Here is a 144,179-nt window from a genome sequence, read left to right as displayed (position 1 = left end):
AAATTATTAACAGTTTAGAATCAGTAATTTTATTTATACATAATCTAAAACTTACTTTTGTTTGATACTTTACCCTGTTCCTAGGCGCAGGTTTCCTAAAAACAAACAAATTTAAGGCTTCACACCGACCAGTATCAACATAAAACTGAAATGTCTAACATGAGTTCTTGATCCCTTCATTATGCACTAATTCAGCTATACAGTGTTCGTTTTTAAAACTGGTTACAACTGGATGTAACTCGTAAATATTTTCTTCATTTAAACACTTTTTGTTCTTCGTAGCTTGATGCTAAAAGTAATTTTTAACATGTTTTGAGCATGGTTTCATAAAAATACAAAATATTTTATTTTTATCTTTAGTGCTTAACGGGGATAACTTAAAAACATATTTAACTCAAAAGAACACTACTATTAAAGCTATCTTGCAGTTGCTTGGCAGTATTATCATTTAGTAAAATCTTTGAGTCGTCCAACTCATTACCTTGTACTTTTCAACCGTTCCCGTGTCATATCACCAGCTCCGTCACAGACTGAAAAACCGCCGATGCCTTTGTCCTTGAAATTCGGACCCAGATACAAATTGGGATCCATCCAGGAACTCTAGAAAAGTCTGAGTTAGACATTGTATGGGAACTAGAAAATAACCCTGTTTGTCAAAGAAAATAACTAGGTACAGAATAATACGTGAAAGTAGACGTTGAAGTATCGTTATGTAAATAAGTATATGTAAAAATAAAATTTGTATGTCTAGAACATGAAGTGTTTTTTCCTTAATCAAATTAATTGGATGTCTGCTGTTTTATAATCTAGAAATCGGATATACCAGCTATCTGTAAAATTACTGAATTGTATTTAACAGATTAAGAAAGGGATTGATTACTAAAGTATGACAAGCTTTTAAACATTTGATTAGTTTTCTATAAGTTTCATGATAGCACCTTTGCCACTATGTCAGAAATTGCTAGTTTTAGACAGCTTGCCTCCATTATATCAACATTGCTGTCACGCTGCCTTGTCTATGAAGGAAAGATGATACAACAATTGCAAACTCTTCTTATAAATTCACGGACCCGAAGGTTTTGGAGCAGATAAGGTTAACAATATTTCAGCTGCATGTAATTTTCGGGAAACTCATTACTCATTCTAAAACAACTAACACTGTCTGGCTTATGCCAGAATGTAAAATCAGTTGTGTCATCTGGCCATGTAAATATTCCGCAACATTTCCTGGAGGCTTTATGAATGGAAATGAACTTTCTACACAGATGAATGGAAACGCACCCAGCTGTCCGAGATCGCCGCTCTTTCATTGACGATTCTATGAAATATCTTTAAATATCTCTACCAAGAAATAACAATGCTATACAAGGTATCAAAGCATCCCACAATCTATGATTCGTCTTGTCATTCATTAAATTTAAATCCGTCATTAATTAATCTAAAATTTTAGAATAAGATTAGAAGTAAAATTGAATTGTAAAATATCTTGTCCATAACGGTATGCCCGATCATGCCTAATTTGCCTCAAGATTTCATGAATAGTAAGTTAACTGTAAACTATCATTAACAGTGTATCAAGCAACTCAAGAGAAGTTCACCTCGTCTTTTCTTCTTCTTCTGCATATAACATACCCTTCCCTTCTTCATTTCTTTTACCTATTCCCCATCCAAATCCTTCACGACCTCCACTTATTAATCTACTCATCCACTACTTGTAATAAGTCACCCCACCGTAGTATTCATCTTTACTTTCCCTCTACCTCATAATCCATTTCCTCCTCCAACCCACAATTCTGTACTTCTGTACTTCTTCTGTACCTTTTCTTCCACTTCATCCAATTACTCTACTTCATATCTACCAGGGATTCCAATGATTCACCTCGTCACCCACCCTAACAACTTCTAATTACCTCTCCACAGGCGTAATGATTCCACAGGGTCGGAGTCCCGGTCTTGTTGACCGAGAGGGAGCTCCTGGCGATATACAGGGAGGGACTACTGCTGGTGCTGCTCCCTATGGAAGTCTCGGAGACGGAGTTTCCACTCTCGTAGGGGGAGAGGAACGTGACCCTCTCACACCACAGAGACCACAGCATCTGAAGGAGAATTGTTGGATGAGATTAAAACGTCTCTTGGGATTATAGGTAATTCACGTGAGTAATTATAGCAGTGAAATGCCTTTTTGGACACATTCCAGTGTAAGGCTTTTACAACAGAAATATGTTTACTGAAATTTAAAACTAAAGTTGCTCATTATAAATTTACTCCACATATGGTATACGTACATGCTACGAAACATTATTTCTCTTATTTAAAATTGGTTAGTTAGGCCCCAAACTTTTGAATGATAATTTTTTAGTAAATGTAGTAGCTTATTTTACCACCACCTTCGGTCCAATTCTGTATTTTTTATACTAATTTTTAAAACAGTTATACCTTTGTAACCTTTGTACCTTTGAAACCTTTGTAAATGGTTAAAGATAAAATTGGTCCATAAAGTTTGAGCTACTTTCTGAAGAAATAACGAGAACCTTTTAATAATAGTAAACAATAGTTAAATTGAAAGTTAAACCTAATTTATTAGCAAGGGATTTGCCCATCTTCTTCCGCTCCTTCCCATCCCATCCTTCTCATCTCATTCCAAATCTTCTTCCATTCACACATCGCACCCTTCCCTCAAAACCCCCTCCTCCTCTCCTCTTCATCTCTACCCATTCATCCCAAAATCATCCCCTCTTTTTGCTTCCCTTCATCTTACCTGACCTTCACAAATTTAAAGTACCTTCTCAAATTAAAACTCTCCATACATACCTTACGCTCCTGCCATCCACCTATCTCGAAGAAGACCACCTTCCCGTTGCAGAAGCGGGCCTTCAACGTTTGTCTGCGCCGTCGTCTATAGACAGATAGGTTGACGCTCTCCACCGGGTAAGCTGACACCAGCTCGAAACTCTCGATGTCCAAATCCTGACCTCTTGGAGACCTCCAGTCTTGATCTATCTCTGCCACAGGCTCCACGTGGTAGGACGCAACAATGAGCTTGGTGGGAGTCAGTCCTTTAAAAAGTAAGAACAGTTCTCAACCGGTCCACTGGGATTGCGCCACTAGGGCCAGATAGCCACCGGCAAAGTGCCAGTGCCAAATCTATCCCCAAAACGCACCGTCATAGCGCCAATGCGGCATTTCTTTTGTCAGAGGTTTTTCTGAGAAACTACCCCAGCAGTGTGCAAACAGTGGTGTCCACTTCTCATTCATCGTTCAAACCACAGTTCAACTTTAGTTTCTCCCTTCATTATCTGGTTAGGTTAGGATAGGTTAGGTTAGATAAGTTAGGTTAGGTTAGGCTAGATTCCATCTTCCACCCGATTACCTGGCTACCTGGCTACCTGGAGTAGCGTTGGCGCAATCCCGGTGCGTGCCAGGCTGACCCTTTAAACCCTCACATAACTGGCGCAATTCCGGTCTATCCTTCTCAACTCCGCAAAACCAACCCTACTTCCTTTTTCTATGAAATATGATCTTTGGAAATGTTTTATTTGTGCCATGCTCAGTTTTTATTCGTACACTATTTGAAAATGTTTATTGTTTAAGATGAGCTTATTTTTTGAAAATTTAAAGTTTACAAAGAATGTGCTCACCCTTGTCCAATTGAAAAAACGACGGAACCCTGTCCTATCACTTCTTTGCCCATAGTTGAGACATCAAAGATCAAAGAGAAGGGAATACCTCCAATAAACTTATGTCATAGTACATTTGAGTGTGCTGATGGGATTGTGGTGCATTCTGTGTGGTTATAGGCCTAGTCTGTATGATGGCGACTGTCTCTTGACCCGCAGACGAGTTCAGGGAACTGGTTTCACCATGCAGACTATATTATTGTTTATGTCTGAAGTGCATCGGTTCGTCATTAAAACGCTACTTTTCAAAGACGCGTCTGAGAACAATGTGTACGGGAAAATAAAAATGTTAAAGAGTATTCGTCTCCTCAAGAGCAAGACCAATATTGTTTCTTATAATATAAATTGCAGAGATAAATAGCACAATTGAGTTGTGTTTCTAGCCTAGTGGTTAGCATCTCGGACTTCGGTACGGGAGGGACGGGTTCAATTCCCGGCACATCCACAAAAATTTAATATGGTTTGGACCACTTTCCCTTAAAAGCGTTTGACCTCACGTTAACGTCTAGTAAAAAATGGGTAGAAAAACATTTGCCTCAATTATAGCCCTTATGGTGTTTGTTGGTTTATTGGAGGACCTTATAGAACGAAGATATAGATTTATAATGATAGAAACACTATTGAACGGGAGTTCCTTTTCTACCCAGAAAACCTTTCCTCCATAGGTTTATCAACCTGTCCAGGCTGCACTTTACTTTAGGTCCTACACTCATTCGAATGAAAGTATCGATCGATATTGTTTGTATATTACTTACTTAAAAGTCTTTGTTTAAAATAATTTGTTTTACATATGTTGTCAATAATAATTAAGCAATGATATTGATTGTAAACAGTTATAGAATAAAGAGAAACAACTTGAATGTTAAAAAATACTTTTTACTTTTTATCAAATTAAACATGGCGCAGTCGGTAAAGATTTGATTAAAAATAATATCAGAAGAATATACACAGAAATGGAATTTAACAAACCGGATATCCTAAGCCTTGAAGGCAACTTGGAGGAAAATTTTAGGACATTTAAAGAAGAAGTGGAGATATATTTTATAGCCACTGAAACCGAAAAGAAACCTAACTCTATACAAGCAGCAAGGCTTAAAAACCTACTAGGAAAAGAAGCATTGAAAATTTATAAAGATTTCAAACAAGATGAACCAGAAACAGTAAAAACGATATTAGAGACACTAGAGAAGTATTGCACGCCAAGAAGGAATGAAATCATGGATATTTATAAGTTTTTCAAAAGAAAGCAGCAACAAGATGAACCATTTAATAAATTCTATTCGGACCTAAAAAATTTAGTCAAACCATGTAAATTTGAAGAACAAGAGGAAAAACTGTTGAGAGCTCAGATAATACTGGGATTAAGTTCAAAAAATGTCCAAGAAAAACTTTTGAGAGAAGATCTAAAATTGGAAAAGGTAATAGAAACCTGCAAAACGATGGAGTTAACTGAACAAAATATGAATGAAATCAATGAGAAGAAAGAAGTACTTCAAATTACAAATATTCATGATGAGAAGAAAGAAGTTCATCAAGTAACTAAAACCTTTGCTGGGACACGTAAGTTGGAGGACCAAACAGGTAAAAGATGTTTTAAATGTTACAGATGTGGTGGTAGTCATGGAAAACAACAATGTCCAGCTTGGGGTAAAATCTGTAGTAAATGCAAAAAGTCAAATCATTTTGGAAGTATGTGTAGGACAAACTTAAATATTCTTTCTAATGAGAAATGTAACGAAGTAACTGATCAAAGTAGTAGCTCTTTTGTGCATAATTGCCAAGGCTATGAGATTAACACAGTTTGTGTAGTTGATTCCATTGGTAATCAAGAAAAAGCTTGGTATAAAAGTGTTAAAGTTGAAGGGTTCAATGTAAGAATGAAACTTGATACTGGGTCTGAAGTAGACATTGTCCCATATTCCTTTGTAAAACTAAATAAACTACAAAATAGGATGAAGAAAAACCTAAACAAACTAATTTCATTCGGGGGGTTTCAAATAAATCCAGTAGGATACATAGATGCACAGATTGAGACAGAAAATAAAATGGATGTTGTAAAGTTAGTAGTGGTCAGTGGAGAATGTACTCCAATCCTAGGGCTGAAATCTTGTCTAAGTTTAAATTTAATAAAGAAGGTAGATACTGTTGCTAATGGTTTATCAGTAAAAGAAGATGAAGAAAAATTAAAAATTTATAACAATTATAAAGATGTTTTTGATGGTGTGGGTTGTTTCCCTGACATTTGTAAGATAAAATTAAAGGAAGATGCAGTACCACAAGTAAGTTCTGCTAGAAGAATACCATACAAAATTAAAGATAAATTTGAAAAGGCATTAAATTCGCTGGTTGACAATGAAATTATTAAGCAAGTTGAAGAGCCGGTTGAATGGGTCAATAATATTGTAGTACTAGAAAAGCCAAATGGATCTTTAAGAATCTGTATTGATCCTACACAACTTAATAAATATATCATAAGAGAGAGGTATGCAATTCCTTTGCTAGAGGACTTGGCTCCAAACTTAAGTAATAAGAAATACTTTACAATTTTAGATTTGAAAGACGGGTTTTATCATATAAAACTAGATGAAGAATCCAGTAAAATGTGTTCATTCAGCACAATCTTTGGAACTTACAGATTTTTGAGGGCACCTTTTGGCCTCTCTTGTGTACCTGAAATATTTCAAAGATTGGTACACAAATATTTCAAAGATATTAAAGGTCTTTCAATCTATTTCGATGATTTGTGCATTGCTACTGATACTAAAGAGGAAAATGATAAAATTATAAAGCAGGTAATGGAAAGAGCAAAACAGTATAATATTAGATTTAACTATAGTAAAATGCAATACTGTGTTAATAAGGTAAAGTATATTGGTGCTATATTCAGTGAACAAGGGATGCAACCGGATCCTTCAAAAATAGAAGCAATAAAGAATTTTAAAACTCCTACATCTAAGGTAGAATTACAAAGATTTTTAGGTATGGTAAATTACATCAGAAATTTCGCCCCTAATTTGGCTTCAATAGCATCACCTCTTAGAGATTTACTAAAAAAGAATGTTCCCTGGCAATGGTATGAACATCATTCTAATGCTCTTGAAAAAATCAAACAATCACTCTGTAGTAATCAGGTCTTAGGGAATTTTGATCCATCTCTTCCTATTGAAATACAATGTGAAGCTTCACAGGATTCTGTAGGGTGTTGTTGCATGCAAAATGGCAGGCCTGTTAGTTACTTTTCTAGAAGTCTGACCACAGCAGAAGTTAATTATGCTCAAATTGAAAATGAATTATTAGCTATTTGTTTTTCGTGCAAGAAATACCACAACTATATATATGGAAATGAAAATGTAACAATTTTTACTGACCATTTACCTCTGTTGTCAATTTTTAATAAGCCATTGTTTAAAATTGTCAATAACAGAATAAGAAGACTCAGACTTAAATTGATGATATACAGTTTTAAACTAAAATATTTGCCAGGAAAAAACATGCATATTGCAGATTTTTTATCTCGGAATGGTATTAAAGATGAGGTTGAATGGCATGAACCCTTAGATGGTATTGTGCATTGTATTGAATCTTCTGAAGTAAAGTTTAGTGATAGAAGACTTGAGGAATTTAAAGAGGAAACAAGAAATGATGATGTTTTAAACAAAGTTGTACAATTTTGTAAAACCCAATGGCCAAAATCTGTTAATGATGGTGATCTAAAGACTTATTTCAATATGAGAAATGATGTAACTCATCAAGATGGATTACTCTATTTGAATGACAAACTTATAATACCAAGTAAACTGAGGAAATTTATGCTATCACACCTGCATGAGACTCATCTGGGAACAACTAAAATATTGAAAACTGCCAATTTATTTTTTTACTGGCCAGGAATGTCATCAGACATAAGAAATACAGTATCTCAATGTTCTATATGTATGAAACACCAACGTTCAAAATTGAATGAACCTTTAAAAGTTCACAGTGTTCCTCAAATACCCTTCATCAAGATTGGAGCTGATATTGCTGAATATGCAGGTAAATACTATCTTGTAACTGTTGACTTTTATTCACGTTGGATTGATGTATTTAAGTTGAACAGTAAAAACAGTAATACAATAATTGGTAAATTCAAAGAGCTATTTAGTCGAAATGGGATCCCTATGTATTTGGTGGCTGATAATCAACCATTTAATAGCTATGAAATGAAACAGTTTTCTATAAATTGGAATTTTACAATAATCACATCAAGTCCTCACTATCCAAAAAAGTAATGGACTAGCAGAAAAGGCTGTAGGAATTGTAAAGAAAATGTTACAGAAGAGTGCTGAAAGTAAACAGGATTTTGAACTCTTCTTATTAAATTATAGAAACTCACCTGTTGCAAACCTGGACTATTCACCTTCTCAGCTTTTAAACAGCAGACACATAAGATCAAAACTACCTATACCAAACAGTTATTTACAGCCTAAAACAGTTTCTTTTGAGGTACATGAAAGCATAAATGAAAGCAAAAGGTATCAAGAACAAATGTATAACAGATCAGCCTTAAAAAAAGAAGATGAATTCCAAGTTGGAGAAGAGGTTTTAGTACAGGATATTAAAACCAAATTTTGGAATCCTGGTGTGATTTTTAAAAAATTACCGGAACCTCGTTCTTATTTGGTAAAATTAGAAAGTAATATTGTTTTAAGAAGAAACACACACCATATAAGAAAAATTAAATCTATGTTAAAAAAGAAGGACAGTCAAGACGGCTAAAAAAGGGAGATGTTTGTATATTACTTACTTAAAAGTCTTTGTTTAAAATAATTTGTTTAACATATGTTGTCAATAATAATTGAGCAATGATATTGATTGTAAACAGTTATAGAATAAAGAGAAACAACTTGAATGTTAAAAAATACTTTTTACTTTTTATCAAATTAAACAGATATATCGATTAATCGATTGTTTCATTCGAATGAGTGTAGGACCTTAAGTAAAGTGCAGCCCACGTTACATAAAGAGGAGTGTGCCGGCTGGGACTGAACCTGAGGTATATACATTTATTATATCTTTGAAGACTTCTAGTCAATGATTATATCTAAATTTTACCATGTTATGTGGTGTTTAGTGGTGATCTATTTATGAGTACTAACCTATCTGCACTTGACGAATGCCTCTACCTTCTCGATCAGTTTCTGCAAAAGGTCCTTCCACTAACACTATGTCCTCTAGGTCACTGTACTCAGAAAATAACAACTTCTGAATTCTATTTGAACCCATGTATAAGGTATTAAATTAATTTTGGTTGTTCTAAGTATATTTGGGATGAACGAATATAATTTTAAGATCGTCTTAGTTGCTAATGTAATTGGAAAACATAACAAAATTTATTTATTTTAGACACTATGAATGTACACAAAACATTGTGCGTTTATGATTATCATATGTTTATACAGAGTAAGAAATCAATCTATCTAACCATATGTTTAATGATAGCTTTGATTATTAATAATATTCATTGACTATCAATACTGTATTTTAATAGATAAAATGTGCTAAAAGGTTTTTCAAGTAATAACTTGCCGAATTGATTTATTTAAATATCCTACAACAACAATTAAGTTAGTTTTCAAAAGAATTGCCGAACGAGAATTTGTATGAAAAGTGATGGACTTCTACAAAATAACCGTTGGAATCTACTTTCCGCAATACAGCCATTTGATATGAAACGATTGCTTGCATTTTCAATGTAAGTAGTTTAGAAGCTAACTATTGGTTGTCCGTAGGGAACAGAAGTCTTCGACAACCTCTTCAACAAATTGAAACAGTCTTATGGAGTTTTGTTGTGGAAGATTTCAATACAGCAATACATGTCGTTCTTGCATGTGTCACATATTTTTGACTTAGACTCCATAAACCCAATCACACTTAATGGCAAAGCACTCCCATACTACGACAATGTCAAGAATCTTGGTATATCTTTCAACTTTTCACTTACTTGGGACATAGCAGTTACGGACACACGAAAAAAGGTTTTTGCCTCCATACATTCATTGAAAAGATTACAGAATTTTTTACCACAACACACTAAACTACATTTGATCAAATCACTTGTACTACCCCACTTCAGTTACTGCAACTCATTGATCAATGACTTGACTGCGACTTAGGCGGGTATGCTCCAGCGGTCACAGAATTATTGTTTGAGATTTGTCTATGGTCTGCGACGTATGGAGCATATCACGCCATACTACCTTGAGGCACACATCCTGAAATTAAATGATCAAAGATTCATTAAAATTTTGTCATTGGTTTTTTCAATTTTGAAAACAGGCTCCCCAAAATATTTCAAATCCGATTTTAAATTTGTGTCTCAGGGTAGTTCACGAATGTCTCGTTATTCTTCGATTACATTGCGTATACCTCATCATGCCACCACAGCTTATGGCAGGGCTTTTGTTGTTACCGCTTGTCGTCTGTGGAACGGCCTACCCCTACACATTAAGACCCTTGAAAAACGTTCCCAGTTTGTGGCGGCACTGAAAAAGCTCTATTTTGAGAAGATGGTCTCGGCTGGCGTGTCCTAGGGCTACTGTTACCTTGCGCGTTTGCTGATGCGTGTATGCGAGAGTGTGTGAATGTGTTTTTCTATTTGTTAAATTTTTATGTTTTTTTTTTTTAGATATGTAGGTACTTGAACTGTTAAATATTTTATGTTTAATTAGATTAAGTTATCCCTATGTCACATTATTTATGTTATATTTTTAATGTCAGGTTAAGTGTAAGAAAGGGCCATGTGGCCCTAACTTTGCCTGAAAAAATAAAGGATTTTTCATTTCATTTCATATTTTTGTATGGATCTTAAACTTAAGGCGGGTTTCCAAAATCTTGTCAACAGACTCACTGACGTTACTCACGGCAAACCTATTCCAGATAACTGTGATTTTCCCGTAATCATTTGATAATCTCTATTACCAGGTCAGGGAGCAAAAATGCACTCTAGCCAGTCTTATGGAGCAACGTCATCTGAACCGTGTCATCTTACCGCATTCTACGCTTCCTTATTACTTTTCCAGACTCGACAGACTTGCAAATGATAAACGCTAAGGTATGTTTCTAAAGGATTACTATGCCAAACGTAAAACAGTCAAAGACTTCGATATGAAAATATAATGTCCAAGGGTTCCATGTTCCTGAGATAAAATCTAAATTGTAAACAACTGAAAATTCGATTCACGAACCACCGAGGTTTTTTTGCTCGTACTTGCCTGTAACCTTCTGTCTCAACACTACAAAACACATATTCCCTTTTAGATTTTTCATTCTTTTGAATGAGAAGAGGAAAACTTTAAGACTCTCTGCCGTAGTGTGTTAAGTCTTATGTTTACCTTTTCGTGTATTTAACCAGGAAGAATGAACCTTAGAAATTCTCAACCTACTGTAAAATCTGAGATATGAATATTTTTTTGATATGTATATCATGTCCAGCAATAATTTGGTGTGTTAATATTTATCTTAAATATAAAAGGAAGTTTTTAGTGTTCCTAGATCTCTTCTGCTACAATACCAAAGGGAATAAATCAGTTTATGAATTTTTGCTCAATATTATCACAATAATTTATCAAGAAATTACTAAATTTATTTTTAATACTAGATAAACGCTATAAAGTGACAAACTTAAACTAACATAATGAAATCTCCAATCAGTTGTCATCAGCTGATCAACAAGGAAGATAAATGATAAATGGTCAAAGACAACTAAATTCAATACCGAACTGTAAGACTAATCTATTCTATCAAAACCCCATCAGCAGGTGTGGTCACTGGTGGGAAACTGTCTCAAATTAGCAAACAATGGCAGTTCTATTGCGGGAGATCAGGAAAAGGAAGCGAAGCAACAATAGCCAGTGTCATCTGACATCTTTCTCTGTGTTTCATATGTCTTTCTCATGTCTCTGTGATGCAACTGTTTTCTTCAATGAGATGGAGACGTGTCAGAGAACATGTATCTTTGTCTGCATCGTTCGCCACTGCTAAGTAAATATTGGCTCTAAAGCATATATAAGTATAACCACTTGAGATATTTGGAAACAATAAGGAGGTTATTTTGTGTCCTTCGATGGCTTGAAACTTGGCCCAGCTGATGATAATTGCGCTTTTAACATATGTTTGTAACTGAAGTTACAGCTGATCTTTGGAAGTGACAAAACGATCATCTCATTGATTCAAAGTTATTTTCAGTCATTCCCTATCTAGAATACGCTCACCAATAGAACAACCAATAACATAGCCTCCTCTAATAGACCAAGGTGTTGGTAACGTCGCACCAGTAAGTTGTCATGGTAATAAAAGTAATACCAAACGCGCAAACAAAAATTGTAGCGAAGCTTTATGAATAAGTGCAACAGCTGTTTCAGTTTGCAGGTACTGTAACGTTTCCACCTGTGTTTTGTCTAGAGGATGCCATGCTAATTACAATCATTACAACCCAATATAATTGCAACACAAAACGGATATAGAAATAAGCTTCATTCTACGAATGAGAAGCCAACTTGCACTAAAGACAGATATTTCACTTTGTTCATTCCACTAAGATCCTTCGACCTTCTCTCGTCTTTCCAATACCATACTCTTGCATGAGGTCATCTTCAGTATGATACATTCTAACAGAAATATTTATAACGTATCAGGTAATGGACTTATTTTAAGGTTATTCAAGTATTGTCGTACAAATCAGCTGATTAGATATTTTTAATCAGCTGATCTGTGTAGATGTAGCATCCTTCATCCTTGGCACCCAGTCAACAACCTCAGCCCATTGTTGTGTTGTTGTGCAACTCTTAGCCTTGTAAGATGCTAACGGCGCTTTTGTACACATATTCTTGGCCTACTCCGTTTCCCCTTTTGTTGCCTATTTCCTCGTGTGGAACCAAAGCCCACGTATCAATTGGGATCCTTAACATCATAATTTTGGATCTTTTAGGTCGGTATGTTTTCGATAAAACCTTGATATATTGTATTACATACCGTACCCAATTATTTAATTGTTTAGTTGCAGGTGGTTTCCCTCAAACGAGCTTTTGTTTGAAAAATATGGTACGGTATTTTATTTTTTTGACACAGTACTATAAATCTACTGAAGTTAATCAATAAATGCATTGATTTCACATAGTTGGAAAAACTGTGTGTATCCATAATTACCACTGATTAATTTAAACTAGCCTCTTTTTCGAAAATATTCTCTTGATTTTATTTGGGTTAAATGAAAACGATTAGATAGTATCATTATAGTATATAGTAACAGCTTTTGTTACATAGGTAATACCATAGATGTAATACGCATTAGCACATTTAACAAAAACACATTTAACATTTTTATCTCTTTAATACAACAAATAAATAAATAAATAATAATAAATAAATAAAAATGTCTTTATTCAGCGTTTCTCTGGTACACCAGCTTTTCAGAACAACTTTCGTCACTATGCTAAACATCTTATTCAACAATCAATTATACATAACAATTTGAATTTTTTTACAAAACAATTCAACATATCAATGTGGTTGTTATACACTTAGACAATAACTACAATTTTTTTAAAAAGATATCTTTAAGTTTTTCTTTAGAACAAAGCTCTTTAGAAGCAAATCCCGAAGACACAACATGAACTTACATATTTTCGTATATTTCCATCTTTATGAAGAATTACATCAAACACTCTTTAGCAGAATTAACAGTATTTGACGGAAGTGTCCAGCTTAACTCTTTTCTGAAATCATCAGATCATATACTGCGAATATCTGTTCGTTCATACTTCATAATGATACAGCCTGGTAATGATCTTATCCTAAACTGTAGGTTCGACTTAGAAGCCACCATATACCTGTAGACGTGCCTCGGTTGAGGGTATTTCCCTATAAAATGGTTTATATAATCTTTCTAACGTTTTCTGTAACTATTGTTAACATTAAATTTAAAAAAAATAGCTTTTAAGATGGTACAAAACTATTCAGGCATATTGCTAAGATTACTCTACCTAATATCGTTAGAAAAAATTATTTTAGTAAAGTTTTGTCGCCACAATTACAGGACTTTAGGTCTTATTATAAAATATGAATTTTACAAGCCTGTTGCTAAGCAATTTCAAACATAAAACCAGATCAGAAGAAAATATTTGTCTAAATGTTAAGCACGTTGTTAAAGAAGAATGGAAAAAAGTAAACGAAAATATACTACGAATGTGTTGGTTCACGGCAGTGGAGAAGGATGCTGCGACGGTGAAGAAGGAGGCTGCGACGGTGAAGAAAGAAGATGCAACGGTGAAGAAGGAGGCTGCGACGGTGAAGAAAGAAGATGCGACGGTGAAGAAGGAGGCTGCGACGGTGAAGAAAGAAGATGTGACGGTGAAGAAGGAGGCTGCGACGGTGAAGAAAGAAGATGCGACGGTGAAGAAGGAGGCTGCGACGGTGAAGAAAGAAGATGCGACGGTGAAGAAGGAGGCTGCGACGGTGAAGTAAGAAGATGCGACGGTGAAGAAGGAGGCTGCGACGGTGAAGTAAGAAGATGCGACGGTGAGAAGGAGGCTGCGACGGTGAAGAAAGAAGATGTGACGGTGAAGAAGTAGGCTGCGACGGGGAAGAAAGAAGATGCGACGGTGAAGAAGGAGGCTGCGACGGGGAAGAAAGAAGATGCGACGGTGAAGAAGTAGGCTGCGACGGGGAAGAAAGAAGATGCGACGGTGAAGAAAGAAGATGCGACGGTGAAGAAAGAAGATGCGACGGTGAAGAAGTAGGCTGCGACGGGGAAGAAAGAAGATGCGACGGTGAAGAAAGAAGATGCGACGGGGAAGAAAGAAGATGTGACGGTGAAGAAAGAAGATGCAACGGTGAAGAAGGAGGCTGCGACGGTAAAGAAAGAAGATGCAACGGTGAAGAAAGAAGATGCAACGGTGAAGAAGGAGGCTGCGGCAACGGTGGAGTAAGATGCTGTGACGGTGAAAGAGGCTACGATGGTGAAGAAGGAGGCTATGGCGGTGAAGAAAGAGGTTGTGACTGTGAAGGAGGCTACGATGGTGAAGTAGGAGGCTATGGCGGTGAAGAAAGAGGTTGTGACTGTAAATGAAGGCTACGATGGTGAAGTAGGAGGAGGCTGTGACTCTGAAGAAGGAGGCTGCGACGATGGTGGACAAGTAAGATTCGACTATGATGTAGAAGGTAGAGGCGACCGTGGTGGAAAAGGAAGATGCGATGAAATAAATATTTTCGAATGTAATTTAGTTTTTTTAGTAAATTTTAGGCGTATGAATAGAAATAGATAAGTAACTGTGTTTGTAATTTTTAGGTGATGAGCATTATTTACAAAAACTACTGTCTAATATATTTTAAGAAACTATCTATACTATTATATTATTCCAAAAAAACACCAAGGTTCTTAGCCTTGTACTCACAGTAATCAACCTGTTTTCAATTAAACCATTACTCAGGCTTAAATGATCCATTATGTCAATTACTCTGGCCTACATCCGAACATTTCCATGTGAGCAAATCTATCAAAAATGAAGAGTGTTTGTTTGGTCTGTTAGGGAAATTGTATTTACTTAACGGAATGACAATGAATAGCTATGGCTATGTTCATGACATGTTTGATATGACCTCAAATTACAACTATATAATAAGCTGATTTATTTAACTAAAAGGTGATATGAAATTCTACACTGGTTAAATTTAATCCAGACATAGTGAACAGGTTAACTTATGTCGGTGTCGCATGAAAGTTTCATCAAAATGGCGTTGTAAAAATTATACACGCAATTAGGTACTCTCCAAGACAACTAGTATATTCAGGTATTTAAGAAATGATGGTTTCAAACCAGTCTTACTCAAATCATCCCTAAATACCAGAAAAAAATAATCACGTGAAAACCCTACCATTTCTAAACAATGCAATCTTTGTGAGAGTTTAAACCTGGTGTAATCCAGATTAGATGGAGAAACTGCAGTATTTGTTGTACATGGGAGAGTGTAGGAGATGAGGCACAATTATGTCCTCAGATCTCACGAGGTGTTGAAAGTACAGAACAACTGGTAGCAAGAGCAACTGTTACACATATTAGTGTTGTCATTGCAGAGTTGACAGTGTGAGAACACTCAGGACGTGACCGATTGTTTTGCCACGCAGGACTTCTTGTGTCGTCCCAGGGTCTCCAGAATCTATGAAAATTGCCAATGTGTCATTTTTGTCCTTGTTGGCTACTAGAAGAATACGTATTGGTATCATACTATAATAATATTATCCCTACTATAAAGAACCTCCAACATGTGACTGCTTGATTTGCCACTCAGGACTTCTTGTGTCGTCTTCAGGGTCTCCAGAATCTGCGAAAATTGCTAATATGTCATTTGTTCTTCTAGGCTACTAGAAGAACATGCCTTGGTTACGTATTTTAAAAGACACCTCTATTATAAAAAAATATCCAGTGTGTGGTTGATTGTTTTGCCACGCAGGTCTTTTTTCGTCTTTAGTATTCCAGGATTGACAGTTTTTTCTGACTTTTTTTTCTTCAGATTCTGAAAAAGTTTCCTACGTGTAAATTGTAAAACGGGTAAAATAATTTTAATGCACTGGTACTGGTAATACTTACCCATGGTCGATTGGGGATGTGGGGTGGTCAGTGTTAGGGCACAGGACTTCTGTGACCAAGGGTCCCGGGTTTAAATCAAGAAAATCACCAACGATTTTAAATAAGTAATATTGCTGAAATCTGTAGGCATATCTTGAATCAAGGTAAGACACATTTCTGGGCTAGGGCCTAGTAGAAAATGTAATAAAATCATACGTTCATTGTTTCGATTTTGAATGCAACAAAGCTAATCTGCGCACCTACTCCAGTTACATCTGAATCATTTTGTATCTCTCTCACTCACCCATCTATTAACTGATGGTGTCATGAGCAGATTATTCAAAGAAGACACTGTAACGATCTTGGTGAAAGTAATCTCTCACTTCATAGCAAAACGACTTTGCACCTTTGCCCTTCAGTCTGTACCACCCACACCTAGACTTGAGACTTGGAAAGTTTATGGTGTGAAAAAAATCAAAAGTCATATTCTGAACTTGCAAAGAGAATGTGTACCCAAGAGAACATTTAAACGTGTACCCAAAATCATAGTGGACCTAGTGGAAGTGAACCAACAACAGATTGTTCTGATGTAAATTACTATTCTTTTTATTTAGTTCACATTGTAAGGACCACTTGTTGTAAGCTATAGCATCTGTTATGAAGCATTGACTATCTCAGTAATCACAAAGAAGACGAAATCGTATTTCGGGTACTAGCACACTCTGTGTCTGTTCTTTCTCTGTGTGTGTGTGTTACCATAGACTAAGCAACACAAGTAAGTATGTTAAGCTAAGCTATGGGAGTATGTTTTATCTATGGTTTTACTAAACTATAATACGTTATAGTTACTGACTTCTTTTTCTTCAGATTCTGAAAAAGTTTCCTACATGTGAATTGTAATAAGTGTAGGTACGCCTCGTCTTGCAGTTCAAATATCGTGTTTGAGGTCCACTACAGTTCAAGTGCTACAAAATAGAATTTAACGTTATTCTTTATTAACAAAGTGGAAAAACCGTTCCATGTAGATGTGATGTCCACTCCACTTTCAAAAGCCAATGATTAAGCACATAATTTATTATAAGCTGTTATGGTTTAACCGTTAAACAGTTTTGGTCATGGTGGAAGGAAAATACATAGGGGTACATAGGGGATGTACATTCCCGTAATTTGCCGACGTCACTCAGATTGCAAACAAAAAAATCAGCTGATTGTATTGCCATATAATATATTTGTTTTGATTTGATTGTTATTGTTTTTACAATTTTTCTAAATGGTTAAATGGTGTTTGCAATCTGAATGACGTCAGCATATGACGGGAATAGCACACCTATGTATTTTCCTTCCCCCATGCTTACTGGTTTTAAATTGCCAGCTGTTATCAAATGTTAATATTTCTAATTAGCATGCTTATTATTTAAACACATGTTTATTAATTCTAATAAGAGAATGTAAACAAAAGTTAGTGAGTTGTGTGTTGTCTTTTGACCAACGAAGATATTAAAATAGTTCAAATAAAATAATGTAAAAGTTTGTTTGAGATTTTGCCGAAACAATCTCGACACCAAAAAGCATCGGTCCACCCATGTAAGTACATACTTTCACTGATTAGGCTACTCATTTTTGCCAGTTTATTCGTAACAGAATTGTTAAACATGACAAACTAAACGACAAATAATCTAAAGCACGTATCTTTATACCCTCACAAACCTTCATTATAGTTAAGACCTTCAGATATAATGGATAGTTGAGAGAATGAGTAATACATATATTTTATAGAATTGTCCCATACCAAACCATTCCTAAAGGATCTTCAAAGGAGTCTTCGGCAATTGGTACGAGGATGAGGTGAGGAAGAGAGAGGTAAATAGAAAGAGAAAGAGGAGAGAGAGAGCCTTGCTCGACGAGAGGTGAGTTAGTCTAAACCATGAAGAGCTGGGCAACGTTACTAACCACTGCCGCGGCTGTGTGCGCAGGTAACTTAGTTAACTAACTACTAGCTCTAACTACTAGCTGTAACTACCTTTAACTAATAGACTAACCTGTTGGGAAGAAACCTTAGAGAGTGTTTGGGTGTTATAGTTATCGGGTGGTAAATGGAGTAGTTTATTTGATGGTGTTCAAAAAGTAATGGTGCTGTTTTTCTGCAGGGAGTTTGGTGGGGAAAACGTGTTGATGTTTCCAAATTTCAAAACGATATAGGTTTTAAAGGTAGCTTAGAAATAGTTGAGACCAATATCTATCTACTTTAGTTGTTTCTGGTGAATTAAACTTTTTACTATGGAGTGACAACATTGAAACGATGATTTTTACTAGCTGACCTGCTATTACTGGGTAGGTTTTGTCATTAATATTTTATACTTAAGTACCGGTAGCCTTTTCTTCTGTTTGGAACTGCTGTCACCAATTTTATATTGAAAAAGTAGGTAGGCCTACTCAATCAAATGAGCTATTTATAGTGTGTGTCAGAGTGCTTTAACTTAAAATTGCATCTGAATTTTTGTAACTGTAATGAGTAGTAATGTGCTCAATGTAACAAATAATGCTATAGGCCTAATCTGCAAGATTTCCTTTCCTTTTCGCTTGATAAACAGTTAGCGTGTTTGATAAAGGCATTTATATTTATTAGCACACTATGTCGGTGGCTCAAATTAGCTATGTTCATTTTCATTTTTAAACTGGCTTAAACTACCATTGACAAGGTTTGTCTATTTTCATCAATATCAACAGTTTAAGTTTGTCAAGAGGAGTATTCTTATTCATTACAATCCAGTAATTTTGTATAATGTTTGTTGTTTTATTTGTGTACTGTTACGTAATTTGAAAATTATATGAGGGGTTGAGAGGCCAAGGGAGATATGTGACTTTTTAAAAAATGTTGTCATGGTAACGGGTTTTGTTAAAAAAGGGTGGAATTTCAACAAATAATTCATTTATATCCCTTGGCCTCCAAACTAAACACCTAAGAGTTGGAAGCCAAGGGGTATAAGTGAATTTATTTTTATTTTTATTTTATTTTTTATGACTCTGAAAAAAATACAATGACATTTTTTAAAAAGTCACTTATCTCCCTTGGCCTCTCAACCCCTCATATGTGGTTAAGAGGCATTTGAGGATAAAATACTTTCAAACATTTCTTAAAAATGACATTTTTATGATGTATAAAATAACAATTTTTAAACCTATTGAACTTTTGAATAATGATAGCTTCTGTTCTACCAATTATTTTTGTCATACTCAGATTGAATGTGTGTATTCATTACTTTAGTGTTCATTCATTTAGTCGACTTTTATCAAATGACAAAATTGTAGGAATATTCATGCAATTTTAATTAATATTATTGTGGTGTTTTATACAATCCAAATATGTGTTTACTCAAGTTGAAAAATCTTCAACAATAGATGAGTCAATTCCATTCAGTCTATCAGGGGGAATACCCTGTCACATGGTAGGTAATTTGGTGTAAATTTAGAAAATGGGAATATCCAGGTCCACCCTCTGGTTCCAGAGAATACAGATTCGATATCCTTGGTATATGTTTTCATGTTATACTACAGTGCTTGCTTAATGCTTGTGGAATATGTATTCATGTTGTAATTTGATTTTTTATGAGAACAAAAAGTAAACAGTTTTCAAGCTGTGAAATTAGCAGTCATACAAAATCTTGTCCACCTACGTTAACTGATGGAAAATTTGTTTACACCACAACTACTACAAAAACAGAAACTTAACAGCGTGTTATCTTATTTATTAATTTAAAACCTAGCATTAGTGAATGGAAACTTGCCAATGAGCAAAGATAATATTGGTTTTACGCATTCAAAAACATATACATTAATAATAACTGACTTGGCGGCCATATTGGCACAATACCGATATCAGTTCAATCTGCATTTGAACAGTTTAAGATTTGTGCAAAGTTATAAACCAGATTACAATTTACAAGAAAAATTCTTTGAAGGTCCCCTGTTTATCTTGATCATGAAAGAAAAATGTTGCCTGTGGTTGAAACTTTGCACTCCACAAGTAATGAATTTATAAAGGTTCACCAACTCAAAAATGTTCCATGGGTTCCCTTATGAATGATTATAACGCTCAATTTGCTGTTAACAGCTGTAAATCGGAAGAAGTCAGTAGTTTCTGCTTAAAAGTTTGAGAAGATAAAGGACTTCCTTAAAACATGCAATTACATATCTTAAAATTAAAATTCACTAAAATTAAAATTAAACTTAATGTTAGTGTATAAACTGATAATCAATCCACCATGTACCTATGTCTATCCGGTGTTAAAATATTTAAATCAGGAATTGTTATCATGTGTCCATATTAATTGATTCAGGATTATGATGCAGAACTATGTTTAGAAATGCTTTATTTCCAGGAATACACAAGTATTTAAACCTGTTCATTTCATGATTGGCGGCAAGACATACTTTGATAATAAATTTACATAATTCTTACAGTTGTCCCCCGCCTTTATCACGGGGTTTTCCCGCCTTATTTACCGGCCGGTGGCGTTTTCCTGGGACCGTAACGTGTTGAAACAACTTTTCCGTATTAGCATAGACCTTGAATTTTAATGGTTGTTGGCTGGATACGATATGTTCGATGTATGATTTTCTCCTTTTTAAGTTAGATTTCATAACTTACTTTGTAATTTATTGTTTTTTCTTAAGAGGGAACTTTGAAGAAAAGAAGTGTGCAGTGATAAATTTTACTTTTTGAATTTAATTTTGAAAAATTTAGAAAAGTACTAAAACAGAAGACCTGCTTAAAAAATTGAAGTTTTATGAGATGATTTGGTGAATTAACTATCACAAATGCAAACCTAGATGAACTTAGCACTTTAAAGTCCTCGTTGAGTGTTTGGTCTTTTATCCTTTGATGGAAACGAAGGACAACATAAGCAGGAAAGATATTAACGTGGGGATAGAGTGGGATTTAGATGTTTCTGATATGGGCCCATGAGAACTTTACAATATAGACCCTAAAAATATTGGTTCAATTCTTGTTCTTTCAGTAATAAAGTAAATACAGGCTTCACTTATATTTTTGATAAAAGGTTAATGCCAGAAATATAAAAACTAGGGACTAAATCTATTCGTATATCTAACATAATTCATCCAAGAACAGGTAGTCTAGTGAATAATTAATTGCACTAGAACTATGGTTTTTGATCTTGAAGTCTCAGATTCAAATTGCAGAAGAATTAATTTTTTGCTATGTAATATTACCTGTTTTTATTGCTATGTAATATTTGCTATGTTAGATTCGTTTTCTTTAATAACAAATTCTTAAGTTCCTCACAAAGAACTATGAACTAGATTCCTAATGAGTAGGTTTTCACCTTGACCAGTTCTCTGACTCATTTGTAGGAGTTACACGTTCATTGAACAACTACCTTCATCAATAACCCTTGTCACAGTTACGCCTTAGCCCTGGAACAGTTTAAAGTATTTTATTATTTACAAATGAAATAAATGAATAGCTTACTCATTTCTTGCGCAATACAAGTATTCAATTAGAAGTGAGTAAAATTATTTCTTGCATCCTTAGTTATTTCTTGGACTTTTGTTTAGCTTTCCCTTATAAGTTTTTATTTCAATAGGAAACTTTTAAGGGAAAGCAAGTTCTGGAGTAATCATGTATGGAAACAAAATATTTCATAAATCCTGCGCCATCATCATCCTCTGAGTTTATTTGTAATCTTTAGTAGGATTTACTTTAAAGGAGGATTAAAGTTTTGAAAACAGAGTAATTTTGTAAGTATTTTGTTTGTTTTAAGTTGTAAGAAAACACACTCCTCAACATCTAAAACAACTCAATTCGGAAGTCTCGTGTAGTTTATAGCTAACTGCTTACTCAAAAGTGTAAAGATAAAGATAAAACTACCTGTTGTTCTGTCAAATGAAATTTTGTTGGTTGGTTTCAATAAGGTCCATTTTTAAATAGGAGCCTGAATTATTGTAATATATCCTAACACGACTCTGTACAACCCTATTGGTGAGGAGAATTCACTTAAAGATGGTGTAAATTAGTGACGTGACCAGAGCATAATCTTAAAAACACTTAACATTTTTTTAGAAAAGTTTAGTTTTAAAATCTTATTTTGTAAAATCTCATCTCATCTTCACTAGTGTTCCATCCTCATTGGCCTATCTTCGTATTGTAACTTCATAGGTATAAATTATATATGCTAAAAATTATCTAAATATAATTCAAATTCAACTTCTATCCGTAACTGTGAAACACAATAATTTTTTTTACTAACTGTACAAAAAGACTTATCTTTATCATTCTTATCTAGGAATAAGCTCGCTGATACTCATGATAAGTCCGAAGATTCTTTGATTAATAAATTAGGTATGCTCTTACATACTATTGATAGCTTTTTGTCATTACTCAAATAAATTCAATACAAAACTAAATGTAATTCTTTAACACCCATAACTTCATAATTTTCCCTTACATTCATCCAAGGTCAAGTCTATTTTTCAAAACAAAGAGGTTCTCGTGCGTTTCCATTCACCTTAGACTTTGTACGTTATGATTAACGTTCCACTTTCTCCATTGCACTCCTTTCTCCTGTCCGTCAAAGACCGTTCTCCACGATCGTAGGATGCAAACAGCTGTTTATGTTTGATGCAAACAGCTGTTATGTGTTGATACGAACAGCTGTTTACTGTGGAATAACCCAGGCCACGCCCAACTTCCCCCTCATTGTTGACCAATTGTTGCGACATGAAACGTGTATGTAAACACTGTTTTGACCTCCGACCTCGGTGTTTCACAAAGTTGGATTGCGTTCCTATGAAGTTAACTGCAAAAAAATCAGGTTATGAATAAAAGCTAAGCCTTTCTATATGGTTTAATTCATTGTTTATGTCTGTAATTATAAATATCATAGATTAAACCTGATTTTGGTAAAATATTTATCAGATGGTGATATGTTAACTACAAAAAGCAATTGTTATGTTTGTTTATTCTTTTTTATTCGATGAATATTTCTTAAAAGGTGATCAATTATAGGTTTCTTGTAACTCTTTTCAAAAAACATATATCACATTAATTTTTTGTTAACTTGAAGCTTGATGTCGTTGAACCTTTATTAAATTATAATAACTTATTTGCCCTCTTGCAAAAAGAATTGTACAACTCAGTCTAAAGTAAAATGCACTTTCTAATCAATCCAAAAAGATAAACGTACGAAAAATATTTCTAAAGCGGTAAAGCAGTATTTAGGAATAGTCTTACAACGTTAGAACTCTTTGCAGAAACAATTTATCCATCCCAATACTTTTCATATTTTCCAATGAAACTTTCGACGAGAAACCAGTCAATTGTAAATTGGATTGAAACTCAAAACATGTAACCCAACACAAGCTTTTGTACCTGACTGAGCTTATCTCTTTTGTACATAGCTGTTTGATTCCCTTCATTATTTTAACCAGAAGATTATGTGGCTGCAAAGTCTTGCAGTTTCAACTGCCAACAATGCAGTTCACTGTGACCTTGATCTTCTGGCTTGCTCTACTGCTTCGTTCCTCTCTAGATGGCATTGGCCAACTCCTCTTCCTTCCTTTCTCTTCTTCTTAGAATCAATCACAGCAAAAGAGCTATTTCTGTGATAAATTACCGTTATCTTCCCATGACAAAAGAATTCTTTGCTATGATTCATAACTGTTGGCGAAATAGTTGTGCTATGAAAAATTACAGTAAGTGTTTGAAACGATGTCAGAACTTTAAAATGTTTGAAATAGTTTTTAAATAACTTTAGGTGTGCGGGTTTTTGAAATGTATTTTGAAAAATGGGTTTCTATGGTTGGAAATAGTATTGAAATTCTTCTTAGAGATACCCTGTCCCCCTCACAACGTACCCCCTTAGAGATGGTGGGTGGGATGTTTCCTCAACATGTTTTGAAGATTGGAGGATTTAATCCTTTTCAATCTTTTAATTTTTTTACATTTTCATTTCCTTTTACCATCACAATGACGTTGCACTTTACCAGATATGGGAAAATATTAAAATGTTGAGAATGTATTTTAATTCTCAGCATTGAATCACTAATTAAAATATCTTGATTATTTGAAATATAATCAAGATTTTAATCGTAACAACCATTGACATAATGAACAAAATCCTAAGAAATTCGTAGAAAAAGTGCTCAGGGTTTGCTTTTCGAGGTTGTATTTTAAATCTAAACTCACACTGGGACAAAACACTGTCACCAGCAAATGAAGCTTAAGTGGTGCACAATTTACCCAATTCCCATCAAAAACATTTTAAATCTACACTGTTAACATCCTGGATACACGAAATTGATACACATCAGAAAACCAATCAAAACAACTCAATATCATAAATCTAACCACCCAAACCCAGAAGTAGAATTTCACAAACTCCACCGTTAAAGTCTCCAGCACTTCATAGGCCGTTTGGATTCCTCATGACCCAGATACATTCGGAATCGAGTTGGAATTAGGAAGCTATCGGTTTGGGCAGCAGTGAGGCAAGACTTATATAAGATAGGCCTTGCTAGTGACCTTTGGCCGGTTATGTCACAGATTCAACTGGCGGCAACACGGATCATCTGCTTTCCCGGTGACCTTGAAGCTCCGTTAGTTTACCTAAGTCATTAGGTTGCATCTGCTAACTGCGACTGATTGTGCGGTGCGTTTGATTGCTTCTGGCTTATTACTGTGTTAGATTTGAATTGTGTGTAAAGGTTGCTTAGGGTTTGGTTCTTCCTAGGAAGTATTCATCGTCATAACAGAGGCTGCCTTATGCAAAAAATACGGAGTCATTATTTGAAGGATTTCAGACTAATCTAATTGCATCTTTTTTGAGATACAAATTCAAAGATCTTACAACGATCGATATGTTTCATTAGCTTATCATTTATAATGTCTTGTATAGTTTACATGACATTGGTGCAACATGGTAAGGTCGCCAAACACTCTAGTTTTGGGATCTTCTTTTGGACAGTGCAAGTACTCTAATAGAGCTCAAAGAAAGGAATTTTAGATTTGGTTAGAAATAATCAAATTTTTTTGTAATATTTGGTGGTTTAAGGGCTCTACTGTAGAATCATACATAAAAATGGATGTCAAACCGAACAATACTTTCTACTAAGAAAAGAGGGCTCTTATGACTTTTTGTTTAATCCTTGGTATTTTTGGGGTGTTCTAGCCAACCTATTCCATGACTTGTGAACGAATAAATGAAAACATTGAGCTGAAATCTATAATCAGTGTTATAATTGTGGATATCAGAAACATTGTCCATCCAACAATAGTTTGATCGAACCAGTTGTATTTAAATGAGATTTGTTGGGATTTTTTATGTTCTTGTGATGCTCCTGTTGAACCAACCCTACTCAACTTGCAAGACAAGTCATAATCATTGAAAGAATCCTGGGATTAAATCTTTATTTTCATGCTAGCTGCCAGTGAGCCCCTGTGCTGACATTGTGTACTAATTTGTTTGTGCAAATAGGATTTTAAAGATAGTTTGGAGATCCTTAATGTTTGTCGGATGGTCCTTTTGGACAAGCCAACCTATCCACTAACCAACTCTAATTTTTGCAGAACTATTACCCGAATTCCACATTACAATTGATGTATTTTACCGTATCATCTAGTGTTAGGTGGTCCATTTTTCAATAGTTTTAACTGCGCAAGGAGAATTTTAAATTTGGTAATTCTTTATATTTTCTGGATGCTTCTGTTGTAACAGCTGACCTACCCAGCAGGCCGATGCTACATCCTGAGAGTCATTTACTAAATCCCAGATTTCAATGTTTATACTGCTGCCAGAGCTACGTGATCCAATCAACAACAGTTTTGACTCAACAATGAGGATTTTGAACAACGTTTCGTAGTTTCCAGTTGTTTGGGATGCTCTTATTGAACCAGTCAATCCATCCATTAGTCACACATAATAAAAAAAACAGATATTACTTAATCAATGTTTATCTACTAGCTACCAGTGGTAGATACTCCCTTCAACAATGGATTTGACTGCTCAAGGAGGATTTTGATGGCAGGATGTGATGATTTGGTATGTTTCTTTTGGGTAAATGTTGACCAGTCAAACGAACCAGGCTGACAAACAATAGCTGAATCACATGATTCAATGTTTACTTTTTCTCTAGCAGTGTTAGATGACCCAGTCAACAATAGCCCCGATTGCGCAAGGAAGATGCTGATGGCCGTTTGGTAATGCAGCAGACACAGGCGGAAGCCGGCTCCATATCCGAGATGTGACATTACATAAAGCCGCTGTAGAGTTGTGTAACACACATGCCTGGCTGGGGAGTGCCACGCGACAGCTCTCTCTTTCTCTAACACTCTGGGTTTGTGGGGATTTTAGGGTTTTGAAACTTCTCGGTGGGTTAGGTTTACAGGTTAGATAGAAAACTTGGCCCAGATCACTTGCTGTCTAATCTCTAAATATCCCCCTGTCTTTAACACTCTCGATTTTAGTGTTTCTTGTGTTCTTGAAACTTCACAGAGGGTTATGCTTATGGGATTGTGGGCATGTTAGGGGTTTGAAACTTACCGGTCGGTCAGGTCTATGGGTTTGCTAGGACATCCTGCAGAAACTTGGCGAAGATCACCTGCTTTAGGATCTCATCTTAATATTTATCCCCCCGTCTTGAACACTCTGTATTTTGGGGTTTAGGGTCTTGAAACTTCCCGGTGGGTTAGGTTTATGGGTTCGATAGAACATCTTGTGAAAACTTAGCGCAGATCACTTGCTGTCTAAACTCTTCGAGATATTTATCTTCTCGTCTCTAACACCTTAGATTTTAAGGTATTGAAAATTCCAGAGGATTATGTTCATGGGTTTGTGGGCCTTTTAGGTGTTTGAAACATACCGGTGAGATATAGGTTTATGTATTTGCTGTAACATTCTGCAGAATTTTGGTTCAGATCACTTGCTGTCTAATCTCTTCCAAATATTTATCTCCTTGTCTAAACTACTCTGGATTTTGGGTTATTGTAGTCTTGAAACTTCCCGGAGGATTATGGGTTTGCTGAAAAATCCTGCGGAAACCTGCCCCTGATCATGGGCTGTACACTCTCATCCAAATATTTCTATAACACTCTAGGTTTGTGGGGATTTTAGGGTTGTAAAACGTCCTAGGGGGTTAGGTTTATGGGTTTCCGGGGACATCCAACATAATCTTGGAACATATCATTTGCTGTATAATCTCACTAATATATTTCTCCATCATTACATTTTTCATCAATTAAAATTATTTCTTCAGTTGGAGTTCATAGTAGGGATTTCATTAAAAAAATGACCATTTACTTGTAAGTTAAATTTTCAGCCCTCTAAAAATATGTTGGAAATTTGTTATAGATGAATTGGGTGGATAGCACGTCGAAAAATAAGTAAAAGAGACAAGATTAATACGAATAAATTATATTCAGCAAACAAAACCATTCTCCATAAAAAAATACAAATCCATTCAAATACATCCAGTGCACCCAGGAAGTTTAGGAAATTCCCAGGAAATTTACTGACCTTTCAGTGACGAAACCTAATGATCCTGGAATGTTACAAAACATGCCCCGTGGTTAGCCTAGCAATCTTAAAAGGGTAATAGGCAATTCACCTGCTTTAGATATTTATTCAATCGAAATTCTTTCACAGTGGATTATTAAAAGCCTGATTTGTTCACGACCCCAAAATCAACCTAGGGCTATTTATGCTGAGAAAATGTCCGGCTTTGGCAGGATCACGCCTTACTACGTAACCAGATCACCTCACTTTCTCTCAGCGAAATGTTCCAGGAGAAAGTAAAATGGTGGACAGTCGGTCACCAGTTGTATACGGAGCTTTGTAATTCACTGACTAGAATGATTGCTGGAGCTTTGATATAAAAGGTTTGGAGACTATGGTTAAATATTAAAACCACTGCCAGGTAACGGTTAGATGTGTAAATTTCTTGGTTCACGTATTTTGTTTATTGTTTCAAAGGTTAAAAATGAGGAAATGTTTATGTTTTGGAGCACAGTCATTGCTATAAGAGGGGGAATTAGTTGAACCAAGTAGAATGAAAAGAAGTCCCTAAATGCATTGAATGGAAGCCCAACCCTTTGCAACATTTCTTTGTCTTAAAAAGATCTTTTGGAACGACGATGTTTATTAACCCAACTAAAACTACCTGACGAAGCTGTTGAGTTTTAACATAGCCGCATTTTTGTATATTCTTAGATTTGGACTTTTTAGCCAATTGAGAAGACCTCACACAGGGTTTATAAGGTCCGCTTTCTTCTATAACTACTTTATTGGTTGAAAACATGTAATTTAGGGAAAGAATCTTTACTAAAACTAGCTCATAAAGTTCATGAAATGTTCGTGTGTTTCCTACTAATTTTAACATTTAGGAAAATCTATTTGACGGCCAATATCCTCCATCTAGTGAGTTAACAAAAATTGCCAGATTGCGTAAACAACAAGGCTCCAATCAATTACAAAATATATTTACAAAACTTTAAACACTAAATGATCATAAAATTGTAAAACACACTTACACCGTATGATGTATACATCATACGTATAATCTTATAAATATAAATTATTGTTTCATTCACCTACATTTTCAAAAGACTCGAAATTTTGAGTTAATCTATGGCTAAAAAAATGGAAGACCTTCTTCACAATGCAATGTTCAATTTTCAGCAAAACCGTCTAGCAACTATTTCTGCATGACTCATTCACAATCTACATTTAGCAATGGAGTGGTTTAGGTTGAAAACGCCGTCTTCCCGGTACGTCAGGTCGGTTACCGGGTCTCTTACAAAACTGACGAATAGAAATTGCAACCGGGAGGTCTGGAGCAAGAACTCATTCAAATCAGCTGTTGGCCAACCGCAGCTTAACAATTAACAAGTGAAAGCAGACTGTGGCTAACCGAGCCATTTCTCGTGTTGTTTCCAAGTAGAGATAACCCAATGACTCAAAAACTAGACGAGTCTGCGGTGGAAGCGAATCTCATCAGGTTAATCTGGTTTTGAAAGATGTTTTCCGTTTAATTTGTCACCGCTGAATTGAAATTTAGAGTTTTTCAAAATTTGTTGTTGTAAGAGATAGATATATAGCCCGTTCAAAAATTTTAAGTGGTTTGAGGGTAAGTATTTCCACTACTTTATTTTGCTATATGTTTCAGCTGTTTGAAGTTTTTTCAAGCATCAGCTGTTGAGCTATTGTTTTAATTATATGATCAAATGTAGAATATTTCTTTCCCAAAACCACCTAAATTTTGTGATCGCTATAGCTTTAATCCATTGCTTTACGTGCAAGGTTATTTGAGAACTAAGTAAATACTAAAGTCTTAACGATATAACAACTAGATCTACTTGTAATTGTCTATATGTTCTGCTCCCTTCAGTCTACATTAATAAATTTTATACAGCTTTGTATTTTATGCTTTCTTTGACGTTATAATGAAGGGTGTGAAAACAGGATATGCTTGCTTTACTAAGGTATTGAATGCTTTATCCCTCTGGTTTTTTTTAAACAATAATAATTACATCTTGATCAGAATCATACGTTTATTTATTTACTCGAAAAAGATGTTTGTGACACTTTATGTAGATTGAGGAAGGTTATGTTTGGTTTTAAAGAAAGGCTGTATACGTTTTGAAAAGTAATGCTCAAAGTTTCATTTTGTAATTTATATAGTAAGCTACATGTAAAGAGGCTTGACTAAAATTGAAGAATTATAATAAAACATGTCATTCATGAAGCATCAATATGAAGCAATTGATGCTATTGCTACACTAAGGTATGTTGTCATTTTATTCTGTTGGATCTATTAACTTTAAAAGTAGGGGTTTGAAAGTAAGTAGGTTTACACTTTTAAATCAGTTTATATTTTCAAACTAAATCATAGAGTTGCTGTATTTTAAAACACACATCAGCACTACTTTAATAGCTCTTTCACATTTTCATCCCGTTGCAAAGCACGGGTATAGCAGCTTGTATCAATAGATATGATTAAAAATCACAAGTAAGGAATATAATTTATAATGCCAGTGAAGGAGGTAAAGTTAGGTGATAAAATGTAAATATTTCTGGTGCTATTCAAGGAGTTTAGTACTTATTGCAAACAACTGTTGGTTTTCATTTCCTATGTTTGTAAAACTTCTGCCTAATAAGCTACGATCTTATGCCATCATCTGTACACATTAGATATTACACATTTCGAAACATCATTGTGTCCCAAAGCAATCGGTTGCACAAGACATGTGGGTGTCTCATTATTCAGGAAGCAGACGATAACTTTCTACTTCGGCCAACGAAAGTGAAACGTTCGACATTGAACTTCTACTTGGAGGCCATCGAACCACTTTCAATCGTCTACAAAGACTTATAGGTTCATGGTAATTATGTAACTTGTAGTTGTATTCGAGGCACAAAGTAATAGGTAACAATGACAAATGTTTAGGATTAGGAAGGAGAATTACAAATCCTTGCCTTTTTTGCTAAAGTAATTGGTTTTGTCAAATTTTGGGATTGAATCTGTGCTATAGTTTAGGTACATTGTATACAGTAGTTGGTTGAAAATCCTAAACATTCCAGGGGTTTTTCCATGTCCTAAATAGCACTGTGGGGTCTTCTTATATAATATTCTCTTTAATTTTCTCTTATCTTATCTTCTCAACTATAGGGGGCACTTTGCGATCATGCTCATAAGATGGAATAGATTACTGCATGAATGTAATAATTTATTGTGCAACGGTTGATATGCAAGACGAAGAGCCAACTTATGAAAGCTTAACCAGAAATGTGTTAGGCCTATAGCCTGGGAGGGGCTAGACAGATTATGCTTTACTATGCTAATTATTTTAGTTTACCAGTGAGTATTCGAATATTTCCTATTGCGTCTTTTTATTCAATTATTAATGAATATGGAAGGTAAAAATAATTATTTAAAAGTATTAAGTATTTATAACAAATTGGCTACATCTTGAACATGGGAATGGTATATACTGTATTTTTTACACTATCAAGTCCAAGCTATTACAAAAATAAAACAAACATGGTTACCGTCCGCCCCAACCGATTGTACCATCAATGTTCTCATTTGAAACCTCATTATGTAACAAGACAATACCGAAGATATTGGTTGGGAACCATAACTACCGTGCCTGAGAGCCCAGCCAACCTTGAGAAAAGACAATGGCCATAAGAGACTATGGAGGCAGAAGTAGCTTCAGGCGAGTGCATTGTGGTCGAAGGCCGGTGAGAACTCATGTGTGATAATGAAGAAGCTATAAAAGACAGGCATGTTCTAAAAAAATGTTTGCAGCCCCCATCTTTTTAAAAGTCTGTTCAAAAAGTAGTTGCAGCTTTTTGTGGATGGAGGTTTCCAATACAAAGTCAGTTGGAATAATAAAAGATCTTCCAGAGAGACCTAATAGTGGATTTCCCAATAGGGATGAAGCTATTACCCGTAGGCACATGGAAAGACTCGGTGTGGTATTCGCTTTTATATTATTTGGGCATAAAAGGTAGTCCTGCGCCAACTGGTCTCCCCGTTATCAAATTGTTATTTGAGATTTGAAAAGATGTCTTCAGGACAGAAGTGTGAAGTTCTTACTATTATTGTATTATTAGATTAACCGCACTCGATCAACCGTACAAACCTTACATGATCGATTGTTCTTGTGGCTGAACAATAATAATTTAATTGGCAAAACATAAGCCTTTTACTCGTGAAAAATTTGCCACCCTTACACAATTTGATATTCATCACAATTAAGACCCAAACAATAGTGAGATCTTTAGAACAGAAATAGAAGAGAACGATCGTTAGGATTTACAAGTTTTTGGACAAAATAGTTATGTGATACATAAAAAAAATTCTTATAATTTCAGGACAGGAGTTGGAGTTGATAAATAAACAACTCTTTGTACTTTGGCACCTCCTGATTCCGTTTTCACTTAACACTAGCAGACACTATGTCTTAAAAGAAAACTGGATACTTTTTACTCAAATATGGGGCAAGGAAAGTAAAAGTAATCAATGAATAAAAGTGACCAAGTGCTAACGTAACAGATTCACTACATGAATACATGAATGCTAGGCGGATATAACATCGTATTTGATGCATACCAATGATGAGTACAGTTAGGCATTCATGTTGAAGGTCAGTCAACTGTCATTCAACTGAAGCAATCAAAATGCAAATACCACACCATGTAACGATGTAAATACCTCACGTGTGGATTTATCATTCTGATTGTCCGTAGGCATAAGTTCTGTCGATCTTTGCAAATGTTTTTACATGTGGATACCTTTACATAGGTATACTCAACATAATACAATGTTTATTGCAAACATGTGGTTGTGTCCAGAAAATTTCAGACTATTACGATATTATGATTTATTTTATGTGAATTCAGGATTGTTTGTTTAGCAGATGCCGATTTATGGTCTACGAAGCTGATTGTTGAGGAGTAATTAATTATCGATCTCTTAGTTTGAGTAACCAGTAGATACCTTTCAATGGTTGGTTGTGTGGTGTGTTTTGGAATTTCAAAAACTAAATAGGTACATCAGGATTGTTTGTGTGAGAGGTATCTATCCATTTTCTTTTTGTGTGAAGATTCAGGATTTTCTTCATCAGATAGCAATTCATGACCCTTTCTGATTGTGCTCTTAGATAATGCATACCGTATCTGGCAAACGTTTTGTCCAGCAGATACCTAGATAGCAGATAGGTTGTGGGTTGCCAGCCTAATAAAGAAATGTTTGATTTGTGATCATTATTGGTCTTAACCAACATAGGTCTTTCAAAAGTGATAAGTTCATCTTTGTACCCCAGCAGTACAGTGCATAGAGTAATCTAGAGTCAGAGTGTAAGTCCAGTAGATATCCACAGAGTATCAAGTATCTCCGTCGTGTCTCTCGGCGAGAGATCTGAGGCGGATCGTGAAATGTTAATGGTCAGTTGCTGAGAAACTGGATGTGGTCGTGAGTCCCTCTCTCTAGCCAAGGATATCCTTCGATTTACCGCGAAATTGAGCCGCAAATAAGACCAATACTTTTCCTTTACCGCTAATTAGAATGAATGGCGTGGGCGTACGTTTGTTAGACTTGCGTTTCTATTCGTTTTAATTGTTTGAAGTTTGGCCAGGGAAGAGACCTCATCGGAATGGGAAAGAGTCCTCTCTTGCTCAAAGAACGTTCATATTCACACTTGAAAAAAATGAACATTTTACTGTTGCTGATAGAATTTTCATTAAGGAATTTTTCAGCTAGGTTCTTGTGAAACATCAAATCTTAGCCATAGTAGATCCGTTTCATTGAAGTACTACTATAACAAAAATATCCACGAAGCGAACCTTTTTCCATATTTTCATTTTCAACCGTCGGTTTTTAATATGTTTGGAATTCTATAGACTAAGTTTGTGTTAGTGTGAAATGCGAATAATATAAAATAATGTCAGGTTTATAATTTACACCCAGTTTTTAATCAACGTTGAAATCTTCTGGTGAATTGTGCAAGTTCCATGCTAGTAAAACTAAGAAGATCTTAGAGTGTGGGATGTCTTTAGTGGAATAATTAGTTGACATTATACAACTAAACATCCAACCAAAAAACGCTGTAGACACATGTCCACTTTTATTCATATATACTTTTCCGAAAACTCTAATTTCAAGATGAATGTCTGACCAACCTAAATGTTATTTACCCTTCTTTGTGTTGATTTGTGAATATAAGCTGTGTCCTATAAATAATGAAACTCGATCATTTTACTGGAAATGGTATGTTACAATTCTTAAATCTGTTAAAATGTTTCTTTGAAATGTTTATTAGTATAATGCATGATATTTTTCACTATGAATTTAGGTGTCATATGTTACATTATATTGCTATCACCCTATCAATGAAATCTTTTTAATTTGGAATATGCCCAAAAATAATAAAATTTTCGTTTTATGTTCCAGTAAGCAGCCAGAAGTCGAACGAGCAGGAGGACCCATGCAAGGTCAAGTTCAGGGTGGTGGCCGACGCGACGTATTGTGACAGGTATTGGGAATGTGTCAATGGTCAGCCAGAGTTGTACGACTGCCCCAACGGCTTGGTGTACGCTGGGAAGAACCGTGGAGTGACTGAGGGCTGCGACTATCCCTGGAGAGCGAACTACTGCGAGGACAAGACGCAAGCAAGTCAGTATATTACTCCAAAACACTTATAGACATATATATATACTTATATATATACCTATACACATATACTTATAGACATACCAGAAACAAAAGAACCCTGGGCCTTTTCGAGCCGCGCAGGTTTGAAGGGTACGTCACACCCACCGGCGCGAACCACGTGATCATTACGTTTCTGCGCAGGTTGTTTTGTTCTTGGAATGTCTATAACCCACAACAGAGAGAGTATAGCTTCCTCTTGAAGTTACTAGATTGATTAACACTAAACGATACTATTGATTGACTGTAGTGTAAAGAGCTTGAAACTAAAGTTACTATCCTCAGTGGACAAATAACTATGGTGAGGGACAAAAAACATCCGAAGGATCAGTAGAACGTTCCCTCACATCACGTTAGTTGAGAAATAATATTGTTGCTTACCCAACCAGTAATTAACCTGAACGAATGTGTTTGGGTAGACTCAAGTCAATGGATAAATCTATTAGATGACGAGATATATCTCAATCTATGAAGTTTATATTATAGTACATTCTATCACTGCGACTTACCTCAGTTTCTCTCCAGGATTAAGTTTGAAGTATTTCTCCAACGTCCTTATACCTCCACTCAATCATGTGAATTAGAATTGAGCTTTGCCCTTAGACCATTACTTAGACCATTAAAACTTAATTCTGCCAACAATAGTTGTGGTGATTTTAATAGACTGTCCTTCATTGTTAGGCTTTTAATAAGTCCTAACTTAGACAAACCTCTACGTTAGTTATACAAACTGATTCTTAATTCGTATTCACCTAAAATTTGCACCATCATAGTTGTCTTGACTCAATAAGGCTATCAAGTTATTTAAAATGTGTGAACAGAAATGTATCCTACGAAGATTTAAAAGTTGCAGTCAACATTTTACCTCTGTGAAGCCTGTCTAATTTGCAGAAAAAAGGTTGCACTACCCTTAAGATTAATCGTTTTAAGATACAATATACCTTACTCCTGATCTATTTGGCAAACTAACATAGTAATCATGCAGCATAAAATTTTAGTAACCTTAATCCTCTAACTCTTCATCAATCTCTTTTCCCTAGACGGACCTATCGGCAGAGAACACTGTGACTGGCTCTACGGCATCTTCGGCCACGAGACCTCCTGCACTCGCTACTGGACCTGCTGGAATGGAACAGCCACCGAACAACTCTGTATTGGAGGACTCCTCTACAACGAGAACACTCACTCCTGCGACTGGCCTGAGAATGTAGACGGCTGCCAGAAACATCGTGAGTAGTTGAACAGCTGATCAACTGATCAGCTGATTTGTAAAGTCGTGGCTAAATGGTCAGTGATTTCGTTGCCCTTGGGTGAATTTTGTGGTTAAAGAGTCATTATGGACATCAAGGTATGCTACCTGTTAAATTTTATGAATGAGGTGGATTTCTACAGAAAAGTCTTTTCATATTCAACCATAATGTGCTTAAAAAAAATTAAAACCACCTAGAAATATTGAAAAAGTATCAACAAGGTAGCTTTTAGACATAACCTAATTCATATGCGTCAGAATAAAGAGAGATCTAAATATATGAGAACACTTAAGACCTTTAAGAAGTAAATATTAAAAATAAAATGAACATTTCTCGTTATTGAGGCAAACCTAGTAAGTCATGTTACTTTCTTTTAGTTTCTTTTAACTTCTAGTGCATTAATATTTACTTTGTTTGGTTTTTATTTTATTTTATCCAATATTTACTTCAATATTTGCCTGATATTATCCTGATTAACATTTGTACAAGCCTCTAATATTCTAATATGCAGATTTTTCTAGGGGTTTTCAGCATTTTACGTGATGAAATGTAATTAATATCGGGGCCACATTTATCAATATTTTGACATTTTTTGCATAACATATCTAATCTAACTTTTGACCCGAACTTACTGCTGATAACTAGTGGTTAACCGGAATAAATCTTTTTGTTGAATAGTAGGAGGAGGATTTTCATTGTTTTGATGAAAGAATAAAACGTTTTACGTTATTGAACTTTAATTACTCTAATGTTAGAGGTTAAATGCTTAGGGAATGCTAGATTATAATCGAAACACAATTAAACGCTTTTAATGTGCGCTTAGACCTGACAAGCTTTTCTCTATGATATTTGATCAAAATAATTGAAATACGCATTCAAAACTGCCTTAATCTTTTACCGGGGGGGGGGGGTGTGTGGATCGAGAGTAATGTCATATTTATAGCCCGGGGCTGATAGCGTCTTTTTATTTGAAGAGTAAGAATATATCTAATTGGTATGATCTCGTATTCTGTATGATGGAGCCTCCTGTTCCTCCGTCCTCCTGGGTTCTGGCCAATAGTTTAAGGCCCTGGCCAGTCCCAGGAAGACGCAGGTTCAGAGGGCAGGTTCCATCATACATACTGTAGCCTTTGTAAATCTGTTTCCCCCTTCATCTGTAAAACCTACATTTTATGGATAGATAAAAGTCTGTCAAAGTCCTTCTTTTCCTTGCACTACTAGTCTATACAATCACTTACAACAGTCATAACTACTGTAGTTACAACTATTATAAATGGATTTTCTTTTACTTAGCTCTCTGCAATGACGACGCCAACGGCAACGTTCCCCTAGGCAAATCCTGCAACCGCTACTGGCAGTGCCAAGGAGGATACCCCAGACTGCAGAGATGTCCTGCCATGTTGGTCTTTGACAGGAGATCTTTGAGATGTGTCGTTCCTCCCACGGAAGACTGCGAGGTATTTATACATCCTTTAGATAGGTTTAGGTTTAAAATAAAATGAGGGAACCTGTGTGAAAGTTGCGCCGTTTTACAGGGTTCAAAATTTGTTTCTGATGCAAAATGAGTCCAGTGCAATGCTTATTTACCTTATCAAGATTACGTTTGTTTAAAACTGTTATTTGGTGCATAAAACAACTAGTTAACAGTGCATTTGTTCATTTTGGATCTACACTATACAGAGTTATTTACCTATCGGAATCAGGTTGCAACAATTAATGAAGGTAGCCTGTTTAAAATTCAGTTTCATAAACGTATCACCTCTTGCTTACAATTTTACTGTAGTTAAACAATTAACCATAGGATCAGCTGTTACATTAAAGTTCACATTAAAAACTGTTATAAAGGAAGCTTTTCAGTATCACTGGATCTTTAAATACGAGAAATAAATCAAACCCGGGGGGGGGGGCAAAGCCTTAAAGGAATTTACCATTTTTAGTTACCGTTCGCCCCTCTAAGAGATCATAAGCTTTACAATAACAATTCTATCGTAAAAGTCAGTTAAGTAGGACAGGTGAAAAAGGGATGTTACTGACAATTGTCTAACAGATTTTTACAGCTGAAAGACTGTCCATAAGGCAAACCCACGATGGTTGATGGTAGTGTCAGTTTCAAATTTCAATGAAAAACTATTACTTTGTATAACAGTTTATTGCATATTATATGTCTCTGTAGACCTAAAATATCATGAAACCAATTTTAATAACTTATTGACTAAACATATGTTTGAAAATGTACAGAGATATAATTGTCAGTAAATATAAGTACGTGAACTTAAGAACAAGAAGGGAATTTGGTAACAGTAACTTGAACAGATCACTAACAATTACTACTAAATACAAAACATAATTTGAAAACTGAAAAGTGCAGCAGATTAGAACACATATTCAATATGTTCAATACTCAGGTTTAACATTAATACTCCCTGTCAGATTTGCAGTTGGTTTAGTAATGAAAGCGATTGATTTCAGTCCCTAGGCCTGGATTCAAATCTCATAAATAAGAAATTGCTTAGCTATGCTGAAATACTACGAACTAGTAGTTTAGTACTCACCTTAAGTTAAGTTTTTACCAAGTCTTTTTGTTTGGGAATTTTGTATGTTTTGGGGAAGCTCCTTAATGAAAATACTCAAACAATAATGGTTATTTTACACTGTGTAGAAACATTACAATAATCATTTTTTTTATTTTTCCAGGTACCAACGACACCACCACCCCAACCAGGCGATCTCGAGGAAGACGGAGAACAAAATATTCCTCAGCAGTTGCAGCAAAGACCTGCTAGAGTTCAGCAACAACAACAGAATCAGCAACAGAACCAACAGAACCAACAACAGCAACAGAATGTTCCATTCAACCTGCCACAAGGGGCGGTCCCCATCCCCGTTAGAAACAATAGGCCTAGAAACTAAGTTTGTTGCTCAGACACTTAAAACACCGGTTGATTAGATAACATCAGTTTTAGACTACAAACCAGCCATTGTAAGACTGTTGTTTCAGACGTTTGCCCTGCCAAACCACCAAATAAGAAAATTTGTCTATTTTTAAGTTAGGATAAGGTTTAATGTAAGTTTATATTAAGGATCAAAATAAAAGTCTTAGTTTATTTAAGGTTGAGTTTTGCTTACCTTTGTCTGGAAATAGGGGTTGGCTTAATACGTTTTGATCGGTCGAAAAAGTACAGACAGGTTAAGTAAAACTTAAATAAGAATTAAGTTAAAATAATTACATTCTCAACCAAAAATGTCTTCACTCTAGGTGTGACAAAATGTACACTTTCCATGTCCGGAAATCAGACTTCGCTTTTCCAAAAATTAGCTACCGATATGGCTTTGTCATTCGCATGTAAAAGATCATCTAATGTGCAAGACTGGTCTAGGCGTGGGCAGATCAGCAGATGGCCAGGATCCTGAACAGCACCACACGCGCACAAGATGTTTTCTTCGTCTGGTAAGAGACCCCATTTCTGCATGTTTGTCTTGCATTTTGGTACCTCGACCTTAATTCGATTTAGGGTCTCCCACAATCAATCGACGTTTTCCGGATGACGTCAAAATGTACACACAATGATTGACATTGTCTTATATTTGATGGATAACTGAAGATTAGGTATGAAGTCTGGTTCTATATAGGTGCCTTGTGAAGAAAATATATTTAGATATTTACTCCACCACTGGTAAGTACATCCAATAATCGATGATCACATGATCACAAATAATATTCGAAATAGTATCCTGATATTTGGATCTTTGGAAAGGGTGACTTATTTTAAACGTAACAAAAATATAGATAACTTTTTAGGGGCAAAATTAGTTTAAAAGCTGCCATTCCTGCTTCCTTAAATCAGTACCGATCAGCTGATTTGCATTGTTGTCTACATGGTTAAGTATTGTGGGAAACTTATTCGGGAAATGATTTAACATTAGGTTTTATGTTTGTATAAAACTGTTTTGATCTGTTTTCAGGGCTGTATTGTTGTCAAATGAATAAGAATCGGCAAAGAAAGGACTCAGTGGAGATAGAACTATTCAGAAAAAATCTAGGTTCCTTTTTAGTTTTTAGTCATAGAAAAATGTTGCAAATGTCCTACCACCCATTAGAATCACTACTTTAAAATGCGGAAAATTACTGTGTAAAATCATTCTTTAAAATATTTTATACATAATTTGCCTCCAGGATTGATTTATTGACATTATATGAGATTACTAACCTGTCGTCAATCAGTCCTCTATTGTCGTGGAAGACTATATTTTCGGGGTTAAAACCCCGTTTTCAAATCTTCTCTTCAGTCGTCATATGTCAAACATATCTTCTTGCACTAGCCGTGTAATTTGACGACCTAATTTAGTCAAGATTTCACACCTTCTTTGTTTAATATAATTTCAATAAATATGCAAAGAAATATATTTAAAAAAAACATACATAGCCCTGATTTAAGTATTATAAAACTCGACAATTAATGCTTTAACAGCTAGCAGTTTGGGTCTGTGAGAAATATTATTAACAATGTTCTGAATATACAATGAGTTTCAACAGTTACGAAATCAAGAATTCGTGCAAAACTAGGAGAGATATGAGTTCTAAAGCTATTAGACGTTTCTATATATCGTGTTCTATCATACATCGTCTAATATAACGACATACATATCTATATATAGTTTTTGTAGCTATATTTTGCGAGCTAGGAGCATTTCTACCAAATCCACTTTCAATGTAGTTAAAATACATAGGCTACGAATAAGAACATGTAAATACAGATTCAAAAATATGACGATTTAGCTGTAACTCAGAGTAGTATTTTAATACAAATTAACAAGTCAAATCTCAACCTGTTCTTACCTGTTCTTCCTTAAACTTTTTGTTTTCTTTGTCTGTTACGAGAATTTTTTTTCTTTCTCTTATCTTGAAACAGTAAAGGAGTAAATCTGTTGTGTATAATTCCATGATTTCGTTGTTGAAACTTACAATGATTGCTGTTCAATGGTGGTATATCAAATAGCTTTCTTATGTTTGGGATTAAAGTTATCTATGTCGAGTTGTTGATCTTTGAAGATAAGGTAAAATAGATCAATTTTAAAAATTAACACTAAGCCTTAGGTGGATTGTATGTGTACTGGTTTTTAGTGCACTGAACCCCAATGTGAAATACAAAATGAAACAATATTAAAGATATAGAATTGGATGAGTATTAAATTATCCAAAATCAATGGGAAATATCTGACATAAAATAATATTTGAGTATTTTCATACATTCGGGTTGGTAAGATCATTGTGGATTGATTTTAAAATTATCTCAACTCTTACTATTAGATGTGTAAAGGTTGGGTTCAGCTTATATATTATCATAGATTACTCATTCGATTATATTATTTTAGTCAACTCAGTGAAATAATCTGTTTTAGGCTTGTTTATCAAATTTGATTTCCAACTTTAAAATGAACACCTTTTTATGGTAACTTTTAAAGACCGTTATGGAATAATAGTATAGCAATGTCTGGCTATATTATTTAGATCATCATTTTAATATGTTAATGTTCTTTTAGTCATGTGAATTTTAGTGAAATATGTATAAATAATACAAATAAATAAACAATTGCATGGTTATCGTTATAACCATGAAGGGTAGGTTAATTGTTCCAAGAAACATCTGATCATGATTGAATTAACTAAATATAATATACGTTTTACATTAAAAGGGGTTTCAAAAGCTAATAAACTATTCACATCAACTATTTATAGTACAATTTACAGTGATAAACAATTTACATGGTAGTTTTTATATTATTTGATATGTTGATGTATATCATGACTTGTTTGGAGGTATTAGATCTTCTGATGTAGTTTTCTCCAATTCCAGGCTATTTCCTATTCTGCGTTGATTTACTTCTTGCCGAAACCACTGGAACAGAGAAGAAAAATCATAGTCCATTTAAACTGGTTGGGTAAAAGGTATTTTGACAATCACTAAGATAATTAATTCTTCTTCTTAAAAAACATAATTGGGATATATAGTTTTGTTAAGCGTGACATAAACTCTTCATTAGTTCCAAGATATAATTTAAAAGTCCATCTTGCCTCATATTTTTAATGTGGACTTTACCAACGATTATATACTTATAAACTTCATAAATTCAAGACCCTCCCTTCCCTTTTAGTCATAACTAGCTGTGTACCCGTTCTACGCACGGGGATCTTATAATATTCAGTTGAAACCTTCTTATATAAAGAACAGCAGTTGGTTTGCATATTTTAAGATATGCTGGCCAAACTATTATACATAGCTTCATTTTATGTTGTTTTTTGTTGTTCCGGATCGGTATGACAATCAATAAAAGGTTAAATTACCTCTGTGTCTGCCGGTCGATCCTATAACGGTAGGCTTACTTTTATTTTTACTATCTGATCTCGTTTGCATGGCTCAATCACGTCCTGGTTGAAGTTCGTTCGCTACGCTCACTCACCTGTATGTTGGAGCTCGTTCGCTGCGCTCACTTTCCTTCAGGTTAGCTCGTTCGCTACGCTCACTTGCCTTCAGGTTAGCTCGTTCGCTACGCTCACTCGCCTCCAGGTTGCAAATTAGCTGTTGTCATAAATGTAAAAGAAATAATAGTGCTAGTGCTGCACCCTGTTGGTAATCCTTGTAACTTTAATGCTATTGAACATCACAGAACAGAACCAACTTGTTTAATTGAAACAGCTGTTAAGATTCAATAATTTCATTTCTCATAAGGTTAACATGGGCTTCCAGAAATTCCACGTCAAAAATCGACAAAAACTTGATTTTCAAGGGTTTACTGTTAAATATCTAACTGTCTCATATTCGATGAAATACGTCTAAAACCATCTCATATATGTATAGTATTTGGAAAATAAGTTTCAGGCGGGACAGTGCTATAGTTATTGAGGAGTAGTTGTAATAAAGTGCGTATTTTAGCGTTACCAAGAGAATGACAGATAGACAGACAGACAGACAGACAGACAGACAGACAGACAGAAATTGAGATAAGGTTTGATTCGGTTTCTCTGACCTATGAAATGTAAAAATAACCAAAAAGTTCATTATTCTAAGCAATGTACAGACAAAACTCTAATTTTATTTATATAGACTAGCTGTGTACCCGTTCTACGCACGGGGATCTTATAATATTCAGTTGAAACCTTCTTATATAAAGAACAGCAGTTGGTTTGCATATTTTAAGATATGCTGGCCAAACTATTATACATAGCTTCATTTTATGTTGTTTTTTGTTGTTCCGGATCGGTATGACAATCAATAAAAGGTTAAATTACCTCTGTGTCTGCCGGTCGATCCTATAACGGTAGGCTTACTTTTATTTTTACTATCTGATCTCGTTTGCATGGCTCAATCACGTCCTGGTTGAAGTTCGTTCGCTACGCTCACTCACCTGTATGTTGGAGCTCGTTCGCTGCGCTCACTTTCCTTCAGGTTAGCTCGTTCGCTACGCTCACTTGCCTTCAGGTTAGCTCGTTCGCTACGCTCACTCGCCTCCAGGTTGCAAATTAGCTGTTGTCTTAAATGTAAAAGAAATAATAGTGCTAGTGCTGCACCCTGTTGGTAATCCTTGTAACTTTAATGCTATTGAACATCACAGAACAGAACCAACTTGTTTAATTGAAACAGCTGTTAAGATTCAATAATTTCATTTCTCATAAGGTTAACATGGGCTTCCAGAAATTCCACGTCAAAAATCGACAAAAACTTGATTTTCAAGGGTTTACTGTTAAATATCTAACTGTCTCATATTCGATGAAATACGTCTAAAACCATCTCATATATGTATAGTATTTGGAAAATAAGTTTCAGGCGGGACAGTGCTATAGTTATTGAGGAGTAGTTGTAATAAAGTGCGTATTTTAGCGTTACCAAGAGAATGACAGATAGACAGACAGACAGACAGACAGACAGACAGACAGACAGAAATTGAGATAAGGTTTGATTCGGTTTCTCTGACCTATGAAATGTAAAAATAACCAAAAAGTTCATTATTCTAAGCAATGTACAGACAAAACTCTAATTTTATTTATATAGACTAGCTGTGTACCCGTTCTACGCACGGGGATCTTATAATATTCAGTTGAAACCTTCTTATATAAAGAACAGCAGTTGGTTTGCATATTTTAAGATATGCTGGCCAAACTATTATACATAGCTTCATTTTATGTTGTTTTTTGTTGTTCCGGATCGGTATGACAATCAATAAAAGGTTAAATTACCTCTGTGTCTGCCGGTCGATCCTATAACGGTAGGCTTACTTTTATTTTTACTATCTGATCTCGTTTGCATGGCTCAATCACGTCCTGGTTGAAGTTCGTTCGCTACGCTCACTCACCTGTATGTTGGAGCTCGTTCGCTGCGCTCACTTTCCTTCAGGTTAGCTCGTTCGCTACGCTCACTTGCCTTCAGGTTAGCTCGTTCGCTACGCTCACTCGCCTCCAGGTTGCAAATTAGCTGTTGTCTTAAATGTAAAAGAAATAATAGTGCTAGTGCTGCACCCTGTTGGTAATCCTTGTAACTTTAATGCTATTGAACATCACAGAACAGAACCAACTTGTTTAATTGAAACAGCTGTTAAGATTCAATAATTTCATTTCTCATAAGGTTAACATGGGCTTCCAGAAATTCCACGTCAAAAATCGACAAAAACTTGATTTTCAAGGGTTTACTGTTAAATATCTAACTGTCTCATATTCGATGAAATACGTCTAAAACCATCTCATATATGTATAGTATTTGGAAAATAAGTTTCAGGCGGGACAGTGCTATAGTTATTGAGGAGTAGTTGTAATAAAGTGCGTATTTTAGCGTTACCAAGAGAATGACAGATAGACAGACAGACAGACAGACAGACAGACAGACAGACAGAAATTGAGATAAGGTTTGATTCGGTTTCTCTGACCTATGAAATGTAAAAATAACCAAAAAGTTCATTATTCTAAGCAATGTACAGACAAAACTCTAATTTTATTTATATAGATATCTCAATTCCAATGTAAAAACTTAAAACAGTTATCATTCTACTTCTCTTACCTAAATCAAGGTCTTTCTAGGTTACTTGTATACCTAACTTTTTTCTTGTCTAGACAATGTTTAATAACAATTTCAAAACGTTAACCTGGCCTACTAGGAACGCACACAGCTACATTCCAAATGTATCCTAATAAAATTCAAATATCACTCACTGACTAACTGATCACTATATCTCAAAACTTACAAGCCATAAAACTCCGAAATTGGCATAGAGGTTCCAACCAATCTCTTGGTGAATAAGAAAGGTTTTCAAGAAATTCCATCAGAGCTCTGCCCCAATGGCTTTTAGTTTGAGCTCCATATCTCATAAACCGGACTAAAGACTTTACCCAGTTACTTAGCAATTCCTTCATCTTTATGATCCACAGTTACTCACTTTCAGCCCTACTCTACAAACCCTCTACTCACCACTTGGACCTAGCGTCCTCAGGTTCCTCACAGGTAAGGGTAGACTCGTCAAAGACCTTGCCGTCTCCGCAGGTGATCAGTCGGGGGTAGCCGTAAACACTTCTCTTCTACCCTCCCCTCTATGAACTATTTCTCTACTCACCACTTGGACCTAGCGTCCTCAGGCTCCTCGCAGGTAAGGGTAGACTCGTCAAAGACCTTGCCGTCTCCGCAGGTGATCAGTCGGGGGTAGCCGTTAACACTTCTCTTCTACCCTACTCTCTATGAGGTATTTCCCTACTCACCACTTGGACCTAGCATCCTCAGGCTCCTCACAGGTAAGGGTAGACTCGTCAAAGACCTTGCCGTCTCCGCAGGTGATCAGTCGGGGGTAGCCGTTAACACTTCTCTTCTACCCTACTCTCTATGAGGTATTTCCCTACTCACCACTTGGACCTAGCGTCCTCAGGCTCCTCGCAGGTAAGGGTAGACTCGTCAAAGACCTTGCCGTCTCCGCAGGTGATCAGTCGGGGGTAGCCGTTAACACTTCTCTTCTACCCTACTCTCTATGAGGTATTTCCCTACTCACCACTTGGACCTAGCGTCCTCAGGCTCCTCGCAGGTAAGGGTAGACTCGTCAAAGACCTTGCCGTCTCCGCAGGTGATCAGTCGGGGGTAGCCGTTAACACTTCTCTTCTACCCTACTCTCTATGAGGTATTTCCCTACTCACCACTTGGACCTAGCATCCTCAGGCTCCTCGCAGGTAAGGGTAGACTCGTCAAAGACCTTGCCGTCTCCGCAGGTGATCAGTCGGGGGTAGCCGTTAACACTTCTCTTCTACCCTACTCTCTATGAGGTATTTCCCTACTCACCACTTGGACCTAGCGTCCTCAGGCTCCTCGCAGGTAAGGGTAGACTCGTCAAAGACCTTGCCGTCTCCGCAGGTGATCAGTCGGGGGTAGCCGTTAACACTTCTCTTCTACCCTACTCTCTATGAGGTATTTCCCTACTCACCACTTGGACCTAGCATCCTCAGGCTCCTCGCAGGTAAGGGTAGACTCGTCAAAGACCTTGCCGTCGCCGCAGGTGATCAGTCGGGGGTAGCCGTTAACACTTCTCTTCTACCCTACTCTCTATGAGGTATTTCCCTACTCACCACTTGGACCTAGCATCCTCAGGCTCCTCGCAGGTAAGGGTAGACTCGTCAAAGACCTTGCCGTCTCCGCAGGTGATCAGTCGGGGGTAGCCATTAACACTTCTCTTCTACCATACTCTCTATGAACTATTTCCCTACTCACCACTTGGACCTAGCGTCCTCAGGCTCCTCGCAGGTAAGGGTGGACTCGTCAAAGACCTTGCCGTCTCCACAGGTGATCAGTCGGGGGTAGCCGTTGACACAGGTGATGAGACGCTCACAGTCTCCGGGCACAGCGAACCTTGGGAAGGGCCAGAACTTGGCTGCCACAGAGTGAGGGTCGACCTTGTCTGGGCACTTGAATCCGAGCACGGCTGTGGACATGGAGAGTTGTGTGAGATAAAAATATCAGCACAACTGTAAAATATAATTTTGTGTGTCCTCTGTAGTGGAATTTTTTTAAGTAACTCAAACTAACTTCAAGGGAAAAGGGGGCTGAGCCCTTTTAAAATTTGTATGCTGAGCATCAAACTCGGTTATCCCGCACGGCATTCCAAAATGTTAACTACTATGATATCAACACACCCATAAGTTTTGAGTTAACGTTGGTTCGATAAGTTTTGTTCCGGGATAAAATGGTTTGTAACAAACCAACCATCCTCTTTTGTTATACTTGTATTTGATAAGTTCTCGTCCTTAAAATGTGCAATATTCCAAATCGTTATAGTAGATTTCGTCAAAACCTACCTTTATGATGGTCATTTCTGCAATGGTATGTAGGTTATAAAAAGTATACCATAAATAAATGCTTATGGTTACATTTTAACCCTAAATGGGCCACAAAAATAAATGGATATTTTTATAAGAAAGTATGAGTTGTGTGCTCCAATGTTGCATGTTGAAAAACAACATTGAATGTAGAAATGTTTTACGGTTATTCTCCTTTACACTACTGTACTCCCATTTAACTCTGCTTTTTGCAAGCTTGACAAAAGTCTGGATCGACCTCTGGAAAAATCACTGGTGATTAACAGTTAGAGAGAATTATAACGACATAATTGGAACTAACAATCCATAAGTTGCAAATTCCTTCCATACGTTTTAGAACCAATAGAAAAGTTTGGAACACCTAAACTGGTTGTCACATATAAATCATAAACTAAGATAAAAAATAGACAATCTTAATCTCAAATTCCATTCCGGGTTCCCCAATTCTTGATTCATAGTGACTTATTCCTGCGATGGATATCTTTTAGTACGCCCTTTCCTATCCTTCTTCTCTTTCTTTCTTAATGATTCACCAAGTGGCAAGACCACTAGCTGTTCAAAGGCAAGACTTTTCCACCTTTATTCTCCCTGCCCACCCCAGATACCTTACATACCCTCAGGGTTGCATTGGTCGAGCAGCATATCAGGCCAGTTACAGGAGTGAGTCTTGTCGTCGTAGGCCAGGCCGGGCTCACAGGGTGTCTGGTAAGGGTACCCGTGCTCGCATTTGATGTAGTTGGTGCTGCAGGAGGAGCTCTCTGGGTAGATACCGAACTTGTACTCACAGCCTGGTGAGGACTCTGGTACCACTGTTTGAAAAAAACAGGGGGTTGAGACTACTGCTTGTGAATCAACAGTCAAATTGTTAGGCGAGGCGGGTTTTTTAATTGGACATGCATTTTTTTTCTAAAACATTATCCTCGAAAATAATGATCTTTAATGGTTAATTTTGAGGTAAAATCAAGAACCCACATCCATTTTTGAATGGTAAAGAACCTCCAAGGCATAGGAAATATTGTATTTGAGGCTCCACTACAGGAAAATAATCAAAATATCGACCTTGGCAAGGGTACTAAGATTGGCAATAAACGTTTTTTCTCTTGTCATATGAGACAATTTACATAAAGCTAAATTTTTGTATTGTTATCAAGATTGTATGGGAAAAAATGTCACTGCTACTAATAATATGAAATGTGAGATTACTTTAACTTTAAATTATACTGCTTTCAACATAATTTTAGCATAATTCAACATGATTCTAGTAAACGTTTCATGTATCTATCCACTCACTAGATCAATCTAGAAAATCTCTATTGCCTTCATATAAGCATCAATCTATCAGTCATATCTCCATTCTAGGAAAAGTTGTATAGTCACAGAACAATTCTATGAAATGTTTAATGGCTTTATCGTCCCATAGCATCATTCTAGGAAGTGCTTAATGACTTTTATTTTGTTACAGCATCATACTGTGAAATTTCTAATGATTTGATCAACTCACATCATAAGCCCATGAAAATAATGAACAATGTTTACTCACAAACTGCCTTCCTGTTTCCACACTCTACTCCCCAGTGGTAGTTGCAGTGGTTGTGGACGTTGCCCTTGCCGTCGTACAGGAGACCATTCTCACACTGCTCCAAGGTCAAAGTTCCATTGGTACACTTGAAGAAGTGGTCACAAGCCTCTGGGTGCTCGTAGGTCTGGACTCCGTACTGCTCTGGGCATCCTGGGGCATCTAGGACTGGCAGACAGTGACCTGGAAGAAACAAGGCTAGTAAAAGCTGGACAAAATGAAAAAAAATATATAAACTTGCAAATCAGATCAACATTTTATTTTTTGGAAGCCACAAATGACTGTCAAAAGTGTTTTCTTTTCCGATAAACAGATGGTTGCTACATGATTCAACCCATGCAATACGGAATGTGCTATATGAAAACTATATTCACCAAAACATATACCACCCTGGTTATTGCTACGGAATCTGCTGACGAATACCGTCCATATTAGTCTGTATTGCTGTTTTTGGGTGTGTTTAACTAAATTTTAATTTATTTTATTAATGAAAATTGACACTGTATACCCTTAATGACTGGAATTTCTACAAATAATTTGGTATGGACACTTTTGAACTTATTGCAACTACATTATTTCTTTTTTTAGGGGAGTGAGGAAAAACACTCCCCTACATACATTTTCCTACAGTTACCTAACAATGTACATGTTCTTTTACTGATTCGAGAAAGCAAAGTGGCCAATTCTCTCATCAGTGAGACAATGTTAACATAGTCTCACTCTAATTACTTTGTCTCACTCCAGATTTGCAACGTGAAGGCACGAAATAGTGAGCGCGTAACATGCAGGCAACGTCGTATGCGCGCGAAATACGTTCGCAGCACTGGCTGTAAATCAGCTGGTCAGCTGTTGTACTGTTGTATTTGTCACTTCACATTAAAATGTTATATTAAAAGTTCACTTCTGTGTAAAAATGGGTTATGTTTCCCCTATAAAAAAGTAATTTCCGGCCATATATGGCTATATCAAAATTCCATATATGTTTTTATAAAGCCATATATGGTTTAATATGGCCATATATGGAAGCAGATATGGCCAGATGTGGTTGTATCCATATATGGTGGTGTCCATATATGGTCATATATGTAGTCTATATATGGAATTATTGGCCATATATGGCCATACATGTTTTCTATATATGAAATGATTGTCCATATATGGCCATACATGTTTTCTATATATGAAATTATTGCCCATATATGGCCATAAATATCCTCCATATATGGAATCATGGTCTATATATGGCCATATATGACTCCCAGGTATGGAATTAAATTACTCATATACGGAATAATAATTTTCCATTTATGCTCATGTATAAATGAGTTTTTGACAATAACTGGAATTATTATAAGGAATTGTTGCCACATTTGGATTTTGTAACTGGACTCCTAAACACTTCTTTTAATATATATAATATTATACATCTTAAAGTTTGTGAGTTTGTGTATTTTCTTGTTGCTCTCGCAAGCACAAACTACTGAACTGATTGAGTTGAAATGTGGTACAGTAGGGGGGCAGATAAAATAGGCATTTCTCATTTAAAGTAATTAGTAGTAAAGTAATAAAGTATCCAGATTTTAACCCAGATGACAAAATCCTGTACATACATCTATTGTACAATTTTATTATAACGCAACAAACTTTAAAACTGACGTATAATTTTAAAATTGCAAGTGTAGTAGGCCTAAATAAAGAGAAAATTATATTTGCCTATCAAACAGCCGCAAATATCTATGTCCCGTAGTTAGGCTATATTAATAATAACATTCTTCAAATGACATAAAATGTCTAAGAAAATCTTATTTTACGAGACCAAATACAGCTTCTGTTATTCGTAATGGGTGTTGTTAAGACATTTGATATGAAGCGGTTGTGGTGTAGTGGTTAAAGGGGCAGACTCCCACGCTGGAGTCCCGGGTTCAATTCCCAATCGGCAAATTTAAAATTTTGTTTTGAAATTTTCGAATTAAAAATTTTTATTATGGTTTTAATGCATAGTTTATACTATTTAATGTTAAAATATGTTAAATTGTAATTTTTTTATTTATTTATATATTTTTATTTAAAAATTTCCATATATGGAGGATTCCATATATGATCATATCTGTTTATATTTGGTCCAAAACCAAATATAACCAGATAAAAAAAATTTTTATATGGCCATATATAAACTTTTTCATAAGGGTTCTACACAAATTTATTTGTTTTATGGTAACTGTAGGAAAAGTATAATGTGCAACTCGAGTTCAAAGTACAATTGCCTCACTCGAGAAACCATTCCTCACTCGCCTACGGCTCGTGAGTAAGGATTTCTCTCGAGTGAGTCAATTGCTCACTTTTCTCACTAGTTGCACAAATAACTATTACGCAGTGGGAGACTCCTCAGAGGATCAGACTACTCACTAAAAAACTTCTCTACTCTGTTGGACACAGACCTGGGATTGTTTGTCACTATGTATGTAGCTCTAATACAATAACTAACTACTGATCACTACTTACACTACCTATCTGAATCATTTTTTACTTACGGAAGCTACAACACTTTTATATCTTCACACTAGTTTATATTTTTACTTCATGATGATTTAGTTATATTTATTTTAAGCTAATTATTTTCATAGCTATGACTAGTACCTCCATAAATCAACAATACTTCGTGGTTTTTCTATAATGAAACTATCAAAAACATTATAATAATCTCAACCGATTTCTATGCCTGTAACGGAACAAATATGATTTTTTAATGGCCAAAAGTGTGTTTTACAAGATATCATACACGTCTCACAGCTAAACAAAAAATTCACACCGATGTATGAGGCAAGGCAGAAATGTCAACGCCATCAAAAGGTCGAGAGAAAGTGCTTTGCCCTAAATAATTAAATCGATTATTTTGGCCTCATTGTTGCTGTTATGCAATGTAAACAGCTGACAAACTGCCTTAAATGGGAATTGATTTGCTTTTACTATTGATATAACTTTACTTTCCTTTCTCGAATTAGAGTTGTACCCTAAAGTTGGGATAGAGTCTCGGATTTTGCTGTTGTCAATTGCTGTTTTTTTGGAAACATTAAATTTTTAACTAAGTTTAAGGGTATATCTTATTGTACATCGTATAAACTACAATAAACTGTAAAACAGTAATAGATTTCACTAAACTGGACCGTATGGAATTAAATGTCTGAACTTGTATCCGAAAATCAATGATATTTTCAATGATTGATGTAAAGAAATATAATCTTGTTGGAATTGTGGATATTTATAGCTATGCACTGTGGATTCGATGCTCCCTGGTGTGTATTAACGTCCGAAATAGTGAGTACTGCCACTATCCGCAGTACTACCCTGATAATTAGACCAATTAGTTTATTACGAGAAAAAAATGTGGTTCGAATTCCACTATAAACTGTAGGTCCCTTAGTTGACATTGGCTGTATGGGCTATTAATTGACAGCTGTGTCTAAGGAACATGTCGGCCTTAATCACTAACAAGGCTACAAGATCACGCCACTCATCCTTCACCCATAGTTGGATTAAAATACACACCTAGTGACTTCCCCACATTAAATAATTGATATCGCTTTCATTCTGTTTAGCTCGTGGTACATTTTTATCTTGCTACATTTTGGATTATATGTAACGTTTAAATGATTATCAATTATTGAGCTTGAAAATATAACTGTTAACGTGCGTAACAAAAACTACGTTCAACGTAAAATGTTCGTATTCCTGGATAATCATAACCTATAAAAATGGCAGTAAATGACATCCGACAAGTCGCCGTAGCTGACCCCCTTTCACCGGAAACCTGGAATATCGTGATTTATTACATTGTATAACGCGTGATATAAGCCTAACGTCACACCTTTCATAACTCATCATCGACGTGACGCTAGAGCTACATAGAAGTATCTCCAGCTGTGTTATTGTTGATCATATGATTGATTGTTGAATTGAAACGACATAAGCATCGATGAAATAACACGTAGAAGATGATATTGACACTGGAAAATTGTATTGGCTTTTGGTCTTTTACAACATATAATTTATTATTTATTTTGTGAGAAAATCATTTAACAGAAGACGTCCAACAACGAGAAAGTTTTAGAAATCAGCTAAAATCTGATGAAAAAGGCTTGAAAATACGAAATTCAAATATTATCCTGCTAAATAAGAGTAGATACTTAAGTAATAGTTTCGTTCTTATTTCGAAAAAATTTGTTTGGTAGGTTTAGTTTATGAGAAACGACAAAGTATACGGAAAATCATTAATCACATTGATTAATGATTGCCCTTTCCTGGGTTTTACTTATATTACATTATGGGTGCCTAAAATATCATAAAATTTTTTATCACAACTTATTTATATTGAGAATTTTTATAAATATACACCCCTGTTACATTATATCCAAAAAGAGGGTTATAATCTTTTGGGCCAATGAATTTCTAGTACAATATTACAACCAATAAATTGGTCTGCTGTTGAGGGTTTTTTAGAGGAATATTCCAAACAAGACTAGATTAATGTTAACGACGTGCATTTCTCTAGTTTCAAACGTTTCTATCAGAAAGAAATTTGAAGCCGCAGCGTTTCTTTGACGTTCCCAATGTTTTTCCCGCGCCAGAAAGTGAGTCGAATCTGGACCAACTAGAGTGGAGTGAAGCGAAGTGCTAAAGTCGAGTAGAAATCGAGAGTAGTTGTTACTCTGTCACTCCCTCACACCTTGACCCCGGTCACTTTCGCTGGTCGGCTTCCGAACAACCTACTATAGCCTGTAACTATGGAGATGGCCTGCTTACAGTAGGGCCATAGTGCCTCCATTGACATGGATTTTGAAGTAGACATCTCATCATAGACCACCATCGCCTCCTCTGATACAAGGCCGCGGCGAGACTTGGCAACGTCGCAGCCCAGGCCTACCTAAACAGCTGTTGCATTCATAATGGAGCTTCTGCGGAAACGTTATGTTTACACAGTTACTGTTATAACCTTGGTATTAGGCCGGCGCGACCTTGCCACACACCAACGCCACAGCCTTTGGCTTAGCAATTTTTTTAAAAATAAACCATACTTGAATGACCATCTAAGAGTGTAAGAAAGCTGTTGTCAAAAATAACTTTACTCTTTTTACCCTCTTATTACTACTCGACCGCCCTGCAGAAAATAGATTTCCTAAGACAAGAAATGTGAATGGGGGGCTGATAGAAAATAGCAGTCCTCATGTCAAATCATTAATATCAACCTGCTAATATTCCTCAAACGCCCTGATTCCAGCTGAATTTATGTCTTCGGCATCCTAGATGGCTAGATTAACTGTTGAATTTGCAGATAATTTATGGAAAACACTGGTTCTCATACCAGTAGACACTATGAAGTTCTGATGAAGTTTGGATTCTTAAATTTGAAGCTATGATTCAGTCAAGAAGTTCTTTGGATCAATAAATTAAAGCTATGAGTCAATTACACTTGGGTAAGCTCACGCTAAAGATGTCCACAAAAGTGTAAATTGATTTTTACTTGGATTACTGGCTTTCTCCAGACGACTCAAAAAACCCGTTCATCAAACAAACAATCAAGAATTCAGAGCAACGATTAGGCCTCAATTTCGTCTTCTTCGTTAATCAAATTCTGGATTTTACTGTAAGGTGTGATATACTCTACCCTGTGCTATGTTTTCATCAGGATTTGATTCAAAATTTAAGATGTGAATTTATAGCAAACCCAAGCTTTCAATCTTGGGATCTCAGATATGATCTCCTTTAAGCCACAGAGGTGATGTAATAAGCTGATAATGATACTGTACTCCGCCCTTGGCCTGCTTGCTATGTGACTGGGTCTCACAGTTCAAGTATCTACCATGTTATTTGTACCTAGCGCTGCCTCAAGTTGGTCAAAGTGGCCAAAGACACTTAACACTTGCAGTTAGTGACTACAAACGTTGCATTGCTGTAGTTAAACGATATTTTCTGCTGTCAAACCTGGTGGCATTTATAATCAAAATGTTCACACGTTTAAAGGGAGGTGGTCCAAGTAAGGTACCTAAAATCTTTTACGGATGAGACAAGAGTTCGAACCTACCCTCTTGCACCAAAGAGACACTAGTAACCACCCCTTTGCTGACTAAACGTATTAAAGGTATCGTAATCATGCATCGCTTGGTGATGTATTCTTTTACTGAACCAACCTGTTCATTGGGGTTCTTATTGGACATTAAAGAGCACGCAGTTATAAGTTTTCACACCTTTACACTTTTCTAGAGTACGAGGCTGTAGCTGCTAAACGGGCCTATCTCGAAAACTGATGTTTTGAGATACCTAATCGCTGTTTAAGTTTAGAGGTTATGTTTGGCTGTCTGTGTTGGCAATCTTCTATGCTTAAAGGGTCTGGTGACACCAGCTGACTTTAAGAGTCAAACCAAACAAACTGAAATACACTATTCCAAGTGATCAAAGATTATACTGAAAGATATAAGGAAGCGAACTAGCAAATCTCATCTATAGGGCTCATCTCGTCTTAGCACCTACAGCCTCAATTATGGCTACAAAAAGCTATACAACTGCAAACAAAAAAGTCATATTCTGAGTTATCAGATTTTTATTTTGCATAAATAATTTTTGTTGTGGATTATATCTATCCTATTGTTGGCCGGCTACCCTAACAGCTGAGAGGTTGTAGTACTAGACCAACAGTTAAAAGTTTGCCGTATCAATTCTGAGAAAGGTCAGTAGCTTTTTGGCAGTTAGAATCTGGACCCAGCTGTCCCTTATCATTGGGCTTTAAATAAATGATCCTGGCTAATGAAACAGCTGATCTTGGTCAGTAACAAAGCTACAAGGATCATCACATTTCATTCTACATTCATTCCTCATCCATATTTGGGTTAACTTAAAATACCTAGGTGGCATTCCCATCATAATTGATTATGCTAACAATAATGTTTTCAGCTAGTTTGTTTTCTGAAGCTGTCCATTATCCATACTAGTCTTGCCATGTTCTTGGTCTCACTTACCTGAAGGCTGTATGTGATTACTATTCAAAACTTTGACAGAAATTTCATTATACTATTGAATCAGTGATTAATTGTTGCAATAAAATAATTTATGATTGAAAACTAATTTAATATAATGCAACCCTTTTAAACCTTTCAAATGACCAACCAGCTCAGCAATTAAGCTTACAAGACCTTGAGGTGCCCAAGTAAGAAAGAGTTGATATGGCGATATGAAAGTGAAGTGGACAAGATTAGCCAAGAGGTATAGAATTTAGCAGCAACGGCGGCGGTCACCTCATTTACTTGCGTAACACCCCCACACCTTTCCCGGTCACTCGACAATGTAGCGGACTAAACTGACAGTTGTTGCCTTAAATGTTACTTTACTATACCTGAACTGTATAAGAAAAACTGAATAAATTACTTCAATGTTCGTAAAAGTCCATTAAAAACTGAGATCTAAACAATCATCGATTTTCAACTCAAACTCACTATTTGCGATTACCCAACATTACAAATTACTTACCAATCTTGCAACACATAAGAGTTGATATCTTATATATTTTCCCAAACTTAATATGCGAAAAATATTATTCAAACACTGTAATGTATGAAAATCGTCAATTTCTTTCGGACTAAAACTTGTTTTTTTCTAAAACTTCTTCTTTTTCTGTGAGCCACTGGCAGATTGTGCTCATGTAAATTTAATTCTTTCTATCGACTTTGTGAACTTTTTTACCGGGTCAAACCACACTATAAAAACAGACCACGCTACAGGATCCATGACGTCACACTAGTGGATAGATTTCATTGACAAATTCATTGTCATCGCCATTCCCATATGTTTTAGGTAAATAAACAAGCTGGCTGTTTGTGTGATTTTAATGGTAAGATTTTAGTACATCTATCCACCACTGTGACGTAGTGTTGCGCTGCCAGTGCTGCAGCATGGCCTGTCAAACTGATAGGACCTATCGTAAGCTATAGCACCTTTTATGGAACGTAAGCTAACTCAGTATCAACAAAATACGGAACTATTTTTGTAAACTATCACAATCTATGTTTGGCACAAAGAACTATGCTCTCTCTAATGGAAGATAAGTGAGAGCCGGCCCATCTATATCATACATAATTTTGATCACAGATTTGTTGAAATACATACAGTTGGTAACAGTTACCATGCAATGATAATTTTTCCCTATTCCCAGTTAAAATGTAAAATAGTTTAAGCCCTAATATGAACTAGCCTTGGCAGAGTTGCTAACGTCTCTATGATATCCGATTTTATCAGTTTCATTCATGATGAAGGTCTTTTACAATCTGACACCTGTTATCTTCACCTTCCGTAAACAAAACGATCAATCATATTGAATAAGTCATATCGTCTTACTTACACTATACAAACTCATAACACCCTGTAGTTTAACGAAGCCTGTATCGTCAAAAAAAAATCTCATTTTCGTATTAGAGAGTCCAATTAACTGACAGTAACATTTTAATAGTATATTTCACATAGACTCTCATGTAAAACACTTTCTCGCTACGAAATAGGCCTTTCGTGACGATTTTTGGACGATACTTTATATCACGATAAAAAGAAACGACTTCATCAAACTTTAAAAAAATCATCTGATATTTCTAATCTAAACACATAACAATACGGCTATACATTAATTTTAGTGTAAAATTCAGCTGATTGAATATCAAAAACTGCAAAACAAATACATAAATCACAATGGTTATTTATAACCGGGAACTTCAGTTGTAACTTTGTTGATGGCAAAGTATTGTTTGTGTAGCGAAAGTAATGTTTATGTCAGAAAAAGTCAGCTGATCACTATTTGTTTTTGGTGTAATTAACGATTTTCGAAGATCTCAGCTGTATGGAAATGGGCTATTTTCGATACTTTACTTTTGAATACTGGGTGATGAAAAATGGTTTATGTCAACTGTTTGTGTATTACGGTCACTACACTATTACGGATTAGATTTAATAAATATTTGCTGAAATTAAATGACCCTGAGACTCTCATCATGAGAAAATGTTTGTTTGCAATACGAAATGCTTAAATAGTTTTTGTAATAACAATAAATTAATAGTTTTTTTTCATATCTCATACGTTCGTTTTAGTGATATCATCATTGATTTTAAAATCAATTGAAACTTATCAAACGAAAAATAGAACGATAAACAAATTAGATTTGTATCGTTTAGGAAGATAATAATAAATTTACACCAAACATTATGTGTAGTAGTGTGAAATAAATGTTATACTGTACCTAAAAATAAAACGGTGGTGCATGTTGTGCTTTAATTGAATAAGCAGTAAATGCAACATGATAGAGATAACTTTTGATAATAAACCGTTACTTTGTATATTTATCTTACAACAGAGAATATTAATTACTGACTGTTGAAAACATTATACAGTCAATTAGAAGTGTAAAAGTGATTTGTTATGTTTCCTTCTCTATAAATGTTTACATTTACTCCAAGAAGTAGTTAGGCAATTTTAACGGTCAAGATAAATCTGTTAGATTTGAAACGCTAGTAATTACAGCATACTTAAAGGTCAAAGAATCAGGCATTCAGGAAGGTTACAGCAAGGTCAACTACTTGACCGTTGTCCGATACAGTACATAAATGTCACGTGACATTAGAGGGCATTGTGGGTATTGTGGACATTATAGGGCATTCTGGGTAATAAGAGAGGTTAGATCTGTAAACAATCCTTAGGTGCCAATAGAAGGCCGTCAAAACAATCTGATTCTTAAACGAGGGTAAAATAATTGTTAGTTTGCTTTGACAACAAAATATTTGGCAATGTTGGAAGTGGTTATCACAAACAAATACTGTATTGATGCAAAAGCGTCGACTATGTGCATCAAGCGTCGTTAAATGTGCATTTCAATCTATTATTTTAATTAACTGTAGCATACATCGACCACACTTTCTTGGGCTGCAGCTAGTTGTGAGAAGGAAAATGAATTCAGATGAATTAAAACAGTGTGCTGATGCAAAATACCTATTTTTGTATAACCAACTTTTTAACAAAAGATAAGTGAATTGTAATTATTAGGAAAGATTTCATTTGACCATCTGCAGCAGATGGTTTAATACTAGTATACTACTCACCGGTACATAGACCAAATTATAATTGTTTTAACTGTATAGGAGTAAAGTATAGCAAAGCTATTGGTGGGTCCAATCCTTTCTAAAGGACTGAAATTCAGCACACTGACTACTAGCATTGCGTACTTTTGTGCTATGAATCTGTCATACCATAAATGTATAGTATTTTTACCTCAAATTGGAACTACATCAAGCGTGCAGATTTTTTTTGTTTCAAGCCTCATAATAACTAAATTCATAGGGTTCGTAAACATACTTATTCTGTTGAAGAACTTCACCACTGAATAAAATTACTCCTATTAAGGTTTAAAGGATAGTGTAGACGATGACGAAATGTGGTTAAATTGTTATTCTGTGAACAGAACGACACGGAGAGGAATCCGGACTCCTTAAGGTGATAGGAAACTGGAACCTTTTGTAGTCAACACAAACCAGTGATAAACTGACTTAACTTTATTGTATAAACTATCAAGGAACATATTATAACATAAAATTGCAATCATCACCATTTCTCAAATTTGGTTTCTTGAAATTTATTTGGATTTTTAATAACTTATATGATCTTTTTTGACATTTGAAATTACGTTTTCTACAGATCCGGTTTCCTCAATTCTTTGATCAGTCTATTTGTTGATGTGTAGGTCATAAAAACATTATTTCAAACTTTCTTGACATAAAACCAATTATTTACTTTTAACACATTCTTCTAGGAGTTATACCCTTTGAAATTGCGAAAACACCATGTTCTCATCGTGTCCTATATTTACAATACGTTCCCAATAACACTAAACCTCATAGATAAATATACAACAATTTACATCAGCTGATTGGTAAAAAAAGAAACAGGGTTACCAACGTATGGGCTTGTTTTGTCATTAAGTGTCTCACGGTAGTTCCAATTTGGGTTGCGTTTGAAAAAAAAATAACCTGCATAAGTGAAAATTATTATCAAGAATTAGAGAAGTGCAGTTTTGATAGTAGTACATATGAGAAACTTGTTGAATTAAGTGCTAATCGAATGAAACATTGACTTTTGTACTGTTATATCAGTAACCAAAGATTAATCATTGGCTACAGCTGATTCACAGATGAGATGTCTATTTATCCCAGTGGTATTGTTAATATCAATTTTATTTACGTACCATACGTGTCCTTTACCATTAAACCTTTATTAAAAGTTGTGTTAGTAAACATAAAGAAATCAAACCAAGTAAAAACCACCACCACACTCTAACCTCTCAAACACCCACATCTTCATCTCCCTCCAGGGGTTTAGGTGGAAAACAAGGACAACTCAAGGTCAACTGATAAGACTTACCGGAGGCTACTAGGAGCGCCGTGACGACAAAGACAGACACCATGGCTATAGCTGGAACTGGATGTACTGGAGTCGGTCTAGACGGTCTGCGACGGTGGCGCACCACTGCGGTTGAGTTGTTAATTACTCCTAAGACATATCCACTCACTTACATAAGCCGCTACGACCCAGTTATTCAGGATAATTGTGGTTCAGGTTGTCTGGAGTTTGCTAATTGAAGTGTTAATCCTTTGGAATCTAGGAATTTGATGTTTATTGGTTATTTTGTTGTATGAGAAAGTTTGAGTTTCTGTAAGGAAGAGATTAGACCATGTAGGGGGCCAGAGACTACAGTTAATGGATTTTGAATTTTTAACCGTTATTTTGGGGTTTAGATTAATTTTGTTGCTCAAAGACTTTTTGTAGCTAGATTGGTGTGTGGATCAATTAGAAAAAACCTTTCTAAGCTTTCCTAATTGGAAAGAGATAATTACCATGGCTAAATATAATAAAATACTATATAAGGATAGTTATTAATAACACGAGAATTGTTTAATTAGGAATTAAGCATACACTCGTATATATTTTATGCTTCAAAAAGTATTTTTATTGACGCGTTAATTAAACAGTTTAAGTGAAGGTTCTTTACGGTTACCTCCATAACCATAAATGCCTCATTAACCATAATGACAGCTGTCATTATGGTTAACGTAGTACAAATAAAGACGGGGTTATGGTAGATAAATTAATTGTTTAACCGTACAATTTTTTATAGAAACGATTTGATGGTTTTAACTATAGTTAGCTCGTTTTTTTTATAATAACTCGATATCGTAAAGAAATGTTTATTCATGAATGAAAGAACAATTGACATTATTTTTAACTGTGTAATTTTGATTTTAGTTGTTCATCAATACAGTTGTTAATGCTATATAGCTACTCGTTTTAATCCCAAGAAGGAAAAAAATACCCCCGCCGCAGCAAACCTGTAGACTTAGCGAATTTCCATTTGCCTAATTGAATTCACGCTAAAAATTTTCCTTAAAAATATCACATTTATTTCCGATTTAAATAGAATTATTTTAACTAGTACTTGCTGCAACAGGGAGGGTAAAAAAGTGTTTAATTTTGTAAAATGTTAAGTTAATCCCAAATTAGATCAAAATATGTTCATAAACAAGCAAACTACAACAGTTTACTTATTCCCCATAAATATAAAAAAACAGATTTAAACTAAACATTTTTTATTTTCTCCGTAACCATTGGGCGCATAATAACGCTTCAATTTACTAAATGATTTGTATTTTTAAGCTATACAAAATGGGTTGGAAAGAAATTGCAATTTTTTTTTGTTTTTTGGATAAATAAATTGAAATGTTCAATCTATAAAACTCCCCATAAACAGCCGTTCACATAGTCCAATCATGCTGGTTCGCAAACTCGTTAGAATAAATTTAGGATTACGAGTTTATATCAAATGTAATCATATCGAATCATTTTTACTCGAGTTATCGTGCTAACACACACACACACACACACACATATATATATATATGTATATATATATTTGAATTTGAACGGATTGTGTTTTTGCCCTCTAGGAACCTCAAAACGAAAAAGTAAATCGGTCCCGGGTCCAGGAGTCACCATGAGAGCTACGGTAATAGCTTATTCCCATTCGCTAAAAGGCTACATTAGCCCCACAATGCACCCATTGAAATCAGCTGTTTTGCTGCAGCATGTTATAACAGTGTGAAAAACTCATAAACAACCAACAAACATGTTAACCTAATGGAAAATTCCACTTGACAGTAAACACTGCAGTTTTGGCTGAAACAATGCAACATTGTTTTTTTTTTTTGGCTGATAGAAAGAAGCAACACTGAACACACTTCAATGAAAAAACAGGCATACTCAAATAAGGCAATAGGTATAAATTCTTCCACGGTTCATGACATTTTCAATCAATTCTAACCTTCAATTGTAGACATGATCGCACTACGCATTTTATTCGCATTGTTCGCAATGATGATAGTGATGTCAGGTATTTATACTATGTTTATTAGCTTTTATAATATTTAATTTATTAATTACCCACAATATTCATATCATAAATATATATGTATGATTTTGACATTTTAATCATTATTAGAATATTTACTTACTATCCATTCGTGTTCACTTTTAAATGTGTGGTGAATAATATCGTTGCATTTTCATACATCAATAACGATACGTATTATTAATATAGTTTTAAACATTGAATAAGTAAACATACATACACACTTTTAAACATACATTTGGAGAAAGTATTGTTTTCTTAAGTATTTTCGAGTTTGAGTTGTGAGTATATATATCCGTTTTGGGTCCCCCTGAACCCAAAAAAGTGGTGTTCAAAGTAATTTCTGTGTGTATGTGTAACGTTAATTTCATAATAAAAAATATAAAATTGAATTTGAGGCATTTATAATTTTATTTTATGAACAAAACTAATATTTCATTAACCTTCATTATAGTCAATCAGAAGCCTCCAAATGACACTGCTGGCAAAACTAATCCTGAATAACAAATTGTCCATACCGTTGATTTTATGATGTGGATTGAAATACATAAAAATTTGTTGGCAATATTTCAAACAGCTGATTTAAACAAATTAAATAAATACTGTAATAATATTAAGGAATAAGTCATTGGTTAAAGAAATAAGTCAATTTTTGAAGAAATATCCATTGATTAAATAAGTTTCCAATTTTGCCGTACCATCCTCGGCTCTCATCCTCAGTTTCATGAGAATTATTTTCAACGATATATATGACTAAAATTATATGACTTAGCTAATGCAACTTGTTTTGTTAAAATTCTGACTAAATAAATTATTTGACTTGATTTGATTCATATTTATTTTTGTTAACACAGTTATGTTACAATTTTTTTAGGTTTGGGACTATTATGATAGCTTTTCGTTTCAGGACAAACTACTCAATATGTTATTCGATTATACCTTAAAACATATCATTGATTTTTGATACTGCAACAAGCAGAAGTGTACATTTAATATTGTGTTTCTAGCGTGTTTATGTTTATATTATTTGTGTTGGAAAACAATTTATTCGTATTTTTACTAGACTTGATCATACTTTGGATACATTGCAGTTAATTTAAACATGTCTAGCTACACAGCCGTTTAAATTAAACCAAAGATAATATTTTAAAGCTGTTTACAGTTGGTTTTTGTTTATAAAATCATTAGAAAGAGTGTTATTTATTTATTGTTGATAGTAAAAGTTTAAATTTGAGGGTCTTGAATTTTGGAACGGACAGAGTGACAGTTACTTACTGTATGATATACAGTATATTATATTTTAACCAGTGCTTTGTAAGTTGTTTGCCAATAATATTCACAAATTTGTGTATTAATGAACAACAAGGATATGTTTAATAAACTAAAGGTGGTTAATGTATCCGAATTTTTTTTTTTTCAATGTAAAATATACTTAATGAGCTTCAGGGAAAGAGGCCCAACCATAATCGAAACATTTTGGCTATTTTTTAAGTGTCATTTTAAGTGTACGTCATAACAATGTACGATGTTTTATACACCACCATACCATAGATAAAACATACTCTATGACCATACCCTTACTTTGAATATTTGTTTTACCCAATAATTGACTTCCAATATTTTTTCAAATCACTTTTTAACATTAAATCATATAGGTCTTATATCACATACAACATTTTCACGAGTTCATCGGCTCCACTTTTTTACTATCCCAAGTAGCCTAAATAAGTGTTCAATGCCTGTATTAACAAAAATTTACTGTTATCAAGTTAAGTAATACAGTTGAATTTCGTTCTAAATCAAACGGAGAATAGAACAACCATTTTTATTAAATTTTCATGGAATATAAATAGTTCTTCTTCACCCTGAGCTCGTTACAAGGCACGGCTATAGCGGCTAGTATTATATACATGTTATGTATGTATATATATTAAGTAGTATGTATAAACTGATATACATTATATATATTTTCAGCCCTACCTCAAGCTGATGGGTGTCGCACGTTCAAGGATTGCAAACCCGACCAGTTTTGCAACTCTCTAAAGAAATGTCAGAAGAGAGTCTTCTAACAATTTGTCAGTTTTGTCTCTGATCATGAATTAGCAATCGAAGCATAATATCTGCATTAAACTAAAAGCAAAGATTCGTCTTACTTTTATTCCAGACCCCCTGCTCACAACACATTCTTAATGAGTAATTCCTTGGATAAATCGTTTTAAACCTGAGCGAAAATGTTTTGACATTTTTCTTAAGTGGCGTAGATTGAAATAAGATTTGATGATGGATATGTACGTTGTACTATGAAGTGTACTATGTAAGTCATTTAATATTTACATGGAAATTTCTCATAGGCCTGTTCAACAATAAGTGATCATGTAAGCCACCGGCCGGTATAAGCTGCTGTAAAATTATGTTTTCAAAAATATCTTTATATATTAACTATTTTTGAGGAGCTACACTGAGAAAAAATGTTACTGAAAACTATTGCATCCATAATGTCCAATAAACCTTGACAGTATCAACTAAAGACAAAATTACAGCTTAAAAAGTACCGAATTACTTATTTAAAACGTTTAGGGGTTATATATAAAATCAATGCATTTTTACAACACAAAAACAGTTCATTTTCATGACTTTTACTAACTCCTCTATCAAAATTCTTAGTTCAATAAACGTTATTCAAAGTTTTCTTAGCCTACCCAGGTCATAAGTTCAATAAAGAACTAATCCAAAAAGTTTATTTGAAATATTGTAGCCTCAATACCATTAAGCTTCTTACAAATTAAAAAGTTCTAAATAATTAATTACATGAAATAAGTCGATTTCTGTATAAATATATTTATAGTAATTGTGTAAAGTACCAATGCATACACGTCATTATTATGTTTCTTACTTTCATTTATGAAAGTAAGACAACAATGGATCACAGAACATTTGAGTGGCAATTGCACACATTGTCTAGTTGTTTCTTTTTATTTACTTTTTCTTTAGGTTCTGTAGGTATCTAAACAAACAGACATTCCATTGGAATACTTTCCAACGTCATAATCATAAGAAGGTGTGTAAACGCTATACTGCCTTTCTAAAATTTATCTTTAAAATGACATTTTCCTGGAGAGTGAGTCATAAGAGAAAATTGAACTGAATTTAATTCTGTATTCAAGCTTATTCATTTGCTGTAAGCTTCACTATAAGAATTTGTTTTCTTGTATGAACAAAAAAGTAACAGGTGACTCTTTCTTAAGCTGAAAACATTTTCAAAACAATTAATGGGTAAATGATTATGGCACAAACCAATTTTGTAAGGTAATATTTTATTCAAACAATAATTTATGAGCCTGAATAACATAAAAAGATTTAAGGAAAATTCAATGTAAAAAAATATATGTCTTACCTCAGTCATAAAATGCTGAACATACGTCTTAAAGTTTTCATTAATGAATGCTTTTCAGACCAACTCGTAACAAACTAAAATATGAATAAAACATCATTTACTTCATATCTGATTTTAATATTATAGAACACTGGGTAGGCTATCAGTAATTAATTGCCATAAACATACTTTTCAAGATATTTGTAGTCATATTAAATTACGTATGGCTTTTATGGAAATTTTCTAAATACGATGAAAGTCTTATTTTCTATGAGTCATATACGTTTTTCCTATATAGAAGGTCCTACAGCTGTGAACTCTTAGGTCAGGACATCATAACATAGAGTAAAGCTATCAGTGAATCGCTAGGTTTTATAATAAACATCAATGACAGAATATTACAATTTCAACAACCATCACTACATACTCTTTGTTGCAAGTCCTATAATCCCGGTATGGATCATAAACATAAAAAAATTACGTTTTTGGCCCGAAAGTAAACAAAAGCCCCATACTAATAACATTAATTAACATATGGTTTTGTTTACTTTTGGGGCAAAAACTTAATTTGTTTATGTTTATGATCCCTACCGGATCTTTTGTAGTATTATCGCTATAATCTAAAACAAGCGCGTGTACGGACAAACATTTATTTTCGTCCGAAGATTTTACATATTTTTTTATCATGGGGTATTTTCCCACGAGAAATCGATTGGAGTAGGTTACAAGGCTGGGAAAAATCTAGTTTCCGCCCTAGAGCCCTTTAAAGTACCAATGTTATCACTAATACTGTTTTGTAGCTGCAGTTAATAAAACAGCTCTTTAATAAATTAGCAAAATAACCAATATCTAATAAATTTACTGTTCTAATCAATCCGAGCAAAGCTCGGTCTCCTTGTACTAATAAAGAAAATGTCAATACATTTTGAACTGTGCCTTGCGTATCATATTTAAACCAAGTTGAAACAATTTACTGGACAGAAGAGTTCAGTGAGACGAGGAACTACTAAACGAGTCAGATATGGTAATATAGGAGGTAAAAAGTAGAAGTGGAGGCGGTATAATCGATGAATCTGTTGACATTTGCCACCGGCCCTCCTTGAAATGTCGCGCCACAGGCTTACCAACCCACCTGTCTACGCCGCACTAAATACTGTACTGGAGAACATATATATGAAAATAAAATTAATATTGAGGTACAGGCAATTGAAGTGACTAAGGCTCAAATAAATAAAATAAAGAATTTTATGGTTGGAGATTTTTTGTATTTTCGGCATACTTGTTATTAAAGTATAGTCAACTTAGTATATTTGTAAAACACTCGTACAATTAAAGAGTTGTTTGAGGTATATTTATGCATGAGGCACTTTTGATAGGTTGTCGATTGGAGGAGCTTTTACTAGCTGCATTGAATAAACCTTCACTAACCCCTTCATCTTACCAGTTCACGATTCAACTAAAACTATGACGTGATCGTGAGTTTTCAGAAGATAAGTCTTAGAGAGTTGTTTGGGTTTCTGAGCCTCTTCAGCCTTTATTTCTATCCTAACTATAATTTATCCTCGTATAACTATAGATTATTAATGGATTATCCATATAACCACTACTCATTTAAATGATATACTTTTTACAAACTGTCCTTCAAGATTTTGATCCGTAGAACAGTTCAAAACAGTTCACTCCCGTTCACTTTCTATGTTGGCGTGGCGTTGCCAGAGGCTGCAAAGGAACTTTCACTGATCAAAACTGGAGCACGGGCAAGGAGAACTGGTCTACGTACACACACACACACTCACTCACCACCACCACCACAAAACGTTCACTAGACACGTATTATTTTGGTCCGAATTTTGAGGGTTCAACCATACCCCGCATTTGGGAGTATTGAAATTCCCTTTGTGCAATCGTGATGTAAGTAATCGTCAATATAATAAAAATCTAAGTTTCGTTTTACTTACATTACGTAAGGAAACAAACCTAGCATGTAACCTTTCCCCCAAAATAAGCTGTGAATGAATAAAGATAACTCCTACCGAACCTAACCTAAAAAACTTTGGTAACCTTACATAACATAACTTAACCTAAACTAACATTACCTAACCTAACCCGTAACTATCCCCAACCACTTGTTTTCTTAATTTATGATACAGATGATTGTTGTTTTGAACGTATCAATCCCATACCGGCTATACCAGTTTAAATGTATGTCCAGCTGCTGTTTTAAAGGTAAGGTAAAGTAGGGTGGATGGAATTACTTCTACAACCGCTTATATTTTCTGAACCGAGTATATCATGTAATTATGGCAGTATGAACCAGTGTGTTTATTCACGTATGTACGACTTGCATTGTTAATGTCTACTTTTGATATTGCCAGGAAGCTTATTATTTTATTGAAAACCCTGAGAATATGTTATAAGTCAGGTAATGCTTAAGCGGTTTGACGACTAAATGTTTCTCACTTAGGGTAGATACTTACTTAGGGTATATAACTGTGCACTTTCTTCATAATTTAATATGAGAGGGTAGGCAATTGTTATCAAACATTTTGTTTTTCACCGCACACACACAGGCGAATAAATAAATAATTTACTTCTATGACAATATTTGCGCCACACCAAGAAGATAGGACATGAGGAAAAGCCACAATGGTATGACTACGAAGCTTTATATTTACTGTAGCTATCTCAATGTGAAATTCCTGTTTAGTTGATCCAATTAATGATGGTAGAGAGACAGGCAATATTTCATTTACTACAAACTATAGATATTGTCCATAACTATAAGCTTTTCCCATAGTTTTAATCGTTGGCACCACAGAATTTAAATGAACTTTGTAGTGTTTTTTTAAACTAAAATGTAACTCGGTCATTATTTTTATTCACCTGGCTCAGAAAATTAGTATTTTTTTTAGTCCGAGTTAAACATGGACTCAAGCCACCTCAAGTCAAATCATTCGTAACTCGTATCAAGAATTTGTTGTACTATATCCGACTTGTAATAGAAACATAAATAAAACAAATTTATTCTTCTTATTTTTAACCCGATAACCCCGCATTTCACAAACTCGGCACCCCTCCAGTCCACATTACGCCAAGTTTGCGGGACTCCACTGTATTCGTATTTTAACACTGACTATATAACATACCGTATTGCCATTGCTTTGAATCACTGAAATAACATTCCATCGAAATGGATATATGTAATAATATTTGTATTCAAATAGGTTCCATGAGTGTTTAATAAGAAAATCATATGGTTTTGTATGAAACAAATGTATCCTCTAGTTTCTAGTACTGTTATAGTTGATGATACTTCTAAATATAATGTAGTATACGTTAATTTGTCATTTGAGATTTGCTTAGTTAAACATTTTGCATAATCTTTTTGATAAATGTAGGACCTGTAGTAACTAAATAATTTCTAAAACCAATCGTGACCCTGGATAATGTAATATGTACTTAGTTTCATAATTATCACGTTTTATGGGTTAAAAATAAAATTTTAAAAACAAGTAAAATTCGTAAATTTATTTGAAGTCAAATTGTAAAGATTTGACTTACAAAAACTTAACAAAAACAATCTGCGATACTCAATATATAACCCATTCGACTGAGTGGAATTTTTCGATTATTTCGTTTTGCGGTTTTTTGCTGATGAAATCCCAGACAACCTCTTAGGTTAGATAGATATAATAGTTGTGAAATAGTTATGTAATTTATAATTATAATAGTGATAATTAACAGTGTTAAATTAATATACTGGTCAGTATAGAAAGATAAAGCATTATTGTGTAAGTGAAATCAAAAGGTACCTTTACATTCTTCAATATAAATGTCGACCATAAATTTCAACGCTTTTTTTTGGTAGTTTAGCCTCTATAAAACCTACATACCTTGTGGATAATTCCTAATTGTTGTTAGGAAGGTTAAATAAATCGAACACACAGTTTTTAAATTTTATTTACAAAAGTATTAAAATAAATATTAACTAAGTCTTATTGCAGAACCTCATCTCAACATCTTACCTACACATGTAAATCACTGTTTTTATACAAAATTTACAACAATCTGAATTTCACTAACAAAGACAATTTAAGTGCCAACTTGTGTTTTTAAACTTATTGCATAATGTGCTTCATGTTTATATTTTGAATGATTTGTTTTGATTTCATCAACCACCACTTCTCAGATTTCAAATTTGTCTCTTAAAATACTGGAAACCTTTAAACAACTTTTTTGCATCTTCTCACTATCTTCTCCTGTTGGATTTCTTGTTGTTCTTCTCGTCTTCCGCAAACCAGTTTTCACTGAAAATTTAAACACATGATTAATAAAGGCAACATAAACTGTTTCTATTGTATACCGTGTGTCAAGTAAGCTACAGTTTCCATTGGCAAAATTGTTACCTGTAATCAAAGATTTATATTGAACAAAGGTGATTAATAAATACAGTAGATTGATAAATACTCGAAATACAGTAGTTTGATTTAGATGGATCCAATTGACTGACTGGTTTAAATTTTTATTAAAAAAAATTGAAAATACATGCGTTTTAGCTGTCTGTGTTTGTTTGTGTGCCTTTAATTATATAGAGGGTCGATCCATAAGTTAAACATACTCTTATGCTCTCTAGCCGCTGAAAAATTAAGGTCCCATTATTATACTAATAATATAAATGTCAAAGTTTGTGAGTTTGTTTGAAGTTCAATTACGCATTAGCTATTGGACGGATTGGGCTGAAATTTGGCATGATGAAAGCTTACATTGTAGTGTAGCTAAATTGAAATTAATGTAGGGATAAACTCCGTTAAGATTTAGATAATTATTTCCCTACTGTGTTGACCTTGTATTCCCTACCCTTAAGGGTTGATAAATAATAAACACAATGCTATTCCGTTGTTCTATTTACTCTAGTAATCCCCTCTCCTAATAAATAAAAACATAATATTTTGAAACCCGACAGAAAAATGTGTGTAAACTTAGTTTATTGTTATCCTACACTTATAAGCATTCAAATATACCTTCTGGTTCTTGTGGTACACATATAAAGCTTAATATTGCTTGCTCAGTGATATTAAGATTACTATAAGATTGCTAGCCCCATCCTAAGAATACTCAGTCAGTCTCTTATTATAGCCTGTATGATGAAACCTGCCTTCTGACCCTTCATCTACTTGGGGACTGGCCAATGGCTTGAGGGTCAGGCCAATTCCACGTAGATGGCGGGCCATGAGACATGTTCTATCAAACAGAATATAATGATGCGATCCAGGGTCAAGAAAGAGCGTAACAAAGGTACTCCGGTCATTTCACTCCATTCACACTCAATTGTCAAAGGCTTAATTGGTTATAGATACATAAGTAAGTATATGTAAGCACATAGAAGGAAGGTACAGACAAAACACTCAATGGTACACTTAGCATAGTCGCTGGTGTCTAGAGCAAAATCCAACACCGCCCTCTGTCCATCATGTACAAGACCGCTAACGGTGGAAGAAGACCCTGGACGATGGGAATTTCTCTACGGTGCTTGCCGTTAGGGGCTCTACCTTGCTCGTTACAAGTATATTTCCTGCACAGCATATAGACCTGAAAGTGCACATAAGCGTGTTTCCTCTGTACCTTACATCTCTGTGATATAAGGCTCAAGGTGGGTTTCGAACCACCAAACTCACCATCCAGGTACATTCTCAGGGTCGTCACACTTGAAGGAGTCCTCGTTGTAGACTAGACCTCCAGGACAGCTGCCGTGCTGTGCTTGGACTCCGTTACGGCAGATGTAGAACTTCTGGCAGTCCTCTGGGTGAGGGAAGGTAGGATGAGGTAGGATGCGGCCGTTGGGGCCCGACACTTCTCCCTCGGGACACTTGAAGCCATCGTCCAGACTATCTGCTCAGGAGATATGATTGATTAGAAGATTATTTGTATGGGAAGCTAACTTAAAGAAAAGAATGTTCGAAACTGGACCTAGCTGTCAAGATTATTGAGTTTTTATTATGGTCCTGGCAAAAATATGTCTGTGTTCAGGGTACTAACTCCAATGTTGTGGGCATCAAAATGGGTGTGCCCCAAGGATCTGTTCTTGGACCTTTCTTTTTTATAATTGCCATAAATGATCTTCCATAGAATCTAAGATCTAGGTCAGTGACCTATATGCCTATATGCTGATGACACATCAATTTTTGCAAAAAAATCAAACCTTTATTTAGACAAATGAAAAATTTAACAGTAACTAACTTATACATACTACATATTCTAATTTACACTAAAACTAATCTTCACCTTTTCCCCACTAGGCGAGATGTGCACCTAAACGGAACCCGAAACAGGACAAAACTCAATATTCCACAGCACAGATTGGCAAAATTCGGCACATCGCACAAGGCAAATTGTATCAAATTTTTCAACAAACTACATGAATCGGCAAAGACCTGCACACTAAAAATCTTCAAAAATAAGGTAACTGCTTGGCTTTTAGACGATCCATTTTATAATATTAATGAATATTTAAATACATGTGGAGGGTAGAAATTAGGTTTTAGCTGTAACTTTTTTATGACAATCTGTTTTAATTTAATTTAGTTCTATAAGAATGCCTATCTCATGTAAATGATCAACAACAAATAAACCATTTAATCTCATTTCATTTAATTTAATTCATTTCATTTCAAACAAATGTCTTAAATAGTAAGGAAGCTATACAAGTAATCTCACTTTATTTCACACTCTTCCTTCATAGCGTAGATAATATATTGCAGTTGACAAACGCAACCTTATCTTAATGCAATGATGTAATTGGTTAACGAGAGTGGCACGTAAAACATTGTAAAATTGTTAACCACTAAGAGAAAAGGTCAAATGGAGAACCTTGAAGTTCTTCTATACTTCAGGTATCTGTACTTCCCTAAAATATCTTAACCCACCCATAGGGTTCATAAGCCTATTCATAATGTCTCTCTACCGCTAATGAGCCTATACCCATTGACGTTCCTCTACCCGTTCCTACGATATCCCTACCCTTAAGGATACTCTACCCATCTATTAGGTTTCCATACAGCCTTAAATTGATCTCAATCCAACCTGTACATCCTTTACGAACCGTTAAGGTTCTTCTTCACGCCCCTTAAGGGGTTCTTTTCTCCCCTAGGTTTCATCTACATCCCTCTCTTAGACTTAAGGACTGGATTGCAGCCATTTGTGATAGGATCTTAAGGCCAAACGCATGTACTGACTGGGTCGTCGTATACATACCCAAAGTAGCCTCTTCTTTTAAAAACTATTTTGCCACCTATGGTTCCTTAACCCAACATGTTTCTCTACCTACCTAAGATTCATTTCATGCCCTTTTTAAGTTCCTATAAATCCCAAGGCTCCTCTAACCTCGCAAAGTTCCTTTACCCACTCCTACAGTAACTTTACTCCTTATTGTGCCACTACCGACTGAAGTTCCTGTACCCCTCCCTAAAGGCTCATCTAACCCCACAAAGCTGCTTTACCCTCCACTAATGTTTCTCTACCTCCTTAACGTGCCTCTACTGACGTACGTCCCTGTACCTCTCCAAAACTTCATCTAACCCACAAAGCTCCTTTACCTATTCCTACAGTTATTCCACCCCTCCCAAAAAGAGGTGCATCTACTGACTAAAGGCCCCCTTTAACACGGTTCCTCTATCCCTGCAAACATCCTATTTCCACCCGCAAGGCCTCTTCACCCCCACGGTCCCTCTACCCACCTCTCTTAGACTGGGCGGGGTTGCAGTCCTTCCTGATGGACTCTGAAGGCCAGGCGCACGTACTGACGGTGTCGTCATACACAAGTCCTGGAGGACAAGGGTTGACAGTCATAACTCCATCTTGGCAGTTGACAAACTTGTCACAGACCTCAGGGTCGGGGTGACGGAAGAAACCGTTGGCCCTTGGACACCCTGGGGAAGGCTTCGGCTCCTCTGGAAGTCAAAAACATGAATAAAATTGAAACCTTTGTCAAAATGTGTATGTATGGAAGGTTTTCAAAGGAATGGCAGGGGGAGATTAAGTAAAACGTAGTATTAAGTTAAAATAGTGAGTTAAAGAGCCAATAAATAATTATGTTTGGTAAGAAGTCCAGACCTATTTATGGATATGGAAACAATATCTAGATTGTTCCTCTCACAGCGAATGTCAAATGTTTTTTAATAATCCAACTACTTCACTATTTAACTCTTTCTTGCAAAGTTACGGGAAAATTACCCTTTGATATACCGGTTATACTTTGAGATAGTCCTGATAAATTTCAAGGCCTAAAAAGGCCTCTCTGGTGGAAATTAATGAACTCTAAACCGACAAGCCGAATTATAACTGAGCAAATTAGTGCCAGTTGAGTGATTGTGTAAAAGGAAGGTATCCTATATTGTTTGTTTCGAGAACTGTATAGCATTCTCACCCGAACTACAAAGTATCTTCTTGGGGCTGTCTGACAATACTCACTCCATTTTCTATCATAATCCTTATTTGTTAGGTATCGTAACGAAAAATATAAACTATTTGTCATTCCTTAGTTTTTGTTTAAGTAACTTTTCGTCACCATAGACCTACTAGTCTGGATTTATGTACACACAGTCAAAGGTTTGTACCATCACGTTAAAGACTCATGGAAAAGCCATTGGTGACTGTTGGTAGTTTAGAAAACTGTGTTCCATAGCCTGGTGTGACCACAGAGGAGATAATCTCAACCAGCAAGTTCAAGCTTGTCAGTTCAAGACTTACTTTTTCAAAATCCTGATTTCGTTCCTAGATTAAATCATGAATCCGGTGTGCTATACTCTGTTTAATGGAACCTGTCTACTTACCCTCCGTCTACCTGGGGAGTGGCTGAAGGTTTATAGGACAGGTTTCATCATACAGACTATAACATCCCCCACTAAAACTACCAGTCTACTTACGAAGTTCTGTTCTGTCGCCACACTCCACGTTGACGGACGTATCGCACTGTTCATGGCTAGGGTTGGTATCATCGAACAGCAGACCGTCAGGACACAGTTTCTCTTCTATTTCTCCCCTGTAGCAGTGGTAGTAGAGATCGCACTGGACTGGATCTGGGTAGTAACCATCTTTGTCTGGGCATTTGAACTCCTGGCTGACCACAGCTGGAAACAGAGGTTGATAATGTATTGTTGGTAAAGAACTTAATGAAAGAAGTGTAGTTTGTCATCCTTATGAATCAGCTGAAGAAAATTGTTATTGTGAGTTCCATCCGATGCCTCTAGGGGCGTGTTTTTGTTTACGATACGTTTCATGTTATTTCGGACATTTAAAAACTCGTTAACTAAATAAAACCAAAGACAAAAAGAATTAAATATAGACCGTCAGCTGTGCTGTGCTTACCATAGGTTCTGGTGCACACCGCTGGGAGCGCCATGTAGTTTTTGTAAGTGCTACGTAACTACACGGCGCTCCCAGTGGTGTTCGCCAGAACCTATGGTAACCATGGTAACCGTAGCACGGCTGGCAGTCTATATTTAATATTGTTTGTCTATGATAAAACGAACTAATCACAAACAATAGTTTGTCTCCTGTTTATGTAACAGAAAAGTAAAGCAGAAATCAAACAATTAACCCTAAAATGAAAACAAAATTTCGTCGACACTAGCACTTAGTACCACCAACATCATCTAGGAATGAAAAACAAGTTTCAGATTTTACAATGAAATATGAAGTCTACTTGTGTTTGTTAGTCTATGTCTATGCTATTACTCAGCAGTTTTTGGATGTTATAATCGACTAATGGTATGAAATTTGACTATGGTTACAAATACATTATTATCATGTTGAAGTTATGATTTTGACCATGAGGGGGAGTAGATATCTCATTGCCAACTGAAACTTTTAAATGCCAGTGTTGACATTATTGACTTGAGGTGTTGGCGTACACCAATAGAGTGCACGAAGGAATTATTTGACTAAGGTAAAATCAATGATGACATAGCCTACTACATACTATAGCAATTATTTTACACCGATTAGAGTAATTATTAAAGTATCCTAAAACAAAGAAAAGCAATCTCCTCCTGTTATTACCATGGGTATGTCGACATCTTTTAGGCCTATTTAAGAAACTCCAAACTTCGGATAAATTTTCACCTTCTCTAATTAATATTCAAGTCTCCAAATTTACATTTTACCAACCTTCCCACCATATCGAGACGAGACTACCGATGTGTTGACATTTTTGAAACTCCGCCAACCGATTGGTAGTCTCGAGGGATGACTGCATTCTTAAGTGGTAGTAAAACGAACATAGCTTCGTAAAAGCACACTTGAGAGCCAAGTTGGAGATTGGACTTTGAATTGAATTGATTTTAGTGAGGAGTGCATTCTAAATGTTTACTGTAAGTAATGTAATCCTTGCAGATGTGAGTTTTAATTGTATTGATTCCGTTCAATCAATCTGTTCTTGAGATTAGTTTTGTTTTTACAAAAAAGGATTACACGTGGTTATGTAACCAAATTTAATGGGTTACGTCAGCTTCAACAAGTTCAGTGCTGAATAAACAAGTTATTTTGTTTTAAAAACAATGAATAGGATAATGTGGACGTTAAGTGCTATAGCTTACAACTAGCTGGCCCTTTTTGCAGGGTTGAGAAACTATTTGACAACATGAAAATGTTCACAGCATACCTTCTTTTTGAAACTAAAGTGAACCATGCCAATTTTTTTATAACTGTGCACTACCCAATAGGGAATTGCAATATCTTAAATGATAAATCTCTTGTCAAAGGTAGTATGCATCATTCTTCAACCACGGGTATAATAAAGGTTATAGGGTATCGGGAAGGGGAAGGGGGGTATAAAAGATTCTTTAACTAATGATATATCATAGGATAAAAGGTCAAAGGCCTAACGGTAGGTGAGCTAAGTGTTATGTACCAGCGGGAAATGTCCTTCACTATAACTGTCTGACACTCAATGTCAAATAACGGGCGTCTTTAACACTATTATCAACACTACATACCACATTCCTTGGTAAGGTGATTATTGAGTTTTGTATGAATTACAATTGTTTGTAATGATCAGTCATTATTTATGGTCATTTTCGTCGAGGGACTAAAATTAGAAATTTTTTGTTTCTAAGAGAATTAATTTGATGGTTATTACTCGTATCTTTGAGTTGATTACGTTTTCTCCAATTGGGTTACTCACGTTTTTCGCAAGGGAACGGTCCAAACCTTAGTCCTTTTACTAAACTGGGACGGTGGCGTCGTCCTGTAATTCAGCTAGTATATATTATAGGAGGTCACCAAATGTGGATATTTATGGGCATGCGCTGTGGATGCGATATTCCCTAGTGCGGATTAACGTCCGCACTAGAGAGTACTACGAGTATCCGCAATACTATCCTGATAATTTGACCAATTCGTTAATACCAATACAATGTGGTTCGGATTGCACTATGTAGGTCCCTTAGTTGCCATTATTAGCTGTATGGACTAAAGCTATTAATTAACAGCTGTGTCTAAGAAATATGTTGGCCTTAGTCACTAACAAGACTACAAGATCGCGCCACTCATCCTACACTCATCCTTCACTCATATTTGGGTTAAAATACGCACATAGTGGCGTCCCCATCTTAAATAATTGATAATTGATATCACTGACGTTGACCTTATGATTGTAAAACACACACACCAAAGTATCTTCGGATCAGCTCTTTCCTAGGACAAGTCTTCATTGTATAGCTTTATAGGGTAGGTAACATTATAGATACTACTGCTTGAAATTTCAATAAAAGTATGAACAGCTTATAAAGTAAAAGTCGTAAATTAGCCTAGATCCTTTTCAAAATTAAAATAATTAACTTAAAAGGTAGACAAAAGAAGGATGCCATAGAATCAGCAAGGACGATTTGATTGGAGAAATGATTAGGATTTAGTGAATTCTGTGAGAAGTTCCCTCGCTAAGAGTGTGAGAGAGTGAAAGAGATTCTCACATTGTTATTTTGTATTTCCCCAAACAAAATAAAACTTATTGTTTCTGCTCACATCCTCAGTTGACCTGTAAAAGAGCCTTTCACCATGGAAACTGTGAATATTATCAGAATTAATTGTGGTTGTTTCGAAAGCTTAGTTGTCATGAACTGTAATTTAGAACATGTTATCATCACAGTAAATAAATATTTTTAATGGATATCATGGGTTATTTTAATTACATTTGTTGGAAGATGTTACTTGTGTGTTTGCAAAAAGACTCAAAGAAGTTTCTTTGTTTCAGAATTATTGCGTTGTTCTATTTGGTTAGCATTTCCTCAAAGTCGTTATCAAGTTTTCGGAGTATTACAGGTAGATCTTATGACTTCCATAATTACCCACCATGAAAAATCGTAATAAATATTCTATTGAAATAAAAAAAAGTAAAAGTACAGCGTACCAGCAGCAAACAAATAACAAATCTTTAAAAACAAATTGCATAAATGTATATGTAAAAATATAATTTCCTTTCACAAAGCTAAATCAAAGGTACCAATCCCACCTCATTTGCACTATGCAGAATGCCATTAAACTAATACTAGGCCTACAAGAAAAGAGATAAAACGCTTTTGAACTATTTTCTCCGTAGTTGCAATAATTACATAGCTCTGTCAATAAATGATCTAGAAAACACCAATGTCCAGAATTACTGGATTACTCATTGTGTCGTTTCTTAATCCTTGGAAAAGTCCGAAGTCCGATTACTTTCAAGTGGACTTTGTTGTCTTTTACAAACTGCCCTGGCTAAAAACAGCCTATCTTGGCCACAACAACTTTATGATCAGCTGACTTCTAATTCACCATACTAAACTTACTCGGTTTTATAGAGCAATTTACTCTTTCACATTCCAAAACTGAAAAACTTTATTTCATGAAAACCCAATGGAAAAACTAATGATTATTACACTTTATGAACAGCTGGGATGGGTGGCGTCGTCCTGTAATCCAGCAACTGTACTAGGAAGTTACGAATTGTGGATATTTATAGGAATGCACTGTGTATGCGATACTTCTTGCTGTGGATTAACGTCCGCACTAGTGAGTACTACGACTATCCGCAGTACTATCCTGAAAATTAGACCAACTCGTATACACCTTGGTAAAAATGTAGTTCGGATTCCACTAAAAACTGTAGGTCCCTTAGTTGATCCCTTAGTCCCTTAGCTATTAATTAACAGCTGTGTCTAAGGAATGAGTCGGTCTTAGTCCCTAACAAGACTACAAGATTGCGCAACTGATCCTACACTCATCTCCATTCATACTTGGCTTAAAATACCTACTTTGTATGGTCGCCATTTCATTGAAAAAGTATTTAAGCATTAAAAAGTATGACATGTTTCAACTTTGACGAAAAAACTCCATTATGATTCCGGTCAAACAAAGAGGAATCCCTCCACCTGTTTGCGGTGAAAGTGAATTCAGATTTCTTTTGTATGGAGATTACTGGACGAATCGGAAGATGGTTGCTCCATTAAGTGGTTTTGTTGATATCTGAAGACAATGACGTAATATGATGATTGCTTCATCACAGATGGTTATGTAGATAAGTTCAGGTATGCGACGTAAGAGGGAGTTATGTATAAGAATCCCACATGTTAGGCCTACCAGCTGTAGGCCTACTGTCACAGTACTTGAGTAAAGGATTGCGGTATTTTGTTGTACTTTTAACTGCAGTATGGGTTTCAAAGCTGGGAGTTGTACAGGGAATTTTTCATCGCCTGAATCGTTTTAATGGGTTGGTACAAGGCCCCACTAAAAAAAAAATATTATAATTATTATTATAACACAACTATTACATGTAAAAAACTTCATTAATATCTAATATGATGGATCCAAGATCAAAAACGCATTCTCTATCGAAATGAAATACTAAAAACGCAATAAATATCGGCGATGGTCTCAAGTTAAGAGCTCGAAAAATGTACATACAAATGAATGTTGTAACTTTTTTAAAAGTTTTGCTATTGTTTGGGAAAAGCCGCCATTTTTTCGTGGGTTTAGGTGTTTACCCGTGTTTCCTTGATTTTTGCCAACTCTTAACTCCACAACCAACAGTACAAAATAAAGCCAAAAAACCTTTTTGCAATATTTTAACGATCCCTGAATCTGTTTTTATTAGACTAAATACAGATTGTTGCCATACTGCAGCAAAAACAGCCGTTTTAATGCATGTGTTACGGGTCTAAAGTAGCATTTTTACTATCTAGGGAGTAAAAATAAACTTTAGTCTCTAGGGAGTAAAAATCAACTGTTGTAAACAGTTGTAAATTTCGATTGTGGCAATCATATCGATCGAAATTATTTATCGATTGATTTATTAGGTAACGTTTTAGTCTATTGTTGTCAATTGCTCGATACAATCGTAATAGACGAAATAATTGAATCACTTACTAAACATCTGCTTATTTTCATTAGCAGAATTGAAAATAAGCAGGAAGTCGTTTTGAGAGGTTATCTTTGCATAAAAACTATTTTGTTTTCTACCTTTGTTAATTTGTTCACAATTAATTAACCTTAATTCATTAGCCTTTGGTAATTAATGATGCAATATAACGATAGATATAGTTCACCACACGGAAAAAAGTGATTTTTTTAACCCTCGCACATTTTCCGACCTCGGCTTCGCCTCGATCGTAAAACTTGACCTCGGATCAAAAGGAGTCACTTTAGGCCCTAGTGATGAAATATAATATTTTACTTTTTTTATTTTCTCATATTTGCCGCAATAAATTTGTTAGAATTCAGATTCATGTTCAGCACCCCCAAAATACAATTAAATTACCTATACACTTTCCACTTCGAGCCCTTTTTAAAACCCGTTTGACTTGACTAATTATGACCATCCTAAATTATAATGTTTTACGTATGAAAGTTTCAAGGTATCAGGAAGCAACTGTATTCGTTAAAATACAAAAGATCTATTTAACATGTAGTCTTAAATACATTCGCTGTTGGGATAATGTAGTTCCTCAGATATTAGAAATGAAACTGCATGTTCCATTAACAAAAAATAAATTACTTCACTCCTCGCCGGAATCATGATTATGGTTTGGACTTTTTGACAGATACATTCAAATAATAATAAAAACATGTTGTCTTCGGCCCAGTGACGTCATCTTTTATGTTGTGATTCATACTGTTTCTGCTCTAATAATTCTTGAGTACTTCGATATCTCTAGGCAAAGGAAAATCAGCTGTTCGTCAGCTGATCGTTTAGTTATTATTTTTACACAGAGATATTCCACGAAATTCTCCTGCTGATTTTACTATTGACTTAAGTCTCGGTCGATTTTGTGTTGGAAAGAGCACCCTGAAATATACTATTTTTGCACACCCGTAGATTATTATATAACCTCTTGTCCTCCACTAGACAAACAAGAGAATAATGATAAACAAGTTTGAGGGTGAACAATATGACAAAGGTCTGAAAGTACTTTTACGGGAGGTATTTATATTACAAAACTGATATGAAACTGTCCCACCACGCCCTCTCAACATGGTGTAATGCAAGGGTGTTCCTTGAACCGGAGAACATGCTTTGTTACCGATAGAAATTGCGAAACTAGTAAGTCAGTTGCTGTAGAATATTGTAATGTATGACTTTCATAATATATTATCTTGCCACGTAAAGCATACTGAGAATCACATACATTTAAAACTTACAAATACACGCCGCGCCGGTTTCAAAATCGGGCACAGGTTTGGTTTAAATTCTATGTTCAAGAAAGAACTAAGAAATGTGTAAAAAGTATTATTAATAATTTTTCTAATGGAAAAATCAAACACGAAATACTTCCTTGCTTCCAATATTTTATCATTGGATTCCAAGTAAAGATTTTCCAAGCATCCATGAATTTTATCTGGATGAAAATGCTGTGGCTTGTAGTTGGATAACATAGTATGCTATGGAGCTGTACGTTTATCTACTGAGTTGAAAGAAGACATGCTTCTTGAAAGATAAGGGGGTTGTAAGATAAGGGATAAGGGGGGGGGGGTTAAAAGATAGGGGGGGGGTAGAACTTATATTTCAAAAAGTCATAAGAAGATATCGATGTTTACAAATCATTTTCATGAAACGCTCTAGGTGTGCTGATATTTTTGGTAACGTTATTGCAGTCTAATGATAGAGAATACCGAAATAGTTAAACAAACATCAACAAGATCCACAAATTCCATACGCTGTAGGCCTATATAAGTTTATCGAACTTTAAACCTTTAGAAATACTAAATTATATTTTACTAAATATATAAACATCCATCAAATACATCTTTTGAACTGAAACATCTCCTTATAACATACAGTCAAATTTCAGAGACAAAATATTTATAAAATCTGAATATTACTTACAATGAAAGGATATACACTCTCTGGCTAATAATGAAAAATACTTTTGACAAAATCGCACTCAAAAACTGCTACAACAGGTCCATATTACAGGGGTTACATTGGATGTATACTTCATTATCCAAAAGTTATTTGTCACATCACACTATCAACAGATAAAATATAAAAATTTTTTGACAGCAATGTGCTTTCATGCAAGTGTAATTCAACACTTATTTGAATGAAAATTCTTTACTGCTGGCCCATCTTGTACTCTATCTACCTAATCTATCTTAGTCTACTCTAGCATCCAAATAATAGAGTTACGACATTAATAGACTTTATCAAAACACCATTCCGCCATAACGGTTGTCATAATAATTTATTACACCTGGTCTATATAGGTGGGATATATAATTAGTATCCAAAAATCAATGGTCACAATATTTTTTTATTTAAATAAAGAAAATATATAGAAGAACCTAGCTATAGCTAGTCCATATAAACGAGGTGTCGATATCCAAAAGATAATGGTCACACCCACCTTTCAACATACCAACAGCTAAGAAGGAGTAAACTAAATTTTGATAGTAGGAAACATTATGTTTGGGTTTACGTCCCGTCAATCACCAGTGGAATTCATCTAAGTGATGATGCCTTAACCCCTAGGACTATGCTGAAGTAAAGTGAAAAACAATCTCTAGCTAGAGCGTAGCATTCTAGGACAAAACGTGCACTATGATGATATATTCTACTATGTTTTATGTAAATAAAAAAATCTACTACAGATGGTCCTCATATACGTGTCTACTTTAGAATTCAAACGTGAATCGTCTCACCAAATTATTAACGAATCAACAGCTTCAGAAGAAAATAGAGTCTATAAGAAGTGCATTCAACTATCTCCATAAAAAAATTGGCTACAGCTGGTCCATAAATGAGATATCTACATCAATAGCAAAGGGCTAATGGTGCAACCCTGAGGTAACCCCTTTTACTCCAACTAATCTACTCACCAGATACGAGCGCCAGAGCCAGGACTACGCCGTGTGTAGCAGCCATGGTAGATGTGTTGTGCGGTAGAGAACCACGCGGTATGAGGCTACGAGGAGGCTAGGAGGGGCGGAGACACTTTCACGGGAGATGTAGCAATTACAACACAGATGATCGGACTACCGATTTTCGGGACTAGAGGGTGGATTTGGAGTTTGCATTGTTTTTTGTATTTTATTTATTTCTATAGGTTACTTGTATTTTTATTTTCTGTTTTCGCCTCCAACAATAATTACTGTAGCCAGTGTAGCAATTCTGAAAAGTTTTTTCTTCTTCTTAAATTTTGTATAAATATTTCACCGATTCCGTTACTACAAATTTGGCGAATTTGAATTTAATTTATTTGGCGTATTTTTGTATTTATATACTTCTGTATCCATTTTTGTCGCTAAAGTTCCCAGTAGACGATGTAGCAAACGACTAAGCTTGGATGAGTTTTGTTTTGTAAATATTACCATAGATGAAGTATTATATTACTTCATCTATGATATTAGACTGATTTTGGGATATGCTGGTATCTTACTTTGACCTTGGTTACCCTGGATCTTGATAATGAGATTTGTATTTATATATTTTTATGTATTTTCTTATACGTAGCTCAAACACTGTGCATTAACTACCACACCAGTTCCTAGTTTTCTTAAAAATATAATTTTGGAGTGGTAGTGTTGTGTTTAATACTTTTGGAAATGTTTTTTCATCCATTGTTTTCTCCAAAGCTCTAGTAGCAATTACAACACTGCTAACCCGGTTTTTTTGTTCTTTTGTTCCTCTTTCGTCTACTAAATTTAGCGGATTTACTGAATAGGAGGAATTTGAATAGTTTATTTACTTTATTTCGTTTCTTGTTTACTGTGTCCTAGCCATTTACATTTTTCACGTTTTTAACACGAGAAAGGTCCAAACTGTGTTCTTGTTACCATCTAAAAGTAAAGCTTGTTTTTGAAAGCATAAATTATTCATAACCCAATAAAAATGGCTGAAATTTATCTCGCTTGGAATCGAACCAGCGACCTTTAGATTTTAAGGTCAACTCAATAACGACTCGGTTACAATTTTAGTAATTTGTTTTGTATTTAAACATATTTTTAGTTCCACTTTACGAATAATCTAGTAAACAATGTATTTCCTATTGTACGATACGTAGACAAGTTAATTATGTGTCGCTAATTTCCAAGCCTTACCCAATGTGGCCTTGTCTATTATGGTTATTTATTAGCTGAGGAATGTTCGTTATTGCATTGTGTTGTGTTGGTACAAATATATAACAACTTCCTATTTGGTGAATACTTTCTATGTCTAGTCTTGGTTAAGCCGAGGGGGAGAAAGCCAGTGAGGGAGTAAAAATGAAAATTTGTGGTTTTTGGTTCTAGTTGTAGATTTTTTAATTGTATTCCCATGTTTGCATTCAGGATTTCAATTAAAAATTACTTAATTCAATAAATCTTCATGATAAAGCTTCTAAAACGTTTTTGCGTCAAATTCTTAGTGGTGATTCAAATTATTGTAAATTTAAGTATATTTTTTTAATACCTAAAACAACTGTCACACTAAGTAGCCCTCTCAATTAGGAGCACATTATATTAGAAAGTCATTATGTCACTCCTTCAGTCTCACTAGGTCAAAATACACCCGCCACAGCAACCCTGCAGACTAAGCGAATTTCTATTTACTTGGTTGGATTTTAACTATAGTAAATTGGCCCTAGGTCTTATCATGAGACTAAGGCTTATTCCCTAATTGAGGAATTTGCTTAAAGGTAATAATGATAGAACTTCAAATACTTCTTTATTATTCATCAAGAATATTACGAGGCTTCATAAATACTTTTAGCAGAGGAAACATGAGAGAAATTAAAAAAAAATTTCTTTCAATAAGCAATCTTTGCTGTTAAGTTTGTTTCATTGGTGGACATACTGCTTGAGGTGACCCTTATCCTTCGGGTTACTCCAAGGTCACAAGGTTATCACAAGGTTAAAGGATATTAGTGATTGACTGTATTTGAACTAGGCACCTTCATGGCGGAGGTCCCTTGATCTACCTGCATTAGGTTTGATAGAAACTACTTAAGCTACTAGAATAGAGATGCAGAAAAATAATTTACACACTAAGATGTACTAATGAAAATGAAATTTTTATGAACTAAAATACCATTTCTAAGTTACTATACTTCGTGGCTGATATATTTGGTTCTCTTCGGACTTGCATTTTATTTAGAAGCAATTATTGTACTGTGAATGAAGTAGAATTTAGACCAAGAGCGTAGACTATCTCTCTAAATTCCAAGTTTCCGTAGTGTAGCGGTTATCACGTGTGCTTCACACGCACAAGGTCCCCGGTTCGATCCCGGGCGGAAACATAATCTTTTTATCGCTAGTAATATTACAAATTTATTTTAATTCATATTTATATCACTTTGTTTTACCGGCGCTATGAAAAAAAATTAAATCACAAATATTTTATATTAATTTAAATTAAAAATGAGGTTCAAATTTTTTTAATTCGTAAAAAAAAATTTATGACAGTCGGAATGTAAAAAATCCTGTTTTAGATTATCAAAAACCATCTCATGACTGAAAATTCACACATTATAAACAGAACGTCAGATTTTCATCAAATGTTAGTACAATATAGATAATTAATTAGTCTGTATGGTTTCATATTTTATTCTTTATACGTCCAGTTTATATTGTGCACATTTTCAAAGTCATAAGATGGTTTTTGATACTCTATAAACAGAGGTTTTTACCCTCCGACTGTCATTTAAAAAGTCTAATCGTGCTAAAAAAATTGTTGTTTTCACGTAAGTAGAATAAAAGAACAGAAATTAGACTAAACTTTTTTAGACAGAAGTCATACGATAAATGATCATGTTAATAACCAGCGTAGAACAGCTGATAAATATTTAACAGCTGATCAATATTTATAACAGCTGATAATTCTTACCAAAAACGACTTAGTCATCAGCGACAGCCTCCAGACTAGCGGCAAGACATGGTCCATTGCAACATCCTGATCTCAAGAGGTCACTGTAGCAAGGTCAGCCACGCCCGCTTATCACTTCCTGATTACAGATAAGGCAGGTTATCAGTGGAGGTCACCGACAGTCTGTCAGCTGTGACGTCATGTTGTTACTCCCTTGTACTACCTACGTGGTCTACCTTGCGTTGTAATCTCTTTGACTAAAGCTTGGGGAATAAAAAAATACCCCCGCCGCAGCAAACCTGCCGACTAAGCGAATTTCTATCTACACATCTGGAATTCCACTAAATTATTCCCTTAAAATTGTCAGATTTATTTCCTATTTAAATATCATCTATTATTACTTATTTAATACGCAAGCATATTTTTTGTGACAATTACTCCTCCGAAACTACTGAACCGATTGACATGTTTTTGGTGTCATTGGAAAGAGCGTAACGTGAAGTTGTGCAGGAAACTTTTTTCATAGGGAAATAATTAGAGAGTGAGGTCCTGGGCCCTTTAAAGTTTCGTATTTCTCCATAAGATTAACATGGGAAACAAACATTGTTATGAAACTCCAGCTGTTGTCAGAAATGCTGTTCTGCTATTTAATTTGATTTGTTTACAAGGATAATTGTTTCTTAGTGACATGTGGTCAATAAGTTATACTTTTGCATATATTTTAAATGATATACACTATATAAAATGATGGTACTGTATACATTAAGAGATATTCATTTAAATAATCAGTAAGTACGATTGAGCCTTTGCCTATATGTTTCCTGGTAAGTATAGTATCTCAAAGTAAAACCAAATTATTCTTTTCTGCATTCTCACCCCGTAGCGAGCACGGGCAGAGCAACTAGTTAATATTAATGAGTAGGTACTTAGGTTTGCTGCTACAGGGAAGAAAATAGGGGGTTTTTATTGAAATATAAATAGCTTAGTATGAAGTAAACAAAATTTCATTAAAATATGTCCATAGACAAGCAAGCTACAACACTGTATTTATTCTCCATAAGAATAACATGGTAATTTTAAATTTACACTATTTTGCGATTTATCCGTAACCGTTAGGCATGCAACAATGCTTCAATATACTAAATTATTTGTTTGTTTGAGCTCTACAAAATGGTTTAGAAAGAAATTGCAAAATTTTATGTTTTCAGGGTGAAAAATTAGAAAAACCCATTTTTACCCCATAAAACCCCCCATAAACCCCTGTTCCCATAGTCCGATCATGCTGGTTCGCGAACTCGTTCGAATAAATGTAGATTTACACGTTTATACCAAATTTCATCAAAATCGGATCATTTTTGCTCGAGTTATCGCGCTAACGGACACATATATAAATATATATATATATAAATATATATGAATTTGAACGGATGGTGTTTTTGGCCTCTGGGGACCTCAAAACTAAAAACTAAATCGGTCCCGGGTCCAGGTCTTACCATGAGACCTACGGTAATAGCTTATTCCCTATATGGGAAATTCGCTAAAAAAAATATTTAGTCAAAAATTTGAGGTATTTTTGTGTGAATATACATATTAATGCAACACCTGATTGTTCATGACAGCTGTTTTACTGTATGTATATATTACTAATATTATAAATGTGAAAGTTTGTGTGTTTGTTTGTGTGTTTGAAGATCAATCATGCATAAATCACTGGATGGATTGGGCTGAAATTTGGCATGATGATAGCTCACATTCCCGATTAACATATAGGCATATCCTTATCTCAAAAATCCCTTCGGGCTCCGCCCCAGTGGCTCTGTAGTTCCCCATGTTGACCTGATGAGTATTCATATTTAAAGGGAATTAAAGAATCTAGTCAGCTGTTTCAACTAAAAAATTTGGTTCCATGATATACAAAAGCGTGAAAAAGTTATACGATTTACCAACAGGGTGCAACACCAATTTTTTTGCATTTTTATGTAAACAGCTAATTTGAACTAAGCAGAAACAAACAACTGTGATACGCAAGAACTGTCAAAGAAGGATTGTTTACAGTTATGTTTATGTTTTTAATGTCATGAATAATTTGTGATTTTTTTAATTTGTAATACTTTATTTTTCTTTATTGTTTAGGTGAAGAGGTAGAACATTATGGCTATGGTAGATTTGTAATACCATAGTATACCGTCAATTTAAAGAAACAAATTTTATCAAACTTTGTCCTCCCCCATTGCAAACGAAAAGCTTGAGTATAACTGCAATAAGCAATTTAAACTTATATGCCAACCCCGTACGAAGGACGGGTACTCTGCTAGTGTATTTTTTATTGTGAAGGAGATGTAGGTTCGGTATGTCTCCTGTGATTAATTAAGTATGTTTAGTTCCGGATGAAAAAAAAACTATTTAACCTTTTGGGCTGAAATATTACATGAAATTGGATAACATGACTAAGAACAGCTTAACATATCCATATCCATATTTATGTTCCCTTAGATCAACAACAAATATTCATGCCTTTAATAGGACTAAGGCAAATATAAACCAGTATATTCCTGCATTCAATAGAACGTTAAAAGTATGGAATAGGACGATATGAAGGTTTCGAGATTGTATTTCGTAGACAAAATATAGACATAAATTCTTGCCTATGAGCCCTAAGATAGTCTTTTCGACAAAGAATTGCAAAACATCATTGAAGTTTATATTTAGAATAATGCTCAGGACACAGAAAAAAATCCAAACATGGTTAAGTTAGTTTTTCAAAAGATATGAACTTGGTCCATAGTGTGGTATACCTAACTTAGAGACTGCTAGGATTATTGATATACACGTGATATTTAGGATTTGTTTTCAACATAAGCAAACATTTAACGTTAGTAAAACAATAGTGCTAGCTTAATTTTTAATGTAAATACTGTATATGTATTTGGATTCTTGTATGTAATTTAACATGTTTTGTAATTTATTATGTCAATTAGTTTCAAAACTCCAACATATTAGTACACTTTAGATACTACAGGCTATAAAAAATTGGGATGGTATCTTACGCTATCTTATATCTTCCTCTGTTTAACATAACACGAAATAATAGGTTTTTAAAGTGAATTTTTACATTTAATTTGAAATTTAAAATAGTTCACAATGCTTGGTAGTTAATAATGGTTTTCAATTCATTGAATTTCTCTCCTACTACCATCTTGCTTTAATAATTCAGAATGGACTTTATAGGTTATTAACACAACTATATTCCCACTGTGACAATAAATTATTATGACTCAATAGTGTATAACTTTTCAAAATGTAAATTTACTTTATGAATTTTAAAAGGTCAGAAATGGTCAAAAGCTAAGCTATTGTTTTCGAAAGAGTTATTAACTTCACCTGGAGGAATGTTAAGTACACAACTACGAAAAAACAAAATTATATTTAAAATATCAATAACAATAACATTTTTACCATACTGTACATACTCTTAAACACTATAAATATTTTCCTTGTACTTTCTTTAAAGTTTTTTATTTGTTGTATGGTTCTATCTATACATGATGAAGAGTTTTTATTTCTTAGTACAAAAATTAAATACAAAATAAAACAAAAAAACTAAGGGATGTAATAATGTAATACTCTTCCATATCTAAAATGTGGACCTATATTTCAAAAAGTTTGCTAAATTTTTTATTTTCTGAATTAAGTTTCCGTATTTTATATGGATGTAAAACATATATATCTATTTATTATATTTCTCCTAGTTGTTGAAGACTCTTTTCTTTCCGTAGTCTATCTTCCCATCGCCGTCGTCATCTGTGTAGAGCTCCTTGAAGCGAGGGTGATTCTTGTAGTAGTCCTTGCTGGAAATTCAACAAATCGTTGCAAAATCATGTAAAATATATTATAAAATATATTATTGCTGGAATCAATAATATATAATTGTACATAAAGTTATAGTGGCTTTGAAAGTCCCCAGCTAGGTCAACTCTAGACCCATTTACCAGTCCTTGAAATTTCAAATAATGATCTTGATGGAAGAACCGTGTTAGAAAGCAAGACCAGAGATTATGTCATTATTAAACAAATAACATAAATAAATTCAGATTTGTGTAAAAAAAACATACTCAAAAAAGAGAGTTTGTAGAATAATGTGGTTTGTAAATTTATTACTTAAGTTGAAAATGCTTTATTCATTTAATGCGATTTTAAAGCTGAAGGGTTAATTACAATTAAGGACAAATTAAAGAAATATTATTTGATTACTTAGTGAAATAAATATTGATAATTTTGCATCCCACTTTTTCTGGGTGAAACCCTTATTTCATTTTTGTGTACTTTGGCCACATTTACTTTTTATTTAAGCTAAAAAAAAATGTTCAACCTAATAAATGTGAAACAACTACACATTGTAACATCGACATAACTATAACCTAAACTTAAATTTTTATTTTTGAGGGTAATTAATGAATAAACACAATATAAAAAACAATCTTTATTTTACATTTTAGGCAACAAGTATGACCAAAGATGGTGGTTTTACTTGATAACATTTTTAATCACATGTATTTTTTCAATATAATTTTATTACAAATGTATTACCTACAACAAGATATCTTTCGAGCACAAAAGCATATGTATGAGACGGATTGAAATAATTCAAATTTCTGATAGCGGAAAAGTAAAAGAAATATACTTTAATTAGGTGGAATGTTTTATAAAATATTGCTCTTCAATGTTTGTAAACTTGAGCAAATCCAAGTACGATATACCTTACAACAAACAACTCATGATAAACACAAATTCTTAATACGCTATCGTCTGTTCTAAAAATCACAGAAGTCTTCTCCTCTTCAGCGGTTCCATGTCTTCTACTTTCTTCCACTTCGTCTTCTACGATCTGTTGTTGTTGTTGTTCTTCCTATTCTGCTTGGCCGCCGCTGCCGCCTCCTTCGCCGCCTTCTGGGCAATCACCTCCGGGTTGTCCTTGAACCAGTCTTCGCTATAAAGCAACAGACCAACATGTCAATCAAACTGTTTTGGTAAATCCACAGAAGTTTGGAGTTTTTTGGTCATTTTTGTATAATTGTAGATGGTGGAAGAGAAAGATACAACAATGTTATTTCTAAGCCGGAGAAAAATGCATTTAAACAATGTTAAATTGGTTAAACAAATTCGGTTCGAATATTTAGTGAAGAAACTAATCAAAATGATGGGTCGGATAGGAGCTATTTCTTTAATATCCCTAGCCCTTCATTAAACTATTTAGTATGTACGTTCAATTTTTTTGTCCCAAAAGTAGAATATGATTTAAAAACTCAAGGGGGAAGGAGGGGGTTTGTGATACCGTTGAGTATATATCATAAAACATACGTTAATCCTTTTATTGTTGCTTCTTTGTATTTATACCTAAAAAATAGACAAATTTCTAATTGTGGACAAGAAATCAAAAGTATTACATCATATGAAATAGTTATTATAATTTGTTTACCATTTTCAAATTATGAATTAAAATTAACTAGCTGTTACCCAAGGGTTTCACCCCGTTTGACTTCATAAGTATTAATAAAACTATTGATTGGTTAAGTTAAGCTGAAATAAACAAAGCAGAATACAATAAGACAAACAAATAATCACACCTGATTTCAATAAGGTAATGAATTGAAAGAATAACAAACAAATAAATACAGCTGAGGTATTTTTAACATTAGGAAATTTATCTTTAGAAAGGAATTACGACCTTAAAGGGGCAATTTGCGCAAGGGTTCTCGTCATGAAGAACATTTTATGTGGGGTGAGACTTGTATTTTTCTCAAAAGTTTGTGGGTACTTTGGGATTTATATATGGATTTTGTTCCCAAACTCTAGAGGAGTTGCAATAATGACGGTCTGATCCTAATCAGGAAGCTTAGATTCTGCATTAACCTCCCGCAGTGACCTTCCATTGAAAGTTAATTGAACAGTCTATCAGCTAAACTGCTTGTAATTTAAAACATAACGGTAAAGCATCCCACGTGGTCTTGCATCTCTGGATAAGAATGACTTGAGAAATTAAATTAAAATGTACAATACTGTATTACATTATCCTTTGAGTAATGTCATATATATTTTACTAGATATGTTCACACCTAACAAACAAATTAGGCTAAAAGATATGTAATGCGAATTTGTTTATATTTGAAATTTAAGAATGGTCTTTATATAACATATATTTCGTACACAATGGTTATAGGAAACACTGATTATACTAGTAGATATAGTTTGTTCATGAAAAGACTGGATACAATAAAGATATGTTTATATCCGTCAACAAAAGTAGTGGAAAAGTCTATCTACATACATAATAACATAAGGGTCTTCTCTGTAACACCCCCTTTTCAGCCGTCCTTCTTCACCGATTTACATGATTATGATGTCATTGTAAAGCTTTTGATCTTCCGAAGTGACGTATGGTAAATTAAAAGGTAATTTCCATTAGGTCTTCGCCCCCTAGAGTTTTATTTCTAGGGTTTGTTTTCGAAGATTCAAATATGCTGACCAACTTTCTTTATAACAATAAACGTGAATTGTAATAACAGCTGGTCCTTCTGTTTAATGTTTAACCACAGTTAGATTGTAAAAAATAGACTAAAAAAATTAGGGAAATTTTTTAAAACTTATTCTACCATCTCTGCGATTGTTAGGTACCTGATTTAGGTACCAATATTTTTTTTGTAATCAGGTTTTCCTATTTATCTCCACAATGATCCTTCTCCATATCTAGAAATCTTTACAGTTTTACTAGGTTTTAGACATTATGACCCTTGAAAGATCAGAGTATAGCCATGTATGTTTATTAAATTGCACTTTTGTTTGCTGTAATAGCTTGGAGTCTTTGTCGTTCACCATTTATTTTGCTTATTTTCCAGCCATGTTATTAGGGTACTCAAATTAATTCAGCGTTAGTAAAACAACAACTTCTACACTTAAAATATATGGCAAGAATTAATACTGCCTTACTTGTCCTGTTACTCTGCTTTCTTTGGTAAAATCATACTTTACAGTGGATGTGATAACCTTGATGATGTAACACTAAAGCAATAAAGGAGTAATTGTCTATGCTTTTGTCAAGCAATTTACTAACATATACTGTTTTAACAATATAGTTAAAGCATAGAAACAAGTAAATTAACCTTTGCTTAGTGACAGGGAAAAATAGTTTGTTTTTTATGAAAGATGATTGAAGTTTTCTATGAAAAAAAGGAAAACAGCACCGTCAGTCAATCTATATAATTAATACGCTACATGAAACTTTGTCGGTTGAACTCCTCCGCTATTTCTTAACCGATTTTATCCATTGACGTCTCATTGGAAAGAGCGTGTCGCGTAGATTTGCAAACCTTACATTTTTTATAAAGTCCCTTGGGCTCTGCCGCAGTGGCTGTTAAAGTTTCCATGTTATCCTTATGAAGAACCTAATTGTTTACATTTTGATCAGCTGTATAATTTAGTTATTTATTTTTCAATTCAATGAAAAATATTTGGGAACACTAGCTGACCCGGCGAACTTCGTATCGCCTAAGTTATAGGTTTGCCCTAAGACAGACCGATGGAAAGAAAGTACCGTTACGTTTAATTTTCAAGATGATCTCGTTCGCATCGCTCAATCACGTCCTGGTTGAAGTTCGTTCGCTACGCTCACTCACCTTTGGGTTGGAGCTCGTTCGCTGCGCTCACTTGCCTTCAGGTTAGCTCGTTCGCTACGCTAACTCGCCTCCAGGTTGAAGTTCGTTCGCTACGCTCACTCACCGAGCTCGTTCGCTACGCTCACTTACCTTTAGGTTAGAGCTCGTTCGCTGCGCTCACTTGCCTTCAGGTTAGCTCGTTCGCTACGCTAACTCGCCTCCAGGTTGAAGTTCGTTCGCTACGCTCACTCACCTTTTGGTTGCAAATTAGCTGTTGTCATAAATGTAAAAGAAATAATAGTGCTGCACCCTGTTGGTAATCCTTGTAACTTTAATGCTATTGAACATCATAGAACAGAACCAACTTGTTTAATTGAAGCAGCTGTAAAGATTCATTAATTCCATTTCTCATAAGGTTAACATGGGAAACTCCAGAGCCACTGGGGCGGAGCCCTTTTAAGAATTTCGAAACGGGAAATAGTTTACGTCCGATTCGCATACCTACAGAATTTACACACCAAATTTCATAACAATCGGTGAAGTCGTTCCGGAGGAGTTTGCAGACAAACACTGTGACACGAGAATTTTATATATTAGATTTACTGATATTGCCCAGATAGCACGTAAGCTTGATTCAAGCCTTGAATTACGCTTGCTTTTACTTGCAATGACAGCTTTGAATTGTCACTTTGGATTCAAACTCGAGTCAAGTGTCAACTTCGTGTAACACACTTGAATTACGATTACAGTGGATTGAATCAGCTTTGAAATGTCACATTAGATTCAAACTGGATTCGAGTATACACAACACACTACCATTACGCTTGCACTTGCTTGTAACAATGATCCTGAATTATCAAATAACTGAAAAAATACTACGGGTGAAAGAATAAATAACGTAAAGAATGAAAGAAATTACCATCCAGGGACGTTCTCTGGGGCGTCACACCTCTGGGTTTCCTCATTGTAGACCTCACCCAGAGAACACCCTTGTTCCCGGGGGGTGATACCGTTGAGGCACACGTAGAACTTCTGGCAGTCCTCAGGATGTGCATATACAGGGTGTGCCACAGCTTGTCCGTGGCCTGAAGCTTGACCCTCCTTGGGGCACGAGAACCCATCCTTCAGCTTCACTGCAATGTTAAAGATCCATTAGAATAACCTAAAAATATTGTTTCATTTTCCTAAAAATAATTAATAGGCGAGCATGTTTCTTGAAAACCTTTTTTCTCATCTAGTGTGCATCGCAGGAAAAATCTACGCACACTGTTAGATAGATATTTTCCTTTAGATGTGCAGAGTCAAACTTGTTTAGTAGGATTGGGCTATATTTGTAAGACATAGATTGCCAAACATGTTCTAGTATGAACATTGTAAGGTTGAGTTTCAACTCTTTTGTTTATCGTTTTATGAGTGTATCCAAATATACTTATCCAAATAAAAACTCCTCTAAAGAATAACTTTGACAACTTTGATCTTTGTAATAAATACTCAGTTTGTAATGTAATTACAAAAGGAACGTAATAACGTCCAAATAACATCCGTGTTGCAAATATCTACATTTATCACTAATTCGACAAAGGTATGCCTACTTTACCATATTTCTCCTTAGTCAATTCAGTAACTTAGTTTAAAGTATTAGTCTGGTGTGCTGTTTGATCATGAAAGCAATATAAAACAAAAGGTGGGTATAATATTTTTATTCAGTCTTCAAATAATTCAAATACTATAAAAAACTCAGTAGCCCTTCTTAGCTTTGAAAACAGAATCATAGTAGGAATAGTTGTACACATTATAATTCCGTTGCTTTCTTTCCATACAGTTTTAGAATTCTTTGTACAGTCCCATCTTTCATCTAGCATGTTGTCAGCCGAATGAAAAATGTTCCCTAGGCTTTCTTCATACAGTTGTAGAGGAATTAGCATACTGCCTTGTTATATCTACTAATCTTGACTATGGAAACAATTATTCTACTTTTAGCTACTTTCTACTTACTTAGTGTCTCCATTTATTCTCCCTCGGAGCACACTCTAAGGCCTAAACACTCATCCAAGTAAATCCCTTGTAATGATCTCTGTGACCTCTACTCTTCTTGTTGCCCAATGTAATTTGATACTTACTACAAAAGCCAGAGTACTTGTCAAAATAAAGTCCTGAGGGACAAGTGATTTCTGTGCTCTCTACCTCTTCCTATTTCCCAATGTAATTTGATACTTACTACTATCTACTTCCTACTTACTAGTGTCTGCTTCTCCCAGCAGATGCAGGCTACACACAAGTGCCAGAGTATTCATCAAAGTGAAGTCCTGAAGGACAAGTGATTTCTGTGCTCTCTCCATCTACTTACCAGTTACTCACTGCCATTTCATACTTACTACTATCTACTTCCTACTTACTAGTGTCTGCTTCTCCACAGTTTTGTCTGCCAGCAGATGCAGGCCATACACAAGTGCCAGAGTATTCATCAAAGTGAAGCCCTGAAGGACAAGTTATTTCTGTACTCTCTCCAACTACTTACCAGTTACTCACTACCAGTTCATACTTACTACTATCTACTTCCTACTTACTAGTGTCTGCTTCTCCACAGTTTTGTCTCCCAGCAGACACAGGCCACACACAAGTGCCAGAGTATTCATTAAAGTGAAGCCCTGAGGGAAAAGTGATTTCTGTGCTGTCTCCATCTACTTACCTGCTACCCAATGCCATTTCATACTTACTACTATCTACTTCCTACTTACTTGTGTCTGCTTCTCCACAGTTTTGTCTCCCAGCAGATGCAGGCCACACACAAGTGCCAGAGTATTCATCAAAGTGAAGTCCTGAAGGACAGGTAATCTCTGTGCTCTCTCCCTCTATACAGTTGTAGAATATATTGCAGACTGTCTCGTCAGGGTGGGCGAAGTACCCGTTTCTTCGGGGGCACAAATGGGTACCCTGGGGGTCCTCTGGAACATTAAAACGATAATTACTTTCGTTTCTAATAGAGTTTATGCATCCTAAACTCTTATAGTATTTATTGGAAAGTCTTGAGTTAGAATTGGATCCAACGTTGGAATACAGAAGATCAGTCACGTAATGCATCCAAAGTGAGCATCCACTTGCTCATTTCCTCATCAAAAATCACAAAAATATTTTCAGGGGCTTAAACTTGGTTAGTAAATGTTACATCTTCACTACATCACTGCAATACCATACTGATACCAAATTATACTATGGTAAGATGAGAAAAAATAAATCACAATATAGCGAACTCTTTTTTCAACTGAATACTTATTATTTATCTGGGACGATATGGTAAAGACCCGGTAGACAAGGTCAGCTAACAAACAAATATTATTAATACAATGTTTTGCTGACTAGTTAAATATTTGTTTGCCCTTCATAGTTGTTAAGTAGCAGAGCTTGAGATGTTTTAGGGCGAAAGTTTTTAAATTCCAAACAAAATACGAGTAAAATGGGAAAGTGACAAATTCTAAATTAACACTCTGCTACATATAAGTTCCAACAAAACATTGGAATAGATTTTCTAAAATATATGAGATGTAATACATAAAACTCACGTAGTTCCAGGCGATCTCCACAGTCTACATTGAAAGGTTGATCACACTTGTTGATCTTTCTGTTCGTAGGATCAAAGACTAGACCGTCAGGACACAGTTTCTGAGTCGCAACTCCTTCATCACACTCGTAGTATTTGTCGCATTGTACAGTGTCTTCGTACTGGCCGTACTTCTTGTCTGGGCACTTGAACTGTGCAACTGAAACAAGAAAAGTTTATGGGAAAAGATTCTTTTTAGGTCTTTGAAGGACAGCATTGTTGAGATTGGCATTAGTAAAGCATGGATCTTAGTATAAAGAGTTCTTCATAGTTAGTAAGTTCTTCTCGATTGCAAGATCTATTCTAAATAGAATTACAACTAGAGGTGGACTGCAAGCTAAAAGATCACGGTGGGTGGTCAAAAAGCCTTTTGGCCATTTGAAGAATTTTCACCGGACCATCAATGGACTGTCCACTACAATATTCTTTTTATGGTGGAACCTGTCTCCTGACTAATGGTATAAAGGCCCGTGTCTGTCTTAGGTAGACTGAGGGTCAGAAGACAGGTCCTATAATTCAGACTAGAATCGTGTTTTAGTTTTTATCCCTTCATTATGTTCTTGAAATGAATCCATTTAAGGTCATAATATTTTTTAAATGTATGTCTAAAATTTAACCAGTTCAAAATATTGAAGATAGCAATTTGAGTTATTTTTGTATATAAATTCCTGGAACAATTAATATTGTATGATACCAGTTTTATATTTAAAATGTATTCGTTATGTAAATGCTTATGAACATCGTATGATGAAGGCAGTGGCTTCAGCGGTCGTAAAGCAATTAGGAAGTTCGAAGAGCACTTTCACCTAATCAAATCACCGCATTTCCTGGGGAGAAATTGATTTAGGAAAGGAAATCAAAGCTAAATTGCAGACTGCATTAATCAAACTCCCATCCAAGATTTTCTCCCTAAAGAGTATTCAGCTTAAATTATAGTTATTTTGTGCGAATTAAACCATGATACAGATTTTTTGTTTTTGCCTATACGTCAACGTCAGATTAAGCCAAATTTTGATACGAATGCCCATAGTATATATAAATACTCCTAGAGCATGCTATTATCAAAATACTACATGAATCTCTACACAGTAAAAACTAAGAACATCTAGTTATATCCATAGTAGAAGATCAACTAAAGCAACCTTGCGGGATAACGTCAACAATCGGTACCAAGATGGCGGCTGACAGGTGCACAATGTTACCAACCTTATCGATGTATTGTGCCCGATTATCCAACAACCCGGTCACCAAGAGAGGAAGTGGACCGCTTAGCTGAGAACAGGATCAAATTCCAAGAAAGACGAAAGTATGATGTAAGGTGAGAGAAAGTACGCCCACTGCGTCACATGTGGTAGCGCCTGACTTACTAAGAGGTGAACTCTGACTGTTTGTAGCCCCGTCAAAGCAGAGCTCCGACTATTCAAAGTAAAACTCAGACTGTTAGTAGCCGTCAAAGTATGACTCCGCCTGTTCGTAGCTCTGTCAAAGTAGAACTCTGACTATTCAAAGAAAAACTCCGACTGTTTGTAGCATTCAAAGTAGAAGCCCGAATATCCAAAGCGAATCTAAGACTGTACTGACTGTAGGTAGCTGTCAATGTATGACTCCGGCTGTTTGTAGCCCCGTCAAAGCTGAACTCCGACTATTCAAAGCAAAACTCCGACTGTTTGTAGCTCCGTCAAAGCAGAAATCCGACTATTCAAAGTAAAACTCAGACTGTTGGTAGCCTTCAAAGTATGACTCCGACTATTCAAATCAAAACTCAGACTGTTAGTAGCATTCAAAGTAGAAGCCCGAATATTCAAAGCGAATCTAAGACTGTACTGACTCTAGGTAGCTGTCAAAGTATGACTCCAACTGTTTGTAGCCCCGTCAAAGTAGAAGTGAAAGAAAATCTAAGACTGTTGATAGCCCCGTCCAAGTACAACTTCGACTGTTTGTAGCAGCTCCGTCAAAGTGGAAATCCGACTACTCAAAGCAAATCTAAGACTGTTGGTAGCCGTCAAAGTATGACTGCGACTGTTTGTAGCCCCGTCAAAGTAGAAGTCCGACTATTCAAAGCAAATTGGTAGCTGTCAAATATGACTCCGACTGTTTGTAGCTCCGTCAGAGCAGAACTTCGACTATTCAAAGCAAATCTCCGACTGTTTGTAGCTCCGTCAAAGTAGAATTCCTTCTGCGAAACAGAAGTATGTTAGTAGCCACATGTCTGAATTACTTTATTTGAGTGAAAACTGCATAGAAGCATAGCTTTAAAATTTCGTCACTCCTTTAAATAAAACGGCCCTGACATTACACAGTTACATCAAAGCATAAAACATGAAATGGGATGTTTTAAATTTGGAATAAATTTGTCGCATTACAAATAATACACGTGGGAAGAGTAAGAGAATGGCATGCACAGTGCAAGAATACAAATTACAGCAGAACTGCATATTCAGAGACAACTTGAATTGCAAATTAGAGAAGCTGGAGAAAGTAATAACTAAGCAGTTTATTTCTAGGTCGACTACACAAAATTAAAATATTAGATTGTGACCCTTATAAGGGAACTAAATATTACAGTTAATTAAAAATATCACAATTCATCAGCCAATGGTTGTACTGTACCAGGACCGGCTTACCCCTTGCTTTCCTTGAAAAGTTCCACTAGTAGGCATTTGATTACCACGGGAAAATTTAAAAACGGACGTTTAAAAGGCTTTTAACCTAGTTTTTTAAGCGTAATAGGTAAATAATGAACATTTGCTATATATCAGAATCGTAAAACAAAAAGAGTGTTGGGATTGGAATGTAAACAACAAAAATACATTCTTATCCACCTGCAAAGGAATGCTATTTAGTTCACTGTAAAACCGACACTTGTCCTGAGGTTAGGTTTCGAGACAATTGTTTATACTTGAGACCAACTTTGGAATGTAAGGTCCAGAATTTGGTCTGTGCTACCATCATTCTATATGTCTGTAGGGCCCCTATTACACTGATCTGCCAAGTTAAATAAAATTCACGCAATATTTAACATTAAGCTTAACTTCCCTCTTAGAGCTGTTTTTTATGCAATAGACGGTAAGGTATTGCTCATAGAACAGCCTTGGCATTTATATCTCGTTTGAATGTTGTAGGATGCATAGATAGCCTACGTGCGCGTGGCTGCTTGGAAGAAATGTCTTGTAAATAATCCAAGGTTACTCTGCTTTCATACCTTAGGGGTGGAACAACTGTGGAAATAGTATTGGTATTCTTTGCAGTGTGTTTACCTAAGTTATTTATTTTATATAACCTTGTTTAGATTGATTTTGTTTAAATACATAAAATAAATCTTTAAATCATTTTAAAAATGCCAACTCTCATGATTTCGTCCCCAATGTTTGGATTAATTATCGTGGTACAAAATCACAAGCAATAGAGGGTGCAACTGTAAAATACCCTCATCTCTCCCAGTTACAAATTTTTGATCTAAATTAAAAAAATCATGGCTAACTTCATCGTTATGTTCTATCCCCATGAATTGACATAATTTAAAAACTAAAACTTTGGGTAAATACTGACTAAATTATTATGATCCATTTCCATGGAAAGTCTAATTCAACACAGAAAATAAACCATCGTATTTCAAAGATGACTTTTTCAATCAAAACCAAAATAGAAGTTGTGAAGAGAAATTGTAGAAACAATGAACGTAATAATGAAATTCCTTGTTAAAAGGTTACAACCTTTAGAACAAGATTCTTTCTTGAGCTTCTTTCAACTCGTAAAAACTAGAATTACAAGTTGTGGACTTCCTGACCAACAATGCCATATTAGTCCTTTCCAATGAGACTCTGTTAATTGATCTATTAAGGAAATAATTCGATTCACCCTACTGTATTGTTTTATTGATACAGTTGCGCATTTTAAGTGCGTACTTTAAGCTGACCTTAAGGGCCGGATGATATTGTAAACGAGACAGAAAATACGTTCGTGTATCTTCTTTATTAAGATCATCTGATTCTTTAGCCGCACAATTTATATCAATCAATCGATCAATTTATTGAGATGGGGACGCCAACTAGGTGCGTATTTTGACCTAAATATGAATTAAAGATGTTGCGAGATGATCTTTGTAGCTTTGTTACTGACTAAGATCAGATGTTTCATCAGCCAGGATAATTTATTTAAAGTCCATTGATCAGGGATAGTTGGGTCCAGTATCGAACGATCAAAGAGCTACTGAATTTCCTCAGAATTAAACCGGCAACCTTTTGATTGTTAGGCAAATTACAAAGAACAGTTGGGTTCAATTCCACACAATCAAAAGGCTACAGACCATTTTTCAAGATCAAATTGGCAACCTTTATGATGGATTTAAGGAAAGAACTATGATACTTTGCTCTCTTGATTACAGCAATACAAATGCATCTTTATTTCATTTTCCAAAGTAAATTGTAACATCCTACTTACCCATTGTCATTTACTTTTTAAATGTATTTTCAATTTTAAATTCACAAAATGTAGTATGTTAGACCATTACTTAAATACACAATAGCAACCAACCAACACCTTTAAAAAACTATGTACTCATTGCAAAGAGAGTTCGTGGGAAATAACCTGCGAACGACCTATCTAGAACTCTTAAATAACCTATTATAAAACTATAATCGATCAATACGCCAAGCCTGTCCCGTGAAAATTGGGGTTTCACGGTTCCGAAATGGCCGACGGCTAACCTTTGTTCGTATACGTCTGGTGATAAAGCTTTGATCGGTTAAAACACCCTTCTAAGAAAAAGAGTTCAATTATTGAGCTTTTAGCGAATTTCCCATATAGGGAATAAGCTATTACCGTAGTACTCATGGTAAGACCTGGACACGGGACCGATTTTTTTTTCGTTTTGAGGTCCCTAGAGGCCAAAAACACCATCCGTTCAAATTCATATATATATATATATATATATATATATATATATATATTTATATATATATATATATATATATATGTGTCCGTTAGCGCGATAACTCGAGCAAAAATGATCCGATTTTGATGAAATTTGGTACAAACGTGTAAACCTACGATTATTCGAACGAGTTCGCGAACCAGCATGATCGGACCATGGGAACGGGGGTTTATGGGGGCTTTTATGGGGTAAAAATGGGTTTTTCCAATTTTTGACCCAAAAAACATAAAATTTTGTAATTTCTTTCCAAACTATTTTGTAGAGCTTAAAAAAACAAATAATTTAGTATATTGAAGCGTTATAATGCGCCTAATAGTTACGGAGAAATTGTTAATTTAAAATTCCCATATTATTCTTATGGAGAATAAGTAAACTGTTCTAGTTTGCTTGTTTATTAACATATTTCGCCCAAATTTGGAAAATGTTTTAATTTCTTACTAACTATTAACATTTTACATAAAAAAACACTTTTACCCTCCCTGTTGCAGCAAACCTAAGTATGTGTTAAACTGATTCTATTTAAATAGGGAATAAATTTGATATTTTTAAGGAGACATTTTAGTGTAAATCCAATCAGGCAAATGGAAATTCGCTTAGTCTGCAGGTTTGCTGCGGCGGGGGTATTGTAATTTTTTGAAGCCTTGCAGGAACATTTTCATCCCTAAATTGCGGGAAACACAGGATTACTCTACTCACAATCCATAAACAGCTGTTGTAACAGTTTTTAATAACTTCAGAGCAACAATGACCAGAGTTATTAGTCTGGAAGGAAGTGAAGTAGTGAAAGTGTTCAGCTTGACGTTATGCAACGCTAGGCTGGGCTCCGCGATCAAAATGCTAACACCTTGGCAAAACAACTAAAAGTTATGATCAGGAAGGTCATTTACTGTTTTTCTGAGAATCTGGGATACACAGAATTGAACATTACCTGATTGCCTTGGTTTTTTGATGAAATTACTGTAATTTGCTTTAGAAAATGGAGTCAGTTGGTTCAAAATAATGTGGAACGTTGGGGAAAAAAGAAGCGAAATATCATAAAACATCTATGCTAATATGTTTGTGTTATTACAGTTTCACTTTTTCGTCATTTATACTTAGTGTCACTGCATATCATTTTCTCTATTGCTAGAACAGCACAAAATGATGACCATAGCGCTTGACGAGCTCACGAAGTTGTAATAGTATAACTGACACAATGAAAGATCATCAACCGGTTACTTTGAAATGGAATCTAACGTAAAACTATGAGATTTTACCTTCAAGTGTGTGGGTTTGTGAGATTTCAATTCCGAATTGTATATGTTTAATCTGTGTTCGTGTATCCAATCTTATGACGGAGTTCTAAATATCAATCGAAACATAATATCATGTTTACTACTTGCTTATACAACAAAAACCTTTTGACGAGCTATGCTTGTGGTGCACAACAAATGAACTATTGGAAGAAATGTCTAAAATTAAGGTTAAGTCTTAACACAGCTTGTTAACTATAACAAAATTACTCTTATAAACCATTTTTCTACATTTAACTCATCTGCACACATCCGTATGGAAAAATAATTACAACGTTGTATACTTGTCTGCTAGGCTGGACCTCATCAATTTACGAAGATCAGTAAATTCTTCGGGTATTTAAATACTGCTCAACAACACGATCATGCAACAACTATACAACGTGAGAGCTAGAACGTTAACTTATAAACAAATAAAAGTTTTATAAATTCACGTGACTCACCAGTGGAGTGAGAGAGAGCGATGATCAGGAGCGCAGCGTAGAGCGACTTCGGTGGTAGAGCCATGTCAGCTACTGACTACCAACTGGGAGCTGACTGGGAACCTCCTCTGGAACCTCCCGGTACCTCCCGGCACCTCCTCGTACCTCCTGGGCTTATCACGCTCCGTGACCTTCAAACGACCTACTGATAAGATGGGCAAGGGTTTCACTGGGGATAGGAGAGGGAGATAGAAACATTTTTGTCTGGGGGTCATCGTAGATTATTTATAATCCTCAGTTATTATTATTTTAATTTATCATTCTGATATATTGTTTTGGCATGGTTTGCTCAGATTTGCCCCTCTATTGCAATCGGTTAAGGTTGCATAGTTGAAGACAGAATATTTTTACAGAGAAAGAAATTATATTTGGAATCCGTCTCGAAGGACCATTAAAAATCTAGAGTCTTTATGTTAATGAAAATTAAGAGAGACAATGTTAATGGGGAGAACCAGAAAGGAATGTTATTATTTCTAAATTATGAATTAATTGCTTAGTTAAGATCAACTGTAATTTTGTTTATATACAGGCAAACAAGATCCGATTAGCTTTAAGAATTGAACAAACTATTATATCAAAACCACTGCTATTAGAGAAACTAAAAAATAACATTCCTAAGAGGTCCACAGATTTACTGACAAAATTGTAGATATATTTACAAAACAGTTACAAATGCGTAATACTCAACTGATTTTAGATGGTTTCCTGAAAAAAACTTATCCAAAACTTTGTTTGGGAGCAAGACTTGCATCCTATTTGTGTATATAGTCTTAAAGTTTAAAAATTAAAGAAAGCCAAATCTGTTAGGTTTTTTTGTAATAAAGTCTCATTGCTAATAATACTCATTAGCAAAGACAATCGTCTCAATAATAATTGGAGGCATGTCAATGAATCACTCCATTAATTAAGCATTGCAGATAGTATGCTGCTTTATTTCTTGTACATGAGGTGTTTCCTTTAGCATAATAAGTCATGCAAGGATAATAAGGAACAGCTGTATAACCGCAAGCAGCGGAAGAAAGTGTGACTGAAATCACCCGACTATAACACCAAAAATAAATTACTAATGAATAGATTAATAAATATATTTATTAACTGTATTAAAGTATAAACGTTAGTGAAGGTATGAGATAATATCTAATTAAGGTAATATAAAATTAGCTGAAAAATACACGACAGTATAGAAAAAATAAGACAGCTCACTGAAATCAAAATTGTCAGTGTATTGGGAATCTTCTTTGCTAAACAGCGATCATTAATGTTCAATATGTTTTTTATATTTGGTTTTCTAGTTAGCTCTGATTGAGTTTTTCACTAAACTGGGTGTACTGTACAATTAATTGTTTAAATCCCATCTGCGATCGCATGGTTTCATAAATCGATTTCGCCCTAAATCTTTTCATGACAGATGCCTTGCTTTATTTTTTACACTTTTTTAAACTTATAATTTATTTATCGTATGTCATCCATTCCTAAGACACCTACATAACGGATGTACAATTAAATACATATCACGATACATAATTAAAGATTATCACAGTTGTTGTTTTCTTTTGGAGGAACCAGCATTATTACGGTGCACCCTGTCCAATGTGAATTTAAGCAATACACATTTTTTGAAATAGAGTAATCATAATTTATTTGCTGTCCTAAACATTATTTTCCAAGATTTCAATCAAAATTGTGTGTTCTTTTTGCTCTTATATACAGTTTAGTCCGCAGGGCCTATATTTAAAATGTCCGCATAGAACTTTTGGAGGTAGTTCAGGTACTAAAATAATCTATAAAATAAGAAAACCCCCTTGATAATAAGCACCGAATGGGGAGCTATTTGTGTGGGAGAATGAAAGTTAGGATTTAATTTATACTAAATATGGAGAAAGACAATAAGCAGATAAAGTCTCCTCTTTGGCGGAGCACTGAAGCTATATGGCACAATGACATTAACGCAGTATTAATAACCTACGTTTTTAGGCTATTACCAATTTAACTATGAGACAATCAGCCAGCTCTGTGCCCTAAGAGTTTACTAATTATAGTTTTTTATGATTCACTAGCTGATGTACCCATGGTTCGTAACGGCAAGAAAAATCAGTTTCACAACAATTGAAATTTAGATTAAGAAGAAATAATCTAAGATGAAGTTTCAGATTAAATAATCCTACCACATAGTTGTATACTATATTTTATTTCTTTGGATCAGCTGTCTGAAATTGGGAAACGAGCATTTGGCAGTTCTGATTGTTTACATTTAAATATCCGCGGTAAATGTTGTGAACTTGCTCATGCTTCCATGGAGACCAATTAGTATTTACTTTTGAAAACCTCATCTCAAAACTGTGGACATACAAAGGGTGAAGCCTGAGAGGAACTCAGGAAAGATGGCCTATGACATTCCTAGATATGTGGACCATCTTTGTGCTTAATTTTGGCTGTATCGGTTTAGTATTTTAGAAGTGAAAGCTGCCCAGACGGACAGACAGACACCACCTTAATTTTATAATATTATTTAGATTACAAAATTAAAAACTTTATGTTGTGTAAATAGCATTTTTGTTTTTAACGTTAGTGGATGATAGAGCTGGATGGTAGAGTATTTTTAACGATATTTTTAACGAATATGGACAATTGTGTCCAGTGGTAATAGTGCTTACCTTTACATCCAGTTTTCTGGTTTTAACTTAAGTAAAGTCGGTTTTGATCCAGAAGCGATTTGACATTCCGTTACAAATACATTATCCTTTATGCCAATGTTGGGGTCCCGTGATAAAATTCTGCCAATCACCAATGGATTTTATCTAAGTGATTATCCTCAAACTCTAGGCCCAACCTGAAGTATCGTGAAAACAATCCTAGGCTGGATCCAAGTAAATGTTGCTCAACTACTATAAAATGAAATCACAGAAAATTTTTCAAGTTGTACTGACTGCCATAAATTGCTAAGGTGACTTTTGGCAAGTCCCACCAGCTGACAAAGGTTCCCTCCAAAACTTTCACCCAGCTTTCCCGCGCTCCCCTCCTTCTTGCAGACTGTCGCAGTAGTGTTGATGAAGGGTGCAGTTTGGTTCAAGTTTTGCAACTTTCTGATGTAAGACACCCCGAGGGTCTTGACACTTCACCCTTATGTTGAAACTCTCTGGAGGGTGGTGTCTACAACTCTAGTTGACTGATGAAATGCGTATTTAGAACGAAAAGATTACAATTTTTCAATTCTCATTATATTACTTCAAGTTCAGAGTTTCCCTACGTATATTTTATAGAATTCTCAAAACATTGTGAAGTACTTTTTCTATTTTTATTTGTAACTTTTTCAATTGACATTTTTACTTTTTTGTTCAACCAGCAACATTTAACGTTAACCAGACGCTCTTAATATCTTAATATTAATAATATTGGCCTTGAGATTTTATTGTTGAGAACTGGATCTTAAGACCAAATCAGCAAACATCATATTAAAATAAATACTATAGTTACTCGGCTACCCATTGTTAAGACAATTATTGTCTTTTCTAATCATTGTTTCAAAAATAACTAACATTTATTTTAAAAGTTTTAGGGTTGACAAATAAAAAAGTAGGAATATAAAATAATAGTTTTGAACAATATAATTACCTGACTTAAAAAAATTGTAGAAATACCTTATCAAATCAAAGAGATAAGTTTAGCCTGATAGCTAAATACTTTAGTAGAACTTTTGAGAAGTCAACTACAGAAATCAATAAAAATGAAATAAATATAAATTATTCAATGTATTGATGGTTTTATGAAAAATTATATAAATTAATTTAACAAAGAAAGAAATCACGAACTGCTTCATTTCGTGAAATGTATGCCAATACATTTACCAACCATTGAAAATTTAATTTTTTCATTTTATATTTTAAATGTATGTACGATAGGCCATAACGTTATTGTATATTCTGTTCGTTACCTGGTTTAGTAAAGCAGAGAGTTTGCAGGCATTTGGTTTCTACTTTGTAACTCCTGCTCAAGACCAGTGGCAAGCCAGGCGCAAGGAGAAATGTTTTTAGTGTTTAGTTTTCAGAAGGAGTTCAGATACTAACTTACTCGGTAGGATAAAAAAAAACCCCTTTAATAATAATAACTGAATGGGGAGCCATTTCATGTGAATGGTATAAGGTGAGAATGATATTAAAACACACACAGATTAAAAAATGGTAGTGTTATATCAGGATTTTTCGAGTACCAAAAATAGAAAAAAAATTAATGATGTTTGGGACTATAAAAATAAAACCATTTACATTGGACAAGCATGAATAGTGAACTAATAATTGTAGAAACAGTTTTAATTGACAATCAAGATTAAGAGAAGTTCACTACTTGGGGTCCGGATTATTTGGGTTGATGTAGGTAGATTATACACAGATTTATTAAGACTTTAGGGGGAAAATTGTGTAAGAATGCATTGAAATAATGGTTAGATAGGTATCATTCTCTAGCTCTAAAACATGTATTTTGTAGATGGAGATTTCTAACCAGATTATGTTCTTATCACCTTTGAAAATGTTCGACTATTTATTGGAAATTTAATTTTCTGGAATAAGTAGATATAAAGCTTGAGTTTGGCCCCGATACCCCGGGCTGACATATAGTATAGCCAAAAATCATTGGTGTTTGTCGGAAATTGAGCCCGAACCCTTGGGCAAAAGTTGAAATGTATAAACGTAGGCCTAATAACCTTTTAATCCTTTTACGTTAGGTTTGAGGGGATGGATATTTCAACATTAAAATCCCTTATATCTCACCTTCCAAAAACAAACATTTGAATAGTTATATAACTGACTGTTTTATAAAGAGACTTACAAAATTGCAGTTACAAATATTTTTCAGAAATCCTTTACATATTAGCAGTAGTGTTATCACCTCCAAACTGCGCAATAATAAGCTGAAAATGAATGCAAATATTGATTTTGTAGTTCATTCAGCAGCCGTAATAACAACTGTATTAATTATGAAGGTCTTTGTGAAGTTTTAGTTTTATAACCATAAAAAAAAATCTTTCAATGCATAACCGAAAATAAGAACATATTCATTGTAAATTATTCACCGCTATGTATAAGTTAGAATTTGAAATATATCTTTAAAGTATAATACTCAAAAACTAAAAAAAAAAAACAACCAAATTAAATCCATGGGAACGTTTTTTGACGAGTATAACGGATTTCAAACCAACAAATATTTTTGTTTACTGAAGTGGTACACATAAAAAATATTTTGCTAGGTAATTCTCAATGGTAAAAATTCCTTATAAGAAGATACATTTAATACAATTTAAAATTCTATTTATAGGTTTTTTATGAGCAATTATTTTATTAAAAACTGGAGATTTATAGCTCGCTTTCTTCAAAGTGTTGTAAGTGTTTTCTCTAAGCATTCAGAGTTTTGCTAGTTTAATGAGATATATATATTGTAAAGAGTCTTTAACTCGTACAAAGCTAAATACACATTATGATAATATCAACGTGAAAACCCAAGGGATTTGCAGGTTTTGTTATCTACAAAAATATATTAAATACTAAGTATTCCAACATCTTTAATCATAGGCAAATATGAAATTCTTTTGTTAAATCTAAAATGAATTAAAAATGGAATGGTTAAACAAGTTAATCTTGGAAGCATAATTTAATTCCAACAATACGTTCTTATTTAAGATCATCTTACCATGTGATACATCAGAGGGTAACATAAATAAATAAAAACTTACAAGTGATAATTTTATATTTTCCAATAAACTTGTGTATTGTTTTTATAAGAATAATTCACTACAAAAAGTTTTAACATAAGATTAAACCAGAACTCATATCTTTTGACTCATTAGAAGCGGAAATTTCTTATCACCTTCCTCATATTTATATTAAATTAAAATTTTCCTAAATATTAATTAAGTATTTAATTACACGTAGTGTATCCACTTTTACTTTTTTTCATAATAAATATTGGGTATTGTTGTAAAACAATGATATTTCATAAAACTTAAATACCATCCAATCTGCTATTACTCAAAAGTTTTAACAAAACAATACATCTTTACATTTTAACAAATTCCAACATTATTCAATTTCAAGAACATTTTACACTTATTAGGAACAATGTTTGATTAACTTAGACTGAATAACAACATTGCAGTGGCTGAAGTGTCCAAGTTCTCTGGCCCCAGTGATGCCAGAGGGGCAGAGCCCTACAGGAGTGTGTCGACCCTCGTCTGCCGGAGTCATTCTTCGTCTTCGGTGTACTGCGGTTGTGGCCGGGTCGCCCCCTTCCTGCGACTGCTAGCTTGGTTCTGGTACGCCTGGGTACGGTTCTTGGGCTTAGGGTTCTCCAGAGCTTCTAGTTCTGCGTCGGTGAGAATACCCTTGTACCACTCCTTGCTGTGGGAATATGAAAAGTTAAGTGTTTGCGAAAGCTGTACTCATCTATTTGTTTATGATATCAAGATGTGGGAAACAGAGAAGTAAGGTACAGAGGAAAAATTCAATGGTACACTCATGAGGTCTCTAAGTCGCTGGTGTCTAAATAAAAGTCATACACCCTCCTCTCACCCTAAAGTACCATAATTCTCATGGTGGAAGAAGGTCCTGTGCCCTATGTGATGAAAACTTCTGCACAGCGCTCGGGCTCTTCCTTGCTTGTCACAAGTGTATTTTCGGCACAAAATAGGTTTACCAGATATGAAAGTGCATATGCAAGTTTTATCTGTATCTTTCTTCTCTGTAGGTAAACTTCTGAGCCAAGAGATCATAGAGAGTTGTCCGACCAATTGAGGGAAAGCTAGTACTTGGCACTGACACTTTGTGGTCGGAGTACACTCTTGTTTGACGATATCATAATCCATTTTTTCATACGGAAACTTATCAATTATATATCAATATCTCAATCAATTAACTTATCAATATCTTAAGAGTTTGCAACCTCTTTAACTTGGTATTTGCACGTACACCTAAGACTTAAAATGGTTATACGTCAAAAATGTCAAGCAAAGCAAGGGGTGGGACGGAAAAGTATAAGAATGCACTGTTCTAATGAATCATATGTGACGAACCTAAGGAATTGCGTCATCGGTTTCACAGTGCTTCATTCTACTGGAAAAGCACAAAAGTCTCGACATTTTAAACAACTGACTAACTACATCACTCTCGAGCAAAATGCTAGTCTAGCAAGACCCTAAGAAATTTTGGTCTTCAACATTTTCAGCAATACCCACCATTCAGGCACGTTTCTAGGCCAGTCGCAGTTCTTGGTGACGTCGTTGAAGACTTGACCCTTCTTGCAGCCGTTCCGTCTGGGTACTTTGCCGTCGATGCAGACGTAGAAGAATTGGCAATCCTCTGGGTCGGCGTACCTCGGATGGGTCTGTCCCACTGACTCTGTTACGTTGGGACAGGAGAACTTGAACACATCTGGAATTTGGAAAAAGAGTAAATTAAATTTGGATAATCAATATGAAGATTGGCAAAAAATACATTTGAAGGACATTGAAGAGAACAATATCTTTAGTGCAAGGTTTCCAGGAAGGAGACCTCAGGATCTCAATACGAAGATTATTAAACTGAGTAAAGTAAAAATACATCAGCTGTAATCCTGTAAAAGAGTTTTAAAATTCCCAAATTTCTAGAAAGTCCACAATGAATTAATTGTTTAGGGGAAAATATCATATAGGATCTCAATAATGAAAGGAAATAACAATATGGGATTGGGTGAAAAGTTTCTTGAAGACTTCAATAATTTCGAAATTGAGGTGCCAAAGATTTCTAGAGGGTCTTCAATATAACGGATTGTGAAGCTGTAAAGGTTCCAGTAATATATATAGGATCTCAATTGTACAATTTTCAAACAGAGTGGGAAATTATTTTCCATGAATCCAGTCAAAGAATTTTGAATGTTTGATAACTATTTTTAAAATTCACACTCCAAAGGTGTGTTGAGAGTAAAATAATTTATAAATAAAAAACTTTTTTAAACAAAACGTTTTTAAACGCCCTAAAAAATAGAAAATAATTTATAAATATGTTGAGAGAGTATAAATACTTGTACGATTTAAAACGAAAAACGTGGGGTGCATGCAATAGATAGTTTACAATTACCTTCACCTACTGAACTAATGTATTATTATCAATTAATTGCATGCACCCAACGTTTTTCGTTTTAAATCGTACAAGTATTTATACTCTCTCAACATATTTATAAATTATTTTCTATTTTTTATTGCGTTTAAAAACGTTTTGTTTAAAAAAGTTTTTTATTTATAAATTATTTTATACTTTTTAGTTTTAATGTGTGTGCATGTTAAATCTATTTCAAGCATCTATATCAGATTAAGACAGAGGCATGTGGGAAATCTAAGGTTTATTTGAGTTTCTTTGCATATAATTATGTATTAGATTGCATGTATGGCCTACCTTTAACTATAGTTTGTTATGGAATTTCTCTGCAATGCATTCAGTCGAAATATTTATTGTTTACTTTATAGAATACTAAATAAACAAAAATTGACATTATTTACAAACACCTTGATACCTGCAATCAGATTGTTTATCTTTATTTTGAAATGTTTGTTTGTATAAAGAATCTCTTGGGAGCATAACCTGTACCTCTTAACCTCTGCTCTTCGAACTGTCAAATTTAAGTATTTACAGCTGACTTAAATTAGTTGATATATTTACATCCTTTCAAAATGTAAACATGAAAAATTTGGAAGCCCATGGGGCGTAGCCCAAGGGAGATATGAAAATTAAATGATATAATATTGCATTGTCATGCATTTGTGAGCCATGTTTCAAATTTCAAGTCTCTAGCTTATCGGGAACATCGTTTAAAATTGATATCAAAATTTGTAGGAAAGCGAGCTAATAAAAACAAGCCCATGGGGCGTAGCCCGAAAGGAAATATGAAAATTAAATTATATAATATTGCAATGTCATCCATTTGTGAGCTATGTTTCAAATTTCAAGTCTCTAGCTCATCGGGAAGTATCAAAATTTGCAAGAAATCGATTTAATAAAAACAAGCCCATGGGGCGTAGCCCAAGGGAAATATGAAAATTAAATTGTATAATATTGCATTGTCTTCCATTTGTGAGATATGTTTCAAGTTTCAAGTCCCTAGCTCATAGGGAAGTTAGTATAAAATCAGTTGCAAAATTTGTAGCGGACAAGAAAGCGACCTAATAAAAACGTTTTAATAAAACCAATTGTTTCACCTATATGATCCAGTAAAACTTATTATAGGATCTAAATTGTAACATTATGTGAAATATAGTAACCTCAAGTAGTATTATAATGCATATTATGTTAACAACATGGACACGTCAAGGTTGGAGTATTTTTTTAATGAAAATGTGGGAGGAAAAATAAAAAAAAGTTGTTATAAGCAGCACTTTACATACATAAAGAATTTAAATTTTTCTCACAAAATTAATGATATAATTTTGATACAGTAGTCAAATTGGGAAAAAGTTTTTGTTTGTGAACTAGCCACTTAAAGAAAATGTTTTTTTTTACATAAATCCCAATAAAAGCCTATGTTAAATTAAACTTTCTGAACTCTAAATAGTTGAATTAATTCATGACTCTAAGTTGGCCATACAGGTTCTTTATTATCAGAATTTACCTTACAATAAAGTTTAGCTTATATTATATACCAGGTAGCATATGATTTTATCCGGACAGCTGTTTATGAGCCTGGCAATCAGCTGTTAACAAGCCAATCTATCACGACTGATAACAATTGGATCGATGATGATAAGCTCGTGGCACGACTTTATCACCAACCCTCAAAGTCAACTGCAAACTCTATAGTTCATCTAACTTTTGCAATGAGGGAGTTACTCATCTTATAAATTACTAGTGCCCCTGTTGCTCGAAATCGAGCAATTGCTAAGTATTACAGGCGTTATTTTAAAACAAATAACAGTCATATTTTTTATGACTTTAAAAGATTCGACTCAAAGATTATGGAATACTCAAGATGTACATAACAGATCGATATAATCAACATTTCTTGTAAATATCTTGTCATTTTTCAAAAGCTGATTTTGTTTTTTAGTTTTTATAACACATATTATTTCTATTTCTTCCCCTTGGTGGTGATCTATGACTTTCCTATGTTTCCATAGTTTGCAAATCGTCTCTTTCAATGATTACTAAGAAATGCAGCACAGTGTTAATTCAGTTTTCTTTTTAGTATATCAATTTATCCAGGCTCTCTTGTTTTTTCCCATTGTAATAATTACGCCAACCCAAATTCAAATAGTAACTATTTCATTTCAACCGAGTAAGTAAATGTTTGTGACAAACTAACTGTTAAATTAGCAAACTTATTGACTGTTTACAATTAACATATGTTCTTCTTCTCACTTTTAATTTCTGACAACAGCTGGAGTTTCATAACAATATTTGTTTCCCATGTTAATCTTATGGAGAAATACGAAACTTTAAAGGGCCCCAGGTCCTCACCCTCTAATTATTTCCCTAAAAAGAAAGTTTCCTGCACAACTTCACGTTACGCTCTTTCCAATGACACCAAGAACATGTAAATCGGTTCAGTAGTTTCGGAGGAGTAATTGTCACAAAAAACCCGCTTGCGTATTAAATAAGTACTAGTGTACATGTTGCTCGAATTCGAGCAATTGTAAAGTAGCCTATTACAGGATTGGCAAACCAATAACAATCATACTTAGCTATCAACATTTCTACAAAAACACACCTAACTTCCCTGTAGCAGCAAACCTAAGTACTCATATTAAAATTAACTTAATGTTATTTAAATAGGAAAAATGACCATTTTAAGGGAATAATTATCTTTGTATTAATTAAGCCAGGTAAATGGAAATTCGCTTAGTCTGAAGGTTTGCTGCAGATACACAATATTAATAACAGCAAAGATTGAAGAATCTGAATTATTACTTATATCCACGAATTTATCTAACAATTATTTCCTGTAAAATATTATTACAGCAGATCAAAAATATTGAAACTAACTCGATCAACAAATGATGTAACTGAAAGAATTCCATACTAATGACATTAACATATAGTTTGACAGTTCCATTTAATCAATGTTAAATGTTTACATTCGGGCATAGACAAAAATGATTCGGGCGAGTGACATATTTTATTAATGTTTATGATCCCTACCGTTCCTGTTCTAATAATCATGCAGTATTTAATATGTTTGAACCAGCTGTGCGGAATTGTGAAAATCAAAATTAATTTGACAGTTAGTTCTGCTTGTTTACATTTTTAAATTTTGTGGGTTTGTTCTTTGTTACCATGGATACCATCAATAAATATTTCACTCTTAATTTCTGACAACAGCTGGAGTTCCATAACAAATTTTGTTTTCCATGTTAATCTTATGGATAAATACGAAACTTTAAAGGGCCCCAGGGCCTCACTCTCTAATTATTTCCTTAAAAAGAAAGTTTCCTGCACAACTTCACGTTACGCTCTTTCCAATGACACCAAAAACATGTTAATTGGTTCAGTAGTTTCGGAGGAGTAATTGTCACAAAAAACCTGCTTGCGTATTAAATAAGTACTAGTGGTCGTCCTGTGGTCGAAACTCGACCAAAAATAATTAATGTACAGACTTCTCTATTTTCTCCCCACACTGTAAATAAAACATGTGATTGGGATTTCTTCCATTTGTTTTGATTTTCTGTTTACATTTTGTTGTTATTTCGTCACCATCATGGCAACCCAGTTGGTCCATGTTAATTTTTTGAAGTTTTCAAATTCGTTTTTGTGCTTATTTTTTAGCCTATTTTAATTTATAAAGGGATTCTGCACATCTACAGGCAAATATCTTTCTAACAGTATGCGTAGATTTCCCCTGCGATGCACACGAGCTGAGAAAAAAGGTTTTAAAGAAACATGCTTGCCTATTAATATATAGATAGATAGATAATATAGATATTATCGAATCTTTGGACTATGAAGATTGAAGTTTTTTTATGTTACCTTTTAGAAAAAATTATGGCATGGAAATAATTTGACATTTTTTGTATTTCTCATACCTTAACTATAAAAAAAAAAAGAACACTAAGCAGAGATAAACACAACAAGGATTTTGTGGATAGGTTTGCATATATAAAAACTAATTTTTCCAATCCCTACCTTCCTCACACAATGTTGACTACGTTGGTCTCTTTCCTGTCTTTCCACTGGCTAAAGTGGAATTTGCCGGAGCCATGTGTGTTGTAAAAGAATATGCTCTTGGCGAAGCTGTAGCAGCTGTAGAAGCTGTGGCAGCTTTTCTAGTTATTATTGTAGAAGCCGGTAAACTGGTGGTCGTAAGCACTGGTTGAGGTGCAGAAGTTTTCATAGCTTCGTTTTCAGAATAACCCTCATAGTCCTTAGACCCTCCATATAAAGGTCCTTCAGAAAGAATAGTATCTCTTTTGCTCCATCTTCTCAAATCAGCATCGTCTTCAGTCGAATGGTCGAAGATTGGAAACCCATCTTCATCCAGGAGCATTTTCTCACCGAAGATACTTCCTGTGCTGTATCTTCCTCTTTGACCGCTAGAGTTCTCCACGGAATCTTCGTAGTCTGCAGAGTTCGCCTCAGCACTACGTTCAGGATATTCAGCACTTCCAGAGTCTTCTTCTCTTCTCTTGTCTTCGTAGTCTGCTGAATCGTAGTCGTCCGGGATTTCAGAAGCTGCTTCTGTACTAGGAGCAGCATTTGGATCTTCCCAGAGTCCGTCTTCATAGTCTTTTCCATAGCCTTCTTCAGTGATCTTCTCCAATTCCGCTTGATCCTTGAACTGGAAGTTCTCTTCATCTCTGCTATCTTCTTCGCTTTCCTGGTTTTCGTGAACCGTGTACCTCTTCCCTCTCGTCATCAGTTGCCAAGTCTGGTTTTTAGGTTGGCTTTCGGTCATGTTCACACCTTTTTCTCCGGCACCTGGAGACGTCAACTCGATTTTGTATTAGTGAAGGTGTGTTTTATTTACATTCGCAGCGTTTATTTACAGCGGGGTTCGCTTCACTAAACATTCTCACTATATTTGCGACTACGGAGTGAAGCGTTTGTACAGTCTTAGTGAATAACACAAATAAGCACAACACTAACAAACCACAAGCACATTGTCAAAGCTAACTTAATTACTTAACTAAACAAAGATTTGCTAACGGTTTACAATTAAATATATTTGTTGTTTTTTATAGGTTATAGTTATTTATCCATTGAAATGTATGTATGTTTTCTTCTGGAAAGATTTTATTTACTCTCCACATCAGAATAAACTCTGTGTAAATAAATACATAGATCCAAATTTAATATTTGAACGTAAAAAAGAAGTTCAAACAATACAATACAGTTATCAAATTTTCTATTGGATAGTTAATGGTTATACATTGTGATATTTATGAAGATTAACATTAATAAAAGAGGAAATAAAGTGGAACCATTCCTAATGCAGTTTTTCTCACAACTGCGATACTAAGGTTTTCGTATATAAATTAACAAAATATGGTAGGTATCTGTAAATTAACATATTACTAACAGTAATTTAATATTTACACTTACTTGTCGGAAACGAACAGGAGCCAGCAAAATAACTAGCACTTGTTTTATCAATATCAATTACTATTAAATAGCTTTTCCATCGTGAAAATTTAATTTACAGCATGTTCCAGAACTAACTGGTATCCCGTTGTGAATGTTTCTTGCATCCAGAAAAATAGATTTTCAATATTACTTTTGACGTTTTACTGGGGAACACAAGAGAGCAAAGTTTAAAAGAATTTCTGTTTTAATGTCATCTCTATAAAAATCTCTATGTCACAAAACATGTAAAACCTTTGTTTTAGTTTTAATTCTTATAGAGTTGCTAACTAATCATTATCTATTCAGATATTGACTTAAGTCCCTCTTAGGACAAAGAATCTTAACCTTTTAGTGTGTTTGATAAATGTTTGGTGTCTTTACATTTTATTTCAATTAGTGACTAAGCCTCTTCAATAAAATCAGTAACATCTGAGAATAATCTATTTCGAAATATACAACAATATTATTTTATACTTGTAAAGCAACCGTAGAATTGTATACAGTTAATTATAAGACATAATGTCTACAAAAAGCTATATGAATTACGCAGCTTAAATCTTTTGATTATTACCAAGCATATAGCATACTAGCAGTAGTTGTAAGTATAAAACAAGCACTAGTATTCGTACAAACATCTATGTCCCTGGTGTGGTACAGTAGCGAATATTAAAGGCAGATTTGTTTAAGAAAACTGTTATCGCGTGTGTAGTAGTATTCTCGTGTGTTTAATTGTTGTAAATACTGTATTCGAGGCAGCCGTTATCAATATTTGTGTAAGTAAACTGTATTCGCCCGTGTTTTATTGTTGTAAATATTCGAGGCAGGCGTCATAAATATTTGTGTCAGTAAACTGTATTCACGTGTGTTTTATTGTTGTAAATATTTGAGGGAGGTGCCATCACTATTTATGTAAGTAAACTGTAATCACGTGTGTTTTATTGTTGTAAATATTTGAGGCAGGTGTCATAAATATTTGTTTTAGTAAACTGTAATCACGTGTGTTTTATTGTTGTAAATATTTGAGGCAGGTGTCATAAATATTTGTGTAATTAAATTGTATTCGCGTGTGTTTTATTGTTCTAATATTCATTCTTGGCAGGTGTCATCACTATTAGTGTAAGTAAACTGTATTCGCGTGTGTTTTATTGTTCTAAAATTCATTCATAGGCATATGTCATCACTATTTGTGTAAGTAAACTGTAATCACGTGTGTTTTATTGTTGTAAATATTTGAGGCAGAAGTCGTTATTGTTTGTGTAGGTAAACTGTATTTGCGTGCGTGTATTGTTGTAATATTCGAGGCAGGTGTCGCTACCTCATGAGGTGGTGTGGGAGCAATATCGTTACAGGCAGACAGACAGACTGCCACGCCCTTAGTTCAAGGCAACGTAAGCGTCAAGTAAGAGTATAAAGTATAAGCTACACGTATTGCCATAACTTAACATAGTGTATTGCTGAGTTATTGTAGAGTAATTTTTTTCAATTTCGTAGTGAATATTTAACGTAATTTAAGTTTTCAACAACATTTTTTGTGGTTCAAGTTCTAGAGCTCTTAGACACATTTATGTGTACAATATTTATACGTATTTTTAGGAATTTATTATGATTTTAAACTATTTGTTGGTGCATTGTTGAAAAAAGTAGGTACAGGAATAATTATACTACTGTTTTTGTTCAATATACTAATTTTTATAGTTTTCGTAAAAAAATACATTATCTCCTGAGATATTTTTTTAATCCCAAAAGTAACCGTATCTGTTTACTGTGGAATAGGTACCTCCATCTTATTTCATGAATAAATTCTAAAAATGTTTTATCTACAAATTGAGCTAGCGTCTAGTAACAAAACTGTTTCATATCTAATATAACTCTAGGTTCTAGGTCTCTGTAAGGTTACATGTTAGAGGGAATTGTATATACTCGAACAAGAATACAATTTCGATAAAATGTCAAAAGTCGCAACAGCTTACTATCTTCATTACATGATGGGGAAAAAATTTGTACATTTATATTTTTGTTCTGCGAAACATACGTTAATTAACATATGTTTATCAACACATCATAAATTTTCAACAATATCATTGTTCCTGACCAAGAGCCGGTGTTGTATTTTTCTCGACCATTTATTAAAAGCCTAATGACCAAGCATAGGTTTACGGGTGGACTTCCGTATCTGTTGGCACAAACAACCAAATGAAAATATCGATTATTCGATTGTTTCATAAGATATATCGTTTGGTTAGTTAGGTTAGGTCAACCTTACCTAATTAACCAAACGATATATTGAATAATCGATAAATCGAACGATATTTTAATTCGGTTGTTTGTGCCAATAGATACGGAAGTCTACCCGGTGTTACATATGTTAGGTACTTAACTTTTCAACTGCCTTGGATGGAGCTTTGGGTAAATCCTCAATAAATCATTTAAGTTTTTTACTCTGTTATGAATCATTGCTATATGAATCAATTGTTTATATCGACATCTACTTTTACATAGACTATATTTACAGTAACATACATACTTGAATTAATTGTTTGAACCTGGTTCAGCAAAATATGGCAAGATTTCCAAAATAGCTCTTTTTATACAATTGCTACTTTTCATACAATAGTTCAATTTATACAATTTTGCACAACAAGTATACTACTTATACAATTCTCTTTTCTTTGTGAACCCTCCACAGCAAAGCATTGGAGCAAAGCGATTTATATATGTGTGTGAACCAGATTTTAATTTTTACTATTATAAAACCACTACAATTTTCTTAAGTCTTTTATAGCAGAAAAAGTCGTATCACACGTACTTTCAAGATACAATACAAACGTGTCCAAAAAATCTAACCCTCATCAACTATAGTTTTGCACTTCAAAATTAATTGGAATATTCTACAAGTCTTTACGTAAATATCAAACAATAACTGTGCAAAAGCATTGTCATTTCTAGATCTCGTACTTCTTATAATTTACAAAATGTTCTTTAAAGAACTTCTCAAAGCGTCTACAAGCAACTACTCCACCTACCTTGGCTGGAGCACCCGGCCTTCTTCGCTTCGTCAGGCCAAGTACAAATTCCAGTACGCTCGTTGTACACTAGACCATCAGGACAAACGATCATGTTGTATTTGCCGTCAACGCAGAAGTAGAACTTGTCGCAGATGCTGCCGTCCTCGTGGGCAAAGTAACCGTTTTGGCGGGGACAGTGGGTGGAAGGCTTTGGCTTTTCTGAAACGACAAAAGAAAATCAACTTCTTTCTGGACTTACTGGTTTGAAGGGATAGAGAGAATGTATTCTGCCCCAAGAGTTTAAATACACGAAGGTTTATCTTTTACCAACATTTTAAACTATAAAATATATTATTTTTACTTCGTCTTCAGCTCTGTGAAATCTACAGAAGGAAAGATAAAGTTTTGAAGACCCACGTTATTTGTACAAAACCATATAATTAATTCATACTATAACGGAGGCTAGTAAACTATGAATTAGAATTAGCTTTCGAGGCGAAACACCTACAAATAAAACGGAATAAGTCGAGAGGCATGTAGTAATGTTAGAGAGTAACACTATTAGAGAGTAAATGGTCTAGTTATAGTACCCAACGGACACAGGTTCCCTATCAATTATTTCTGCCAAAAACTGTTCATACAGAATACATACTTCATGCAAAATACCACTGGCACAACCTATTAGTTTATTCCTGAACTGCATAATCTTTAATCTTCAAATTTAAGTTTTTTTTTATTAGCTTTTAGCAGCTTATCCCTGCATTCCTTAAAAATGTGTAGCAGTTACATTAAAGGAGCCAGAAATGTTTCTGTAAATTAAATATTTTAATATTCTAGTACAAACAGTCTATTGGAATTTCTACCTTTATATATCGTTGTTACTCATTGGCTGGTCCTGCCCACCATGACTGCGTTACCAGAAGAGCAAGAGTCAACATTTGAATCTGTTCTTATCATATTGTTTACTCAAAACTACAGATGTTACCTTCCAAGTCACAAAACATACTCACGAAGCTCTGATCGAGTGCTGCAGTCAATGTTGAAAGGCAAGTCACATTTCTCCACTTGGATGTTGTAGTCGTTGAAGACCATTCCATCAGGACACAGTTTCTCTGTGATGGCTCCATCGATGCACTCGTAGTATTTGTCACATTGGTAGCCGTCAGCGAAGTACCCGTTGGGTTCAGGGCACTCGTCAGTGAGGTCATCAGAGTCTTGAGGTGCTTGTGTAGTTCTGGGCGACGGGGCTGCCGGGGTTCTTGAGCCTCCGGGCTTTCTGTTTCCTGGCCTTTGGCATAGCACTGAGTCTGAAACAATGTGAAGAAATTAAGTAAAATTGAGTGAAGACATTGTAAAAAAGTTATATCTTTTGACATGATGTTGGCATAGCAGAAGTTGAGGACCATGAGCAAATGGATAAGTGGACAACTATGAATTTAGATACTGAAGTAGAACTCCTATCTAAATAGACCATCTGGGAAGTCTTACTTCAAACTATGATTGCAATTTAAACCTGAAAACAGGCTTTTGGTTTAATAATAAAATAAGAAGCTTACTTACAATTTAAAGTCAGTGATGGAATCTTATGGATTTCAAAAGAATATCCTTTTACGACTACCACCACCTTTCAAGATACATATCATACAGATTATATGGTTCCTTTGACTGTAGGAACAACGCATTTAATCCCCATGTTAAAGTTGTTGCAAGTTTGAAAAAAAAAACAGTGCATTAGTTGTAATAGGTAACTAAAATAAAGAGTAATAATACTGGCAATAAATAGTGAAAATCTGGATACAATGAAACAATGGCATTGTTGAAAATGACTGTCTCTAGATGATTATTTATATATTAATTTAATTCATCAGATGTTTTATTTGTTTACATTTTTGCAGTTAGTGTTTTCCTTTGGATTGATTGTTAGAGTTGGTCTTGAATAGTTATGTCTGATTAAAATTGAAGTTCTTTTTGTACTATGTTTTCTTGAGATTATTTAAAAAGTATACCCCTTTTAGAAGAATCAGTATCGCGTTTTAACATTTGGCGACCGTGACAGGACAGTATGATGAGTGAAACTGATGTTAGGGAATTTAATAAGAACAAGAAACATAGAACTGTAGTTAGGGCAAACTTTTCAAGACTAGTGAACCATAAAGGATGAACTTACACAGGAAACGGTTCACTTAGATGAATTGAAAGGTAGGTTTCAAACTGTAAGTATCATTTATGAAGAGTTAAAGAATTTAGACACAAAGATATCTGACCATTTATTTCAATTTGAGGAAAGTGAAGCAATTCTTGAAGAAGAAGTGTCTAAAGCTTATAGTTATTTGGAAACCTACAATCAAGTAAATGTTTTGGTACAAAGTAAGTTGAATGATTCTAGAGATTACGATTTGGTCAGTAGTAATTCAGCTAAGAGTGGAAGTTCAAATCTAAAGACTAAGCTTAGACTTCCCAAGATTGAACTAGTACAATTTAGTGGGAATCTTAAAGAATGGCTTCCTTTTTGGGGAATTTTTAAGAGGATAGATGAAGATCCCTCTATTGATGATGTTGATAAGTTCCACTATTTACTTCAGGCCACTATTCCAAATTCTAAAGCGAGACAAATTGTAGATAGCTATCCTGCTACATCAGAGAGTTATAGAGATGCTATTCAGAGTTTAAAAAGTCGTTTTGGAAGGGATGATCTTTTGATAGAAGTCTATGTTCGAGAACTTTTAAAGCTGCTACTCAATAACTTGAGACAAAAGGTAGTGATTTCGACTTTATTTGACAAATTAGAATGTCAAATCAGAGCTCTTGACACATTAGGAGTAACTACTGATAAATGTGCGGCTATTCTTTACCTATTAGTTGAGTCGTGTTTGCCAGAGGATCTTTTAAGGGCGTGGCAACGTCATCCCGACTTTGATCCAGAAGCTGATTTGAAGAATAGACTCGATGCGCTTTTGAAGTTTCTGCGAATTGAAGTGACAAATGAGGAAAGAATTTCACTTGCTACCTCAGGTTTTGGAGACTCGAAGAGACAATTGGGTAAGTCATCCAAACCATTCTTAAGAGACAAAATGGAATCAATACCAATTGCAGCCGGACTTGTCAACCAAAAGGTTGGTAAACCCCCTATGAAATGTATTTTTTGTGGTGAAAAACATTTGACAGAAAATTGTAAGAGTTGTAGTAATCTGACACATTTAGAAACGGTAAACCTATTGTCAAGTAACAGATGTTGTTATCGTTGCACAAAGTATGGCCATGTTAGTAAGAAGTGTCATGTTCGACTAAACTGTTCTCTTTGCAATGGTCGACATGCAACAGTAATGTGTAACAAGTCTCAAGATAAATCTAATGTAAATTATGTTAATGATAACACTTTAGTACGTTGTGAAAGTAATTTAGCTAATAATGCACACTCTGAAGTATTTTTACAAACTGTACGTGTGAATATTAGAGGAAGTAATAAAGAACGAGCAGCACGTGTCATTTTTGACTCTGGTTCTCAAAGGTCCTACATTTTGAAGAAAACTGCAGAAGAAATGGGGTATGTATCATTTGGAAAGGAAACCCTTAATCATGCATTGTTTGGTGGATCAGTAACAAATGCTGTTGAACACAATCGACATAAAGTAAGGTTAAGTGATTTGGGTAACAATTACTATTGCAACTTTGAGGTATTAGATCAAGATGTGATATGTAATAATATTTCAGAAATCAAAGCGGGCCCTTGGATAAACGAATTACAGTCTTTTGGTTTTAATGTTTCTGACACTGTAGAAGGGCCAATTGAAGTTTTGATTGGATCTGATATTGGTGGAAAGTTGTTTACAGGGAAACGTCATGTTTTGACAAATGATTTAGTTGCAATGGAAACCTTACTTGGTTGAGTGTTAATGGGGAAAGTAAATGTAAAAGGAGTGACGTGTAAATCAAGTGTAATGACTGTAACATCTTTGTTAACACCGATTTCTGACAAGTGTAGTGTAGACATTCCTAATATAGAGGATCCTGTAACTGTCAAGATGGAATCTGAAAATAATAAGATTTGTGAATGTGATGAAGACGCTTTTGGATATGAATTGAAAAAGTCTGTAAAAAAAAAAAAAACGAAAAAGAGGTAGAAGAAGTGCAAGATAAAGAAAGTTCAAATAGAAAAGTTGTAAATAAAGTTAAATTTAGAAAACGAGGAAAACAATTAAATTAAGTTAACAAAAAGACTGAACTTTTAATATGATAATATGTGTTTTGAGTCTTTAAATAATGGAAACTTAAGACTCAAAAGGTGGGAGTATGTTGAAAATGACTGTCTCTAGATGATTATTTATATATTAATTTAATTCATCAGATGTTTTATTTGTTTACATTTTTGCAGTTAGTGTTTTCCTTTGGATTGATTGTTAGAGTTGGTCTTGAATAGTTATGTCTGATTAAAATTGAAGTTCTTTTTGTACTATGTTTTCTTGAGATTATTTAAAAAGTATACCCCTTTTAGAAGAATCAGTATCGCGTTTTAACAGGCATTGAAGTTTATAGGAATTTCGACTTGATGGACACAGAAACTTACAGTTGTAACTCTTTTACTTAAAATCTGTTATGATAGATGTTTTAAAAAAATGACTTACATAAAAAATACGGGAATTACTGTACGATGAACGATTCTGTAAGGAAGAACACTTGTGAATTCTTGGTTGTAACAGCTCTCCCACTAAACAACAACAAAATATGATAAAGATTGTTCCATTGTTTCATTTCTGAAGCTTACACTTTGGCTTCGTATTAGTTTTAATGTACCTCGTAAAAGGGTATAATTTTATGGAAGTCTTTCTCATTCATGTCGTTGAGTTATTCTCCAACTCGCCTTACTCCGATGTAAGGTTGCCAAATTTCTCAGTTTCCGCAGAAAGCGTTCCATACGTGCCAAAACTTCCTACTCGAGTCTTGGCAAAATATTCTTCACGTCAAAGGATTTTACACCAGTTACGTATAAGGGTGAATCATGTTATCATCACATGCACCAACTTCAACGAACCTCAATAGAATTTATCAATGTTTCTGACCAAATCCTTTTATTTTGAAACTGGTTACAACTTTAGCATGGGATTGGAAAGTCTACATCCATAGTCAAAGGTATCACATACTTTCCACTAAACATAAAATATAAAACTCGTCACAAAAACATGTTGGAATTTTTATCGGCAACTGCACCAAGTCCAAAGCACTTAGTCAAACGACACGTCCATCACGAAGGGGTGATTTCTTTAATGGGATTGTTTCGCCACGGTAGTGGCAGCAATGTTATGTCTGGGTGTGGTCAGTGTGGAGCTCAGGGAATGTTAGCACTCAAGTTGGCACCACTGCCTATACGATCCAGAAATGATTCGTGGCTTTTATTAGAACTGAGATTTCATTTGTTCAACGAAGTGGATGTACAGAAAGTAAAAATTTTCGTAGGAATTCACCAATTCAGAAATCGAATTCAATATTTTGTAGAGTGGTCTTAAGTAAAAGAGCTTCGTTATCTTTTTTAACGTATCTTAGATTAAGAAACCTATTTCGCAGCAAAGACGCTTTGACGCCATAGTAAATACTTATGCGACTGACCTAAATATGATATGATAATTGTATTCTTATAGCAGAATGCATTTAGTATCTTTATAAGCTAAATCTTGGAACAGAATGATGAAGTCAGTCCAATCCTATTCAACTACAATTATGTGGGAAAATGCATAATATGTTAACGTAAAAATTACGTGACTAAGGAGTTGTGATGGGTGTCATCTTAATATTGTTCTATGAAACATTGAAAGTACTATAGAAGCAGGTTTACCTGTGGTGGGTGAACTTTATGTTGCCTCTTTTTACCTTTTTTATAAAAACTAGAACATTTAATGCAAGAGTACAAATTTAGATTGCTAAAAGGTCCCAGTTCTTCAGACAAGTCATGTTGTTTGAAACCCACAAGGTCTAATCCTGTGACATTAGGGTCTCAACATTGTGGTACAAATTAGTTCCTCTGTAAGTATTGAGCACTCCGGCAAGGTGTGATGTTTATTTTGACTCCAGCTGATTTGGCTTTGTATAACTGACCCAGAACCAAACAAGAGGTCTATAAATAAATAAATCCCGTCAGAGGCTCTCTCGGATGGCGCTACGGGAAGTTTCTGTGATTCACGTGCATTATAGTCTGATTTTTTATGGTTGTTTTTTATGTTAAATGACCAATACTTAAGCTACCTGAGAGTTTTTCATGGGTTTTGTCGAGCAGCAAAAGACGGTCCTGTCAAACAACGATGGTGAAAAATAAGAAACGTTACCACACTCTAAAAATAGTAAATGACAAGAATAAAAGGATCAAAAACCTTTTATATGTACCGGCCCGTATGAGAGGAATGATCCTTGGTATCTCCAGGTGCTTGTTTATTTTTTGAAATTTGGATTTTTTATGGCGGTTTTCCCATAAAACCCAATAAAAGAACGGAAAAATTTCCAAAAACACGGTTAAATTTGATTATAATTTAGTATGTTAGTTATTGAAACTCAAAATGGTACTACCCCCATTGAGGCAAAAAGTGAAGTTTAAAAGTTATTAAAACATTTGTGATTTTCCCATAAAATATCACTGATACTCCCACCGCTTATCCAAGATAATGGTTGTTAAAAAGCAAATGGGAGAAATTATGTGTCAGATTGCTGATACCATTTATTATAAGGGTGATAACCATGTCAAAACAATCAACTAAGACTAAGTAAAATATGGGGAGCGAGCTAGCGTAGTGGTTAGAGCGCAGGACTTCAGTCCCTGAGGTCCCGGGTTCGATCCCCGCCAAGTCACCAATGGATTTTGTCTAAGTTATAATGCAGCAACCCCTAGGTCTAGCCTGAAGTAATGTGAAAAACAATTCCAGGCTCGTGCCTAGCGTCCTTAGGACAAAAAAATGTCAAAACATTAACTAAGACTAAGTAAAATATAAAGTCATTTAATCTAACCACATCTATAAATAACCCCTAGAGGTTATCCGAAGTAAAATCTAGTCACGCTGGGCAAAGGTTAAACATTGTGTTGGTAGATGTTTTTAATCGTTGTTGGCACCTCAGTTTACGGCCAATGAGGCCAATAGGGCCAAATAAATGGCCAATAGATTGGCGAAACGACTGGCGGCACCATTACTGTTGGATGCCATTGTAACAATGGTGTCTATAGGTAGATGGTTGAATATTATCATTGATAAAACACACACCCTTAAATATTTATATACAAGAAGCCTTTTGATGGTTCCAAACTGGACCCAGCTGTTACTGATCATTGGGCATTAAATAAATGATCCTGACTAATGAAACAGCTGATCTTAGTCAGTAACAAAGCTACACAGATCATCTGACACCATTCTTTACTCATCCTTTACTCATATTTGGGTTAAAATACGCACCTATGTGGCGTCCCCTGTGTGGTTTTTTTTAGAAATGAAGTATTTGCCAATGGAGTTAAAATGCACTTAAACAAAACCATATACAACCGTACCAAAAGCCAATGAGCCTTATTATTATTTTCAAAAATAAAATGGAAGTAGGAGAGCATTTATCGTTCATTGATAATTGTTTTAGGAAATAACTATCAAAATCAATTATTTTAACAATTTTAATTGATGACAAAGTTTTTATATTGACTTTAGACGGTCTGTAATGGTAATAATTCAAAGCTTATACCTTGCAGATAAAACTGCCAAGTTATTTTTTTATATCAAACTCATTATTTAATTGTTAAAAATTCGCAAACGGAACCGGATCTTGCACAACGTTGCGTTCTCCGCTACCGTCGTTGTCGTTGTCGTTAACGTAGCTGTCGTTAACGTCGTCTTACCTAACGTATTAAATGTAGGAAATGGCTAATCTGGGGATTTCTTATAGCTTGCCAATTCCGTCGTGCTGTAATTGCTCCAACTAAACAAACTAGGCTGCCAAAATGGCGAATGCTTCCTTCACCGACGATTTGGCAATTTTCAACGAGAGGATCAAGAATGCATTTATAACCTTGTGGATGTTCTGTTGCTTGAAATATCTTGCATTTAATTAAATTCTTTGTACTGTCTGCAAAGTAAATAAATACAGTAGTATTTTACTGAATATAAAAACAATAAATAAATATTATGTGTTTATTTTGAGGGTTCAAATACGTCAAATAGAAAATTTAAATCTTGAGCTGTCAGTGTAATTTTATTAATCAAAAGAGTATTCATAATTCATCGTATTTGTTGGATTTGACGTTATTCAGTTCAACTTAGCATTGATCACAAAACTTTATGATGGATTACTTATCCTAAACCTATTTCAATGATTACGAAACAGATTTTTCTTGCCTTTGCAAAGCACAGGTACAGCAGCTAGTACCAAAGGAACTAATTTAAATTAACCATGCAATGAAATCTAGTTTCAAGCTGACTCTATAGTAATTCACATTGGTTATTCGTTAATCTATTTCCATCTGCAATCAGCTTATGGGAATAAAACTTTACGTAACCAAGGTAGGCCAGTCCGGATGTATGCTCCGAGACGCAATCCAACAAATAAGCAGACCAACAGAAATAGTCCACTTGAGAGAGATGGACAAATGGGAGGAGAGGGGGAGAATCTACGATAGAGAGAGAGAGAGAGAGAGGTTTGCAAAATAAAATGTTTGAAAAATGTTTATATTATAAAGGAGCAAAAAGGTAAACATTTTTTAAGTTAATAGTAGCAACATAGTAGTAAACATAGTAGCAAATGTCAATCAAGTGACCAAAAAACATTACAAAAAACCCTCACGATTCTGAGGTTAAGAAACAACAATTCAATTTAATGAATAAGTGCTACATTCAACGATAAGGTAATATCGGTAATATGTACATCCAAAAACATAACAATTTGAAACAATGGTTGATGACAACCGTCTGTTTGGTTGACATAATTTTTGCCATCGAAAGTAAATGAGTCTTTAACAACATTTAGAACGAAAATAAATTAACATTTTTCTAAAGAATAAATAAAATAATATTACAACCCAATAAAGTACTCAATAGACAAAAAATAAACATAATTAAGGGTATGAGATAAAAGTAAACGAGTTTCAAGGTGTTTTAGTTTTATTATTACGAACAACAAATTCATATCACCTAACTGGTAAAGCCTGAGGCAAAATATTTCCACCTAGTGAAACAAACTAAATATTGTAAATACGTAGTTTCCTAACCTTAACCAGCTTTCTAGAGCAAAACATAAATAAATAAAAGTTAATGGAAGTAAAGGAATTTGAGGGTGATGGAATTTAGGGTGTGTTTTTTTGAGGGTTTGAAAGGAGTTTTGAGATGAATAAATATTTTGAATTTCCAACAGATATGGTAAAGTAATTGCCGAATAGAACGTTTACTTGAGGTAATTCACGTTTGCCCTCTAAATCCAGTTTTGATTATACCTCAATGCAAGGATAACTAGCGCTGACCTTCCCAAGGTCACGAATCTTGCTCCAGCTTCCTAGAATTGGGATGGTCACCAGATGTGACTCTGCCTCGTTATGCTAGTCTATTTTGATAGATTTCCTCGAACAAGATTGAAATTATGTGAATTATATCTTTTAGAGGATTTTCATAAGCAATAATCTCTTTTGACCAACACAATAACATCCATAAAATAAAATTAGTTAAGTTTGATTTTTTTCAACAAAAACACTGATTGGTCAGAAAATTGGGCCTTTTTTGTTAAGGCTTCACTACTTTGAATTTTAATTACCATGATTTTTTTGGATGACCATTAAAACACAACACTCACCAATACCCTCAAAAAGGAGCTAAAAACTAGTATAAATTTAAATAATGAACACACACTAATGAGATGGATTCAGACAAATATGTTGTGTGTAGTTTATTGGCTATACAACAACATCTGTGCCTTTGTTAAAGGCAAATCTCAACAAATATTACATTCTTCAAGTCAAATGAAGAAATAACCTGCTTATTAGATTCACAATGTTTTAAGTATAACATTTCAACAAACTTTAAACGCACTAACGCCAACACTAGGTAAAAAATATTTCTCCATGTCTCATATTGATTTCTCGAAGCTAAAGAAGACAGCTACATAAAACTTGACCACTTTAAACGCCTTTCCATTTGGAATTGAGCCAAAAACATCAAGAGAAACATTGTTTCACTTATAAACTATTCATGACTATTGGCACAACCCACGTGACCCATTACTGGAAGAGCAAGGAGACCTTTGCGGAGGCGTAGGTGAAGGTAGAGTTCATAGAAATCTCGGAAGAAGAAGATTCTTCTTCGGACTTTGAGAGAGCCTTTGTGGTGGCCTTTGTGATAGCTGAGTCATCTACTAGGGAGTTGAAAGAAAAATATGCTAGTTGCTTGCATTCATCCCAAGTTTATCGTATCCTAAGCCAACCATTTTCTAAAAATATTTTATAGAAAGCTAATCCTAAGCTCACCGTTTCCTACGCATACCTTATACTAAGCATACAGTTTCCTAAGCTTACCGTTTCCTAAGCCTACCTTATCCTAAGCCTACCGTATCCTAAGCCTACTTTTTCCTAAGCCTACCTTATCCTAAGCCTACAGTTTCCTAAGCTTAGCCTACAGTATCCCAAACTTATAGTGTCCTAAATCTCACACTATCCGTTTAGTAATTAAAAATTTCAAATTTCTCAACTCGATCCTGAGACTAAACCTTTGAATATCCCGTACCTTATTTACATATTTCAGTTCCAGTGGGTTACGTTTGTTTAGAAAATTAACAAACGTGTCCAAAATGCACGGTACAACTTTAAAATCGAGACAAACATTACTTAAGGTAATAAAAACATTTTAATTAGCTCCGTATTCCAGAGTCTCTTCAACAATAATAACAATTGAACCTGATGGAGTATATAAATCTCGCAATTTTGAAGGGATGGCAATAGTTGGTCTCTGTATGGAACATGCCACGGTTCTAAACTTAGCTTGGAACTCGAGCCAACCCGGCGCCGTGTGTGTGTGTGTCTGTTCTGGTCTGCGTGTGTGTTAGGTTTGTGGGGGTTTGATCACATTTATAAAAAAGAGATTAAAAACCAACAAAGTGATCAAGAAAGGGTTAATGTTTCGCCACTAAAAAAGGAAGGTTTAAATGCTATAATGGAATATTGCTAAAAATTATTCAATCCCGGTGATAGCTTCAAATAGACTGCGCTGTCAGCAAATATTGTTACGATTAAAGACGTAAATGGCCGATTTTTTAACTCACCCACTGATTTTGCTGAAGAAAATAGTCCCAATCGATAAAAATTGCATCGATATCGAAATATGTTTCCCACGTTTGATTTTGCAAATGTCCTTTCGTTCGTTTTGTGATTTTGTAAAAGTATGTCGTTTTATTGTTTTGTATCTTGTGTGGGTTATATTTATTAAACTCTGTTGACGACCTTCAAATGAAATAATTTACCTGACACCTTGTAGGTCTGAAGAGGGTTCAGATAGAACAGAAAGTTACAGATACATCAACCAAGAATTACTAAATGCAGGTATTGTAAACAATTTTAAGTTACTTATTGAGCTTTAGCCTCTTGCATATAATTTTGCATAGTGTCAAATAAAATGAATACATAATTTACACCAGCTATTCTTTAAACTCTAATGCGTCCTAAGAAGCTCATCTCTAAGAGAACATAGTTCTCTTAAATACAAAATGAGATAAAGAAGGGATGTCTACTTCAGTTCAGTGTCCAAAGACAATGTTGTCCGGAACAATATGACCAGACCACCTTGAGGTAATGTTCCTTATCCTAACCTTACACATGACCACTGACCCTGGACACAGAGGAAGGATATGGAGGTCGCAATATAATGTCCAGGACGAGACATAACGGTCGTTCAAATGCAATTATAATCAGCGGTCTCAAGTTTTGTTGGACATTTTTTACACCCATTTATCAGCAGTAGTTTTTTATTTGGAAATTAACTTAGTTGAACGAACAACTTATACAGTGTGATAATGTCAAATGTTCTTCTTAAAATTTGTAATAATTTGACAAATCGAATGAAGTAAAACGGCATTTAGTTCTAGTATGTAATCTTTTGATTTTAGGTTAGTTTTTTTCTGATTTTACGTTAGTTAACAATTATAAATTTACAGTAGCACATCCAGCTCAATTACTTTAACTTTAATTTTATCAATGACTACAACTTTGAAATGATAATGGGGCAAAACCTTAACTTTGGAAAGGGGTGTTCATTTTCATAATAGATGTTCAGGTAATTTTATAATACCTTATGTTTTTTAAGGAGTTCCAAGTAAATATCCGACCTTAATCAACTTACAAAGCTATTGTTGTTATATGATGAGCAGATGTAACTTACGTAACTTATAAATTATCCAAAATCAGTTATCGCCACCTAGGTGTGTATTGTAACCCAAGTATGAGTGAAGAATGAGTGTATAATAGTGTGAGGTGATCTTTGTTACTGGCTAAGATCAAATGTTTCATTAGCCAGGATCATTTATTCTAAAGCCCAACGATCAGGAACAGCTGAGTCCAAATTCGAACCATCAAAAAGCTACTGAATAACCTTTCAAATATCAAACGGATCAAGAGGATTTATCAACTGAATGAAAAGGATGAGAGCAAATAAATACGGTAGTTGTGACTTTGCCATAATTACAAACGACAACCACCCACAGAGACTATTTCTGTCTCACCTAGCCAAGATGACCTTTCGGGTCCCTACGTTCGTAATCTTCGGAATTTTACTGAGAAAATGTGGTTTTAAGCATAAAAAGTTAGAAAATCTACAATTATTTTTGGTCACTCATACCTATATAGTACACCCAAAAACCAGATGTAATGAACCGGTGAAGCCAAATGACTTTTTTCAGCTAGTTAAATAGAATTACAAACAAATCATTCTCAATTTTGTCTCACTCCTCGTTACAAAACCTTGCACCTCGTAGCTAAAACAAGTTGTAGAACTCGCCTCACAATTACAATTTTGCTGTTGTTACTCAGGGGTAAGTCAGCACAATTTGATAGTTTAACAAAGCTGTCAGACCATTTTCATTATGATGATCATGAGCATTATTACCATCATCACCTCCAACATTTAACTCTGAGCTAGAAATACCTCTACAGTAAGCACTTGCACGGGACACTCTGTTACAATTGACTCACTGTTTATGTTGATACCATCTAGGGGGGGGGGTCCACCAGCTTATTGGTTCATAACTTTATTACAATCCCCTATTCTCGTAGTTCCAATGTACTAAGTGCAACGTACTTTACTCCTAATACACATGGTGGCCAAAATCTCAATTATCTCATTCAATGCTACCTCTAGATGTACAGTAAATGGTCATTGTTAGAGTAGTCAATAACCACAATCTCCAAATCTCCACAAGTTATCTCAACCCCTTACCCCATCTTGCAATCATATTCATCTTCTTCATAATCACCTATAATCTTTAAGTAATGACTGAAAGTTATGAGCATGATAAGTAATTAGCACTGTCATAGACGACATGGTCTACGTCACTGCTTCATTTAAAAAGTAGATATTTTTTTTTCAACCTGGCAACGTTCCTATGGGTAACCGTTTACTTATGATGGTTTTAACCCTGAAGTCACATGACTAACTATCATGTCACATCATGTGTATTGACTTTAATTTTCAGGATTTGAACTCACTATCCACCCAAATAGGTTTCGAAAATAGCAAGTAAAAACAACACAAAGAACTTAACATAGTATATATAGTCTCGGGAAATCATAACGGCAAAACGTTTCATGCTGTGTTTAGTGTCCTGTGCTTTTCATCTATGAGTTCTCTCTAGTGTTTGTTTGCTTGACGTATGTGAAATATGACTAGCGACTCATATTGTACTTGGTCTACGCAAATCATTCTTCTCTTCCTGGTTTGTGTAATGGTTGGATAACATATGAACCTATAAAAGGGCATAGTACACATTCAAGTACACAGAAGGTTGTATTATTGTAGCCTATATTACCTAATGTGTTAAGAAATTGAAAAGGTTATTTGTGGAAATGCTAAATGCTTTCATCGTAAAGCATTGACATAGAGAGATTCAGAACTGGAGTAAGAAGTCATTGATAGGTCAAAATAAGACTATCAATGGAAGCAACTGGTCTAAACAATAACCAAGTTAAAATCCATGTAGCTTTAGCCATTGACTATTGGATAGTCAAAGCTTTAGACCACATTTCCTCTTCAGATAAGGTTCATGAGTGTTGGCAACTTATGAACGTAATCCTGAAAGAAGTGCAACAAATTTCCCATGTAGTGAAAAGAAAACCATGTCACTAAACAACAAACACAACCAGCCCAAATTATTTCACCGGGTTCCTCCATTGCACAATTCAATTGCATTTCTAATCAACGCAGATACGTGGACGGGAACCGTGAAGAAGTTTTGTGAGGATCAGAAAGGAGGTTAGATGACAGCTGAGGCAACAATTACCTAACAGACAGACAGACAGACAGTGTTGCACACACAACAATCGTTCTCGGGAAGTGATCTGACGGCTTCGGTCGCTTATCTCAATAATAGCTCAGTTCTTGTTGCAAACTGCCGCCTACCGCCTACACCACTGGACCGCTTTCCCCATCGGGGTTTGAGCAAATCCGCGGGAAGTTCTAGAATTTGGCGGGAGCGTTAGTTTTGTACAACATATTAGTAAGTCAAAGTGATAAGCTACAATGAATGTTCGTGGTAAAGAACATAAATTCTTTTGACTAACTACTGGACCGCTTTCCCCATGGGGGCTTTGAGCAAAACTGCGGGTTCTAGAATTTGGCGGGAGCAATAGTTACTGATAACATATTAGCACGTCAGAATGATAAGCTACAATGTTCATGGGGAAGAACATAAATTCTTCTGACTTACTACTGGACCACTTTAGCAGTAGTTCCAGGAAATCCGCGAGAATGATCTAGATTTTTGGCGGGAGCGATATTATTTTGTACAACATGGCTAAAACGGTATAGCTAAGAAAGTTCATGAGAATAAACAATCACAGTTCTTCTGGCTCACAACAGATTTTTCAGTCCTGAGTGGGGGTCAAGCAAATCCGAGGGAAAGAACTATTTGTAGATAGATTTTCGAACGAGGGATATTAACTAATACACTTTTAGTACGTCAATATGAAAGTATGAAGGTGTAAGTGGACGAACAAACATAACTCTTCTGGATCACAACTAGACCGGTTCCTTCATCAGTATTCTTGAGTTAATCTGAGAGAAATACCTAAACTTTGTTGGGAGCTCTAAGTGGTACAATATTTGTACATCGGATCAGTAAGTTGTCAAGAAAAGTTCATTAGGATGAACAAATGTGATTCTGTTGTCTCTCAACTGGGTACCTTCTCTATTGTACAGCGAGGTTGAGCAAATCCGAGGGAAATACTGCACATTATAGCGGGAGCCATAACAACTCATACAATATTATTATAAGTAGAGTTATATCATTAAGACAAGCTATCAAAAAAGTTCGTTGGGATGAAAAATAATCCTTCTGACTCATAACTGCCTTCAACATCCTGAGAGAGAGTCGAGCAAATGTATAGGAAGGCCCTAATTTGAGAAGAAATAATGTTAACGGGTGCCAAACCAGCACACCAGTGTTTTAAGATTCCAAGAAAGTTTCTTGGGAATAAAAAAAGATCTTCTGGCTCACAACTCGGCCGCTTTCGTCATCCTATGGTAGTCAGCATCATCTAAAGAAAATATTTAGATTTTCGTGGGAGCGACATTGCCTGGTACAATATATAGGTGAGATAATTTATCAAAAAGGTTCGTAGAGATAATTAAAGAATGTTTTTCTGGGCTGGTCTCATAAGAGTAGATCAGCCTTTTCATATAAGGTACTGTTTCCGTATTAATTCCATGAAGTATTTTCTAGATCAAGGAAGGTATCCTAAAAAGGCCATAACTATTCTGATGTTTCATACCTATTGGACTGCTCATGTTAACGCTCTTCTAGTGGCATCAGATCGGAACAAAACTGGTTTACTTCAAATTTAACATTTGCGTGTTAATTAACAACACGCAAAATAAATAACCAAAAAGTAAATAATAACGAAATAATAAGTGGTAATTAAATAATTAATAAGTGGTGGTGGTTAATGGTAAATAATAAGTAGATTATCCCCATTATCTGCAGGGAATTTCACAAACCAGAGAGGGAAATTTAGATTTTATTGGTAGAAATATCAATGTTTGACCATCAATAGTGTAACAAAACGATCTTGCATGTTGGTTACTCAACCTTTAAGACTGCATCTGTATCAAGGATTCGCAATACCTTTGGATGCGAATTAGTGATACAATGCAACTAATACTGGTAAAAACAGTTGTCACTATTGGCCATTGTCTCATTCCGCTTTAGGTGTGAATTTACACGCGTTTTTTTGTACAATATCCTCTTATGTTACCTCTTACGAACTTTGACCCTGAGAGTGATAAATTTGTACATACGCACATTAATTCAAATGAATCGGCAATCTAAGTACGACAGTAAAATGAAAGCCCGATTGCTTGAAACAAAATTAATATGAAGAAAAACTATTGGACCGATTGGTTATTGTTTGAAGGTAATGTAACCCCATTAACCTAAAACGGTTACAAATTCTATCATGAATTAAAAACTAAAACAGTTAAATACAAATACTCTATACAGTGCACCTAAACGGTCTTGTTTATATTCTTAATTTAGCGTAACTGCTGCCAAACGGTTGTGGTCGTACGGATTAAATTAATTCCTATCCAAATTAATGAGGAGTTACTTTAGATTAGCGTTTGTGGCTTATTCCTAAGACCAGCTGTTTCAATAGTCAGGACTATTTTAAAATGAACAATGACCATTGGGTTCAGTTTCGAAACTTCAGAAAACAAACCAAGGCTTCTTAGCACGATTACTAGAAAAATACCGGTATGGATCATAAACATAAACAAATGACGTTGTTGGCCCGAATCCTATACTAATAGCATTGAACATATGTTTTGGCAGTTCCATTTAAGCAATGTTAAATAATGTTTATTTTCGGGCCAAAAACGTCATTTGTTTATGTTTATGATCCATACCGGCTTCTTAGGATTGAGAAATTGGCGGTGTTTATTTAACCTAAAAGAGTTACAAACAAAATTATTTGCATGATAAAGAGTTTATCTTCTATAATACTTAGGTGAGTGTAGAATTGAGTGGGGTTATCTTTGTGTATTAATTACACAAATCAGCTGTTTTTTAGTCATTAATATGTTTTTAAAGGCCAGTGGACATTGAATTCAGTTTTGATCCATTGAAAAACTTCTTAGCTTCAAGAGACTGGCTGTTTTTATAACATAAGAAAATTATCTACTTAAATTATGTTAACAAGATAATTAGCTGATCAATCCACTCATTAAAATAGATCCAATTAGCTTAAGGGACCGCTTGTTTTCCGTCATTGTTGATGTTGAGATAACAGTTGGGAAAGACCACTCGTCCATGTGAAAGTGAAGAAGAATTCCTCTTGAAGGTCAAGCTTTCGCGTGGTATCCCTTGAGAAACGTGGTTCATAATGAAACTGGAGACTATAGGTGATATTTACTCACATTGTGCCTAGGGATGGGTGGAATTTTAAGTGTGGAAAAGTGTAAGTAAGGTTGATTCGACTATAATTAAACATTACTGGGGATAATGTTGAAACGTGGTTCATATCCAACATAACTGGAGACTCTAGGTGATGTTTACTAACATTGTGCCTAGGGATGGGTGGAATTGTAAGTGTGGAAAAGTGTAAGTAAGGTTAATTCGACTGTAATTGGATAGTGTTGAAACGTGGTTCATATCCAACCAAACTGGAGACTATAGGTGATGTTTACTAATAGTGAGCCTAAGGGGTGGAATTAAAGTGTGGAAAAGTGTAAGTAAGGTTGATTCGACTATAATTGGATAGTGTTGAAACGTGGTTCATATCCAACCAAACTGGAGACTATAGGTGATGTTTACTAACATTGAGCCCATTGAGCCTAAGGCTGGGTGGAATTTCAACTGTGAGAAAGTATAAGTAAGGTTCATTCAACTATAACTGGATAGTGTTGAAACGTGGTTCGTATCCAACAAAACTGTAGACTATAGGTGATGTTTACTCACATTGTGCCTAGGGATGGGTGTAATTTTAAGTGTGAGAAAGTGTAAGTAAGGTTGATTAAACTATAATTGGATAGTGTTGAAACGTAGTTCATATCCAACCAAACTGGAGACTCTAGGTGATGTTTACCAACTTTGAGCCTAAGGCTGGGTGGAATTTAAACTGTGAGAAAGTATAAGTGAGGTTGATTCGACTGTAACTGGATAGTGTTGAAACGTGGTTCATATCCAACCAAACTGGAGACTATAGGTGATGTTTACCAACATTGAGCCTAAGGCTGGGTGGAATTTTAAACTGTGAGAAACTATAAGTGAGGTTGATTCAACTATAATTGGATAGTGTTGTGTCATTGTTTACTCAACTTGATAATAACTGTATTGTCCAACGGAGTGTATTATGGAACGGTATATGGAGAAATTGTGGCGTAAACTTTCACATGGTATTTGTAATATTTCAATCCTATCTTTTTTACACTTTCAGGTACTACACACAACTATACAAGGAATATGATCTAGAAAATCTCTGTGGAAATAACAAATACTGTCAAATATTGTTGATTCTAAAACAAACATGTCATTGTATAAACAAGATATATGCAGTAAAACCTTGATAACAAGAATCTAATGGGAATTGTTGAACAAGACTTGTTATCAAGGTTGACTTCTTATCGAGGTTTGTAATAACATGTGATTTGGGGTAAAATAATTTTAAGGGGATTTGAAAATTACACTTGTTATCAAGGGCGACTTGTTATCGAAGGTCTTCTTATCAAGGTTCCACTATTTTACCTTATAGATAAACTGATTTACAGTACAGAAAACTATTAGTACCTACGGATAGGCCTTTAGTCTTTTTTTAGATTGTCTTTGAGACGATTGGTTGAAATTTTGTTGATAAAACTTTAAAAGGCTATTTTTTTACTAATTGGCTTGATCATGTTATTACCCTCAATGTCAATGTTTACTGCTATGTTTATGTATTTCCTTTTTAAAGATCACCTCTCTGATGGCTGTTCCTTATGTTGATGATTCTTTTGCCATTGTGTTATGGCTGAGATTTCCATTGGTAATTCATCAATAAATAAATACAGCTAAATTACCTTATTTAAGTTCCATATGGGAATAAAATGGAGTTATATACCTTGCAGCATTTTACATACTAGTATAAGCTGTTTTGATTCCCTTGCCCTTCATCACCCAGTGATTGAAACCAGTTTTGAAATATCAAAAAGGTATGGACATTTCTTAGTATCTTTGACAACCTAGATTCCTAGGCTGGCACTAAATAAAATTTATAGTACTAAAGTTTTCCTGGATACTATATGACTTAGGATACAATAAAGACTAGCTGATCATAAATTGAGTATAATTGCCAGGAACAGTTTTTCATTTACTACCCAGAAGCTTTAAGTAAACACAGTATCCCAGGAAGAATATTCTTTCTTCTAGACTTTTACCAACTTAGCTTCTCCTAATGGTCTTCTAGGGCGTCAAGTGTTGGCCAAAAACTTAAGCTACTGACCTTTCCCAGAATAACTTCTTTAACAAATTACATCTAGTACATTTTACTACACATTATTGTTCACTTCTATATCACTCTTATCACTATTTATCACTCACCGACTGTCAGGAGGACCAGGGCTAGGAGCAGCACAGCTGTAGAGGCTGCCATCATGTAACGGTACTGACTAGGGACTGGTCCGCACGACCTTGGAGTTGCTTTATATCCTACCAGTCAACCAGTCCCGGCTCGGACTGACTAGAAAACACTGCATGGATCCTACTTATCCCTATCATCTACTTATAAAATTCAAATACTGACTCACTGATCACTCTATCCCAAAAACTAATAACCATAATAACTCAGGAATTGGTATGGAGATTCTAATTAGGCTCTAGGCGTGCAATAAGAGGCATTTTCAAGAAATACCATCAGAGCTCTGCCCCAGTGGCTTTTAAAGTTCCCATGTTGAGAAAAATTTGTTTACAATTGAACATGTGAATACTTTGAATCTGTTCTATTAAGGGAACAGCTGGCTATATTTAATGAAGTGAAAAGAAAATATTTACATTATTTTTGTGGCTTGAAAAAGTGTTTGCTGCATAACATATTTTTAATATTCAAACCAATCAAGATGTTCTCTATTTGTTGTGCTTTTTAAGATCGGTGTGTTCTCTGAAATGTGTTCATATTAATGTCAAAGGAACAATTATTAGCTAACTACTTTAATCTATTATTTGAAGGGATGGCACCTGCCTTCTCCTATCACTAACTAATAATAATAATTGGAGTTCAAGAGAGAAGATAATAAGTTATTGGTAAGTACGATCCCATCCATTCCTAGCTAGATACTGGTATAGTATTCTGTAATGCCACAATAATGCAATTGGTGTTGTCGTAAAATTGGAGTTAAGTATTTGGTGGAATAAGTAAAGTATTATCGGTTGAAGTAAATTGCAAACTGTTGTTTATGTTTTTTTTACTCCCTAGAGAATTTTTTTCTCTTGTGACCTTTATACAAGTGTTCATATTCTCCTTACACTCAAATAATGATTTTAAATTCAACATTACTTTTATGATCCTTCGAACTGGATTTCTCACCTTCTCAGAAATCAAACTCTTAATATTTTTAACCTCTCTTATCAAATAATTTAATTGAGATCACAGGTTAAATTAATTTAATAAATTAATATAGGAAACTCACTGTACCACATTACAGCTTTTACTAAAACATGAGGAACAAAGTTTAAAATTCTGATTTTTCGCCAATATTAATTATTTTAGCATATTACTTTAAAACTTATTGATGGAGACTTTTCATAACAGTTCAAAAGTTCCTAGTGTATAGTTACTTAATTTAAACTCAAAGTGAGTAGTAAAATCTGTGATTACATCTATGAACCATAAAATTGGTCTTTTATGATTTCATCACTCTCCATAAATACTAGTTTGTGGTGTTCTATATAGCATAATGCATTCATGCATTCTATGAAAACCCCTTCATTGAAAAAAGAATAGATAACCTAATTAATTCGTGCGCAATTTATAGTTTACATAGATTAACTGATTTCATTGAACAAACCATGATATAACAAATAAGATACGTTGCATATGAATGCTGACATTTTCCTCTTTTTCATGTTGATTCCAGTGTTTTGTTGCCTTTTCAGATTACCTAGTTTTTACAAACATGGTACTTTAAAAGCCAGGAAAACACCAGCAAAAAACAGGGGTATTTGAAAGTCATCCTGACAAAAAAATTCTTTCACATTAATTGTGGTAAAACCTTCTGACCTACTTCCATCACTAGCCTCTTCTTCTTTCCTCTGTCAAATTTAGGTAATTTTATGGGTTCAAATTTTTTTTAATTAGCATGTTTAAAGACAATCTTAAGAGTAGTATTTTAAGATAAGGGTATTGTTTATCTGTGTATTAGGAAAAAGACCACATTTTTTAACTGTGATCTTACTAGAAGTTTAAAAAAAGTCAGTAACAGTACAACAGTTAGCTAACATCTTCCAAAGATTGTGTTTATGGTATAATAAATACTGTCTGTAACACAGTTCCCGCCGGAACCAATCACTTCCCGCCATTTAGACAGCTCAGCTGATCGCTCCCTGGGCTGTTAGACATGCATCGGTGACTGCTCTCGTAACGCATAAATATCAGACAAATTCTTGTATTTTTTTAACTTTAAGTTTGAAATGTTCAAACCTTTTCAATTCATAGCGTTGCAAGAAGCTCACAATAATACATTAAGCCTGATGGATTTTTTGTATGTGTTAATTTTGTCAACATCATTGATTGAAATTGTAATATCAAAACTTTCCGTTGCCTGAATATCATTCAGAAAAGATTTCTGGATGATTTTACTTTCAATAATTCAATATAAACATGTTTGTAAATTATCTAATCATAGACCAATAATCGATTTCAAATATTATATTATAATGATTTTAAGTTTATTTTCAAAGGAAGAAAATCCAAAAATACAAGATAAATTAAGATTTGGTGGCGCAAAAATCTGTTTAATCAGTTGGGCTTTATCAAAACCTATTAAAATAGGAATGGGAGTGCAACGATCAGTTTGAATTGTTTAAAACCTATTTAAAAGAGTTATTATAGGTGTTGAATGTATTCTCTGTGATGGTAATAAGCTTGGTACGATAAAATAGGAAACTTATGCGAAAGTTTTTGTGAATTAATTGATTCATCGTATTCATCATATTCATCGTATAATTGCACTGAGACCTAAACACAATGTTGCGTGTTTCAAACATTTTAGATGAGTAAAATGCCATTTGCAGCTTTGTTACTGAATTAAATCTGTCTCTTACCCAGACTTTTTAGCCAGGGTAATTTAGATTAAAGCCAGCTGAGTCCAGTTACGAACTATTAAAAACTAGTGGTAGTTCAGGGGTCGAAAACTCGACCAAAAATATGTAATGTACCCGCATTGACTATTGGATACTGAAGTAGACATTCTATCTACATGGACCAGTTGTCACAATTTTTTTTATTAAAAACATGTAGTTGTGTGAAACAGTCACAGTATGTGTGTCTAAAATTATATTTTCTATCTTATTTTTTGTTGCTGACAAAGTTGATGTGTCATAACAGTTAGTTGCTATGGCTCTATAAGTCATTCCATTAGTTTGACTTGATAAAAATCACCGTGAATTCGAGAGAGATTAGTAATTTAGATCAGCGCAATCTGTCGGTGGCCCACATCAACTACGACAAATTTAATTAAAACTGGCGACAACTTTAACATGGGGATGGAATGTCTATTTGTAAGTCAAAGGTACAGGCTTCTCTATTTTCACCCCACGCTGTAAATAAAACATGTGATTGTAATTTCTTCCATTTGTTTTGATTTTCTGTTTAGATTTCGTTGTTATTTTGTTACCAGCATGGCAATCCATTAAGCCCATGTTAATTTTTTTGATTTCAAAATCATTTTTTGTGCTTATAATTAAGTCTATTTCAATTTTTAAAGAGATTTTGCACATCTACAGGAAAATATTTTTCTAACAGTAAGCGTAGATTTTCCCTACGATGCATACAGGCTGAGAAAAAAGGTTTTAAAGAAACATGCTTGCCTGTTATATATAGAAGATACTTTTTCATTGAAATGGCGACCATACAAAGTAGGTATTTTAAGCCAAGTATGAATGGAGATGAGTGTAGGAAAAACCTTCAGGGTATCTTTTCTGTTATCAATCGCACGTTATGTAGGGTTTAGGTTCCTGTACTCATTAATAATATAGTTGACGTTCATTGACTTGGATAACCTTTTATTACGTATGCTCTGTGTTACGTAATTGTTGCATCAATATTGGAGGTATAACTTTAATATCTTTCTGAAATCTGAACAAGGCAACCAAGGTTAAAGGACAACCAAACAATAATTATCAAAAAAGAACGGCACAGAATTGGTTTATTCAGTCAATTTCAACTGCAAGGCAAGTGATACAGAATTCAGGCCTAGTCTACATACATTGACATGGTGGTTTTAGACCATCTACACTAACTCTTCGATCTACAACTGTAGCAAACAATAGGGACCGACTCAACAAACATAACTTCTCCCATTACATTTTGTGGACTCACATTCTAACCAAAACTGTCAAAAATATACAATTTAGGATTCGAATAA

General features: G+C 34.8%; 7 protein-coding genes, 1 long non-coding RNA gene and 1 other non-coding gene across 10 annotated transcripts in view; 3 read left to right on the top strand and 6 right to left on the bottom strand.

Annotated features, from left to right (window-relative positions):
* Positions 1-8,942, bottom strand: part of LOC128993114 (uncharacterized) — a 17,591-nt gene extending 8,649 nt beyond the window's left edge. The window contains exons 1-5 of the mRNA XM_054416871.1: positions 8,816-8,942; positions 2,812-3,056; positions 1,911-2,096; positions 482-600; positions 74-95 (exon numbers count right to left, since the gene is read on the bottom strand). Of these exons, the coding sequence (XP_054272846.1) occupies positions 74-95; positions 482-600; positions 1,911-2,096; positions 2,812-3,056; positions 8,816-8,942 (699 nt within the window). The remainder of the gene's footprint in view (positions 1-73; positions 96-481; positions 601-1,910; positions 2,097-2,811; positions 3,057-8,815) is intronic.
* A 9,181-nt stretch (positions 8,943-18,123) lies between these two features.
* On the top strand, positions 18,124-38,869 carry LOC128992207 (protein obstructor-E-like). Its single transcript, XM_054415671.1, has 5 exons — positions 18,124-18,255; positions 34,253-34,474; positions 35,551-35,739; positions 37,054-37,217; positions 38,455-38,869. Exons 1-5 carry the CDS (start codon positions 18,207-18,209, stop codon positions 38,668-38,670), a joined length of 840 nt encoding a protein of 279 aa, XP_054271646.1. The 5' UTR covers positions 18,124-18,206; the 3' UTR covers positions 38,671-38,869.
* A 2,603-nt stretch (positions 38,870-41,472) lies between these two features.
* Positions 41,473-60,249, bottom strand: LOC128992208 (protein obstructor-E-like). Its single transcript, XM_054415672.1, has 5 exons — positions 60,118-60,249; positions 48,639-48,857; positions 47,713-47,907; positions 46,494-46,704; positions 41,473-41,657 (listed from the first exon to the last, which is right to left on the bottom strand). The coding sequence occupies exons 1-5, from the start codon at positions 60,158-60,160 to the stop codon at positions 41,639-41,641; spliced, it is 687 nt and encodes a 228-aa protein (XP_054271647.1). The 5' UTR covers positions 60,161-60,249; the 3' UTR covers positions 41,473-41,638.
* A 1,794-nt stretch (positions 60,250-62,043) lies between these two features.
* LOC128991416 (uncharacterized) lies at positions 62,044-64,301 on the top strand. Its single transcript, XR_008490638.1, has 2 exons — positions 62,044-62,140; positions 64,133-64,301. It is a non-coding gene; the product is annotated as an uncharacterized LOC128991416 (long non-coding RNA).
* Positions 64,302-69,475: 5,174 nt separating this feature from the next.
* On the bottom strand, positions 69,476-82,966 carry LOC128992243 (protein obstructor-E-like). Its single transcript, XM_054415718.1, has 5 exons — positions 82,875-82,966; positions 74,453-74,656; positions 73,265-73,477; positions 71,207-71,420; positions 69,476-69,838 (listed from the first exon to the last, which is right to left on the bottom strand). Exons 1-5 carry the CDS (start codon positions 82,918-82,920, stop codon positions 69,781-69,783), a joined length of 735 nt encoding a protein of 244 aa, XP_054271693.1. The 5' UTR covers positions 82,921-82,966; the 3' UTR covers positions 69,476-69,780.
* A 2,231-nt stretch (positions 82,967-85,197) lies between these two features.
* On the top strand, positions 85,198-85,270 carry Trnav-cac (transfer RNA valine (anticodon CAC)). Its single transcript has one exon. It is a non-coding gene; the product is annotated as a tRNA-Val (tRNA).
* Positions 85,271-89,380: 4,110 nt separating this feature from the next.
* LOC128991852 (protein obstructor-E-like) lies at positions 89,381-103,878 on the bottom strand. Of its 2 annotated transcripts, none has more exons than XM_054415073.1 (5): positions 103,752-103,878; positions 97,046-97,243; positions 96,224-96,430; positions 94,405-94,618; positions 89,381-89,684 (listed from the first exon to the last, which is right to left on the bottom strand). In XM_054415073.1, the coding sequence occupies exons 1-5, from the start codon at positions 103,813-103,815 to the stop codon at positions 89,582-89,584; spliced, it is 786 nt and encodes a 261-aa protein (XP_054271048.1). In that variant the 5' UTR covers positions 103,816-103,878; the 3' UTR covers positions 89,381-89,581. The 2 variants fall into 2 exon arrangements, with proteins under 2 accessions (XP_054271048.1, XP_054271047.1); XM_054415072.1 differs by lacking the exon at positions 89,381-89,684 and adding an exon at positions 90,304-90,823.
* Positions 103,879-109,524: 5,646 nt separating this feature from the next.
* LOC128992706 (protein obstructor-E-like) lies at positions 109,525-140,253 on the bottom strand. Its single transcript, XM_054416425.1, has 5 exons — positions 140,140-140,253; positions 121,377-121,673; positions 120,385-120,585; positions 111,013-111,208; positions 109,525-110,179 (listed from the first exon to the last, which is right to left on the bottom strand). Exons 1-5 carry the CDS (start codon positions 140,192-140,194, stop codon positions 110,023-110,025), a joined length of 906 nt encoding a protein of 301 aa, XP_054272400.1. The 5' UTR covers positions 140,195-140,253; the 3' UTR covers positions 109,525-110,022.
* A 3,678-nt stretch (positions 140,254-143,931) lies between these two features.
* Positions 143,932-144,179, bottom strand: part of LOC128991323 (sodium/potassium-transporting ATPase subunit alpha-like) — a 22,140-nt gene continuing 21,892 nt past the window's right edge. Inside the window, exon 2 of the mRNA XM_054414127.1 lies at positions 143,932-144,179. This exon is cut by the window's right edge and continues 3,867 nt beyond it. The gene's annotated coding sequence lies outside the window, so the exon portion shown is untranslated.

Source organism: Macrosteles quadrilineatus, unplaced genomic scaffold (assembly GCF_028750875.1).
Source record: "Macrosteles quadrilineatus isolate MER2022 unplaced genomic scaffold, UCM_ALF_1.0 Scaffold_4__1_contigs__length_99947679, whole genome shotgun sequence".
Classification (NCBI taxonomy): domain Eukaryota; kingdom Metazoa; phylum Arthropoda; class Insecta; order Hemiptera; family Cicadellidae; genus Macrosteles; species Macrosteles quadrilineatus.
The sequence above is the reverse complement of the archived record's forward strand: the minus strand, read 5'-3'. Positions and strand labels throughout refer to the sequence as shown.

Coding starts and splice junctions, on each gene's coding strand:
- LOC128992207 (XM_054415671.1), top strand. CDS start 18,207: ATGAAGAGCTGGGCAACGTTACTAACCACTGCCGCGGCTGTGTGCGCA. Junction 18,256..34,252: donor TGCCGCGGCTGTGTGCGCAG/GTAACTTAGTTA, acceptor TTTATGTTCCAG/TAAGCAGCCAGAAGTCGAAC. Junction 35,740..37,053: donor AGACGGCTGCCAGAAACATC/GTGAGTAGTTGA, acceptor TCTTTTACTTAG/CTCTCTGCAATGACGACGCC.
- LOC128992208 (XM_054415672.1), bottom strand. CDS start 60,160: ATGGTGTCTGTCTTTGTCGTCACGGCGCTCCTAGTAGCCTCCG. Junction 48,858..60,117: donor GGCGCTCCTAGTAGCCTCCG/GTAAGTCTTATC, acceptor TGTTTCTTCCAG/GTCACTGTCTGCCAGTCCTA. Junction 47,908..48,638: donor TGGAAACAGGAAGGCAGTTT/GTGAGTAAACAT, acceptor TTTTTCAAACAG/TGGTACCAGAGTCCTCACCA.
- LOC128992243 (XM_054415718.1), bottom strand. CDS start 82,920: ATGGCTGCTACACACGGCGTAGTCCTGGCTCTGGCGCTCGTATCTG. Junction 74,657..82,874: donor GGCTCTGGCGCTCGTATCTG/GTGAGTAGATTA, acceptor CTCTGTTTCCAG/CTGTGGTCAGCCAGGAGTTC. Junction 69,839..71,206: donor CCTGAGAATGTACCTGGATG/GTGAGTTTGGTG, acceptor TTAAATTTTCAG/TGAAAACTGGTTTGCGGAAG.
- LOC128991852 (XM_054415072.1), bottom strand. CDS start 103,815: ATGGCTCTACCACCGAAGTCGCTCTACGCTGCGCTCCTGATCATCGCT. Junction 96,431..97,045: donor TGGAGATCGCCTGGAACTAC/GTGAGTTTTATG, acceptor TTAATGTTCCAG/AGGACCCCCAGGGTACCCAT. Junction 94,619..96,223: donor CTGTGGAGAAGCAGACACAA/GTAAGTAGGAAG, acceptor TTAACATTGCAG/TGAAGCTGAAGGATGGGTTC.
- LOC128992706 (XM_054416425.1), bottom strand. CDS start 140,194: ATGATGGCAGCCTCTACAGCTGTGCTGCTCCTAGCCCTGGTCCTCCTG. Junction 121,674..140,139: donor CCTGGTCCTCCTGACAGTCG/GTGAGTGATAAA, acceptor ACATTGTTTCAG/ACTCAGTGCTATGCCAAAGG. Junction 111,209..120,384: donor GGCCGGGTGCTCCAGCCAAG/GTAGGTGGAGTA, acceptor TCCAAATTCCAG/ATGTGTTCAAGTTCTCCTGT.